Source organism: Chlorocebus sabaeus, chromosome 21 (assembly GCF_047675955.1).
Source record: "Chlorocebus sabaeus isolate Y175 chromosome 21, mChlSab1.0.hap1, whole genome shotgun sequence".
In the NCBI taxonomy this organism is placed as follows: Eukaryota; Metazoa; Chordata; class Mammalia; order Primates; family Cercopithecidae; genus Chlorocebus; species Chlorocebus sabaeus.
The window spans coordinates 129,986,383-130,128,600 of NC_132924.1; the positions used below are offsets into that span (position 1 = coordinate 129,986,383).

The 142,218-nt window shown below is 49.0% G+C and overlaps 1 protein-coding gene across 2 annotated transcripts; it reads left to right on the forward strand.

Moving 5' to 3' along the window:
* Positions 1-13,802: 13,802 nt before the first annotated feature.
* DNAJB6 (DnaJ heat shock protein family (Hsp40) member B6) lies at positions 13,803-98,188 on the forward strand. Of its 2 annotated transcripts, XM_073009560.1 has the most exons (10): positions 13,803-13,941; positions 37,597-37,687; positions 43,253-43,362; positions 46,482-46,541; positions 47,338-47,448; positions 61,826-61,957; positions 64,427-64,568; positions 65,132-65,202; positions 90,687-90,893; positions 96,681-98,188. In XM_073009560.1, exons 2-10 carry the CDS (start codon positions 37,623-37,625, stop codon positions 96,761-96,763), a joined length of 981 nt encoding a protein of 326 aa, XP_072865661.1. In that variant the 5' UTR covers positions 13,803-13,941; positions 37,597-37,622; the 3' UTR covers positions 96,764-98,188. The 2 variants fall into 2 exon arrangements, with proteins under 2 accessions (XP_072865661.1, XP_072865660.1); XM_073009559.1 differs by lacking the exon at positions 96,681-98,188 and having other exon boundaries at positions 90,687-91,015.
* Positions 98,189-142,218: the final 44,030 nt, after the last annotated feature.

The window sequence follows — 142,218 nt, forward strand, 5'->3', positions numbered from 1 at the left end:
GCGCCCAGCCTGGGCTTGTCTTTGTTGTTGTTGTTGTTGTTGTTGTTGCCAAGGCTGGCCTCACACTCCTATGCTGAGTAATCCTATTGCCTCAGCCCCTCAAGTAGCTGGAACTACAAGTGTAAGCCACTGCAGTGTTCTGAGCCCAGAACACAGGACTCAGAGCCTGACTTTTTCATTTTTATAACTGGTTTTTGAAAAGCAAAAGTGTTTATTTTTGAAGAGATCTAATTTATGAATTTTCTTTTGTTTTTTCTTTGTTTTTCTTTTTTTTTGAGATGGAATCTCACTCTGTCGCCCAGGCTGGAGAGCAGTGTTGTGATCTTGGCTCACTGCAACCTCTGATCCCCGGGTTCAAGCGATTCTCCTACCTCAGCCTCCCTAGTAGCTGGGATTACAGGTACCTGCTACCGTTCCCAGCTAATTTTTGTATTTTTAGTGTAGGCGGTGTTTCACCATCTTGGCCAGCCTGGTCTTGAACTTTTGACCTTGTGGTCCACCCGCCTCGGCCTCCCAAAGTGCTGGGATTACAGGCATGAGCCACTGTGCTGGGCCACCTAATTTTCAAAAGTTTGGTAGAAAAGGGGTCTCACTATGTTACTCAGCCTGGTCTTGAACTCCTGAGCTTAAGCTATCCTCCCATCTTGGTTTTCCACAGTGCTGGGATTATAGGGATGAGCCCCTGCATCCAGCAGAAATACAATTTTTAAAATAAAACTCTTGCATTTTTTATGGCAGTCCTTATACACTTGTTATTCTTATTACTACTGTGAATGATATTGAAATCACAGTGAATGCCAACTTGTAAAACATACAAAATACAGAATTAGGCCGGGTGTGGTGACTCATGCCTGTAATCCTAGCACTTTGGGAGGCTGAGGCGGGCAGATCATGAGGTCAAGAGATCGAGACCATCTAGATAACATGGTGAAATCCTGTCTCTACTAAAAATACAAAACTTAGCTGGGCGTGGTGATGCATGCCCGTAGTCCCAGCTACTCAGGAGGCTGAGGCAGGAGAATTGCTTGAATTTGGGAGGAGGTTGCAGTGAGCTGAGTTGGAGCCACTGCACTCTAGTCTGGTGACAGAGCAAGACTCCATCTCAAAAAATAAATACAGAATTAATTTCAGTTATGAGCAACTAAGTTTTAACTGATAAAATAACCATTAGCAAGGTCAGGAGCTCAAACATGGCCGGGCGCAGTGGTTCACACCTGTAATACCAGCACTTTGGTAGGCCAAGGCGGACGGATCATGAGGTCAGGAGATCGAGACCATCCTGGCTACAGTGAAACCCAGTCTCTACCAAAAATACAAAAAAAATTAGCTGGGTGTGGTGGCTGGCACCTGTAGTCCCAGCTACTTGGGAGACTGAGGCAGGAGAATGGTGTGAACCTGGGAGGCGGAGCTTGCAGTGAGCCGAGATCACGCCACTGCATTCCAGCCTGGGCAACAGAGCTAGACTCCTTCTCAAAAAATAAAAAAAAAAGGAGTTCAAACATGTATTACTTTATATCAAAATCATGATTTGATTTGGTCACATGCTTCGTTCTGGGAAGGGTAGGGAATATCTCTTCAATAGAAATTTGGCCGGGTGTGGTGGCTCATGTCTGTAATCCCAGCACTTTGGGAGGCCGAGGCTTGTGGATCACCTGAAGTCAGGAGTTTGAGACCACCCTGGCCAACATGGAGAAACCCCGTCTCTACTAAAAATATAAAAATTAGTTGGGCATGGTGGTGTGTGCCTATAATCCTAGCTACTTCGGAGGCTGAGGCAGGAGAATCACTTGAACCCAGGAGGTGGAGGTTATAGGGGGCTGAGATCATGCCACTGTACTCCAGCCTGGGTGACAGAGCGAGATTCTGTCTCAATAAATAAATAAAGAAACCAAAAACAGGCACATGACTATTGTCCTAGCTCCTCAGGAAGCTGAGGTGGGAGGATCACTTGAGCTGGGGAGATCGAGGCTGCAGAGAGCCGTGATCACGCACTTCATTCTAGCTTGGGCAACATAGACTGAGTGTAAAAAATGTATTTTTAAAAAATAAATACAAATGAAAATATTATTTCAATCAAATTGATTATAATTGAACATTATAATTTGAAAACAGTAAATATTTTTGTAAACCTGTATTTGAAGCACTAACACAGATTCAACATGTTTCTAGGGCAGATGATAGGTCTTAAGGTTCAGCTCTGTTGAAAGGGACGGTGTCTGTAAAACTAACTGGAAGCCTCCTGGGGCTTCAGTGTTGGTCCCAGCTGAACTTTTTCGTTTGTTTTGTTTTTGAGACAGGGTCTCACTCTGTCACCCAGGATGGAGTAGAGTGGTATGATCTCAGTTCACTGCAGCCTTGACCTTCCAGACTCAAGTTATCCTCCCTCTTCAGCCTCCCTAGTTGCTGAGACTACAGTCACGTGCCATCATGCCCAACCAATTTTTCTTTTCTTTTATTTTTATTCTGAGACAGAGTCTCTCTCTGTTGCCCAGACTGGAGTACAGTAGTGCAATCTCGGCTTACTTCAACCTCTGCCTCCTGGGTTCAAGCGATTTTCCTACCTCACCCTCCCAAGTAGCTGAGATACAGGCACCCGCCACCATGCCTGGCTAATGTTTGTATTTTTAGTAGACACAGGTTTCACCATGTTGGCCAGGCTAGTCTCACTTCATGTGATCCGCCTGCCTCGGCCTCCCAAAGTGCTGGGATTACAGGCGTGAGCCGCTGCACCAGCCTCCAACATTTGTTTTTTTCTGAAGCTGTCCCTCCTCTCATTCTTCTCTCTCACATAAGCCCCGTGCTGTTGTTCCCCAAGATACTCTTTTTTCTTCCTTTTAAAACTTATTTATTTTTTAAAATGGATGACTATTAGAGAGTACTATTAGTTTATTATTAGAGGGAACCCACTTGGTCATAGTGTTTGCATTGCTTTCTCTATTCGAATTTTTTTTTTTTTTTTTTTTTGTATTTTAGTAGAGATGGGGTTTCACCATGTTGCCCAGGATGGTCTCGAACTCCTGAGCTCAGGCAACCCGCCTGCCTTGGCCTCCCAAAGTGCAAGGATTACAGGCACGAGCCACCGCACCTGGCCTCTCTATTGGAAATCTATAGAGATACTTGTTTTGTTTTGTTTTTGAGATGGAGTTTTGCTCTTGTTGCTCAGGCTGGAGTGCGATGGCACAATCTTGTCTCACTGCAACCTCTACCTCCCAGGTTCATGCAGTTCTCCTGCTTTGGCCTCTCGAATGGATGGGATTACAGGTGCCTACCACCACACCCAGCTAATTTTTGTATTTTTAGTGGAAACGGGGTTTTACCATGTTGGCAGGCTGGTCCTGAACTCCTGACCTCAAGTGATCCACCCCCCCTCAGCCTCCCAAAGTGGTGAGATTACAGGGGTGAGCCACCGTGCCTGGCCTAGAGATACTGCTTTTTTTTTTTTTTTTTTTTTTTTTTTTTTTTGAGATGGAGGCTTGCTTTATCACTCAGCTGGAGTGCAGTGGTGCAATCTTGGCTCACTGCACCCTCTGCCTCCCAGGTTCAAGCAATTCTCCTGCCTCAGCCTCCTGAGTAGCTGGGATTACAGGTGTGCACTACCGTGCCCAGCTAATTTTTTTATTTTTAGTAGAGACGGGGTTTTACCATGTTGGTCTGGCTGGTCTCGAATTCCTGACCTCAGGTGATCCACTCGCCTCAGCCTCCCAAAGTGCTGGGATTATAGGAGTGAGCCACTGCGCCTGGCCGAGATACTCTTAATATTCCAATTTGACATATGGGACAAATGAGGCTTGGAGAGATTAGGGAATTTTCCTAAACGTCTTCAAGCTGGAGATAAGAAAATTATGCCTAAATTTTTTTTTTTGAGATGGAGTCTCACTCTTGTCGCCTAGGCTAGAGTGCAATGGTGCAATCTCGGCTCACTGCAATCTCTGCCTCCTGGGTTCAAGTGATTCTCCTGCTTCAGCCTCCCCAGTAGCTGGGATTATAGGCACCTGCCACTAAGCTCAGCTAATTTTTGTAATTTTAGTAGAGATGGGGTTTTACCATGTTGGCCAGGCTAGTCTCGAACTCCTGACCTCAGGTGATCTGGCCACCTCAGGCTCCCAAAGTGCTGGGATTACAGGTGTGAGCCACTGTGCCCAGCTAAATTTTCTTTTTAATTTCTTTTTTTCTTTTTTTTTTTTTTTTTTTTTTTTTTGAGACGGAGTCTTGCTCTGTCGCCCAGGCTGGAGTGCAGTGGCGGGATCTCGGCTCACTGCAAGCTCCGCCTCCCAGGTTCACGCCATTCTCCTGCCTCAGCCTCCCGAGTAGCTGGGACTACAGGCGCCCGCTACCTCGCCCAGCTAGTTTTTTTGTATTTTTTTAGTAGAGACGGGGTTTCACCGTGTTAGCCAGGATGGTCTCGATCTCCTGACCTCGTGATCCGCCCATCTCGGCCTCCCAAAGTGCTGGGATTACAGGCTTGAGCCACCGCGCCCGGCCTCTTGTTTTCTTTTTAAAATTTTTTTTTTGACTGCTCCTTGTAAAGCAGGGCTAACCCATAGGCAGCACACCCAGAGTAGCCATGCTTAAAAATTTAAAGAGGCAGCAACCCCCGCTATCCTCAGTGAACTCTTTCCTACAGTTGAGGTCTCAAGCACAACCACATATGATTCTAACTGGGTTCTCTCAAGTACTGGGCAGGGCTTAACCCTGAGTTTCGTTGTAATGTGTCCATCGTTTTGTATAGATATCTAGATTTGATGTCCGTGCATTATGAGAACATGAGAACAACATATAGTAATAGAAACACATGAAGCATGGTGATTTGGAGGAGTCCCGCGGTTGGAGGAGAGTGGACAAACCGTAATGATGTGAAGTGAACAAACACTCATCAGAGAAGTGCCCAGTGAGCAGAAGCAAACGAAAAACAAATGAAGCAATCGCTGTGAACATCAGAAACCAATGTGTATGTCCCCAGTGAAGGGTTACCAAATAGAAGTTCCTGGAGTGCCTTTCTCTAGGAAGACACCAATACAGGGTCCTGTGTGGCAATGGTGGGTCAATGGAAGCAGAGATGCCAATGAATGTTTTTATTGGTCATTGAATTTCTCTTACCCTGTTTGTTAACATTCATTCAAAGAAAACGAGGTCAAGGCCAGGTGCGGTGGCTCACGCCTGTAATCCCAACACTTTGGGAGGCCGAGACGGGCAGATCACGAGGTCAGGAGATCCAGACCATCCTGGCTAACACGGTGAAACCCCGTCTCTACTAAAAAAAATTCAAAAAAATTAGCCGGGCATGGTGGCGGGCGCCTGTAGTCCCAGCTACTCGGGAGGCTGAGGCAGGAGAAAAACAAACAAACAAACAAACAAAACAAAACGAGGTCAATTTGTCCCGTGGTGTACACTGCAGACCCCCTACCCACAATCTGGAACTTCAGCTATTCAACGTTCGGCTGATTGTCACGTGGGGCGTGGTGTGGTTGGCTTGGGGAGAGAGGGCCTTTCAGTTTGATTTTAAGATTTTCTTGCTGGGTACAGTGGCTCATCCCAACATTTTGGGAGGCTGAGGCGGGTGGATTGATTGAGCCCAGGAGTTCAACACCAGTTTAGGCAACAAAGTGAGACCATGTCTCTACAAAAAACATAAAAAATTTAGCCAGGCTTATCCAGCTATTCGGGAGGCTGAGGTGGGAGGATTGCTTGAGCCTGGGAGGTCAAGGCTACAGTGAGCTGTGGTCGTGCGACTGCACCTCAGCCTGGGCAGAGTGAGACCTTGTCTCAAAAAAAAGGAAAGATTTTCTTTTTTTTTTTTTTTTTGAGACGGAGTCTTGCTCTGTCATCCAGGCTGGAGTGCAGTGGTGCGATCTCGGCTCACTGCAAGCTCCACCTTCCGGGTTCATGCCATTCTCCTGCCTCAGCCTCCCGAGGAGGTGAGACTACAGGTGCCCGCCACCACGCCCGGCTAATTTTTTGTATTTTTAGTAGAGATGGGGTTTCACCGTGTTAGCCAGGACGGTCTCAATCTCCTGACCTCGTGATCCGCCCACCTCGGCCTCCCAAAGTGCTGGGATTACAGGCATGAGTCACTGTGCCAGGCAAAAAGATTTTCTTCTGTCTCCTTCCTTTGGGGTTGGGGAACCGGATGATGGCTTTTTTTTTTTTTTTTTTTTTGAGACGGAGTCTTGCTCTGTTGCCCAGGCTGGAGGGCAGTGGCGCGATCTCAGCTCATTGCAACCTCTGCCTCCCAGATTCAAGTGATTCTCCTGCCTCAGCCTCCCAAGTAGTTGGAATTGCCACCACACCCAGGTAAGTTTTGTTTGTTTGATTTTTTTGAGACGGAGTCTCGCTCTGTCACCCAGGCTGGAGTACAGTGGCACAGTGGTACAATCTTGGCTCATTGCAACCTCTGCCTCCTGGGTTCAAGCAATTCCCCTGCCTCAGCCTCCTGAGTAGCTGGGATTATAGGCACCTGCCACCTTTGTATTTTTAGTAGAAATGGGGTTTTACCATATTAGCCAGGATGGTCTTGATCTACTGACCTCATGATCAGCCCGCCTCAGCCTCCCAAAGTGCTGGGATTACAGGTGTGAGCCACTGTGCCCGGCCCCAGCTAAGTCTTGTATTTTGAGTAAAGTTGAGATTTTGCTGTGTTAGCCGGGCTGGTCTCGAAATCCCGACCCCAGGTGATCCACCTGCCTCAGCCTCCCAAAGTGCTGGGTTTACAGGTGTGTGCCACTGCGCCCAGCTAATTTCTGTATTTTTAATAGAGAGAAGGTTTCACCACCTTGGCCAGGCTGAAGGAGTGATGCCTGTTCTGAAGTGAGCACAGTGACGATGGTGACAAGCCTTGCCACACCTGGGGTCAGTCATTGCTTCAGAGGCCTCTGTAAGGCACCTGCTAGAACCCTGGGATTCATTATTTAAAGCTTATTTATTGGCTGGGTGCAGTGGCTCTGGAGGCTGAGGCAGAGGAGTCGCTTTAACCTGGGAGTCGGAGGTTGCAGTGAGGTGAGATCACGCCACTGCACTCCAGCCTGGGCGACACAGTGAGACTCTGTCTCAAAAATAAATAAATAAATAAAATTAAAAAGCAATTGGGATTAATAAGAACCTACAAATAATTTTTGGCATTAAACTTGTTCTTTTGTTTCTAGATCTTGGTATGTAGTTTCTTTTCACAGCTATTCTAAAGTAATGCTGAATGATATACGGCGAATATAGAAGACTTCACAGAACTAGCACGAAATTAAATTGTGACTTGATCTGTGAATGTCACCCATCATCTGTATTATTTTTCTCTCTAATGGTGTGCAGGTCTGCTGAGCACACAGAGTCTCCTGCGGATTCCGCTGGGACCCAGACCCTGTGCTTGCTTATTGTCAGGAGCTCACACGTTTCCTGGAAGGTGGACTGGGGAGCTTATTGCCACAGAGAGCTTACGTGGAACTGGTGGCATGGTTGTGTGGGAGCTGGACTTGCCCACATTAGCTGAATTTGTTGAAGTGGTGTTTCGTATCTAATTCCCCTACTCAAGTGAGACATGCCCATCTGTGAAGAAATCAGAGGATGCAAGGCTGAGAAGCAAACTCATGGCTTCTCTACAGAAGCCTGACTTATCCTTGATCCAGTGTCCTGAGGCAGTGGGAGGCTGCTCATCGGCTGCCAATGAAAGCCCGCCTGACCTACTTTCAAAGCCACGCGGACACAACTGTCCTTCCTGCCACAGTCGGGACCTGTCACCACCAGCGGCCAGCCTTCGGGGAGTGCTGACCAGTGCTGACCAGCCTGACCAACATGGTTAAACCCCGCCTCTACTGAAAATACAAAAATCAGCCAGGCGTGGTGGTGCATGCTTGTAATCCCAGCTATTTGGGAGGCTGAGGTGGCAGTATTGCTTATACCCGCTTGAACCCCGGAGGTGAAGACACAGCGCCAAGTGCTTCTGTCTCACCCTTTCTACTCCACATTTCCTCTTGGTCTATTTATTCTATATGTGAATACATTCCCATGGCATGAAGTTCAAACAAGAAGTATAAAGGACAATGTGTGAAAATTCCTGTTCCCAGCCAGGTGTGGTGGCTCATACCTGTAATCGCAGCACTTTGGGAAGCCGAGGTGGGCGGATCACGAGGTCAGGAGTTCGAGACCAGCCTGACCAACATGGTGAAACTAAAGATACCAGAGACACAAAAAAATTAGCCGGGCGTGGTAGCGCACGCGCCTGTAGTCCCAGCTACTTAAGAGGCTGAGGAAGGAGAATCAGAATCACTTGAACCCAGGAGGCAGAGGATGCAGTGAGCCGAGATTGCGCCACTGCACTCCAGCCTGCGTGACAGGGTGAGACTCTGTCTCAGAAAAAAAAAAAAAAAGAAAATTCCTCTTTCCTTCTCTGCTTCTCAAGACTAACCCCTAACAGTTTTCTGCTCTTATGCCCGTCCTCCACCTCTGCAACTTAAAAAAAAGTTTTGTTTGTTTCTTATGGCTTGTTTGTTTTTTTGAAACAGAGTCTCGCTCTGTCACCCAGGCTGGAGTGCAGTGGTGTCATCTCTGTTCACTGCAACTTCCACCTGCCAGGTTCAAGCAATTCTCCTGCCTCAGCCTCCCGAGTAGCTGGGATTACAGGCATGCACTACCACGCCTGGCTAATTTTTGTATTTTTAGTAGAGACAGGGTTTCGCCACGTTGGCCAGACTGGTCTCGAACTCCTGACCTCAATTGATCCACCCACCTCAGCCTCCCAAAGTGCTGGGATTACAGGCGTGAGCCACTGCACCCGGCCGACAGTTTTGATTTACATACTTTCCTCTGAGAGTTTGAGCACAAGGATTTCATTAAAAGAAACATTAAATAAATATGTGTGTGAAATACCACAGTTCTCATACACTGCCCTGTTTATTTCTGATACCAGTACAGCAGCTATCTGTAGCTATCCTTCTTCCTATTTTACAGAGAGGGAAACCAAGGCTTGTTGATGTGGGTAAAGTCAGCATGTCATCAGCCCTAAAGTTTTATTGGGCATCAGGGGATGCGGGCACCACAGGGAACCATGCCTCGGGTCCTTGTGGTCACTCCTCAGCCTCCAGTCTGGCCCCAGTCAGCACTGGGCCCTCTTCCCTCCGCCCAGGAGCAGAGATGCCCTGCAGCCTCTGCAGCCTCTGTGCTTGCTGGCCCATGAAGCTTCTCCGTCCATTTTTGGCCTTGAATGTTTCAGCTGCCCTCAACCCCCGGGGCTCCCTGCAAGCCATTACTCCTAATCCATCCACATTCTCCATGCTCCTCCTTTCTTTCTTTTATTCTTTGAGACGGAGTTTCACAATTGTTGCCCAGGCTGGAGTGCAATGGCGCAATCTCATCTCACCACGACCTCTGCCTCCTAGGTTCAAGTGATCCTCCTGCCTTGGCCTCCCGAGTAGCTGGGATTACAGGTATGCGCCACCATACCCGTCTACTTTTTGTATTTTTAGTAGAGATCAGGTTTTACCATGTTGACCAGGCTGATCTTGAACTCCCGACCTCAGGGGATCCGCCCACCCCGGCCTCCCAAAGTGCTGGGATTACAGGTGTGAGCCACCGTGCTCGGTCTCCAAAGGCTTTTCACTCCTATTTAAATCTTTTCTGGGATACATACTTGTCATTGAAAGATCTCATTTCAAAAGAGTTAACTGAATATTACCATTTAATCTCCAAGGTGTTTATGCCTGTCCTCCCTAACTGCTATGTGATGTTCATCAGGATGGGGACCTTGTTTCGTACTGGTTCCTTTTTTTCATGATAAAATTTATTGCATTGACATGCTTCTTAAAAATTATGTATGTATTTGTTTAGAGACAGAGTCTTCCTCTGGCACCCAGGCTGCAGTGCCATGACATGATCACTGTTCATTGCAGCCTCGACTTCCTGGTCTCAAGTGCTCAAGTGATCCTCCCACCTCAGCCTCTTGAGTAGCTGGGACTATAGGTGCGTGCCACCATGCACAGAAAATTTTTCTTTTGTTTTCTTTTTTTTCTGAGATGGAGTCTTGCTCTGTCACCCAGGCTAGAGTGCCGAGGAATGATCTGTGCTCACTGCAACCTCTGCCTCCCAGGTTCAAGCGATTCTCCTGCCTCACTCAGCCTCCTGCGTAGCTGGGACTATAGGCATGTGCCACCATGCCGGGCTAATTTTTCGTATTTTTAGTAGAGATGGGGTTTCACCATGTTGGCCAGGGTGGTCTCAAACTCCTGACCTTGTAATCTGCCCACCTCAGCCTCCCAAAGAGCTGGGTTATAGGTGTGAGCCACTGTGCCTGCTCATAATTTTCTATGTATTTATTTTTGAGACAGGGTCTAACTGTATTGCCTAAATTGGAGTACAGTGGTGCTCCACTGAAGCCTGGACCTCCCTAGGCTGAGGTGATCCTCCTACTCAGCCTCCTGAGTAGCTGGGACTATAGGCGTGTGCTACCACACTTGGCTAATCTTGCTATGCTTTGTACAGATGGGGTTTCACCAAGTTGCCCAGGCTGCTCTCGAACTCTTGAGCTCAAGCAATCTTCTTGCCTCGGCCTCCCAAAGTGCCAGAAAAAAGATTTTTTTTTTTTGTTTTTTTTTTGTAGAAATGGGGTCTTGTGTTACCTAGGCTGGTCTGGAATTCCTAGTTCAAGCAATCCTCCTGCCTCAGCCTTCTAAAGTGCTGGGATTACAGGTGTGCACCACTGTGATTAGCCTGACACACGTTTTAATAAGCGCATATATATATGTATATATACACACACACACACATATTTCTTTTTCGAAGGGGGAAATAAAAGCTATTTGTGGCGAGCCTACCACTTACAATGTAAAATTCATGTTTGTGCTGTCTACATTTCAAGATTAGCTCACAATCACCACAGGGACTTACTGAAATGTAAAACGTCCCATAATAGTACTGTCCACACTGAGATGGAAATAAACCTCCATTAACCTGCAAGCAGATAGGTTACATGTGACAGTGCCAAACTGTGCACATATCTGAAATTCCAGTCTTTGCTGAGATTATTTTAGGTTTTATTATGAGATGCCCATACTAACACAAAGTGTTATTTCTTCCTTTTGAATAGTCATTTATATAGCCAGTAAAAAAAGAGAACAGACGCTGGGCTCGGTGGCTCATGCCTGTAATCTCAGCACTTTAGGAGGCTGAGGTGGGTCAATCACCTAAGGTCATGAGTTTGAGACCAGCCTGGCCAACATTGCAAAACCCCATCTCTACTGAAAACACAAAAAATTAGTCATGCATGGTTGCTCATGCCTGTAATTCTAGCTACTCAAGAGGCTGAGACAAGAGAATCACTTAAACCTGGGAGGTGGAAGTTGCAGTGACCGGAGATTGTGCCATTGCACTCCAGCCTGGATGACAGAACGAAACTCAGTCTCAAAAAATAGCGAATCGAGTCAGATTTTCCTTTGCTAACTGATCATCTGCTAGAAATGACATGCAGTAATACAATTAAAATTTAAGAAACACAAAAAATGAGCCCAGCATAGAGGCTCACCTTGGTAGTCCCAGCACTTTGGGAGGCTGAGGCAGGAGGACTGCTTCAGCCCAGGAGGTTAAGGCTGCAGTGAGCCATGATTGAACCACTGCACTCCAGCCTGGGTGACAGAGCAAGACCCTGTCTCAAAAAAAAAAAAAAAAAAAAAAAAAAGCAGTATTTTGTTTGGAGGTATAACAATTAGAGCCATCAACCAAGTGTTCCAGTTGTCTAAAATGAGGCAGGTGTAGAGGGAAAATTTTCCCTGTACTCTCTGAAGGTTTCATAACTGAGTCTCTGAACTAAGCTGATAGTAGACAGAATCGTAAGAGAAAAAATATACAAATTTATAACATGTACTACGGCATCCCAGAATCCAGTGATATCTGGAAGCTTATATAGCCCCTTCATAGAAGAGAGGGGAGGCAGATGCAGGCAGCTCAGGGGAGAGGAAATGATTTTTGCTTTCAGAAGAATAGGTGGTGGCCTCTGGCAAAATCTGTCTGGGTGTGGAGCTGACTTCCCTTGATGCTCTTCTCTGGTGATACTGGCTCATTCTTCCCTGTTGATGAGACTTCCAGGAAGGGAGTCAAGACAATTGAGTTCCTTTGGGATGATCTGCCTTTATGTACATAACGGGGGATTCAGAGAATGCCCCTCCCTGCATTGGCAGGTCCCCATGTGCCCTCAGTTTGACGGCATACTAATGTGGTAATCAGTGAACTAGTTAGTAATTGGTATCTTAACAGGGCATAATTCGGGGGGGCATTTCTCCAACTCTTTTATTACTAACCAGCTATTATAAACCAAAAGTGATTCAAGTGTTAAAAGTGTCTTTTGAATATCTCCCAGGCTTAAACGATCACGAATTCATAAGCATTGTTAGTTCAGAAGGTGGCTGAGCAAGCCCCCGGAATTCAGCGTCAGCATGCCACAGAATCTGAAGTTAAGGGAAGGTGTGACAAAAAGGAATTTTTCTTTTTCTTTTTTTTTTTTTTTGAGAGAGTTTCGCTCTTGTTGCCCAGGCTGGAGTGCAATAGCATGATCTTGGCTCACTGCAACTGCCTCCTCCTGCGTTCAAGCGATTCTTCTGCCTCAGCCTCCGGAGTAGGTGGGATTACAGGAATGCGCCACCACGCCTGGCTAACTTTTTTTGTATTTTTAGTAGAGATGAAGTTTCTCCTTGTGTCAGGCTGGTCTTGAACTCCCAACCTCAGGTGACCCACCTGCCTTGGCCTCCCAAAGTGTTGGGATCACAGGCGTGAGCCACCGCGCCCGGTTGGCATTTTTATTTCTTAAAGGAAAGGATAAGGTGGGCTAGAACTAAGACAACACAGTAGCAAACATCTGCCTGAGTGCTGGAGACGAAGACAGTGGGAGATCCAGGCCAGGCTCCATGCACGGAACTGCTTGTTGGCCTCTTTAGGCTTTGGATCTACGGGACCTTTCGTTACTGGGAATGAAAGCCTGTCTGACTGCGCGGGGTCTGAGGTTCCCTGCTCCCGCTGGTCACCATCTGCACGCGTGTGGTATTAATCTCCAGGGTTAGAACCAGAACCCCTGCGGACGCGGGAAAGGCTCGCGAGTCTGGGGATGACCTCAAGTCCAGCGATCAAAGTGCGGCCCGTTTTCAGGAAACAACTGCCACGATTCAATCTAAAAAGCTTCTTCGGTATTTTCGGCCACAGTTTGCTTCCGCTTCCTTCCATCATCATTCCCTGGTGAAGTCTCGAGGCACTCCCGTTCGCTGGGGAACTTAGGGTATCCGGCCTTCCCTAAATTGACGAGCGGGGGCCGGTGCCTTCGCTTGCCTTCCCTGGCCGCCGCTTGGTTTCTTTTTCCTCCCCTTCGAGGACTTCTCCGCCCGCGCCCGCGCCCCAGCTTTCGTCCCGCTGTGGTGAGATGCCACCCAGCTCCACGGGAGGACCGCGGGGCGAGAGGCGGCGGACGCGCTCCGGAGGCCGCCGGCCGAAGATGAAGGGCGCGACGACATCGCGGTTTCCAGAATGGGCTCCTTCTCGCCCAGAACAATCAGTGCCGTTTGGAATCTTCTCGGCCTTCTCGGCGCCGTCCGCGCGTCTGGGCTCCCCGGTACCGTGGACCTGGCCCCGAGCTCCGCCCCTTCGCCCTGAGCTTCCCCTCCCCTTCGCCCCCAGTCTCCCGGCCTCTTCGGGGAGGCGGAAGAGCCGAGAACCTTCGCGAAGGCGGGGCGGGCGCCTCCGAGGCTGGGCCCGCGTTTTGGGCAGTGGAAACTGCACATGCGCGGCGTCAGGGCCGGGCGGAAGTTAACGTCGCTGTGCCGCCGCCGCGTGACGCATTTCCTGTTTGTTGTCGGAGAAAGGAGAGAAAGGAAAGCGCGAGGAGACGCCGCCACCACCAGCGCGGCAGTACTGGAGCTGTGAGGAGATTCGGGCAGTCACCCCGCCTCCCCTGCGTCCCGCCACCAGCCGCCTCCGTCCTTGGTGAGAGTCTGTTTCGAGGGCCGGGGGAGGTCGCCTAGGGCCCTGCGCGCGCCCGGCAGACGGCGGACCTAACCCGGCTCCTGGCAACAGCGTGGGGGGTGACCGGGGTCGCCGGTCGGGGCAGTACTGGAAGGGGCGGGGGCCGTGGCCGGGGTTGCGGGGCGAAGGGTGGGCGGTGTCTTCTGGGTCTAGGGCCGAAGCCGGGGCCGGGGCTGGGGGCTGGGGCCGCCCGGCCGCGTCCTCCCCGCCCGGCGTCCTTGCCGGAACGCGGCCCGGCCTCCGCCGCGGCGGTTGGGGGTGGGGCCCGGCCTGGGAGCGGCCGGCTGGGACTCGGCTGGGGCTCGGCGGGGCCGGCAGCGTGGGAGGTGTGGAGCGCCTCTTTCTAAGGCTCCTGCACTCGAGTCTGAAACCAGAAACGCGAGTGGCTTGCAGAGCAGGAATGCCGCGGCCGTGCCGCCAAGTTCGGAGGGAGAAGAAGCAGGTGGTGGACCGCAGAGCCCTGTTTCTAGAACTCCGGACGGATTGTTGAGAAGTTTGTGGAAGAGCAGGCTGCGTTTCTTATTCAGAACGTCTGTCTGCTTTGCTTTGCGTTAAAGAATCTGCACCGTAGTTGATGCAACTGAAGTTTATGTAACAAGTTTATATTAACTCTTACCCAACTGAGGAAGGTCAGTGACACACGAAGTATAAACTGCAAACCGTGTATTGGCTCGAGAAAGGTTTTGGCGCTAGCGCGTTTTTTAAAAAGAGTGGGTTTTCTAGTCAGACGTAAACTTCTGTACTAATTTTCTCACGTAAACGAGGTAGGAAGTAGCCCGAGTAGAACGATCGTGCCACCGCCGAAGGGATGCCGCCTGCGAGCTCAGAGGCTTCAGCCTGTTTGGGAAGAGTAGGCTGAGCGGAGCTCTTTGTAATTGTTAACGTTTTTGTTAGTATGAGTTGCGAATTTAGTAAGGATTTGTGGCTACAAGTTAAGCCAAATTATTGATTTAGTAGAAAAGTTAAGACTAAAGACCGAAGAAAGGAAAGTAAACAGACTTTATTAAAGCTTGGTTGCTGCTGCTTCGTGTTTAACTGCACTTTTCCAAATAATGTTGCATATCAGAACGATTCATGGTTTCTGAAAGGAATTATATGCATCCACCTTAACTACTCCGCCTGTTCATCCGTCCCGTTTTCTTTTTGGGTTTACTCCAAACTTTTTTTTTTGAGACCAGGCCAGGGTGCAGTGGCGCGATCTCCACTCAGTGCAACCTCCAGCTCCCAGGTTTAAGCGATTCTCCTGCTTCAGCCTCCTGAGTAGCTGGGATTACGGCTGCTCGCCACCACACCCGACTAATTTTTGTATTTTTAGTAGAGACAGGGTTTCACCGTGTCGGCCAGGCTTGTCTCGAACTTCTGACCTAAAGTGATCCGCCTGCCTCGGCCTCCCAAAGTGCTGGGATTACAGGCGTGAGCCACCGCGCCCGGCCGACTGCAGACTTGTTTCCACTTCTGAGAGCCTCAAGCTCCTTTGAAGTTGGTTCTTTCACATTTCTTTCTGCCTTCTGTGATAAAGGAGTGAATTTTTTTTTTTTTTTTTTTTTTTTTTTTTTTTGAGACGGAGTCTCGCTTTGTCACCCAGGCTAGAGTGCAGTGGCCGGATCTCAGCTCACTGCAAGCTCCGCCTCCCAGGCTCACGCCATTCTCCTGCCTCAGCCTCCCGAGTAGCTGGGACTACAGGCGCCCACCACCTCGCCCGGCTAGTTTTTTGTATGTTTTAGTAGAGCTGGCGTTTCACCGTGTTCGCCAGGATGGTCTCGATCTCCTGACCTCGTGATCCGCCCGTCTCGGCCTCCCAAAGTGCTGGGATTACAGGCTTGAGCCACCGCGCCCGGCCTAAGGGGTGAATATTTTTTATGCACACTTTAATGAGATGTGGGTGTTTATGGATTATTCTGGATGTGAAATTTGGGAAGTAAGTTGCCTTAAATTGGTAGATGCGGAGACTTGACAGGAAGTGGGAGAACAAAAGGATTGAGAACCTTTGAAAAATGCCTAACTAGGCTTAGTCTGTACTGTGGAACATGAGAAAGTTGGGAATTTCAGAGGGCAAAGCTCTTAAAGAATTTGAGATGAGTTCAACACTCTCTTCAAAACATCAGTGTTTTAAAACTTTCTTCTGGATATGAAAGTGTTAGGTTTGGGAAGTAATTCTGGCTGTAGGACAGTTTTTCCGGAACACTAGGTGGTGAGTATTGTTGAATATTGTGAAGACTGAAATAAGGATATGGTATTGCAGTGTGATACCTGTAACTGAGTGGCATACATTAACTTTCGTTTTTAAGCAAGTCCGTAATTCCCTTCTGTTAACTCATTTGGACAGTTTCTAACGAATAGTGGTACCCATCACCTTCATCGGTTTTCAACCTAGGTAACCCAAATCCAGGTCTGAGGTGGGGGTGGGATGGTATGTTTGAACTTTTTTTTTTTTTTTTTTTTTTGAGACGGAGTGTTGCTCTGTTGCCCAGGCTGTAATGCAGTGGCGCGATCTCTGCGAGTTCACGCCATTCTCCTGTCCCAGCCTTCCGAGTAGATGGGATTACAGGCGCCCGCCCCCATACTCGGCTGTTTTTTTTGTAGTTTTTAGTAGAGATGGGGTTTCACCATGTTAGCCGGGATGGTCTTGATCTCCTGACCTCATGATCCACCCGACTCGGCCTCCCAAAGTGCTGGGATTACAGGTGTGAGCCACCGCGGCTGGCCCTTTTTTTTATTTTTTATTTTTATTTTTTTGAGATGGGGTTTCACTGTTGCCCGTGATGGAGTACAATGGCGCCATCTTGGCTCACTGCAACTTCACCTCCCAGGTTCAAGCGATTCTCCTGCCTCAGCCTCCGGAGTAGCTGGGATTACAGGCATGCGCCACCACACCCAGCTAATTTTTTGTGTTTTTATTAGAGATGGGGGTTTCACCATGTTGTTAGGCTGGTCTCGAACTCCTGACCTCAGGTGATCCACCTGCCCTGGCCTCCCAAAGTGCTGGATTACAGGCATGAGCCCCCTCGTCCGGCCGTCACTGTTAAGAGTATTTAACAAGAGGGCACTTCAAAACTTGGGCAGGTATTTTTAGTCATCTTGAACATGTCGCTGTGTACTGAGTGTCACCGCGGGACCGCACAGACACCTTATTGTCGTCTGCCGTAAAGGTCAGCTTCTATATTGGTTAATGCTTACGGATATGTGTTGATGAGGAATAAGGTAATCAGCCTTTGTGCTTGTGAGTTGATGATTTGACAGGATTTTTACTTCTTAATTTTTACTTGCATCGAGGTTACACAGTGGATTAACAGGGTTTTTGAGAAACGTTTTTAAAACTTTCTTTTTTTCTAGGAAGTGATTCTGTTCAGAATCTGGTTTGGTTAAATTTGTCCAGGACCCCACCTGGTGGTGAGAGGCGGGTAACTGCAGGCTCATTAGCGAGTAAGAATAGGATCAGTGGCAGGATTTAGCAAATGGTGTAGTTCCAGGATAGAATTTGAAAATACCAAACTCAAAAAAATGAGGTTACTGAGAAGAAAAGCAAAGTTGGTGAAAAAGAATATGTTAGAAATGATGATGTAGGAATGGAAAAATGACAACGCCTACCTGGAGAAAATGACTTCCTGGATAAGGCAACTAGTAAAAATGTGATGTTTTTTGTATTGATTTTAATGAGGTGTTTTGTCAAACAAAATCGTTTATGTTTTTGTATGGACGCAAATCACTGTTGACCTGTTTCATGTTCCTGGAGACATCCTGCTTGAGAAGGAAGATTGATTTACTTGAGATGGAGTCCTTGCTCTGTTGTCCAGGCTGGAGTGCAGTGGCACGGGCTTGGCTCCCTGCACTCCCAGGTTCAAGCCATTCTCCTGCCTCACCCTCCCAAGTAGCTGGAATTACAGGCGCACTGTCACCATGCCTGGCTACTTTTTGTGTTTTTAGTAGAGATGGTTTTACCATGTTGGCCAGGCTGGTCTTGAACTGCTGACCTCAGGTGATCTCCCCGCCTTGGCCTCCTAAAGTGCTGGGATTACAGGTGTGACTTACTGCACCTGGATTTTATTTATTTTTTTAGTGCAGCTGGAATTGCCGTGTGCCCAGGCTGGTATCAAACTCCTGGCCTCAAGTGATTCTTCCACCCTGGCCTGCCAAAGTGCTAGAATTACAAGTGTGAGCCAGGTGACTGGCCAGATTTTAGAATTTTTTTTTTTTTTTTTTTTTTTTTTTTTTTTTTGAGATGGAATCTCACTCTCTTGCCCAGGCTGGATGCAGTGGCACCATCTCGGCTCACTGCAGTCTCTTTTGCACGGGTTCAAGCAATTCTTCTGCCTCAGTCTCCTGAGTAGCTGGGATTACAGGCACCTGCCACCGCGCCTGGCTGATTTTTGTATTTTTAGTAGAGATGGAGTTTCACCATCTTGGCCAGGCTGGTCTTGAACTCCTGACCTCGTGATCCACTCGCCTGGATCTCCCAAAGTGCTGGGATTACAAGTATGAGCCACTGCACCAGGCCAGATTTTAGAATTCTTAAGCTCTGTTGCAAAATAATGTGTCTTTGGAAGGGTGATTTAGTTACACTACATATGATTTTGCCGTCTCTGATATTTTTCTACCTTTTGCCACCAAAGGCTAAGTGTGTTTTATATTTGTGTTATGCGTATACATATGTGCGTGCTCTAGTTGGTATGCTTATGAACTGTGTACCAATACTTATCCCTCTCTGCCACCTTGAGATGGCATATACCTCTTGGGTGGGGTTTGAATCTGAAGTTATTTGTACCTACAGGAATGTCCAGGACACAGAGTGCTCAGAAAATATTGATTGAATTAGATTCTTTCTGGTTTGTCTGTGTCCTGATGACCTTCCTGTGATTAATAATGGAATCCAGAATTCAAGAAAGTTGGAAGAAGTAAGTTTCAGCAGCATTAGAGACTGAGTACTTAACCCAGTGTCGCTTTCTTTTTTTTTTGGTTTTTTTGGAGACAGAGCCTTGCTCTGTCACCCAGACTGGAGTGCAGTGGTGCGATCTTGGCTCACTGCAACCTCCGCCTCCCGGGTACCTCAGCCTCCCAAGTAGCTGGTACTACAGGCGCCTGCCACCACGCCCGGCTCATTTTTTGTATTTTTAGTAGAGATGGGGTTTCACCATGTTAGCCAGGATGGTCTCGATCTCCTGACCTTGTGATCTGCCCTCCTCGGCCTCCCAAAGTGCTGGGATTAGAGCTGTGAGCCACCGCGCCAGGCCTATTTTGATTTTTTAATGAAAGGGAATTTAGTTAAGCTTGGAAGTATCTAATAGGTGATGAGTGCCAGTTGAAGGAATGGTCTCTGATCTTGAGTAGTGGGGAAATAACTTCCTGTGTTCGTTTCAGAAATGTTTTAGGATATACTGGATAAGAATGAAATAAGAAGGTGATGTGTGTGATAAGGAATGAGAATTCACTCGTGTGGGTTTTTTTTTTTTTCCCTTGTCTGTACTGTTTTTGTTTTTGCTTTTTTTTGTTGTTTGAGACCCAGTCTAGGCTGGAGTGCAGCAGCATGATCTTGACTCACTGCAACCTCTGCCTCCCAGGCTCAAGCAATTCTTGTGCCTCAGCCTTCTTTCTGAGTAGCTAGGATTACAGATGTAAAAACACACCCAGGTAGTGTTTTTTTTTTTTTTTTTTTTTTGACAGAGTCTTGCTCTCTTGCTCAGGCAGGAGTGCAGTGGCACTGTCTTGGCTCGCTGCAACCTCCGCCTCTCAGGTTCAAGCAATTCTCCTGCCTCAGCCTGCTGAGTAGCTGGGACTACAGGCGTTTGCCACCATGCCTGGCTAATTTTTGTATTTTTAGTAGAAAAGCGGGTTTGCCATGTTGGCTAGGCTGGTCTTGAACTCCTGACCTCAGATGATCTGTGCACCTCGGCCCCTCAAAGTGCTGGGATTACAGGCGTGAGCCGCCTCACCTGGCCTCAGATGAATTTAGAAACCCCTAATTTTTTTTTTTTTTTTTTTTTTTTTTTTTTTTTTTTGAGGCTGGAGTGCAGTGGTGCGATCTTGGTTCACTGCAAACTCTCCCGGGTTCAGGCAGCCTCCTGCCTCACCTGGAACTACAGGCGGCACCACTCCCGACTGGGTTTTGTATTTTTAGTAGAGTTGGGATTTCACCATGTTGGCCATGCTGTTCTCCAACTCCTGACCTCAGGTGATCCTCCTGCCTTGGCCTCCCAAAGTGCTGGGATTATATGCATGAGCTACGCACACCTAATCTTTTTGTGACATGTTTTTTAGAAGTCCTAAACTTAGAGGTCATTAAATTTATTTGAGAAGGTTATTTTTGATTAATGGTGATTAGGCTAATTCTTTTTGTGGTTCTAATAAAGAGATTTTTCTTTTTTTTGGAACTTGATTTAGGTGTATTACTTTTGGAAATTGCAGAAATTAACAAACCGAGTTTTCCTAAGAAATATTTTTTCTTAATTTCTTAGTTGAAAAGTTTTCTATAGCCTCCTTAATAGACAGTAGGACCTAGTTACTAGAATATTAAAGAAGTTTCGTAATTGCTATTAGAAATGTTAATTATGGGCCAGGGCACAGTGGTTTACGCCTGTAATCCCAGTACTTTGGGAGGCCAAGGTGGTCGGATCTCAAGGTCAGGAGTTCGAGGCCAGTCTGGCTAGCATAGTGAAACCCCGTCTCTCCTAAAACAATACAAAAATTAGCCGGGTATGGTGGCACACACCTTATAGTCCCAGCTATTTGGGAGGCTGAGGCAGGAGAATCGCTTGAACTTGGGGGGTGGAGGTTGCAGTGAGCCGAGATTGCGCTGCTGTACTACAGCCTGGGCGACAGAGTGAGACTCCATCTCAAAAAAAAAAAAAAAGAAATGTTAGTTTTGTAGTTAAAGAATATGTTCCTGCTCCACCCAAATTCTTTTCCAGCCTGAAGTGTTTTGTTTTTTATCTTTTATTTAAAAAAATTTTATTCTTTTTGTGACAGGGTCTTGCTGTGTTATGTAGGCTGGTGGGCATTGGTGCGTTCATGTCTCGCTAGCATCGATCGCCTGCGCTCAAGTGATTTTCCTGCCTCAGCTGCCCCCAGTAGTTGCGCCCACAGGTGTACACTACCACACCCTACTGAGTTTTTATGTTTTTTTTTTTTTTGAGATGGAGTCTCGCTCTGTTGCCCAGGTTGGAGTGCAGTGGTGTGATCTCGGCTCACTGCAAGCTCTGCCTCCCGGGTTCACGCCATTCTCCTGCCTCAGCCTCCCGAGTAGTTGGGACTACAGGCGCCCGCCACCACGCCCGGCTAATTTTTTTGTATTTTTAGTAGAGATGGGGTTTCACCGTGTTCGCCAGGATGGTCTCGATCTCCTGACCTCGTGATCTGCCCTCCTCGGCTTCCCAAAGTGCTGGGAATTACAGGCGTGAGCCACTGCACCTGGCTAGAGTTTTTATATTTTATAGAGACAAGGTCTTGCTGTGTTACTCAGCCTGGTCTTGAACTCCTGAGCTCAAATGATCCTCCTGCCTCAGCCTCCCAAAGTATTAGGATTACAGGCATGAGCTACTGTACCCAGCTGTGATTTCTTTTAAAATGCTACTTTACAGCACTGTCACTTTTGTTTTATCATTTTTAACTTTAAAGTTTTTATTTTATTTTTATTTATTTATTTAATTTTTTTAGATGACATTTCGCCCTTGTTGCCCAGGCTAGAGTGCAATGGAGTGGTCTCGGCTCACTGCAACCTCTGCCTTCCAGGTTCAAGTGATTCTCCTGCCTCAGCCTCCCAAGTAACTGTGATTACAGGCGCCCGCCACCACACCTGGCTAATTTTTGTATTTTTTGTAGAGACGAGTTCCCCATGTTGTGCAGACTGGTCTTGAACTCCTGACCAGTGTTCCACCCGCCTCAGCCTCCCAAAGTGCTGAGATTACAGGCGTGAGCCGCTGTGCCCGGCTTAAAATTTTTTATTTTACTTTTTGTATATTTTGGTTTTTTCTGAGGCAGGGCCTTGCTCTCTCTCTTGTCCAAGTTAGAGTGCAGTGACAGGACATGGCTCACAGCATCCTTGGTCTCTTGCGCTCAAGTGATACTCCCACTTCAGCCTCCTGCGTAGCTGGAAGTACAGGTGTGTGCCACCCCACTCAGCTAATTTTTTAAATCTTTTTGTAGAGTTGATGTCTTACTGTGTTGCCCAGGCTGGTCTCAAGCTTTTGGGCTTAAGTGATCCTTCTGCACATTTCTAGGATTGTCTAACTTGTGTCATTGCTGTCTAGAAGCTTTTTAGTGTGATGTAATCACACTTGTCTGTTTTGGCTTTTGTTCCCTCTGCTTTTGGGGGGTCATATCCAGAAAAAGATTGCTGAGGGGCCAAATTTTACATTGTGTTTACTTTTAATGACGTCGGATTTAAATAGCTGCATTTGGAGTCTTTTGAGCAGCACCATTTTAAAAAGGTTTTTCTCAAGTGGGGTTCTAGTGGACACATGCTTGTAGGGCTCTGATGTGAGTGATCTGCTGTAGAGATTACTTCCTTTGATTTAGTGTATTATTTTAAACTGCAGGTGATGCACTGGTTTCTCAGTGAGGGAAGCTGTTTTTTACTGACTGAGCTTCTGTAGGGTGGAGGGCTGGAGTCCAGGCTCTCGCTGGGCAGGAAAGGCGGCTTGAGTGTGTCTTCCAGGCCTCCTGAGGGCCCTTGTATTTGTGGTATCACTTGTTTTCTGTAATGTGCGTTGAACACATGGGCCAGGAGAAGAGGGAAGTAGAGGAGGTACCTGCAGTGCTGGGCAGGCCACAAGGATGCTGGGCCAACCTTAGGAGGGAGATGAAGGCCACTTAAAATGTTTTATTGCCACAAATGGTGTCTTTTAGGAAATAAATCCATGTGTTTTAACACTTAAATGATATTAGGCTACTCCGGGCACACTGCCTATGGGGTAGCCCTGCTTTGCAAGGAGCAGTTAAAAAAAAAAAGAAAAAGAAAAATCATGTTAAAGATTCAACTTGTAGTTTCTCTGTGACTAGGGAAGTAGTCCAAGTATGTATCAAATAATACTAATTGGTACCTAGCTGTGTATCTTGATTAGGCAACTTTTTGCTTAAAATTGTTTCGGAGTGCAGTAGTATTTCTACAATTTCAGGCTGCTTTATCATCTAATACACAGTTGGAATTTTTTTTTTTTTTTTTTTTTAGAGGGAGTCTCGCTCTGTTCCCCAGACTGGAGTGCAGTGGCACGATCTCAGCTCACTGCAAGCTCCGCCTCCCAGGATCATGCCATTCTCCTGCCTCAGCCTCTTGAGTAGTTGGGACTACAGGCCCCCAACACCGCGCCTGGCTAATTTTTTTTGTATTTTTAGTAGAGACGAGGTTTCACCGTGGTCTTGATCTCCTGACCTTGTGATCCACCCGCCTCGGCCTCCCAAAGTGCTGGGATTACAGGCGTGAGCCACCGCGCCCGGCCTGGATGTTTTAATATATAGTTTTATCAGTTTTTTATTTAAACACTGTTTTTGAGAGGTCTGAGGAAAAAAAAGATAGCGTTACCAGAAATACTGACTTCTGTAGGGAAATACTGATACAAATGTGTAGGTAGTCTTGAAGCTCTAAGGTTAATAAAAAAAAATGTGAATGCAGGTAACCTTTCATGGAGTTTGTCAAATTTTAAATTGTGTCTTACATCAGTGATTACTCTAAAGCAGTAAGGAGTGAATTAGCTTGCAGCGAACACTGGTGATTGTTGCAGCATCAGCACTTCAGCTAGCTCTGCAGGTTTCCTTGGAGATAAACGTGGAGCTCTCTTTCTGGACCTTCAGCTCTTTTCATTTTGTTGTTTCTCTAATACGTGTTTGTCTTTATATTCCAAATTTGTTAGTCTTACTGGCATTTGATGAAAACTAAAAAGGTAATTTTGAGATTCAAGTACTGGTGGGAGAATGTCCCAAAGCCTTGAGCGTTGAGATTGTGTACATTGACAGCATAGTGTCATAATAGAGGCTAGCATGAGTTCTGGAGCCAAACTTGGATTCTTACTGTTTTTAAAGGTGCAGTGTCTTCGGTGTGTTGCCCAGGTCGAGCTCAGACTCCTGGGCTGAAGCCATCCTCCTGCCTCAGCCTTCTGAGTCCTTGGGACTTCAGGTGCACGTGACTGCTGGGCTCAGACTTGGATTTTGAACTTGCTGGAACATTGACATTTACTTAAATCTACCTAAAGCAAGACACTGAAAATGCCTAGATGGACTCGCACACCCCGTAGACAAATAGGTTTGGTCCTAGCCTTTCTATTGACCCTTTGCAAGATTACACATGCAGGCATCCCCGTCCCAGTGAAGACACCCTACAAATCATTATGACCAAGAGGAGTAAGTATCAAGCACGCACACGCAGCTCAAAACACTTTGCTTAGCCACACCCCCACGGGAAACAGCAGTGACAAATTTTTAGCAATAAACGAAAGTTTAAGCTATGCTATATCAAGGGTTGGTTAATTTCGTGCCAGCCACCGCGGCCATACGATTAACCCAAGCCAATAGAGATCGGCGTAGAGAGTGTTTTAGATCTAATACAATAAAGCTAAACCCCATCTAAACTGTAAAATCCTAGCTAACGTAAAATAAACTACAAAAGTGGCTTTAAAATCTCTGAACACACAATAGCTAAGGCCCAAACTGGGATTAGATACCCCACTGTGCTTAGCCTTAAACCTCAATAGTTAAAACAACAAAACTACTCACCAGAATACTACAAGCAACAGCTTGAAACTCAAAGGACTTGGCGGTGCTTCACATCCCCCTAGAGGAGCCTGTTCCATAATCGATAAACCCCGATCCACCCCACCCTCTCTTGCTCAGCCTATATACCGCCATCTTCAGCGAACCCTGATGAAGGTTACAAAGTGAGCGCAAATGCCCTTCCTCGCAAAAACGTTAGGTCAAGGTGTAGCCTATGAGATGGTGAAAATGGGCTACATTTTCTTTTTTTTTTTTTTTTTTTTTTGAGATGGAGTCTGGCTTTGTCTCCCAGGCTGGAGTGCAGTGGCCGGATCTCAGCTCACTGCAAGCTCCGCCTCCCGGGTTTACGCCATTCTCCTGCCTCAGCCTCCCGAGTAGCTGGGACTACAGGCGCCCGCCACCTCGCCCGGCTAGTTTTTTGTATTTTTTTAGTAGAGACAGGGTTTCACCGTGTTCGCCAGGATGGTCTCGATCTTCTGACCTCGTGATCCGCCCGTCTCGGCCTCCCAAAGTGCTGGGATTACAGGCTTGAGCCACCACGCCCGGCAATGGGCTACATTTTCTATCTCAGAAAACCCCACGATAACTCTTATGAAATCTAAGAGTCCAAGGAGGATTTAGCAGTAAATTAAGAATAGAGTGCTTAATTGAACCAGGCCATAAAGCACGCACACACCGCCCGTCACTCCCCTCAAATATACTTAAGGACCATCTTAACTAAACACCCTAATATTTATATAGAGGGGATAAGTCGTAACACCGTAAGTGTACTGGAAGGTGCACTTGGATAAATCAAGGTATAGCTTAACATAAAGCATCTGGCTTACACCCAGAAGATCTCAACACCACTCGATTGCTTTGAGCTAACACTAGCCCTAAATATAACTAATACTAATACCAAACCAATATGTATACTAAACCATTTACCTGTATAAAGTATAGGCAATAGAAATTTTGATCTGGCGCTATAGACACAGTACCGTAAGGGAAAGAGTATAAATCGTCCAAGCATAAAATAGCAAGGATTAACCCCTGTACCTTTCGCATAATGGATTAACTAGAAACAATTTCACAAAGAGAACTAAAGCCAAATCCCCCGAAACCAGACGAGCTACCCAAAAACAGCTAAAAGAGTGCACCCGTCTATGTGGCAAAATAGTAGGAAGATTTATGGGTAGAGGTGACAAGCCTACCGAGCCTGGTGATAGCTGGTTATCCAAGATAGAATCTTAGTTCAACCTTAAGTTTACCTACAGAGCCACTTAATCCCCTTGTAAACTTAATTGTCAGTCTAAAGAGGGACAGCTCTTTAGACACTAGGAAAAAACCTTATATAGAGAATAAAAACCTCAACTACCATAGTTGGCCCAAAAGCAGCCATCAATTAAGAAAGCGTTCAAGCTCAACATCAACCACCTAAAAAATCCCAAACATATAACTGAACTCCTCACACTACATTGGATTAGTCTATCACCTTATAGAAACAATAATGTTAGTATAAGTAACATGAATACTTTCTCCACCGCATAAGCCTAAATCAGACCAAAAACCTCACCGATACTTAACAGCCTAATATTAACAAACACAAACAAGCTCATACTACTTTCACTGTTAATCCAACACAGGTATGCCCCTAAGGAAAGGTTAAAAAAAGTAAAAGGAACTCGGCAAACTTAACCCCCGCCTGTTTACCAAAAACATCACCTCTAGCATTACTAGTATTAGAGGCACCGCCTGCCCAGTGACACACGTTTAACAGCCGCGGTACCCTAACCGTGCAAAGGTAGTATAATCACTTGTTATTTAAATAGGGACTAGCATGAATGGCATCACGAGGGTTTAACTGTCTCTTACTTTTAACCAGTGAAATTGACCTGTCCGTGAAGAGACGGATATAAAACAACAAGACGAGAAGACCCTGTGGAGCTTTAATTTATCAATGCAACCAAAAACTATACAAACCTACGGACCTTTAAACCCCTATACCTGCACTAAAAATTTTGGTTGAGGTGACCTCGGAGCACAACTAAAACCTTTGAGCCCCAGTTTCCTCACCTACAAACAGTAACTCACAAAATGGCTGTGATAGAATACGTACCTGTCATAATGCATGACACATGAGTCAGTAACATTGTTGTCGCAGCTCCTTTCCCCCTTAATTGGCTGATAACTACGCCTCAGTGATTTAGTAAACTAATTGAACATCATGTGACTTGATTAGCATGTCATGTTTAAAATTACCTGTTGTCATTTGGATTATAAGAAGTTTGTTTGTTTTTTTTTGAGATGGAGTCTCGCTCTGTCACCCTGGCTGGAGTGCAGTGGCGCGACCTTGCCTTACTGCAACCTCCGCCTCCCGGGCTCAAGTGATTCTTTTGCCTCAGCCTCCTGAGTAGCTGGGATTATAGGCGCACACCACCATGCCCAGCTGATTTTTGTATTTTTAGTAGAGATGGTGTTAACGTCATGTTGGTCAGGCTGGTCTTGAACTCTTGACCTCAGGTGATCCACCTACCTCAGCCTCCCAAAGTGTTGGGATTACAGGCATGAGCCACCATGCCCGGCTTCATTTTATTTTATTTTTTTGAGATGGAGTCTTGCTCGGTGGCTCAGGTTGGAGTGCAGTGGCGTGATCTTGGCTCACAGCGACCTCTACCTCCTGGATTCAAGCGATTCCCCTGCCTCAGCCTCCTGAATATCGGGATTACAGGTGTCCACCACCTTGTCTGGCTAATTTTTTGTATTTTTAGTTGGCCAGGCCGGTCTCGAACTCCTGACCTCAAGTGATCCGCCCGTCTTGGCCTCCCAAAGTGCTGGGATTACAGGCGTGAGTCACCGCGCTTAGCCTTATTTTTTTTTAATATTGCTATATTTTAAATAGGAATGGAAGATTGCTGGCACCAGTCGTAGGGTTCGTGGATGTGCGTGGAACGCTGTTGGTGAAGTTTTCTTGCCTTGGAGAAGGACCCCAAACAGCTTCCTAAATAGCTGTTCTGTCTGCTGCTCGGTTTCATTCCTGCTGTCATTTCTGATTCCAGCACATCCTCATTTGGAGCATCTTAGTAACCCTGCCGTCCCGTCATCACTCTCTTAAGTCCATCTCCCTTGTAGTTAGAAGTTATCTTTCCAAATACTCTTGTTGACTTCACACCACTGCTTAATACTTCTACTTACAATGGAAAAGTCCTAATTCGTTAGTTCTAAAATTCTTCAGTGCTGGGATTACAGGTGTGAACCCCTGCAATGGCCGTGTGCATATTTGTCTTAATTGTAAATGACTGGTTTGTTTACATGTCTGTCTTCCACTAAACTTGGTGACTTTTATTATTTCCAAAGCCAACATAGTGTGTGTTTTAAATAGTAAGTTTGTGTGATTATATTCAATCAGAATGACAGTATTCTTTTTAATATTAGGAAGGCTTTGATTGGTTGACTTATGGGGCCAGTCTCACTAAAATGAAGCAGTTGGGCAAGCTGTGACCCTCCCTTCCCTTGAGAGTCTCACCTGCCCAAAGGTAATGGGAAGGCAGGACAGTGACCCCAGGTGAAAAAAGACTAGGGGACTTAGCAGTCCCCTAGAGTCCCTTAGAGTCTTGCTCTGTCACCCAGGTTGGAGTGCAGTGGTAAAATCACGGCTCACTGCCGCCTAGACTTCCTGGGCTCAAGCCATCCTCCCACCTCAGCCTCCAGAGTAGGTGGGACCATATGCGTGTGCCATCATGCCGGGCTAATTATTTGATTTTGTGAGACGGAGTCTCTCTGTCACCCAGGCTGGAGTGCAATGGTGCGATCTCAGCTCACTGCATCCTCTGCCTCCCGGGTTCAAGCAATTCTCGTGCCTCAGCCTCCTGAGTAGCTGAGATTACAGGCGCACGCCACCACACCCAGCTAATTTTTGTGTTTTTAGTAGGGAGGGTTTCACCATGTTGGCCAGGCTGGTCTTGAACTCCTGGCCTCAGGTGATCTGTCTGCCTCGGCCTCCCAAAGTGCTGGGATTTCAGTCATGAGCCACCGCGCCTGGCCAACGCCCGGCTAATTATTTTATTTTTAGTAGACTCAGAATCTCCCTTTGTTGCCCAGGCTGGTCTTGAGCTCCTTAGCTCAAGCGTTCCCCCTTCCTTTGTCTCCAGAACACTGGGATTACAGGCATGAACCATTGCACCCTGCCCGAATTTTACTGTTAATTGTAGCATCCTGGTCCATATTTCCGTCCTGATTAGAAAGAGAGCTGTGGGTCTTGGTGTCCTTTGTTGGTGACAGTTGGACTGTCCTTGGAGTATCTGTTGTATTGGGGGCACTAAGACATTACAACATTGGAGCTTGCTCTGAGGGGAGGGACCATAGGTCAGGGTTTCTCAGGAGGAGCTGTAAAGAATTTTAAGGGTATATTTGCCTAGAGGCAGAAAAACTTGCCAAGATAAAGCACCCGAATATCCAAAGGCAACTATCTGGAAGAAAAATTGAACCTGCATAGCGTAATTTGAACAAGGACCAAAGGGTGAAAATTCCTTGGAGACCCCACTACCCAGCATAAGGAGGAATGCCTGTAGTAAGCACTAAAATTCAGGACTTGACTTTGGAGATAATGAGTTCCAGTCACTGGCGTTTGTTCCGACAGAAGAAGGTCGCACTAATTAGTGGTTATTAAAGTGTGGATGCCTTATGAGTCAGAGCTTGAACTTGGTGATATAAAGGTCCTTTTATTTAATAGGAATTTGAGGAAGACGCCCAATATGGCACTTTTCTCGAAGTACTTGGAGACAACAACCCCCTTTTTTTTTTTTGTGAGACAGAATCTCGCTCTGTTGCCCAGGCTGGAGTGCAATGGCCGGATCTCAGCTCACTGCAAGCTCCACCTCCTGGGTTTACACCATTTTCCTGCCTCAGCCTCCTGAGTAGCTGGGACTACAGGTGCCCACTACCTCGCCTGGCTAATTTTTTGTATTTTTAGTAGAGATGGGGTTTCACCATGTTAGCCAGGATGTCCTGACCTAGTGATCCGCCCATTTCAAAGTGCTGGGATTACAGGCTTGAGCCACCGCGCCCAGCGTCTTTTTTTTTTGAGACAGAGTTTCGCTCTTGTTGCCCAGGCTGGAGTGCGATGGTGCAATCTCGGCTCACCACAACCTCTGCCTCCTGGGTTCAAGCGATTCTCCTGCCTCAGCCTCCTGAGTAGCTGGGATTATAGGAATGCGCCACCGTGCCTAGTTAATTTTGCATTTTTAGTTGAGACAGTTTCACCATATTGGTCAGGCTGGTCTTGAACTCTCTACCTTAGGTGATCTGTCCGCCTCAGCCTGAGCCACCATATCTGTCCTGTCTTTGAATACTGTCTCACTGTTTTTGTTCTGAGTCTTTGAAAAGAATGTTAAAGGTCAATAATAGTTGGAAGAATTAAGCCTGACATTCTCCCCACTCATGCTTTTACCTTTATTAAAAAACTGTCGTGGGCCTGGCGCGGTGGCTCACGCCTGTAATCTGAGCACTTTGGGAGGCTGAGGCAGGCGGATCACAAGGTCAGGATATCGAGACCATCCTGGCTAGCATGGTGAAACCCTGTCTCTACTAAAAATACAAAAAAAAATTAGCTAGGTGTGATGGTGGGCGCCTGTAGTCCCAGCTACTCAGGAGGCTGAGGCAGGAGAATGGCGTGAACCCGGAAGGCGGAGCTTGCAGTGAGCCGAGATTGTGCCACTGCACTCCAGCCTGGGCCACAGAGCAAGACTCCGTCTCAAAAAAAAAAAAAAAAAAAATTGTTTGGGTGGGTATGGTGTATTCCCGTAATCCCAGCACTTTGGGAGGCCGAGGTGGACAGATCACCTGAGGTCAGGAGTTTGAAACCAGCCTGGCCAACATGGTGAAACCCTGTGTCTACTAAAAAAAAAAAGGTCAGTGTGGTGGCGGCACATGCTTGTAGTTCCAGCTACTTGAGAGGCTGAGGCCGGAGAATTGCTTGAACCCAGGAGGTAGAGGTTTCAGTGAGTCGATTGTGCTACTGCGCTCTAGCCTGGGCGTCGGAGAGTGAGACACCATCTCAAAAACAAACAAACAGAAACATAACTGTTGTCAATTCAAAATATTTACTCCAAATTGTGGCTCATTTCTGTAATCCCAGCACTTTGGGAGGCCAAGGAGGACGGATCACAAGGTCAACAGATTGAGACCATCCTGGCCAACACGGTGAAACCCTATCTCTACTAAAAATACAAAAATTAGCTAGGCGTGGTGGCAGGCGCCTGTAATCCCAGCTACTCCGGAGGCTGAGACAGGAAAATCGCTTGAACCAGGGAGTTGGAGGTTGCAGTGAGCCTCAGTCGCACCAAACTACTCTAGCCTGGCATCAGAGTAAGACTGTGTCTCAAAATATATATATATATATTTTGTACTCCAAATAAGCCAGGAGTATTTTCAGTATTGCTGAAGGCTTTACTTAATCATGCAGTGTATTTGATCATGAATTACTCTCAATATTTATTGAGCTGAATGTGGAATGAGGTGGTATGTGGAATGAGGTGGTTTGATGATGGGGGTGGGGGTGATTTGGAGCCGAAGTCCTTTGACTATTCCTGCTGGCTCCCTAGTGAGGGTGTAGCATCTCTGCAGATGAGTTCTCAGAACTGTGCTCAGGCAGCTCTCTGTGTGCCCATCGTTCCTGCCTGCTTTTCTCTTTCCTCCCCACTTCCTCATTGTGTGAGACCATCCACTCCGTGTATTACTGGTTCCTTTCTACTTCGTCATAAGCAGGTAGCACTGAGGATGTTCTAGTTAGAGCCCAGGGCTTGCTTTCCTTGGAGAGCATCATCTGTAAATAACCGTAGGAAGTGGTTGTCACCCACTTCACAGGGAGGGGAAGGAGCCACAATGAAGGTAGGTAGTTTTCCAAGGAACCACGGCTTATTTAGGATAAACACCCAGTTCCACTTCCAAGTTCCTTTGCTGTAAACATTATTGCTTCCGTGTACAGGGAAGGCAGGGTGGTAAATCCTTGATTCTTAGTGCTTGCTGGCTTTTTAGAGTGACATGAACTCAAGTATTTTAAATGTAGGTTTTAAATGCAGTTCGGTCAATTCATTTTGAAGCCCACATTCTCGTTTAGGTCATAGATTGCCCCATCAATTTTTTTTCTTTTTAATTTTTAAAATGTTTTGTAGAGACTCTTTCGCCTCGTTGCCAAGGCTGGTCTCGAACTGCTGGGTTCACGCAATTTGTCCGCCTTGGGCTCCCAAAGTGTTGGGATTACAGGTGTGAGCTACCGCACCTGGTCCAGTTTGGTTTCTGTGTCCTTTTGACATACATTTCGTCTTTTTGAACTTTTTAAACTTTAGTTTGAAATAGTTTTAGATTTACAGAGAAGTTGTAAAGATAGTACAGGGATTTTCCTGTATACCCTTCAGCCAACTTTCCTTAATCCTTCTGTAACTGTGGTAACTGGTGAATTTCTCAGAAGTAAGCAGTTGACACCGCTACAGTACTGTTAAATGTGGACTTTATTCACATTCCACCTGTTTTTCTGCTAATGTCCTTTTCCTGTTCTAGAAACCATCTGAGGAACCCAGATCGTATTTAGTTGTCATTTATTCTTAGTTACAGGTTGTCCCCTTGTTTTTCTTTACCAGGGGTGTGTGTGTGTGTGTGTATGTGTGTGTTTATATGTATGTGTGTATATATATATGTATGTGTTTTTTTTTTGTGATAAGTTGGGCCTGGTTAGTGCTTTGATGGGAGATAGGGTCTCCTTCTGTTGCCTATGCTGGAATGCCGTGGTGCAGTCATGACTCACGGCAGCCTTGATGACCTTCCTGGCTCAAGTGATCTCCCACCTCAACCTCATGAGTAGTAGCTGGGATGACAGACACATGCCACCATGCACAGCTACTTAAAAATTTCTTTTGTTGCAGTCTCACCGTGTTTCCCAGGCTGATCTTGAACTCCTGGGCTCAGGCAGTCCTCCTGCCTTGGCTCCCGAAGTGCTGGAATTAGAGAAGTGAGCCACTTCGCCTGGCCTGAGTCTGATTTTTGGATAGTTTTTAAAATTTTCTTGCTTGATCTAGCATTAGCCAGTATAGTAAATTTTTATTTCATCTAATTCTGAATTGACCTATCCTTATAGCTGGTTTTGTCCGGGGCAGGACCACAGATTGTATCTGTTGTGATAATAATCTACACATTTATTCATTTTTTTTTTTTTGAGATGGCATGTATTCTTTTTTTTTTTTTTTTTTTGAGGTAGAGTTTCGTTCTTGTTGCCCAGGCTGGAGTGCAATGGCGTGATCTTGGCTCCACCGCAGCCTCCGCCTCCCGGGTTCAAGCAATTCTTCTGCCTTCTGAGTAGCTGGGATTACGGGCATGTGCCACCACGCCCAACTGATTTTGTATTTTTAGTAGAGACGGTTTCTTCATGTTGATCAGTCTGGTCTTGAACTCCCGACCTCAGGTGATCCACCCACCTTTGCCTCCCAAAGTGCTGGGATTACAGGTGTGAGCCACCGCACCCAGGTATTCATTTTTAATTCTAATTTTAAAAAAAATTTTATTTTCATGTTTTTGGAGACAGGGTCTTACTCTAACCCAAACTGGAGTGCTGTGGCACGATCTCGAACTGGTCTCCCAACTCCTGGGCTCAAGCAGCCCTCCCACTTTGGTCTCACAAAGTGCCAGGATGACGGGTGTGTGCCGTCGTGCCCAGCCAATATCTGCACATTTATAAGCTGACATCTGTGAGAGCAGAGGGCAAGATGAAATTAGAGGCTGCTGTAGGTCAGGGTAAGAGAGAATGATGCTGGTGAAGATAAAGAACAGTGAATGAACTTCAGATATTTCAGAGGTAGACTCGGCAGTCTACGTTTTGTGATTCATTTGTGTCTGTGCTGAGTTGTGATGTTGGTGAAGGTGAACATTTCGCAGGTACCTCAGAGCTCAAGGTAGAATTTACTAGAAAAAGACCAGGTGTGTAGTGGGTGAGAAGGATTAAGAGTTAAATTTTGGTCGTGTTCTATTTGGGATGTCTGCTGGACATCCAAGTGGCTGTGTCAAGTAGTCATCTGTCTGTCTGTGTGAACTGCCCAGGAGAGCCCTGAGCTTGGAACTTACATTTGGGACTCATTGCTAAGTAAATGATATTTAGGTAAGGGGAAAGGATGAAAACCCACATGTCGGATGAGAGATGGCCTTGAGCCTTTAGAATTCCCGTAGTTTCTTCAGCGGGCCAGTGGAGGGGTGAAAGCTGGTGATGGAAGGCAGATGGAGAGAGAAGTCGGGCAAGTAAAGCTGGGAAACGTCTGTGAGTGGTGCTGCAGGTTTTTTACTGACCTTAAATAAGAGCCTCCAGTGGCAGGCAGTGGGGAGCTGCAGCAGAACTGGGGGATGAGTCCATGCAAGGGAGTGGAGAGGCTACGGGTAAGCAGTGCAGGACGGTGGCGGAGGTGAGGGCATCCCCTACAGGGGTGGCTGTCATTACTGCCTTTATGCTTTCCTTGGAGGGTAGCCTTCATTTAGTAAGGACACTAGCCATTTGATGGAGTGCTGTGAATACTGGGTGCCCTTAGTGGATGCTGCACGTCCATGTCAGAGCAGGCTTTCAGTGAGTGTTTTTGTTGATGAAGTAAATCACAGCATTCCCCAGCTGGCCATGCGGCCCTTGCGGCCCTCGCCCACACCCACGTTCTCACCTCTATGCTGGCTGCCTCGGGGGTGTCTTCCTCCCATTCCCACCACCACATGCACAAACACAGGCACACAAGTGTAGATAGAGGATGAGCTGTTTGGACTTGCGAGAGCACGTGTGCTTGGTGTGTGGCCTCTTGCTATATATAGTGCTCAGGGGATGATCCAGATGTCTGGCATGGGAAGATTGGTACTGAGATTTCTGCTCTTGTCCTGTTAGTGAGAGTGGATTAGCAGCTTCCCCCTGTTTCTCCTAGGTACTGCTGCTGGCATCACTGCCAAAACGCCACCTCAGATCCTTGGCAGCAAACTGGAGCTCAAGTGAAAATAACCTCACATAGTCACTCAGCCAAGGGAGTGAGAGAGATGTGAGGAAATGCTGGCTTTCCTGCTGCTTGTTGGCTGCTCTGCTCTGTGTGCTGTGACTGATGGGCAGGTTTTTAGTTACTGAAAGAAGATTGCGATGTTCCTGCTTACGGGAATCGACTCCTGTCTTTTCTCTAGAGACTGGTCGGACTGGTGTGGTTTGAATCCTGTATGTTGCCATGTCATTCTAATTACCAGGGAGGAAATCTTTCATAATTGGGTGTTCCTTACCTTGTAACTTATTACATAAAAAAGTCCCTAAAATGTTATATTGAATATTTCCAAATGGAGTGGAAAGAACTGTATGGTGGTATACCCTTAGGCACCTTCTCCAATTAATATTTTATCTTTGTTTTATTATGTGTCCAGCAAAGCTGATAATGTTAAGTTGGAATAATTACAAGAAAATAGGAACCATACAAGTTTTTTTCTAAGTTGTAATTTTAAAAATACTGGGAACAAATCTACTTAAGAAAAAGAACATTTTGATACTTTAAATTCTGTATCTTGTGGTTGACATTTTAAACTTAACACCTAGAATCTTTGCTCTCATGTATTTGAAGATGTACATTCGTTTCTAAGTTTGATGTTAGTCATTCCATCGAATTGATAATGTAGTTTATATACATCTAGATAGATCATGATTTCCATTACAGTTTTTTGTTTTTTGATTAAAGGACTTCCATAAAAACAAGAGTTTTAGGTACAGGTGTGGTGGCTCGTGCCTGCAGTCCCAGCACTTGGGGAGGCTGAGGTGGGAGGAATCCCTGAGCCCAGGAGTTTTGAGACCAAGACCAGCAACAAACCGAGACTCCTGTCTCAATTAAAAAACAAAAACAAAAAACCCCAAGAGTTTTTAAGTTTCCACAGATGTTTCTTTGTGGTTTCGTGATAATGTTTTTTTTCTTTTTCTTTTTCCTTCTTGCCTTTTTTTTTTTTGAGACAGTCTCGCTCTGTTGTCCAGGCTGGAGTGCGGTGGCGCGATCTCAGCTCACTGCAGCCTCCGCCTCCTGGGTTCAAGCGATTCTCCTGCCTCAGCCTCCTGAGTAGCTAGGACTACAGATGTGCACCGTGACGCCGACTAATTTTTGTTTTTTTAGTAGAGATGGGGTTTCACCATGTTGGCCAGACTGGTGTCGAACTCCTGACCTCAAGTGATCCGCCCACCTCAACCTCCCAAAGTGCTGGGGTTACAGGTGTGAGCCATTGCACCCGGCCCTGTTTTTTTTTTTTTTTTTTTTTTTGTTTTTTTTTTTTTTTTTTTTTTTTTTTGAGACGGAGTCTCCCTGTGTTGCCCGGGCTGGAGTGCAGTGGTGCGATTTTGGCTCACTGCAACCTCCACTTCCCGGGTTCAAGAGATTCTCCTGCCTCAGCCTCCCAAATAGCTGGGACTACAGGCGTATGCCACCACACCCGGCTAATTTTTGTGTTTTTAGTAGAGACGGAGTTTTACCATGTTGGTTGGCCCAGATGGTCTCGATCTCCTGACCCTGTGATCCGCTCCACCTTGGCCTCTCAAAGTGATGGGATTAGGGATGTGAATTGCCGTGCCAGGCTATGCAGATTCTTGATTGTTGATTTAATAGAGTAGGTTAGCCAGTGAAATTTAAAGAGTAAATTGGTTAAGAAACATCATGTCTTAGGCCCGGCGCGGTGGCTCAAGCCTGTAATCCAAGCACTTTGGGAGGCCGAGACGGGTGGATCACGAGGTCAGGAGATTGAGACCATCCTGGCTAACACGGTGAAACCCCGTCTCTACTAAAAAATACAAAAAACTAGCCGGGCGAGGTGGCGGGCGCCTGTAGTCCCAGCTACTCGGGAGGCTGAGGCAGGAGAATGGCGGGAACCCGGGAGGCGGAGCTTGCAGTGAACTGAGATCTGGCCACTGCACTCCAGCCTGGGTGACAGAGCGAGACTCCGTCTCAAAAAAAAAAAAAAAGAAACATCATGTCTTAAAGCAGCAGTGTGTGTGTAGTTCCTCCTTGTGGGACCAGAGGCTGCATCCTCCTTTAGAGCTGGCAGGGGCAGAGTGGGTTTCGTTGAACATTTTACTGCCCAGAGAAGTAACAGGGCTGAACCACGTAAGCCATAGGAAACTTAGGGAACGAATCTCTGCTGCTGGTTTTCTCTTCACCTTCTAATCCATAGTGATACCATCTAATTAGTGTGGTCAACCGGCAATATTGTATTTGTTTGTTAGAGGAATGGATGGGAGCTTGGAGCCAGAGGGTAAAGTTACACTAACCACTGTGTAGTCAAAGGTCTTTCTCTCTCGGGAGATATGTGGGAGGGCTTTTACTGTTCCCTGTGTGGGTGACAGAATGGTGGAAGGATGGCTTTCTATTGTTCCCATGTGAAGTTGGTTTAGGGCAGGGACAATGTGTTTGTCCTTGGAGCCCCATGGTCTTGCCCAACGCCTGGCACAGGAATGCATTGAATGAAAGAGGTAACTGACGTTCCCTGAGCACAGACCGTGTCTAGGAACACACGACAGACTCTGTCAGCTAGTGGTCAAGTGGCATGGAGTCTCTGCCTCAGAGTCACCTGTTGTTTTTATTTAGTTTAGGCTATTATTAGGCTATTTCAGAGCTTTTTCCCCTATCTCTAGAAGGGTCTTAGGGCATGAATCTGGGAGCCAGTTCCCAGACAGGATCTTAGCCCAGCAGGCTAGTGGTTAGATGTAGAAGAGTCTTAGGGCGTGAATCTGGGAACCAGTTCCCAGACAAGGTCTTGGCCCAGCCAGGCTAGTGGTTAGCTCTAGTGGAAGTTCCCTCTTTAGGCCAGTAGGTGCTAAGGTGACACCATCTCTTCCTCCCTCTCCAGACCCATCCCACCACTGTGACTTGCCTATCCCCAGAATCCTCATCACTGACCACCTGTTTTTACTTGCAGGACACATTCCAACAATCTCTTAAAACATGGTGGATTACTATGAAGTTCTAGGCGTGCAGAGACATGCCTCACCCGAGGATATTAAAAAGGCGTAAGTAATTTTATTTCTGAGATAATGCATCTGCACAGTGGTACATTGGTGATTGAGTAGTGTAACTTTTTCTATTGCCTATGAAAACGACTTTTAGTGTAGTATACAGGTCTTTGAATGCCATGTAGTTTAATTTGACAGAGCAGTTAACAAGGAGCATTTGCAGTCTAGGTCTGGGCTTTGCTCTTCGTTAGTCACTTGATTTATATCTGAAGTTGATGAAAAAGTTACCGAGGATGTGAAATAATCCCAAACATCTTTTACTTTGGACTTTGAAAATGGAGCTGACTTGGCACTCTTGAGTGCCCTTTGGAAGGCAGGGGCCCAGAGTAGGTAGCACTCGGATTTTCCTGGTGTGGTTGTTGGCCTCCAGCCTCTGCCATTGGAGTCCCTTCTGATTCATATGAAAGTTTGAGAACTGCATCACTGCCTGTTGCACCTGCATCTGTGTGACCATGGCCTGGCCAATGTGAGGAGGGCAATTCCAGCTGTAGAAGGCTCTCACAGTAACCTCAGTCTGTTTAATTAATGAAGTGCTAACTGTGAATGTAGAGTGTACAGCAAAGACATCATGAGACAGATTGTTAGATTTTCACATAGCTAGAGAGCAGTTAGCCTGGAATAGTTAGTATAATAATAAAAAAAATAACAATGCAAAAAAAAAAGAAAAAGTCTGACCTAATAAAAACCACAACACAGGACTCTATGGACTGTTTTCCAGTCAGGACAACCCACATCTCTCTTGGCGTGTACTCTCAGTAAACTCTCTGCTCTTGTTAGCTTAAAAAAAAAATTGTTAATAAATAATGAAGTTTATACTGCTAGACTTAGTGGGCCTGAAGATAGAATTAACTTTGTTTTTGGACCAAATAGTTCATTTTGATTAATTTTTAAATTTTAATAGAAAAATAGTGTCTCACTATGTTGCTCAGGCTGGTCTCAAACTCCTGGGCTCAAGCCATCCTCTCGCCTTGGCCTCCCAGATTGCTGCGATTATAGATGTGAGCCACTGTGCGTAGCTGAGATAGTTCATTTTAAAATGCTAAATTACGGCCAGGCAAGTGGCTCACACCTCTAATCCCAGTACTTCGAGAGGTCTAGGTGGGAGGGTCAGTCTCAAGCCCAGGGGTTTGAGACCAGCCTGGGCAACAAAATGAGATACTGTCTTGACCAAAAAAAAAAAAAAAAAAAGGTATGGTGGCATATGCCTGTAATCCCAGCTGCTCCAGAGGCTGAGGCAGGACAGTTGCTTGAACCCAGGAGGTTGAGGCTGCAGTGAGCCATGTTCGTGCCACTGCACTCCAGCTTGGGCAATCGAGCCGAGACCCTGTCTCTCAAAAAAAAAAAAAAAGCCAAGTCAGGATGACTACTGTTGGGCAGAGCTGACGTTGCCTGCAGATTATTTGAAACCTCTGCCAAGGAGCCTAGTAGAAGCAGCCCACTGAGGAGAGGTCAGGCAGGCCCTGATATTGTCACCAATGGAGTGAGGTTTCCCACACTGAGGAAGCCTATGCTGTACACTTGAGGCACACACTGTTCTTATCAATAGTGTTAACAGCTTGACAGATTATAGAATGAAGACAGAAATACTTTGCTCTTCTTGAATAAGTTAATGGATGTATTATTAGTCTGTGTGTACGCTGCTGATACAGACATACCCAAGACTGGGAAGAAAAGGAGGTTTAATTTGACTTAACAGTTCCACATGGCTGGGGAGGTCTTATAAACATGGCAGAGGGCGAAAGGCACTTCATACATGGTAGCAGCAGGAGAACGCAGAAGCAGCAAAAGCGGAAACCCCTTATAAACCCATCAGGTCTTGTGAGGCTTATTCACTGTCACGAGAATAGCACGGGAAAGACCAGTCCCCCTGATTCAGTTACCTCCCCTGGGTCCCTCCCACAACACCTGGGAGTTCTGGGAGATAAAACTCAAGTTGAGATTTGGGTGGGGACACAGCCAAACCTTATCAGTGGATAAGCATAATATGTGTACAGTACTTTCAGTAATGATGGAACTTACATACCTTTATGATAGAGGTCAATAGAGAGTAGATTGGTTTTAGTTATTTGTGAGAGCATACAAGTTGCTGAGTGTCTCTAGCATGATGTTGAAGTAGGAATTTAGAACAGGCTATTAACCTTTAAAAGCAGTGAGATTTCCTGCACTCCTGAGGGTACAGTTGTATAAATGCTGACTTTTAAAAATGAGCAGAATGGTAGCTATGGGGTGCATGCTGTTAGAACAGTCTACCTTGTGTACCCTTGGCTTTGTGTGTGTTGACAGTTTTTATTTGAGGACTTAAAGGTCTGTGGCTGCCACCTATTCTGCATCTCTCCTGAGATACCAGACTCTTCCTGTGTTTGAATCACACACCATGGGCCTTCCTTCCTTGGTGCTGAAGTACTGGTGTGCAGGTCCAACAGATCTGAAGGTCAACATTCAAAGTCATTTGGCACTGTTTACACTTGCATGTCATGTTGTATTACGCCTTGGTTTTTAATGACTGGGGCATACACAGTTCAATCTTGTCCTGCATTCCCATCTGTTACCAGGTTTTCATATGAACACTAGATGGTAGGTAGTACTGCACACTAATCATTTTTGCTCTTTTGTCTTTTGTATGGTCTGTTATTTTTGAGGATTTCTGGCACATTTAGGGTTATTTGATCCACTGCTACATGTTTATTTAGGTCCACAGTGACATAAATTACTGTTAAGTATGCTGGACTCCAGCTTTAATCAGATTTTAGTATGGTTAAGCCAAGGTTTTGTTGAACATGTTGCAAGTTAAATTGAGCCACGACAGCTTTACAGTAATAACTTGCCAAGTGTTAAAAGCACTGTCAGATTTGTATACTAGTCTGAGATTTTGAGGGGTATACTGCTTCTCTTTTTTAACATTATCCTCCTTTTGAATATATGCTGCGTAGGTTTTGCTGATTAGACTAGATAATTTTTTTGTATTCATTCGTTCATTCATTCATTCATTCATTTATGTATTCATGTTGAGCCAGAGGCTCGCTGTGTCACCCAGCCTGGAGTTCAGTGGCATGATGTTGGCTCACTGCAACCTCTGCCTTCTGGGTTCAAGCAATTCTGCATCAGCCTCCTGAGTAGCTGGGATTACAGACGCACGCCTTCATGCCCAGCTTTTTGTATTTTTAGTAGAGATGGGTTTTTGCCATGTTGGCCAGGTTGGTCTCGAACTCCTGACCAGGTGATCCACCCGCCTCGGCCTGCCAGAGTGCTGGGATTACAGGTGTGAGCCACTGCACCTGGGCTTTTTTTTTCGTATTTAAATAGCATGCAATTATTTGGTCAGTTGGAACTCTGCAACAGAATGTGACCTTGGTCCTAGAATCTTTGTGGAAGTCAGTGTTTTTTTTTTTCACTGGGTGAACCAAAGACTTTATTTTTCAAAAGCAGGTAACACCAAAGTACTACGTGGTATCCATATTCATTGCAAAAATGGTAATTACTGGAATTTTCCAAATGTCAAATGAAGTAAGGGGGATCAACGGTTACCACTATCATTTTCAACCAATATACAGATGTTCGCTCAAGGTCTATGCTTTATTTCTACGTGGTAGTATTCACATGAGTTCCCTAGGCTGAATTATTGTCAAAACGAGGACTCTTGAAGGTCGAGCCCAGCTTAGTCTTGACTTCAAAGATGACACAGCAGCCAACCTAGAATCCTGGCTTGCTGCTTGAGTCCTGGAAAGTCATGTCTTCTGATGTTTTACAACAAGCCGTGTCTCTGAAAACTAAAAGCAGACTTCAGATTCCTCTGAAACAGCTCTGGTTCCCAAGTGTTCCGCACCGTGGTACCCAGGCATGCTCAAAATGTGCTTTCCCTTATCTTTCAAAACCCACCACCAGGAACCCAAAAGGGACCCCACTTGGAGAGTTCCACGATGAAGGTGTTAAGAACCACGTTAACCCCAAGTAAAGGCAGCGGATGAAATTATCCATTTCTTTTCCTTTTTTTTTTTTTAAGTGAGACTACCTTGGCAAATGGGAAAATGACACCAATCATATGATTAGAGAAAATTGTTTTATAAATCCTCCTCTTGAAATTATGTTCAGGCCCCACACGGTAGCTTATGCCTGCAATCCCAGCACTTCGGGAGGCCGAGGCAGAAGGATCACTTGAGCCCAGGAGTTCGAGACCAGCTTGGGCAACATAGTAAGACTCCGTCTCTGTTTTTTTTTTTTAAAGAAAGAAATTCTGTTCAAAAGTGTTTCAGACCAAAAGGAGGTCATAAAAACTGTTCATATGATTACTCTATGAGAAAAACATCCCTGTATGGAAAGGGGCACTGAGGATCTGGCACAGAGAAACAAGGGCAGACAGGGCAGTGGTAAAATCCAGCTCTAGTTTTCTAGCATGCATTTATGAGCTCATGGATATGTCTGTACTGGGTGTTAATAGCCCCTCTTTGTACTTAAAAAAAAAATTAGGAAATTAAAGTGAATCTGTGTGCTAATGAAGTCTGAAGTTACAGAATCTAAAAGCCAAGCCTGTAAAGTCTGTAAGGCAAGATCTTTATCATCAAGGATGGGAAGGAAGTCAGTGTTTTAACTCTGTTTAGATCTTGAATATAGCACAGAGGGTGTTTGAAAGATCCTGAGATCCTGGCCTGTTTGGTGGCAGGTGACTCACCTTTGGCACACAGATGAGCTAAGTAGTGGACTGGCTGAGGAAGTAGGGTCCTGGGAATGAGAACATGGAGGGATATGGATGGTGATGTTCGATCTTACTGCTCAGTGACCCAGGCCTTTTTCTCCCTGTTTAAAAATTGTTTGAGACGGAGTTTCGCTCTTGTTGCCCAGGCTGGAGTGCAGTGGGGTGATCTTGGCTCACCACAACCTCTGCCTCTTGGGTTCCAGTGATTGTCCTGCCGCAGCCTCCTGAGTAGCTGCGATTACGGGTATGCACCCCCATGCCTGGCTAATTTTGTATTTTAACTGGAGTCGGGGTTTCTCCATGTTGGCCAGGCTGGTCTTGAACTCCGGACCTCAGGTGATCCACCCACCTCAGCCTCCCAAAATGCTGGGATTACAGGCGTGAGCCACCACATCTGGTGTTTTCCCCTTTACTTCCTGTCACTGTCAGTCCATGTTGTGGACACTGTGATCTTCATTTTTCTCTCTCCAGAGGTTGGTTTGTATTGTGCTATCAGGATTTTGTTTTTAAAACTTTAATGAGTATTTTTACACTTTTAATTTTGAGACGGTCTTGTTCTGTTGCCCCGGCTGGGCTACAGTGGTGTGATCATAGCTCACTGTAGCCTTGAACTCCTGGCCTCAAGCCATTGCCACCCCTTAGCCTCTGGAGTAGCTGGGTCTGTCTGGCTACACGCCACCTCACCTGGCTATCTGGATTTTAGAACTTTGTGTATTTCATTGTAGAGAAAAGGGAGGTTTTACAATTAAAACTGGTATTCATCTCACCAGTTGGCAGCTCTGAAGCCATTCTCGTGGTTAATGACGTTAGTTTCAAAAGCATAGTTGATTTCTGGGTTTAGAATGTGATCAGTATCCTTTATTCTTTTCAAGATATCGGAAACTGGCACTGAAGTGGCATCCAGATAAAAATCCTGAGAATAAAGAAGAAGCAGAGAGAAAATTCAAACAAGTAGCGGAGGCATATGAAGTGCTGTCGGATGGTGAGTGACACAAGCTGCTGAAGGACCCTGAGCGGGCATGCCGGAATGCGGAGTGGGTGTTGGGATCCTCCTGAGGGTAGCACCGTATGGACTCAAGTGACTTGTTTTTGATGCCAACTGGATTTTGGGCCCCCGAGAGGTTTTTACTTTTCTCGTGAAGATGTGAATTGATTGAGGTAACCGCGAGTACTGTGGAGTACCAGGGCTTCTAGTAGTTACTCTTAGGATGGCTGTTTTAAAACAGGACTAGGAACCCGGGAGAGAGGAGGTTGCAGGACTCAGGTCACTGTGCATGTGGCGTGCCTGCCCCTGTTGTTGTGTGTGACCATTCTGACCTTGCTCACCCCTACTGGCTGAAACAATACCGCGCCAGTGGAGTCAGCTTTGCTACTTGAGAGGACGTCATTAGGTCCCAAGAAGAGGGGATGGAACATACAGTAAACATACACTGAAATTTAGTTTGCAAATTTCAGGGCTGTCTTTCCCCTCCTGGGTCTGGAGCAGAGGTGTGTGTTACTGGAAGTCAGATCCGTTGGCTTAGTTCACAAATGGGTGTGGGGTCAGAGGTCAGCTGTTGCCTAGATGCAGTTGGGGTTCTGTGGGGAAGTAAAAGGCTGTGCATGGGGCCTGGGGTGGGGGAGCAGTGACAGAACTGGAAAGCCACACAATGCCCCTGTCCGCTGCAGTGCTGGGTGGCCTGTTGGGAGCAAAGGCCGAGGCATTTACAAAGTTAGGGATGGACTACCAGAACCCTGGAAGTGGGCACTTGGTTAGGTTAAGTGTATCTGCATATGGTCAGGTAATTGGCCCATATTTACAACGAATGTGGGTTGTTTTTTTTTTTTTTTTTTTTTTTTTTTTTTTTTTTTTTAAAGAAGGAACCCAGTTTGAGGTGGAGGTTGCAGTGAGCTGAGATTGCACCACTGTACTCCAGCCTGGGTGACAGTGCGAGACTCTGTCTCCAAAAACAAAACAAAACAAAAAACAAAACAGAAGGAACCCAGTGTAAGCTTGCCACCTTCAACAGCTACCAGCACACCACCAGCCTTGCTTTCTCTGGTGACACTGTGGCCCACCCCCTTTGTTTTATAGGAAATTCCAGACATTTTACTTCAAAAATATGAAAAGACATAAAACACTGATACTTGAAATCATCTTGAAATGTGGCATTTAAGGTCTTGAACTGTTGAGCTTATTCATTGGAAAGTTTTTTTTTTTTTTTTTTTGAGACGGAGTCTCGCTCTGTCGCCCAGGCTGGAGTGCAGTGGCAGGATCTCAGCTCACTGCAAGCTCCGCCTCCCGGGTTCACGCCATTCTCCTGCCTCAGCCTCCCGAGTAGCTGGGACTACAGGCGTCCGCCACATCGCTCGGCTAGTTTTTTGTATTTTTTAGTAGAGACGGGGTTTCATCGTGTTAGCCAGGATGGTCTCGATCTCCTGACCTCGTGATCCGCCCATCTCGGCCTCCCAAAGTGCTTGGATTACAGGCTTGAGCCACCGCGCCCGGCCAGTTTTTGTTTTTGTTTTTTTTTAAAGAGAGAGGGTTTCGTTAGGTTTCCCGGGGAGGCCTTGAACTCCTGGGTTGAGGTGATCATCCTCTCAAGCTCCGAGTGCCACTGCGCCAGGCTTGTTCCCTTGGACTTGTGTGCTGGAGTGACAGGAGGGCACAGGCCTCAGTGTTGCCATTTTGTTCTTCGGTGGTTGTTGTTTGTGTGCTGATTCAGTATTGCCAGATTCAGGATTTTAGGGACTAGTATTAGGAAAAGTGAGGACCAAAATGAAGCTTCATACTTGATAGAGCAGCTTTAAACTCTCACACTGAAGAGTTGCTTGGTTCTTTCGGGAGCTGCGGGGTGTGTTCTTCATATCCTTTTAGGTGTGAGGTTTTCTTTTACTTTTTACAAATTGAGAAGGGGTCTCACTCTGTTGCCCAGGCTGGAATGCAGTGGCATGATCACAGCTTTCTGCAGTCTTGACCTCCCAGGCTCAAGCGATTCTTCCATCTCAGTTTCTCGAGTAGCTGGGACCACGCACGGGTGGGTGCCCCTGTGCCCAGCTAACTTTTTTGTATTGTGTTTACAGGTGGGATTTTGCCGTGTTGCCCAGACTGGTCTTGAACTCCTGGGTTTTAAGTAATCCATCTGCCTTGCCTGCGCAAAGTGTTGGGATTACAGGCGTTAGCCACTGCCAGCCTATGAGATTTTTTTGAGGAACACAGATGGTGTCATGTCAGAAGTACCAATGCTTCTAGTGTCATTATTTTTGTTCTGGGATATAAGTAGCGTTTGGAATGTAAGTGGGAAGGCTCAGGGGGAGAGTGGCATGCTAGCCCCAGGCCTTGCATCCAGGTGGTCCTTTTCAGGGTAAATGAGCCTGCAGGGTGTTAGGTTGGCGCTTTTCTGGCACATCTACTTTCTACCACTTGCCTAGGCCCTGGCATGTTTGTTTTTGTGCTGCAGATTTTTGTAGTAAGATGATGCACTTCTGTGGTTGGAATCATTTTGTACTTGGTCATGTGATTTTAATGTAGCATGCCTGGGCTCTGTGGGGAGTTGAGTGAAAGAAATGATCTAATGGAATTTTAAAAAAAAAAAAATTTTTTTTTTTTTTTTTTGAGTTGGAATTTCGCTTTTGTTGCCCAGGCTTGAGTGCAGTAGTGCAATCTCGGCTCAGTGCAACCTCTGCCTCCTGGGTTGAAGTGATTCTCCTGCCTCAGCCCCCTGAGTAGCTGGGATTACAGGCATGCGCCACCATGCCCGGCTAGTTTTGTATTTTTAGTAGAGACGGAGTTTCTCCACGTTGGCCAGGCTGGTCTCGAACTCCTGACCTCAGGTGATCTGCCCACCTTGGTCTCCCAAAGTGCTGGGATTACAGGTGTGAGCCACCGTGCCCAGCCGTAAATACTTACATACTTGATGTCTTTTTTGAATTGTTTTTCAGCAGAGAGGTACAGAAAGTTTTCCCTCTTGCTTCCTTTTGTTTTAAAGAAAGGATGGCCATACTCCTTGAAATTTAATTGTAAAACACTGAAAACTGATTTACAACTTGGGAAATACCTTTTCTGTTGAATTAAGGGTTTAAAAGGAACTTGGCCTTACTGACTTTTCTTTAAATTTTTAGCTAAGAAACGGGACATCTATGACAAATACGGCAAAGAAGGATTAAATGGTGGAGGAGGAGGTAAGTACATGAGTTTTTTCTTTGAAGACAAATGGTCTTGGCAAGTAAGTTGAGTTTGTAAACCACGAGTCTCTTGGTCAGAGTCTGTTTTGTATCAGTAAATAGAGATGCAACCTAGAAAGCGTGCAAAATTGGGGAGAGGACAGAGAAATTGATAGCATTTAAAAATCTTTTGTGAGACTAGAAGTATATGTTGATGTACTTCTTATAGGTAGGATACAATTTGTAACCATACTGCAATATATTGTGAACATACACCCTTGGATCAGCACTTGACGTTATGTCAAAATTATCTTAAGGGTTTGAATAGCAGATTTTCCTGAAAAGCTAAAATAATGACCTTGTAGGGCCTGTACTTTGTCTCCAAAAGTTCCCATGGTCACTGGGCTGTGACCAGCCTCCCTTGGAATGTTGGGAAATTATTGCTCCATACCCACTGGGGCCACGTGGCAGCTTCTGTGGCTGCAGGAGGCCAGTCGTCGAAGTGGATGCAAATGCTCTTGGTTGGTAAACCTTCATAACAAATCATAAAAATGGTGTGTAATGTTACATGCCGATCACGGGTTTAGAGATGTCGAAAAGTAGTCTCAACATCTGCACTCGTGTGTCATCAGTGCTGGGCACACTCACTTTCAGTCAGTACAGGACTCATGTTTTGAATTACAGAGAACTTCAGGTTTATGAAATGTTTTTGTTTTTATTAGATCATGATTTGTATAATGTTCTGTCAACAAAGAATTCTTTGCCTACAAAACACCAAAATTCATAAACTAAAAGCTGTGTTGTATTTGTGCAGGTGGAAGTCATTTTGACAGTCCATTTGAATTTGGCTTCACATTCCGTAACCCAGATGATGTCTTCAGGGAATTTTTTGGTGGAAGGGACCCATTTTCATTTGAATTCTTTGGTAAGTTAATCATGTGGGTTGACTTGGTGTGTGTCCATGACCCAAGTGAGGGTGAGGGGTTAGTATGACCTTTCTGTTGAATTAACATTGTGTTTTAGGCTGGGCGCGGTAGCTCGTGCTTGTAATCCCAGCGCTTTGGGAGGCCGAGGCGGGCAGATCACCTGAGGTCAGGAGTTCAAGACCAACCTGACCAACTTGGAAAAACTGCATCTCTACTAAAAATATGAAAGTAGCCGGGCATGGTGGCACATGCCTGTAATCCCAGCTACTTGGGAAGCTGAGACAGGAGACACACTTGAACCTGGGAAGCAGAGGTTGCAGTGAACTGAGGTCACGCCATTGCATTGTCGCCTGGGCAACAAGAGCGAAACTCCCCTCTCAAAAAACAAAACAAAACATTGTATTTTGTCATGAAACTTTGTGTTTAAGGCAGCATTGGACTAGCCTGGGCAACATGGTGAAACCCTGTCTCAACAACCAAAAAAAAACCCACAAAAAATTAGCTCAGTGTGGTGGTGTGTGCCTGTGGTCCCAGCAACTTGGGAGTATTGTTTGAACCTGCAAGGTCGAGATTGGGCCACTGCACTCCAGTCTGGGTGACAGAGCAAGACCCTGTCTGAAAAAAAAAAGCAGCACAGGAGCTGTAAAATCTTTTCTCTTCTTTGTCTTTGAAAATTTGTTTTGAAGTTACAACTTGAAAAATTAAAATAATAAAGGGTTTAATGTATTTTTTTTCTTTGTTATGTATGGCCCTAGTTAACTTGCTTTTGCCCTCAGATGAGACAGTGGTAAGGGCATGGGTGCTGGTGTCTTGGAAATGTTGTTTCCCATTGAACAACCAATTTGTGTGTGAATTTGCCACATCATATTCCTGTTAAAATCATTAAGCATCATAGTACTGTTTGCAAGACCTTTCATCCGTGAACATTGTGTGTGAGGACCGTTGAGAGTTTGCTGAAAGGCACCTCTGGAGCAAGACTGCGGAGGCCTTTGCTGAGGAGAGAATAGTTTTGTTAAGGGAGACAGTGCTGTTATAGCTGCTGTGTGATTGTAGGAAAATGGATTTCTCATCGACAGCATTTCAGTCCTGATGCCTGGTCCTAGGCTTTGGTGTGTGTCTTGGGCACAGTTTGGGTCAGGCACTTTTGTTAGTTGTCTCCTGTTAGTCTTCTCACCCACCAACCACTGGGACTTCCTGTGTGATGCGGTGGGTGACCTGAGAGGTCAGGATTAAACGTGTACTCCTGTAGCTGTTTTTGTCTTTTGACTTATTGAGAGGGAAACACATTGTATGTTTACTTCCTTCATTGCCTGGAGCATGGGTGAAGAAACTGACCACCACCTGCAACCCCCAGGAGGGAAAGAGAGGAGCAGTTGTGTCTGCAGATAATATAGGGGAGACACGTGGAGCCCCTGCCTGCCGCAGACTGTGAAGAGTGTGCTTCTTTATAGAAGCATAGTCATTCATATCTGGTAGGTCTTGGGCCTTTTGCATGGTGCAGTTCTTCAGTGTATCTCAAATGGGGATTCAAAGAGGTTGTCCTTACACCTTATTATGGGCTGGGTGGCTTGAAGAGAGCCCCTTTCTGAGGGAGGAAGGACAGTCAGTGACCTCAAGCATTTTCAGGGAAACTGAAGTTAAGCGGGAGATTTCAGATTAGGGGACCGGGAGACTGGTCTGCTCATTTTTGAAGTGCATTTGCTATAATCGCTGCTGCCATCAGCAGAAACAGAGCTCAGGAAAGAACCATGTTTACGTCCTTCCCTCACCGACCCTCACAGGCACGAAATCTTCCTCTAAGAGACCGTCTCTGTCTTAAAAATGGCCTTTGCGTCTTGCTGTAGCCTTCAGCAAACTGCATTTGTTGCTTTGCCGGACAGGGCAGTGTTGGGGTTGAAGTCCTGTGTTCTGATCCTTGATTCTCATGGTGACCAAGCAAGGAGGAAGTCCCACTCTTCCAACACCGTGGCTTCTGTTCTAGGGCATGTGAGGTGAAAAAGGCTGTCCTCTCAGTGTCTGAGACCGGGCGTCTTAAACAGGCCCTTTCTTAACATTATCATTCAACAGGCCCTTTCTTAACATTATTATTATTTTTAATTCAAAGAGGAAAGTCCCTTAGTGACTGAATTGTAGCCAATTTTTGTTTTCCTTGGGGAAAATAATCTGATACACCAAGCCATAGAGCAATTACTCGTAAAAGTATAGAGATTTTTTTTTTTTTTTTTTTTTTTTTTGAGACGGAGTCTCGCTCTGTTACCCAGGCTGGAGTGCAGTGGCCGGATCTCAGCTCACTGCAAGCTCCGCCTCCCGGGTTTACGCCAGTCTCCTGCCTCAGCCTCCCGAGTAGCTGGGACTACAGGCACCCACCACCTCGCCCAGCTAGTTTTTTGTATTTTAGTAGAACGGGGTTTCACCATGTTAGCCAGGATGGTCTCGATCTCCTGACCTCGTGATCCCGCCCGTCTCGGCCTCCCAAAGTGCTGGGATTACAGGCTTGAGCCACCGCGCCTGGCCACGTGTAGAGATTTAATTAGATATGAGTGAATATGGGAGTTTTTACCTCTAGTCAAGGAGAGAGGTGCTAATCTTACTGAAACGCTGCACTGTTAAATGCTCCATTTTGCATACAGACCTGCTTTAAGACTAGGTACCCTGTGTTTCCCATGATGTGTGTGGCAGTGGTGCTTGTTCATTCCGTTCTTGCAGGTGTTCTAGATGACTTCCATTTTCAGGCTCTCAGGATTTACACACAGGAGAAGCTGCTACTCTGTGGCTACTGTATGTATGTAGTCACTGTGCAACCTGCTGGTGGCGTGTTTAGTGTAGATGGGCGTGGATGCAGAGCGAGAGGGATTTCTGCCTATTAATGATGTCGTTCAGGGGTCAACACCGTGGTCTATGGCCTGTTACGAACTGGCCTGTTAGGAACAGGAGGTGAGCGGTGGGCAGGCGGGCAAGCATTACTGCCTGAGCCCCATCTCCTGTCAGATCAGCATTGGAGTCTCATGAGGGCACGAACCCTGTTGTGAACTGCACATGCGAGGGACGTAGGTTGCGCGTTCCTTATCAGAATCCAGTATCTGAAAGCATCCCACCTCCCGCTCTGTGGACGAATTGTCCTTCATGAAACCAGTCCCTGGTGCCAAAAAGGTTGGGGACTGCTGTTGATAAATCATATTTACTAGACCTGGTGTATTTTTCATGTGACAAAAAAGTAGTTTAAAATCTGCTGTAAGATATTTCTGAGCTGCACTTCACGTTTATCAGAATGTAGAACCCCTGCTGTACTTCAGACCTCCCTCATGATAGGTGGGGAAGGGTGAAGTGGGTGCCGGGTGTTGGACACACGGTATCCAGGTCTGTGTCTGAGCACCAGGCAGTTGCTCATTGTCACGCTGTGGCCAAGGAGACTTGGGCCTGGGGCCTGTGGTTGTGGAACCCGTCCTTCACAGCAGAAGCCCTCCAGGAGAGGCCGTGGAAGCGGATTCAGGCACCAGCCTGGAAAGGAATGCTGCCTCTGAATCGGAGGTACAATCAGAACTGCTGAGGCTAGGTGACTTGAAATTTCCAGAATGTGGAGCACGTGAAAATGAGCTCTTGTCAAAATGTTAATCAGGAAAGTTAATTAATAGGCAGTGGACCTGTTTGAATTAGGATGATCTCTTTATGTTATTCTTGGAGGACCCCGTTGCTCAGTGAAGTGATGCTCTAAGGAAAGAAAGGGTACCGGATAATAGTGCCTTTTGATCCCGTTAGTCATAGCAGGCATTAGCATCTGGGAAAAGTCTGTGGGTTTAACTTCACAGTTTTATTTATGTTCTTGGAAAGCCAAAGCTAACCTTTAGGGTTTCCAGAGAGGCCTTTTATTTTAGCAGTGCAGCAAAGTTTTTCCTTTGTAAAGCATCACTCTGGTACGAATGATGCTCCGTAGCAATAGAGGAGGAGTCCTGTGGTATGTAGCACCAAGGGAAGCAGACTTTTTGGAGGAAAAATGAGTGCATTGAGGATAGTAACCTGACTTTCTGACATGTGATTAAATAATGGTGGTGAGTCAGTCATTTTACTCTCCCAGGGTGTGAGGAAGTGGCCAGTGAGGACTTGGAGCCTAGTGAGGAGTTAGTGGAGCTGCCCGGGATGGAGGAGGCCACAGGGGACAGCCCCAGTGAAAAGAACAGTGAGGCCTTGGATGTGATGATATCCAGTGAGGACCTGGCACTCCAGTGAGGGTGAGGCCTGCACAGGATATAACTGGGGCCTGGGTGAGTCCCTCAGTGAGGAGCTGGAGCTCATATCCAGCAAGGACGGGGCCAGCCCTAGGGGCACAGAGGAGCTCAATGAGGAGTGCGAGGAGCTGCTGAGTGAGGAGGAGCACAGTGGACCAGAGCTGGGGTGCTGCCGGCACCACCATAAAGTGTCAAGGAGCTGCCCGGGCTGGACTGACTTACAGGGTATCTAGAATAAAATGGTTTCCTCTAATGCCTTGATACTGTCCTTGGTCAGATGACCTCAGCTGCCTCAGAGATAGAACTGAAGAAGCAAAAGAGGGAGGTGGCAGTCCTGAAGCACTGGCCAGGCATCACTAGAAGCCAGAGCACAGACCCTGAAAGCCTTTGGTCTCTGAGTTTGATCTGTACCACAAACCGGGGGCTTAAACAACCAAAACGTATCATCTCCTGGTCCTGGAGGCTGGCGCTGTGCGACCCAGGTGCTGTAGGGCTGGTTGTCTCTGAGGTTGAGGTGTGTCCCGTCCCGCTCTGAGGTGTGTCTTGTTCCGCTTCAGGCCCCTTCCCAGCTGTTCTTCTCTCTGCGTTTGCAGATGGATGGCCCGTCCGATCTTCACATCATCTTCTCTGAGTCTGTCTCTGTGTCCATTGGATTTAATGTTTTAGAGACAGGGGTCTCACTCTGTTGCCTAGGCTGGCCTCGAACTGGTAGGCTCAAGCAGTCTTCCTTCCTCAGTCTCCCAAGTACTGACTACAGGCATGAGCCACTGGGCCCAGCCACAAGTTCCCCCTTTTTATAAGAACATCATTTATATTGGATTAGTGCCCACTGTAATGATTTCATCTTAACTTGATAATCTACAAAGAACCTATTCTAAGTAAGGTCACATTCACAGGTACCAGGGATTAGGATATCTTTTTTGGGGGGCATGATTCAACCTTTAACATCATATTTCTAGCGGGTAGATTTTTGTGCTAGTCTTTGAAATTCACAGCCAAGCAGCAAATTTTGAAAGGTGAAAGGAGGAACCTGTAAAGTTAGACATGTGCCCCCACCCCCAGCTCCGAGACAGTTTTGCTCTGTCACCGAGGCTGGAGTGCAGTGGCACGGTCTCAGCTCACTGCAGCCTCTGGCTCCCAGGTTCAAGCGATTCCCTTGCCTCAGCCTGCCAAGTAACTGGGATTACAGGTGCCCACCACCACACCTGGCTAATTTTTGTATTTTTAGTAGAGATGGAGTTTCACCATGTTGGCCAGGCTGGTCTCGAACTTCTGACCTCAGGTGATCTGCCCACCTCGGTCTCCCAAAGTGCTGGGATTACAGGTGTGAGCCACCGCGCCTGGCCAGAGTTAGACATGTTAATGAGAGCTAGAAGTTAGGGGTCAAGTACAGGCATGGGAGTGGCACAGCAGATTGGATCAGTGTGTGCTGGTGACCTGGACCCACTGTCATTGCACGGCGCTACAGCAGTTTGTTTGTAATGAGTGTTCTTTGATTACTTAAGGACAGAGTTCATACGCATGCACACCTACACACAGGTCACTTAGAAGACGTTAAGGAGTCTTTTAAAATACGCATAAAAACATCACATATTAAGCTGGGCGTGGTGGTGCACCCCCAAAATGCCAGCAGCTGGGGAGGCTGAGGTAGCAGATTCCTTGAGCCCAGGTGTTCGAGTCCAAGCTGGGAAAAATAATGAGATGCCGTCTCTAAAAATTTAAGAAAAAAAGATTAAAAAACGAAACCGTGATGTACAAGACTGGTTTCTGGCTAAAGTTGTTGGAACCATCCTTGTGTGTAATTTCACATGGCCATGAAGCAGCGGGCAGTCCCACCCGGTGTCCCTGCACGCTCTTCCCCTCATCTGGTGAGAGTTTCTTGGAGACGATGCCAAACCCATATATGGTTGTGTGCATATTTGAGAACTCCTCATGTTGAGAAAGAGCTGGGTTTTGGAAGTATCTCTCTTTTTTTGAGATGGAGTCTGACTCTGTTACCCAGGCTGCAGTGCAGTGGTGCGATCTTGGCTCACTGCAAGCTCCACCTCTCGAGTTCAAGTGATTCTCCTGCCTCAGCCTCCCAAGTAGCTGGGATTACAGACATGCGCCACCATGCCTGACTACTTTTATATTTTTAGTAGAGACAGGGTTTCTCCATGTTGATCAGGCTGGTCTTGAACTCCTGATCTCAGGTGATCCACCCACCTCAGCCACCCAATGTGCTGGGATTACAGGCATGAGCCATCGTGCCAGGCCCTTCATTTCTACTTAAAATTATTCTGGCTAGTGAGGATGGTGCCATGTTAGTGATCTGCAGCTTCTTCTGTGCTGTTTTTCAGTACACATTTGGTAATTTTAGGACCTTTGTTTCCTCTGATCTCCTTCCTTAAATAGGGAAAGGAAATGGTTCCCTGAAACGGTTATTTTGAGAATTTTCTCTGCTGTGAGAACTGAGGCTCTGGCTACCCCCCTAGAAGGCTTGAGCCATGCCATAGCAGTTTGTGTGCAGTGTTTCTTTGGTGGTTCCTCCCCTGTATTTTGTGGTGTTGGTCCCCCTCGCAGGTCTTTGTATAGTGTTTGGTTCACATTGTTGGCATGACAGTCATCTGAGCAAGACGTTGCGTGAGTCCTTTGTCGGTTTGTGGGTTTTCGCATCATCTGTTTCCAGTGGGATTTTGGTCCCTGGTGAACTTGTGGACAACTCCAGAGATTGAGATAGTTGCCGTGTCTGTAGTGCTCCCAGGAGGAGATGTTCTGGGACTGTAGGTGCAAGAGGTAGGAAGAGTGGTTTAAACTTGAGGCTGCAGCAGAGCTGAGACTATGTTGGGCTTTGACAGGTTTAGGGAATACCAGCATTTATAGGAAGTATGATGGTGTAGGGGACAGTGAGGTGGAATGTGTGACGGTGAAGGACAGATGAATCGGCCATCTGCGAGTAGGGCTCAGAAAAGAGCCCCGGAGCCTGCTGCTGTTCTGGTGGTTTCTTCCCTGAGGAATGAGGACTGTGGTTGGGAGGAGGCCCGTTCCTCCTGACGCCAGGGTTCCTCATCTCATGTTGGCCTTCTTGTGTTTGAAATAGAATAATTTGATTCCAGTGTATTGTGGATTCTTTGACTTTGATAGATTTTTGTAACTTTTGGGAAACAGATTGCTCTAACCAGACCTAGGATGTAATTAGAAATTATACTTGTAATACAAAACGATTGTATGGGAAGCTGAAAATAGTGGTGTTCATTTAACAAATATGGTGTGCCTGCTGTTTAGTGCCAGGCACTATTCTAGGTGCTGGTTCGGCAGTGGAGAGAAACACTGAAGCCCGGTTCTCAGGGTGTGCAGTTCAGGGCAGAGCTCTGGTCGTGTTCTTCATTTATTGCCATTGCATATTGTATTCCACATTCCTAACAGTTATGTTATTTGCTGCTTCAGAAAATGTGAGTGACACCATCAAAACACGCGAGTTGTAGTAAATGAGTGCCTGGTTTTGAGAGGAGTTGGGAGAGGAGAGGAGTCTGTGTCTTTCATGCTTGGCTTTTGAATCTCAAGCGTTTCTCACTTTTGAGGGTGGCTGTTTAGGTTTTAGCTTTGGAACTTCAGGAGAGAGTGATATTGTCCTTTGTTTGAAATAGCCATGATGCTTTTTCAATTTTGTTTTGCTGTCATCTTTTTGTTCCAGCTTTTCTGTGCACTTGGGGAGTTGACAGTGAAATCATGACAGCAGGGCTCTCCTGGGCCGTGGGGTGGGAGTGTGCTGAGGAAGGGCGAGCTTAGTTCTGCCCTGCGCTGTGCTGCTGTGAGATGAAAGCGGTTGGTGGGATCCCTTTCGCTTTGTTGTTAAGCTGTTCCTGTTCCGTCAGGTTCTCATGCTTGGTAAAGCTCAGAGAAAATGTGTGGGTTTAAAACATGTTCTCGCCGGGCGCGGTGGCTCAAGCCTGTAATCCCAGCACTTTGGGAGGCCGAGACGGGCGGATCACGAGGTCAGGAGATGGAGACCATCCTGGCTAACACGGTGAAACCCTGTTTCTACTAAAAAATACAAAAAACTAGCCGGGCGCGGTGGCGGGCGCCTGTAATCCCAGCTACTCGGGAGGCTGAGGCAGGAGAATGGCATAAACCCGGGAGGCGGAGCTTACAGTGAGCTGAGATCCCGCCACTGCACTCCAGCCCGGGCGACAGAGCGAGACTCTGTCTCAAAAAAATAAATAAATAAAAAATAAAAAATAAATAAATAAATAAATAAATAAATAAATAAAACATGTTCTCCACTTCCTCAGTGTTTTTCAAGTTTGTATGTGTGTAAATGTTACATGTGTTTTGTGGTCAGTTTTCTCACACTGTTCAATTCATTGTATATATATTTTTTGTTCATACATTTGTGACTGTTCTTTAGATTGTTGGTTTAGTATCTCGTTAATGTTATGGTCCCCTTCGTGAATTGGTCTTAGTATTCCTCAGGGAATAGCATGGTATTGCAAGGTTTTAAAGAAGCTCTTGCTATACCATGCCCAGAACATGGAAATGAAGAGAGTGTCACTGAAGAGAGTCAGACTGTGTAAAATATTTGAAGAGGTGTATTCTGGGCCAAATATAAGTGACCATGCTGGTGACGCAGCCTCAGGAGTCCCGAGAACATGTGTCCAAGTGGTCAGGGTGCAGCTGGGTTTATACATTGTAGGCAGGCATGAGACATCAATCACATCACACCTGTAATCCCAGCACTTTGGGAGGCCGAGGTGGATGTTGAGGTCAGGAGTTTGAGACCAGCCTGGCCAACATGGTGAAACCCTGCCTCTACTAAAAATATAAAAATTAGCCAGTTGGGGTGGCAGGCGCCTGTAATCCCAGCTACTCGGGAGGCTGAGGCAGGAGAACTGCTTGACCCAGGAGGTGGAGGTTGCAGTGAGCTCAGATCGCGACACTGCACTCCAGCCTGGGCGACAGAGCAAGACTCCATCTTGGGGGCGGAGAAGACATTTTTTGGCTCAGAAAGGCAGGACAGCTCAAAGCAGGGGGCTTCCAGACTGTTGGTGAATGAAAACATTTTCTAGTTGACAATTGGTTGAGTTTGTCTAAAGACCTGGGTCATAGAAAAAAAAAGTTCAGGTTAAGATATAAGATTGTGGAGAAGGTTCCTTTGAAGTCTCATAGTGGCTGCCCTTAGAGACAATAGATGACAGATGTTTCCTTTTCAGACCTTTAACATGTTCTAGACTTTGAGTTAATCTCTTCAGGATTGTGAGGGCCTGGAAGAAAAAGATCTAGCTACGTGAATAGACTCTTGATAGATGCACATTTTCCCCCACAAAGGACGGCTTTTCAAGGACAATTTCAGATGGTTTGTAGGACACGATTCCCAGGCCCCTTAGGAATTTGGGCAAGATAAAAAATCAGAACTTAGTCCTCAAGAGTTAAATCCTAATGCAGTCTGTTTCAAGTAATGTTTGTACCTCAGGATACAAAGTTAAGGTTTGAAGACCCATGTAAAGAGATGCTTCTAAAGATTGATGAGCATACATGTTTTGCTTTGCATAATCTGCGTGAGTCTAGAGAAACTGCCAGTGGGGGAGAAACGTGTATTACAAGGAAGGTGCTCAAGACTCTAACCCTCACCACTGTGGAGGCTAGCCAGTAAAACCCGTCAGAGCTGGAGCAGGCTCCTCCCCTGGGGTGGGGTGGGGTGGGGTGGGGATCCCCGGCCCCCAGGTGATTGGATGAGGCCCATCCACATTAGGGAGGCAACCTGCTTTACCAGTCTCCCGATCCAAATGCTAATCTCATCCAGAATCACCCAGAAGGATGTTCGGCTCAATATTTGGGAACTCTGTGCATGGATGGCCCAGTCAACCTGAACATGAAATCAACCACGTGTCCATCTCTTGTCAACTTGGCACCCATATGCGTTTCCTTAACTCAGGCTTAATCTTCAAGTGAAGACGAGCAAGGTCATAGCCACCTAACATGATACCACTATCCTACAGACAACCAAAAGCACACTAGCCGCTTGCCTAGTGGAGGTCACATTCCCCTGTGATACTTATGGTTCTCCTTGATACGGGGTAACTTAATAGGCAGTATGTGTATGTTATGTAATAGAGTAAGAGAGGGAAGAAAACTGATACGTGCTTAACTATAACATGCATAGATTATATATGACAAATACCGGTCACAAAATAAGCAGGAAATACTCCAAGCATTGATGGTCCTCTTTCCTGTAACTGATTCTGTGGACACAGCCACTTTCTTCCACTGCCCATTCTGTGGTCCTGTGCCTGCCTTAAGCAAGCACCTCACTGGTTGTGGTTCTTTCTGGTGAGGTAAAGTAAAAAAGAAGTCTCTAGCACATTTGATTAACAAGTGTCTTAAGATTTATTTCTAAAGTATAAAAGTATGATCAGTATAATCCAAAAGTAATAACACATGCTGGGTTTAAGAATTTGAAAATGGGAGTGAGGTGTGAGGAGGAGGTCTTGCCCCTCCGCCCCCAGTTGGAGCCCCATGGGAGCGTTGTAGCACGTTCTGTATAGTTAGGATGCCCACAGGCCTCCCTGCCTCTCTCCAGCTCTGCTAGCCAGGAACACTTCCAAGTCTGCATTTCACAGGCTTGCTCGCCTCTACATGGTTATTCTCACATCAGTAACAGTTGCACACTCAGCAGCTTCATTCTGCGTTTGGGATGAGTTGAGTTCCCTGACGTAGAATTGCTGGGTTGAAGGTTTTTATAATAAAAATATTGGTCTTATTTTGGGGGCTGAAGGTTTTAAAAGCTTAATACATACTTCTAGGTTGCTTTTCAAAACGACAGAAAGCAGCACGTGATAAGTAGCTCTTCCTTGAAATAAGGACTTGTCTGATCCCAAGTGGCAACTTTTAACTATATATAGTTATAAGTATTGAAATTATTTTAATGTTTCTTAACACTGTTTGTATTATAAATGAGACGTCATTTTTAGGGTAACTTGTGATTTTAATATTTGAAATTATAGAAGTTAAAATTCAGTGCATACCTGAATTGTAAAAAATTATATTTAAGCTATAAAATGTCAGTAGAGAAATAAACAAGATAAAGATTTTTTTCATACAAGCAAATGGAACTGAAATGCGTTGGCCTTCTCATAACATACTACTCAACCAGCTTTTGAGGTAGCTTCTGTAGATAATGATTTTGTAATTATGAATGTCCTCATCTTAATTTAGCCTGGAATTGAAACCAGTTAAAATAACTTGACTAGTACTGCTATCACTCAGACACTGGTTCAAGATGCATCCAAAAGCTCAATGCCTTGTGGACAACTTCTAAGGGTTTAGTTGCCATGGATTTAAAGAAACTGTGACTAAACCAATCTGTTAACATTGATAAATGGGAAATTGCAGAAGGATATAGACGTTGTAGAGTGTGTAAAAGTAACTTGGTTTAGGGACTCAGGTATGGACAGTGAGACTGGCCACACGAGTGCTTTTCTTTGGATCTCACTGTCACACTCTTACCCAGGTTGGAGTGCAGTGGCTGTTGACAGGTGTGATCATAGCTTCCTGCAAACATGGATTTCTGGGCTCAGCAGTTCTGCCTCAACCTCCCAAGAAGCTGGGACTAAAGACGTGTACCACCACACCTGGCTAATTTTTAAATTTATTGTAGAGAAAGGGTCTTGTTATGTTGCCTAGGTTGGTCTTGAACTCCTGACCTCCAGGGATGTCTCCTGTCTTGGCCTCCTTAGGAGCTGAAACTACAGATATATGCAAATGTCCTCAATTTATGGTAATGCAGAAATGCCTTTTGTTTTTGAGATGGACTCGTGTTCTCTTGCCCAGGCTGCAGTGCAGTGGCGCGATCTCAGCTCACTGTATCCTCCACCTCTGGGATTCAGGCAGTTTTCGTGCCTCAGCCTCCTGGGTAGCTGAGACTGCAGGTGCCTATCACCACTCCTGGCTAACTTTTTGTATTTTTAGTACAAAATGTTGGCCAGGCTGGTCTCAAACTCCTGACCTCAAGTGATCTGCCCGCCTCGGCCTCCCAAAGTGCGGGGATTATAGGCGTGAGCTACTGTGGCCTCCTGGAAATGCTTTTTAAGGATCACCTCCTAGCGGAGATGAAGAGAGTTACCGTAGCATAATCAGTTTTAACTGTATTTGTAATGTTTGTTTCTTTACCTGGGAGGATATATTGTAGATATGTCAGATAACGTATGTGACCCAGTGGTGTGCAGGCTATGGCTATAAAGTAGAAAGTTACTAAATAGAATGCTTGGATTTTATTTGAATTGGATGCAGTTTTTGTGTCCTAGAGAAATTCACAAAATGTTCCTAGTTTTAGATACAAGGTTATGATTTAACATCTTTGCTTTTGTTCTTTCTTGTCTTTGAGTAGAACAGTGGGGGACAGTAAGGTCTGTTTGCAAAGTACCTATGACCGTCTTCTTATTTTTATGGGTGGGGGGCATTGACTGTGGAATGTGGGCGGTAACTTGCACAGTCAGTAACAGTTTGAGTAACTTCTTGTTGGCATCCCTGTTCTGCCATTCCTCCTCTAGGTCTCCACCTCACGCTGGCTTGTGGGCGGAGGGGCAGATTGGTGCATGGGGTGTCCGGGCACTGGTCGTGCATGCCTTCTTCCTCTTCTGTCTTCCAAAAAGTAACCAGTGACCAATTCTCCCAGTGTTTCTTTCTTTGGGACTCAATGTTTTGGGCTTGGCATTGGGTAAAGCCGATTGACCAGTTTCATTCCGACGAGCTCTATAATAGTCCGGTGTGGACCTCTGTCCTCTCTGCTATGCAGAAGCTTCCTCAGCCTTTACTCCTCACTATGTACTATTTGCTGGTCCTGGGGGTACCCAGCATCTCAGGGTTTTGACTGCCCACCTGTACGTCGATCCTTTCAGACTGGTCAGAGTCAGCCTCAGGTGCTGCTTTTCTCTAGTCACTGAATTTTCTTTAGTAGGGACAAAGTGTTGCTATGTTGCCCAGCCTGGATTCAAACTCCTGAGTCCAAGGAATCCTCCCACTCAGCCTCCAGAGTAGCTAGATCAAGTCACTCTTGTTCATAACCTCAGGTGCTTCATGATTCTCGATTTCTGCCTAATTTCAGTGCTTTTTGTTGTATCCTTGTGTGCTGCGGTATTTATTGTTAACCTTTGTGACTCGAATGTATCCACTCCCTTCTTTGGTCACTCTGGCCTGCAAATAGGCCATACTAATTCTGTAGTTGGTTGTGGCTTGCCTTTGTCTTTATACCTTGCATGTGTTTATGTCTTAATGCATCTATTAGGATTCCTTGCTTTTATCACAGGTTTCCCATGTTTTCTGAAAAAATTACAGTAATTAATGCAGAACCCAGGTAAATTAAAAAGCTTTGTATACTTTATGAATTTTTAGTAAGTATGCATTGATTGATAACACCAACAGAGGAAAACAAAACAGTCAGTTCTGATCTTGATTTTCAGGAGCATTTTGTGTTTCCACTTGGCAGCGTGATGCTTCCTCACGTTGGTGATTTTCTGTTGAGACACCTTCAGGCGTAATCTTATGTCTGCTGGTTAACATTTGTTCAGAATTGATTTCAGCTAATCCTTAAAAGTTTTTTGAGACATCACACTTAGAATAAAAGGAATTTCCTTTGCCGAGATTCATCAGGTATTTACGCTTAGTTTACGTGGCCACACCATTCCTTCTCTCTCTCTCTCTGTGTGTATGTGCATGTTAGGGTAATCCATTTTTCTGTTTGTTTCTGAATTGCTTTGGAGAAGGCAACTCAGACTCCAAAGAATACAACAGCCTCAGTGTAAAGCTTTTCTCACTTTTCCAATGGTCATAGCAGGAACAGCATCTAACAGAACCTCAAATCAGTGATGTAAAAAGAGCTGAGTTTGAAGTGCATATTGATGCTCCATAAAGAATGTGTATATGTGCTGTTTTTAAATTAAGTCTGGTAATTTATTTGATATAAGGTATTGTAGTTTTAGTTGAATTAAATAGTTGGTGAAACTGTTGGTGAGGTAGTCTTTCAGTTACTCTGTAGATAAGCTCTTTTGTTACAACCTCGTCTTTAAGTTTTTTGTTCCTGAATATATTACAAACATCTATTTTCTCTTACTGTAGCTGTCACATGAGGAAAAAAACTTGAAAAAAAGATTTCATAGTGTGTGTTTATGTTTGATTTTAGAAGACCCTTTTGAGGACTTCTTTGGGAATCGAAGGGGTCCCCGAGGAAGCAGAAGCCGAGGGACGGGGTCGTTTTTCTCCGCGTTCAGTGGATTCCCGTCTTTTGGAAGTGGATTTTCTTCTTTTGATACAGGTATTAAATCCTTAGGTTGAATTTCTGTTATCTTAACAGTGGTTAGTACTTATAAGCATAATACTCTTTTAGTTAGAGTAATTTAAAATATGTGCATTGCTTTCGTAGAATAGCATTGTAGATTTGCCAGCTTTTTTTGGTATACAAGTCTATGCTTAATAACCTACATTTTCTCCTAATCTTCCTAAGAATGTTGTACTTGGAAATCTTCTCTTAATATAATAATCAAGGCCAGAATGTAATGAAATTCTTAGTTAAAAAGGGGCAAAGTATGTTCTGTGTCAGTAGGTGGAAAGTAACGCACTTGGGAAATCTCACTAACCTTCGTGCTGTCTAACCTCCTTTGCAGTTAAAACAAAAGTGTGCAAATAGGTAGCATCCCAGGAGTGTCCCACTGGATGGAATCGAAGGCTAGGCCTTAACACCAGCCCAGGCCAGGCTTACTCACTAGTGAAGTGTCAGCCTCGCTCACGCAGCTCTTCATAAGTGGAAACACAGCTTATAGACTGGAGTAATACGAGTCTGTCTGTAAACACACATTATATACCTGTGAGTTTAGCCTGAAGAATTAGCATCCCATTTTTCTCTGAAGCTTACCCAGTTTCTCTTCACAGAGGAGCTCTTTTTTTTTTTTTTTTTAAATTTAAAAAGACAGAGTCTCACTTTTAATAAGTGCCACTCTTAGTGTAGTGGCATGATCTCGGCTCACTGCAGCCTCCTGCCTCCTGGGTTCAAGTGATTCTTGTGCCTCAGCCTCCTGAGTAGCTGGGATTACAGGTGTGCACCAGCAGGCTCAGCTAATTTTTGTATTTTTAATGGAGACAGGGTTTTTGCCATGTTGGCCAGGCTGGTCTTGAACTGACCTCAGGTGGATCCACCTGCCCTGGCCTCCCAGAGTGCTGGGATTACAGGCATGAGCCACCACTCCTGGCCTGGAGCTGCTGTTTTGATGCTCTCATTTTTATTTTTAAGCCTCCACGGTAAGAATTGGGAGAGCTTGTTACATAGGGTTCCTTCATAATAGTCAGAATTTTATTTTCTTTTAACATTGTGCTCATGCCATCTAGGTAAGTAGTGAATTCTGCTTGATTGGACCTCAGTTTTGATGTGCTTTCCCTCAACAGATCCTCTCATTAGATACCATGGAATATGCTGACCACAGGTTAAGAAAACTAGTTAAATATACCACATAAATAGTCCTTTTTAAAAGTAATCAGTGGCTCCTGTGTGTGTGTGTGTGTGGTAGGGGTGTAAGCCTTCTCCACTTCTGAGGTGCCTTACAGAGTATCACAAGAATAAGTACTTAGCGAGGCTTGATCTAGACCGTTGCAGTGGTCACCAGCCACGTGTGGGTCCTGAGCCCTGGAGGCCTGGCTGCTCCAAATGGAGATCAGCGGGAGTGTGAAACAGTCATTGGGTTTCAAAGATGGAACATGGAAAACAGTATAAAGTATCACAAATGATTTGATTTTTTGTATTTCCAATTGAAATATTTTGGATATACTGTATTAAATAAAATACTGCAATTAATTTCACTAGTTTCTGCTTTTCAGTGAAGTCGTTAGAAAAGGTAAACTTAACATACCTGGCTCACATATTTCTTCAGTACGCCACTCGCACTAGACAGTATCTGGCCTTAGATGATTGAATCATGTTCAGAGGTATGCGTCATTTGTGTTAATGTGAGCATTTTGGAAGCAGGACAAGTATTAAGCTCTAACCAGTAGACCAGCTTTAATATAAAAAAATAGGTTTGCTTTAGTGTGACTTGTGAAATTTTTCAGTGTCTGCACTGATACAGTGTCCATAATGTATAATTGAGAATGGTGTCCATGAACCATAGAGACATAGGTTTTTCAGATGGATGCTTATAGTAGTCTTTCTACAGTTATTTTAGTTTTTTAATAATTTAGATTCTTATCCCCTGTGGTTCTTTGGTAAAGAGAAGGGAAGCCGGTTAGGTTTGCTGTTCTGTGGTGGTGAGGACATTCTGTTCTTGTGGGGTAAGGGTGTCCATCACAGTCCGTGGAGTTTACAAGCCATGCCGTAGCAAACAGAGCTTTGATACTGAGGCTGCTCTGCTGGTTGGAGCCTAATACCGGTCCCGGTTCCAGAATGTTCACGTTAACACAACGCATGTGCTGCATGGTGCCAGGCAGACCACCCACAAGCCGGGGTGGTCTTTGCCATGTCGGAAAGGCTGCTCATGTCCAGCGAGGCTCTGCGTGAGGAGAGGGTGAGAAGCTGCACTCTCGCGTTCCCCTAGAGTCCCCACTGAGGGATTTGAGAGAGTCTTTGCCCCTGGGCACCCCCGCACTTCGGCTGAGGCCTTGCTAGTTGCATGGTTTATTACTCATCGGTTCTACATCTTAACATTAAACAGTCTGCTACTGAATTTTCAAACTCTTGTCTTTGCATTAGTAGTTGACATATTTCTCTAAGCATTTTTCTTTTCTGTTTTCCTTGTAGGATTTACTTCATTTGGGTCACTAGGTCATGGGGGCCTCACTTCATTCTCTTCCACGTCATTTGGTGGTGGTGGCATGGGCAACTTCAAATCGATATCAACTTCAACTAAAATGGTTAATGGCAGAAAAATCACTACAAAGAGGTACTGTGCTAATCTGCATTTCATATTTTTAGTAAGCGGGAGTGATGTTTCACTGGTGCCGTGCTGCATGTCTCCCAGAGTGTGAAGCGCCGCTTGTTGTGTGCTACATCTGGCACCATGAAAATCTTCTTCTCTCCAAATTCATTAATTAAAGCTCTTCCTCTTCAATTTTACTTAACTGTTGATTTATTAGAGGGGATCTTTAATGTAAATAAAAGATAAGTTGTAAATAAAAGATAATAACTTAAGTGTAACAAGTTTCTGCAGCTTTGTTAAGATGACTGAATGGAGAATCTTTAATAGTAAAGCCTTTACTGTTTTATAGCCTCTGCTTGTATTTAGCATCCACCTGTACAGTATTTGAGACAATTTATTTTGTCAGGTTAATTCTGTTTTAGGAAAGGAAGACGTATTGTTCACAGGTTGGCTTCAGCCATGTTTTTACAGCCTGAAAATTACTTATATTCATGGTGTATTTCAGTAATGTCCTTAAAAAACTTAGTTACCCTCACACATGTATTTACTTTATCGGAAAGGTTTTTAAATGAATTTTTTCCCTACAGAATTGTCGAGAATGGTCAAGAAAGAGTAGAAGTTGAAGAAGACGGCCAGTTAAAGTCCTTAACAATAAATGGTAAGGAGCAGCTGCTGCGCTTGGATAACAAGTAATTCAACGCACGCGCTTAACAGAAATGTTAAACTATAACAAGCACCATTTGAGGATTAACAGGAACATTTTTTTGAAGATTTCAAACGAACTCGACTTTCAGTATAATTGTACCTAAAGTATTTATAAACAGCTCATCGGAGCCTCTATTTGTCATAGACTTTTGAGTTTATTGTTGGGACCACATAATAGGACCATTTTTTTTGTCTTTAAAATTGTTGTAAATCTCTGTATGCACTTTGCTTTTTTATTAAACGTACTCCAAGGTGAGTCTTGACTCTTTAGTGTAGGACAAGATTGTACACTAACACCAGCATGGACCTGCTTTTCATTGTGTCTGAAATGTGAGCCACGTAGTGTCGGCCTGCTGTGAAGTTAACATTACCAGGACGATTCTTCTACAGAAATAATTTCAATTTTTTTCAGTATTTAGTAGTGAAAGATATTAATGCATTAATGGTAATACATTTCTGGTTTAATATAAATTAAGGATGTTTTCTAGTTGTGCATGAATGCTGGCAACTTAGTAAGTTTTGACAATTGTTTAAATATGTAATGTTAAGCTTAGGTTTAAAAAAGTAAAGCTGGTAAACTGGGTCTTTGTCATTTGCTTTAAAAAAAAAAAAAAAAGAAAATAAATGCGAATGTGTTGGTGCATTCTTCTTGAGTGGGATCTGGAGCTTTTTTGTGTCTGTGTATGATTTGTGCCTGGGCTTCTAGTGTCACTTTAATAGCGTTTCGTGCTATTATGCCGCACCTCAGTTACATGTAGACATTTTCTTCAGTATATTTGAAGTATATGAAGATTTTCATATTGTAAGTTGCGATTTAGTAATTGATCAAACATTTAATTATGGTAACATTTCTACAGGAGAGGGAAGAAACCATTGTATAATTTTTCATTCTTAAAGTATGTTCTAGTTTTTAGGATTTGATGTAAGATCACTTATGGAGCCGGGCACAGTAGCTCACTCCTGCAATCCCAGCACTTTGGGAGGCCTAGGCGGGTGGATCACCTGAGGTCAGGAGTTCGAGACTAGCCTGACCAGGATGGTGAAACCCCTGTCTCTACTGAAAAATTAGCTGGGCGTGGTGGCAGGTGCCTGTAATCCCAGCTACTTGGGAGGCTGAGGCAGGAGAATTGCTTGAACCCGGGAGGTGGAGGGTGCAGTGAGCCAAGATCATGGGAGGCAGAGCGAGACTTCATCTCAAAAAAAAAAAAAAAATATCACTTCTGGACAGTATGCATGGGACAGTCATGGAATGATTTAGGAGTGAGCAAAAATAAAGGTCTTTTGTTTCTCAGTTTGTAATACTTTTCATGATTGCCATTGGTAACTAGAATCCTAGCTGTAGTGAATATTGAACTAGATTTAGACTGGATTTAAAACTGTTTTGTTTTGGAACTAAATAGTGTGAAAACTGCTAGAAGGACGGGCGGGTCCCTGACAAACAGCGCTTTCCATCCGTGCTGGCTTTGCAGAAGGGCATAGAGATTGCTTAGGATATGCCAGAGCGTTTAAGGAACCTGATGTGCTGTTTCTGAAAATAAGTAAAAAATATTTTAAGGAATTTCACAGGAGCTCAAAAAAGCATAGCAACAGTTAAGTATTTGGGGACAGTTGAACTACAAGAAGAAGAACGAGCAATGTGCTTGTCTGTTGTGTCGGAAATAACCCAGCACACGGCACTTCGTGTCTCTGGATAAGGTAGGTATGCAGCCATGGCACGTGCGGGAAAGCCGGACAGCGCCCTGTAGTGTTGGAAGTCCCACCTCACAACTAGCGATCATAGAGCGCTAGAGCGCGCTTTTGTTTATGCTATCAGGATGGGTGGCTTCTTTGTTACTAAATGAGAAATTCAAGTAGATACTTTGGACTTCAGGGTTTTGTATTTTTCATAAGTGGGTGGGATGAGTCAGTGCAGCAGCCTTGAGACATCCAGGGATGTCCAGAAAGACCAGGAAAATGAAGACAAGTCTTGACCTGTAATTGTTAAACTAGGAAGCAGTTTGCTATAGCTTTGGTGCTGCAAAAGTTTAGAATACATTTGGTTGTTCTAGACTTCGTGGAGTGTTTCATGCAACTCTGGCTGTGAACAGTCTACTCAACATGGTGTTACAGGTAAAATATGTTTGACTCCTAAGAAATGTTTCTGGTGAAAACTTTTTTTGAGGGGGAGGGAGCATTCATTTGTACTTGGGAAGATTACTGTTTTTTTAAGTTTTGAGACAGTCTTGCTGTGTCATCCAGACTGGAGTGCAGTGGCGTGATCTTGGCTCACTGTAACCTCTGCCTCCGGGGTTCAAGCGGTTCTCCTACGTCAGCCTCCTGAGTAGCTGGGATTACAGGTGCCTGCCACCACACTCAGCTAATTTTTGTATTTTTAGTAGAGGTGGGATTTCACCATGTTGTCAGGGCTGGTCTGGAACTTTTGACCTCAAGTGATCCATCCACCTTGGCCTCCCAAAGTGCTGGACAGGCATGAGCCACTGCGCCTGGCTGAGAAAATTACTTTTATTCTGTTCTTCCGTTGATAGAAGTGTAATTTTATTAAGTTACTAATAGAATAAAAAACCTATTTGTTGCTGTCAAATCTTACACCTTTGATTTTTAAACCCTGTTAAGATTATTCCTAGAGAATTCAGTCTTAAGTGTGCATGAGAGCAGCTTTGAAAAGTTAGGAAATGGCTTTGAGCATTGACAGCATCACTCAAGTAAATGATGACTTGGAATAAGAATAGCATTTGATTTAAATTAGTTTCTGGTAAAGTCAACCGTCTCTTTACTTTCTGTAGTGTTAAGCGCCTTTGAAAATAGGAAGCTGAACGCTCCTTAACGGCACATACCTGGTTGTGCATGGCCCCACATGGTCCCAGCCATTCTGGGATATGCGTCTGCTGTCTTTGGTTTGTGCTCAATGTCCCTGTTTGAGAGTCTTAAGTTTTATTTTTAAAGTCTTTAATTTTTAAAAATATTTCAATAGCTTTTGGGGAGGTAAGTGGTTTTTAGTGACGTGGATGCATTATATTATAGTGTTGAATTCTGAGATGTCGGTGCTGCTGTCACCTAAGCAGTATATGTTGTACCCAAACTGTAGTTTTTTAATCGCTGTTTGGCATCCTTTTGTCTGGAATGCTCAATAATCTGTGTTTTTGTCATCTCCTATTTTCCTATTCCTTGTAGTTCCCCAACCCCCGTTGGTTTAATTCAGTGATGGATTATTCCTTATATCTCTATCCTTTATAAAATTTAAGCTTTTTAAACTCCAAAGATTCCAGGCTTGATTTTGGAAACTCAGGGTTTTAAATCATCTGAAAGATGTCAGTCAATCTTGGCATCACGGGTGACTCGCTCTGCCTCTTGGATGTCCTCCAGTGAGTAGCTTTTAGAAGTGGGTGGAGTTAGTGTCACCATTTGCTAAACTTACCTGTGCACCTGGTGTGCTGAAGTAAATGTTCCTTACAGTGTGGTAGCGCTTGAGGAACATTGTGGGATGATTGTCTTTCCAATCCGTTTTAGTTTCTGTTTATTAATTAAAGCTTTAAAAATGCCTGCTTATCCTGTCTTGATTACCTTCTAGCTATCATTTCTCTTCAGGGAATACTGATCTTGTTTTAACCACTACAGAATGAACTAGAAACATTTTCATTTGCAGAGGATTCAACAGTAATAAATAATTGGCATATTCTCTCTGTTATTGATGGGCAGCGGTGTTGAAATTTAGCCATTAGCATGTTCAGTAACAGAATGGAGGCAGATATTATTTCTGGAGGTTTTCAAGCACAAAATTAGTTGATTTGAATACTTGATTTAGTGGAGTCTAGAGGGGGCTGAATTACATAACCCACTGCTGCTTGTATTTTTAAAGATGAGAGTATGAGATCTTACCCTTTGGGGTCTTGGTTTCAAAGTCTTTGGATATGGTATTCCTAGCTGTTCTAGGGACGTGGGGGGAACTAGATGTAGGCGTTGGTACTAAAGTGTGACCAGTGGTTGAAATGGGGTAGACCGAAGTCTTTGGCTACGTTACTTCGTCTCCTGTTTAAAACGGTGAAAAGACGGAATGTCACAGCAGCTATTCCTGTGTTAGAAATCTAGACGTCACTGATTTCCAGAGACGGCAGAGTTTATGATTGGGCATCAGAAAGCCTGTCTTGGCTTCTGTGCTTTGGTCAGTATTTGCTGACTTTTGTGCAGGGTATCAGTCAGTGTTACCTAACTGTTCACTAAGGATTCGACTCCGAGCTTTGTGGCCTGGGTGAGTTGCGACCCCAGGGGTTGAGACCCCTGAATGCGCTTTACCCTTTTCCCTGTACCCTGATAGGGAGAAGATTGCTGCCCTGGAGCGCAACTCCCACAGGAATGCAGGTCCTGTGAAGGCAGTAATTCTTGTCTGTCTTGCTACTGCTGTGTCCTGGCAGGTGTGCCCTGGAAGCATCTTGCTGCGGAAACCCCGATGGTGGTTGCCGTCCCACAGCCCTTGATTCAGAGATGCCCTGGACCCTGGCTGCCTGGAGAGTAGAGCAGGGCCTCACTCCCGCACCCCTCCTGCTGTGTGGCCTGCGGCCCAGCCTGCTGTTGGAAGCTTGCCATGTGGATCAGAAGGACCTGCGTCTTGGCTTGCAAAGATTCTCCACTCCGGGGAGCCCTGACTAGCAAATGCCTGGGTAGTGTCGATGCCACAGTCTCGTTGGTGCACACTGCAGTTGCTAGCATAGTGTCCTTTTCTGCCCTGTTAGGTTGGTTGGTTTCTTAAACAGGGCAGCACTGTCATCCCATTCCCCCACCTTGTCCTTCCTCTTCCCCCTAGCCGGTTACTGAACTGACTGCCATTCAGGCACTGGTGGGAGATCACTCCCAGAACTTCCGGAACCATAGAGACTGGAGGTGTTCTGAAGGAGGCTTTGGTGCTGAAACATTGTTGCAGAAATGTGGGTTGGAGCCTCTTTCCCGCAGGTCTCACCCAGGGGATGTGGTTTGCTTCCCGTGGGGTCAGCACTGTGCTGGGAGGTCTGAGAGGTGACATTTTCCTCTGTCTTCCCATAGCTGCCCTGAGTTGGCAAGAAGTGCTGTGCCCAAGGACAGGGTCTCATTGCTAATGGTGTGTGGGGGAGACGTGGCTCCTGAGGCCTGGAGCATTCATTCATTCATTCCTTTATATTATTTTACATTTTACTTAACCAGCCTGTGACCCAGGCTGGAGTACAGTGGTGCAGTCACAGCTCTCTGTAGCCTGGAACTCCTGGGCTCAAGCATTCCTCCCACCTCAGGCCCTAAGCAGTTGGGACTACAGGTGTGCGACATAACGCCTGGCTAGCTTTTTATATTTTTAGTAGAGACGGGGTTTTTGCCATGTTGCCCAGGCTGGTCTTGAACTCTTGGGCTCGAGCGCTTCACCCTTTGGCCTCCCAGAGTGCTGGGATCACAGGCATGAGCCCCCACTCCTGGCCCAGAGCAGTTTACACTAAATGTTAGGACATTGTTGGTAGGAAGCTCGGGGTGTGGTCGTCAGGGAACTGTGGAGTTTGCAGCCTGCATGAGACACGTTTCTTTCTTCTTCTTCTTCTTTTTTTTTTTTTTTTTTGGGTGGAGTCTCGCTCTGTCGCCCAGATTGGAGTGCAGTGGCGCCATCTCGCCTCACTGCAAACTCCACCTCCTGGGTTCACGCCATTCTCCTGCCTCAGCCTCCGAGTAGCTGGGACTACAGGCGCCCACCACCACACCCGGCTAATTTTTTTGTTTTTAGTAGAGACGGGGTTTCACCATGCTAGCCAGGATGGTCTCGATCTCCTGGCCTCGTGATCCACCCGTCTCGGCCTCCCAAAGTGCTGGGATTACAGGCGTGAGCCACTGCGCCCGGTCTGCAAGACACGTTTCTTACATGCATTTCCGCCAAGTTGAGAACTTTGCTGCTTGTCAGCTCTAGGCCAGATAACCTCTTATCCAAAACTTCTAGGGCTGCTTTACGTAATGCCAGGCCTCTGAGAAAGTCAAATCCAGAACTCAAACGAGAAACTATTTCCCACGAGTCTTTTCAGCCGTATCTTTCAATGTCCATGGGTCAACGGTCCCGGCACAGATGAATTGGCACTGGGCACAGTCTCCCCCGGTGGCTGCTGGGGGCTGAGCCTTCCCTGCCAGTCCCTGACAAGCAGGAAAGACAAGTTCCCCTAGTTGGGGTCTGTGCCCAGCATGAGTGGTCTATCTCATGAGTGGCTGGGCACAGTTGTCTCCATCCGTGGCTGATGTCTGGTGGCAGTCAGCAGCCACTGGGTCTCAGCCCAGGTCTCCTGTGGAGCCTGGCAAAGTGTTGGTGTCCTTTTCCACGTAATATTTAAGGTATTTGTGTAGAGTCTTATGTACTTGTAGGAGCAGTTTGTTAAATTAGGTACCTAGAAGTTAAGCAATTGGCTTGAGAAACGTGTGCATTGAAAATTGGTAGGTTACCAGGTGCAGTGGCTTGTGCCTATATTCCCGGTGCTCTGGGAGGCTGAGGTGGGCTGATTACTTTGAGCCCAGGAGTTTAAGACCAGCCTGGGCAACATGGTCAAACCACGTCTTTACAAAAAATAGAAAATTAGCTGGGCTTGGGGTGGCGTGTGCTTTTAGTCCCAGCTACTTGGGAGGCTGAGGTGGGAGGATCAGTTGAGCCGGGGATGTGAGGCTGCAGTGAGCCGTGATTGTGCCACTGCACTCCAGCCTGGGCAACAAGGAGACCCTGTCTCAAAAAAAAAAAAAAAAAAAAAGTCATAAATGATTTCTCAGAAGGAGTCTTATCAACAATGGATTGGGGTCTGTGTTGTCACACTTGCTAGTACTGTCAACAATTTCTAAAATCTGCATCTTGGCTATCTAGGGCAAGCATCTTGTTACCTGCGTGTGCCTCTTTTTCTGTGGACTTACTCTCCTGATTTTATAGGAGCCCCTTACGTACTAGTTGATTAGTCCTTGGCCTGCTGTGTTGAAAGTTTTTATTTTTTTCCCCGTTTTCCTTTTGTTCATGTGACTTACTGTGTGGTAGTCTTAATTATTTACACAGACGTGTGTGTGCGCGTGTGTGCCTGTAACGAAACTGCCCCATATTTTTATTTTGTACTCCTGTGTGTGTTTACTTTTATTTACTTGGAAAGGTGGTTGTGTGGAAAACAGCCAGCTTTGTCCCAGACTTCTTGCCTGCATTGTCCACCACGTTTCTGCTGGACTCTCGTCCCCTCTGGTTTCTTGCACCCTGTATGGATGGCAGTGCATCTGGAAATGCAGCTCGTTTCCAGCTCGTTTCTAGGCCTGTCTTCCAGCTCGTTTCTAGGCCAGTCTTCGTCATGTGTTCAGATGAAAGGTGCAGTCAGCGCAAGGAACACCCCATGTAGATTTGGGAGAGCGTTTGACACCCGAGAGCCATGTGACAGTGTAGTTTTTTTTTTCCAGCATCCTGTTTTACAGACAGCTGTAAAGTGCTGTCTTAATACGTAGGTGTGCATGTTTTTTCAGTGTATCACTACATGAAGCTGGGAATGCCCCCTGTGTGTGTTTTCTTCTCTAACTTGTTATGGAAAACCAGGAAGTCGGTACGCCTTACATTGCTTTTTATCTCATCACTTTAGTCTTGGTATTCTGATTTTATTCTATTATTTTTATTTTTTTGCAATGGTGTCTTGCTGTGTCGCCCAGGCTGGAGTGCAGTGGTTTGATCTCGGCTCAGTGTAACCTCTGCTTCCTGGGTTCAAGCGATTCTCCTGCTTCAGCCTCCTGAGTAACTGGGATTACAGGCGCCTGCCACCACCCCCTGCTAAGTTTTTTGTATTTTTAGTAGAGACAGTTTCACTATTTTGGTCAGGCTGGTCTCGAACTCCTGACCTCAAGTGATCCGCCCTCCTTGGCCTCCCAGAATGCTGGGATTACAGGTGTGAGCCACCGCGCCTCGCCTATTCTGATTTTAAAAAAGAATTGGAATATCATATTTTTTTACAGTTGGAAAACTCTATAAATTTTCTCATGTTTACCCCCCCCTTTTTTATTTTTTTGAGACGGAGTTTCGCTCTTGTTGCCCAGGCTAGAGTGCAATGGCGCAATCTAGACTCACCGCAACCTCCACCTCCCGGGTTCAAGTGATTCTCCTGCCTCAGCTTCCCAAGTAGCTCAGATTACAGGCATGCGCCACCATGCCTGGCTTGTTTTGTATTTTTAGTAGAGACAGGGTTTCTCCATGTGGGTCAGGCTGGTCTCGAACTCCTGACCTCAGGTGATCCGCCTGCCTCGACCTACCAAAGTGCTGAGATTACAGGCGTGAGCTGCCGCGCCCGGCCTATTTTTCTTATTGATATATTTTTGTCTTGTTTTCCAGCAGGCTGATTTTAGTATTTTACTGTGTGATTATGTTTCTGAGAAAGATTAGTTACTGTGTTTATGACCAAAAATTCCTCTACATGGCACTGTTGGGTTCTCTTGTACCTTGATTTTACTTTGGGTTTTAGATTGTGTAGACAGAGGGTGAGGGTGAGGCTCCCGGCCCTGTGATCTTGAGGGTGAGTTGGGAGCCGTCTGTGGCCTGCCTACCCCAACACCAGGTTCAGCTGCCCGTGAAGTCATTTGTTTCTGGCACATTTCCTAGTTACTGGTGTTTTGTAATCATTAAAAATGTTTTTAAACTGTGGCTAGTAATTGTGTGTATTTGTGGGGCGCGTGTGTGTAGTGGGTGACGATCAGATTGGGGTGAATGGCAGAGCCACCTCAAACAGTTCATTGCTTTGTGTTGGGAACATTTGGAACCTCTCAGAAAACTGTAGTGATTTCCCAAGCTGTGGTTTGTTGAGGGGTTTTCTTTCATATCAGTTTGCTAATTTATGTGTTCACTGGAAGTGTCCACGCGGTTTTGAGGCCTGTGATCACACGCCTTTCTCATCCTTCATGTTTGTCCGTGGCTGTAAAGGCTTCCGAGTGTTTTGCTGTTGGTTTAGTTTCTCTTTCAGAAGAATAGCTTTCTGATAGAATATCTAATTATTATCCTAAGTTTTTCTTCCTATTCTTCTGATTAGTTGTGCTTCCGCAGAATATTTATTTGCAGCATTTTTGTTCATTAATAGGAATTTTAAGAATTGCTTTTAAGTTTGACTTGTAAAACATTTTTGTTGATTTCTAAAAAAGTCGCTTGTTCTTTTAAATTTCTATTTTCATTCAAAGCATAACCCATATGGCATCTGTTTTTTGGAAGGAAGGGTTAAGAAACAGCAAATGTTGCCTTGTCAATTCTGTGAACTTGTATTCTACTGGGCTTTTTTCTACTTGGTTAAGAAATGCTGCTCCTGTGTATCTACCTTAAAAAAGTTTAAGTCCAGGCGTGGTGGCTCACGCCTGTATTCCAGCACTTTGAGTGGCCACGTGGGTGGATCGCTTGAGCCCTGGAGATCGAGGCTTCAGTAAGTCGTGATGACGCCACTGCACTCCAGCCTGGGTGATGGAGTGAGACCCTATCTCAAAAAAAAATTGAAAATATGAATCCATCTAGAACATTTGTGTGAGGTGGCCTCACTTTTTCCTCATCTGTGGACAGTTTGTCCTTCCTCCGTGATGAATTGTGATTTAATTTGTAATGATTGGCTTGTCTGCAGCTTTTTTGGGGAGGAACTTTCATGGTATTAACCCATCATGAGTACATTTCTTAAGGACGTGCGCGATTTCTCTCTCATGAAGGAGAAGCAACACGTCACAAGAGCAGATTTTGTCCCCACTTCTCAGCGGAGCTTAGGGCGGCTTACGCCTGTAGTTCCAGCACTTCGGGAGGCTGAGCCGCGTGCTGGGTGGATTGCTTGAGCTCAGCCTGGGCAGCGTGGTGAGAGTCTCTCCACGAAGAATAGAAAAAATTAGCCGGGTGTGGGGGTGCGTGCCTCTAGTCCCAGCTACTCAGGAGGCTACGGTGCGAGGATTGCTTGAGCTGCTGGAGATCGAGGCTGCAGTGAGCTAGGATTGTACCACTCGGCACTCCAGCCTGGGCAACAGAGCAAGACCCTGTACCCCCAGCCCGCACAAGAAAACCCGCAGAAAGCAGAGTTAGCTGTTGGTCTTCCCCACCTGTATTACCAGGGCTGGAAGGTACTTGAGAGCACTGCGTTTTATGGGCAGCATTTTGGGAGGGGGCTGGGGAGGGTTGGTGATGGGCACATCTGGCCACTTAATGTAGTTAAAGCAGTAGCAACTGAATGAAAAGCTTTAACATGAATTCATCGTTTCTTCTGTTATTTGACTTTTAACATTAACATATCTAGTTCTGCTTTTGTCTTTCTTTTAAAGAGAATTGCATGGGAAGCTTCTCTGTTTTTCCTACAGGTGCAGGACCATAGCTTTGGGCTCCTGAGCTCAGGCCTTCTCAGCTCTGATGAGCTTCAGGAGAGGCAGCTGGAGGTTGAATTCTGGGGTGGGCTATGCCTTCTTATGGAAGTCCCTGATGGGAAGACTGAGGAGCTCTGAGAAGAAACTAGAATGACTTGTCATTACATTTTTATGTGGAATAAGATTTAGATGTCTTTAGAAAAATAAAATTTTGTGAATATGTGAGTCTACAAAAGTCACAACATTCATTCTACCTTTTTTCTTTCTTTTTCTTTTTTTGAGACGGAGTCGTGCTCTGTCAGCCAGGCTGGAGTACAGTGGGGCGATCTCGGCTCACTGCAACCTCTGCCTCCCCAGTAGCTGGGATTACAGGCCTGTGCCACCACACCCGGCTAATTCTTTTTGTATTTTTAGTAGAGACGGAGTTTCACTGTGTTGGCCAGGCTGGTCTCGAACTTCTGACCTCAAGTGATCCACCTGCCTTGGCCTCCCAAAGTGCTGGGATGACAGGCTTGAGCCACTGTGCCCGGCCCTTTTTTTTTTTTTTTTTTTTTTTTGAGGCGGAGTTTCACTCTTCTTGCTCAGGCTGGAGTGCAATGGCACAATCTCGGCTCACCACAACCTCCGCCTCCCAGGCTCAAGCAATTCTCCTGCCTCAGCCTCCCTAGTAGCTGGAATTATAGGCATGCGCCACCACGCCCAGCTAATTTTGTATTTTTAGTAGAGACGAGGTTTCTCCATGTTGGTCAGGCTGGTCTCGAACTCCTGACCTCAGGTGATCCACCCGCCTCGGCCTCCCAAAGTGCTGGGATTACAGGCGTGAGCCACTGCGCCCGGCCTTTTTTTTTTTTTTTTTTTTTTGAGACATAGTCTTACTCTGTCACCCAGGCTGGAGTGCAGTGAAGTGAACTCTGATCACTGCGACCTCCATCTCCCGGGTTCAAGCGATTCTCATGCCTCAGCCTCCTGAATAGCTAGGACTACCGGTGTGTACCACCACGCCTGGCTAATATTTTGCATTTTTAGTAGAGATGGAGTTTCATCATGTTGCCCAGGCTGGTGTCAAAATCCTGACCTCAGGCAGTCCGCCCGCTTCAGCCTCCCAAAGTGCTGGGATTACATGCGTGAGCCACTGTGCCTGGCCCCCATGTTCCTTTTCAAGATTTATTTTAATGATTAATTATGGTGCCCTTTGTCCATCTTGATAAAAATGGGCAACAGTTAAATCCCTGCAGCGCCACAGCCTAACTAGGGAGTGGGGCAGTCTCAGGGTGACGTGTTTCTTGAGGACGCTTAGATGCCTAGGGTGCCATTTATAAAGAGTTCCTTGAATAAAAATCACACTTAGACTTTATGTAGTGGGCAGCTAGAAACAGGGAACTAAAGACTTACTCTCTCTGCCTCCCACAAAGCCCAGGCACCCCACCCAGCACCATGCTGTCAGCCATGGGGACAGGCAGCCCAAGGCCGCAGGGAGAGGGGCCCCAGGAGGCCTGGCCTTGTGGGGTGAGGCTGCGGTGCACCCTGGGCCCCCTCCTGTGCTGTCAGTGTGTGAGTCCACTCTCTCTGCTGCCCTCTGAGGTACTCCATGGACTGCAGCTGTGTCCATACTAAAACATGACCAAAGGTTGTAATTTCCAGCTTTCATAGACCTGGAAACTCTTTGTCAGGGTATTGTATATTGTGAGTTCCTGGGAAATGGGCGCAAATCAAAGGGACCCAGCTCTGGGAAGGGAGGCCACAGCGTATGCCCCGAGACTGAGGAACTTCAGACAGTTCCAGTCTAAGGGGTTTTTCAGGCATAAACACCCACTGCCCACCTCCTTTTCTACATGGGAAGGCCGACGCCACAGTGCGCGTTAGTTGGTTTCCATCTGAAAAGGGTCCCGAACCTGCCACGGGGCATGATGCCAGTGGTAGCTGACTGTGCCTCACTCCAGGTCCTCCTGGAATTATCCTCACACTCAGCTGAGGGATGCTGTCCACACCGCTCTCACCGATGTGGACGTGTGCACGCTGCTTGGACGTGCGTCCATAGCTACCCCTTGAGAAGTAACCCGCGCTGCGTGCTTCCTGGGAAGTTGATGAGCTGCACGGAGGTGGTGACTCACAGCACGTGGCCTCCATTCACACAAGCATCTGGCTTCTTCTTGAACCTGTGTTGTGCACCGGCCCCTCGGAGCCACTGCAGAGTCAGACCCAGTCAAGGCCGTCCAGCCAAGGAGGGGGCGGTGTGGGCGAACGGCTTCCTGCAGTTGCTGGGCCGGAACCTCTGTGTCGCTGCGGTAGTGTTTTAAGCTCTGACACTAGTGGGAATGGCGACCCCAGCAGCGCTTCTGGGAATCTTTCGGCCTTTTGTTGGCAGTGCTTCGTGAGCCTCTTACACTGGAGGGAATCCAACAGGAGACTTTCCACCTCATATCCTCAGCCTTCGCCCGTGCTCTGATTTCCTCCTGTGTGCCCCTGTGTGCTCCCGTGCCACCATCCCTCTCCCAGCTGGACCCGGGCACGTCCCCGTGCCATCAGCCAGTGCGCTCTTGCAGTAGTTACTTCCAAACCAACCTTCACATCTTCATTCCCTGGAGCCACCTCTTCATAAGTAGCCATGAAGGGTTAACTGTGGCACCTGTTCTTCCTCCCCACCTCTGCCCTTCCTGCTTCTCAATTCAGCTTCTATGTCACAAGCCCATCACGTGGCTGGCAAAAGCAAGTCACTCTCCTGTTTATAACTGTTCAGGAGCCTGGGCGTGGTGGCCACGCCTATAATCCCAGCTACTCGGAAGGCCGAGGCAGAATTACTTGAACTGGGAGGCGGAGTTTGCAGTGAGCTGAGATCACGCCACTGCACTCCAGTCTGGGCAGCAGAGCGAGACTCTCATCTCAAAACAAAACAAAAACCTGTCCAGCCTTCGTAGCTGCTCTGTCCTGTGTTGAAGCCAGGTTCCTAGTGTTTCCCCAGCAGACGGGGTCTGCCGTTCCAGGGCTGTTCCACGCGCCTTTGTATCTGCAGAGTGCAGACAGCACCGCCTTGCTGCGTTGTTTGAAGTCTGTCCACCACTGAGCTCCCGAGGAGTGAGAGCAGGATCTTGCTGGGTGTCCCCAGTGCCCGGCACACATTAAATGTTTGAGCCGATCTTCTGATAGGCCAGGCATGCGTATTTGGTTGTTTGAATAATCTGCAGTGTGTAAGTGGTATTCCTGATTTGTGTAAGTAGGGACTAACCCCCTAGTCTCTCAAAAAAGTCAAAGGAGCAGCCTCCCCAGGGGCCTCGTGGATTGTGCGTATTTGGGAAAAGTGTTTTCATCTGCAGGAGTTTGTTTTCATCTGCGTGTTATCAGCCAGGCTCCTGCACTCCATTCAGACTCCATTTGGGGAAGAAACTGGAGCCTCCGATGAGATGGCCGTGCCCGCGGCAGCTGCGGAACATTCCTCTAATAGCTTCTCGATGATTTCAGTGTGTTTTTGGCTCGGGGGGATGCTGGCAGATCTTGTTTCTGTTTTTAAATTTTATTTAACTGTGGTTACAAAACAGGATGTTTTCTGGTATATTTAGTTCCCCCAATAAAAAGAAACTTGAACCGTTGTAACCAGCCTGTATTTTAGTAATTTATAAGGTTTGATATTTAATTCACGCACAGGAAGAAGCAGAAATTATACCCCAACAGTAAATTATCTATGGGCTGTAGAATTAGAAGTGACTTGTTTTTTCTACAACTAATGTGTATTGCCTTTTCAGGACAAATTGCTAAACTAAAATTGTTTAAACAATTAGTGGTAAATTTCCAAAGAAGAGTAATTAATGGTATTACATGGAAAGTTTTAAAAGGCTATATAGAGATTTTAGAAAGTGGCTTTCAGAAAGTGGTGTTGACTCTAGGAGGGTGAGACTGAATGGCAGTGAATGCCCTTTTTTGATTTTAATTTGGGGAATTTTAGGTTAATTTGTGAGGAAGTTGAGTTGTTTTCTAAAGGATGTTTGTAGAAGTTCCACTGACAAGTTTGTTGGGGGTTCTTCGTGTGAGATCTTGCACAAGTCAGGTTGCTTGACTGGAAGGTTCTGAGCAGCTTTTGCAAGGGCAGGTCCATGTGGTCCCCCACTGTCCTCTGCCCTGTCTGGTGACGCTTATGCCTGGAAGGGAGGTCTTTCCCCTCCTGATGAGTAGGTGCCAGGAGAGTGACCCTGCCCCTGCTTGGTGCTAAAGAACAGCCCTGACCGCGTGAGGACATTTTGGCCAGTGGTGGTCCACGTAGACTGTGGGGGTTGTGTAAGGTTAGGACGGCATTTTCACTGCGTGTGATCCAGGTTTGCATCCTTGCCATTGAGCTACAGTTGCCTGCAGCGCTTAGTGTTGGAATGGCGGCACAGGTTTGCGGCCTAGCCGCAGTGGGCTGGGCCCTGCAGCCTGGGTGTGGAGTGGGCCGTGCCTTCTAGGCCTGAGTGCGGTGACATCACCTAACATACCCCTCTTGCTAAGCTGTGTGTGTGACTATGTATCTATATCTCTATCTATATTTTTTGGAGATGGAGCTCGCTCTGTTGCCCAGGCTGGAGTGCAGTGGCACATTTGTGGCTCACTGCAACCTCCACCTCCTGGGTTCAAGCGATTCTCCTGCCTTAGCCTCTGGAGTAGCTGGGATTACAGGTGTGAGCCACCACGCCCGGCTAATTTTTGTATTTTTAGTAGAGATGGGGTTTCACCATGTTGGCTGGTCTCGAACTCCTGACCTCAGGTGATCCACCCGCCTCAGCCTCCCGAAGCGGTGGGATGACAGACGTGAGCCACTGCGCCCGGCCTGTATTTTGTCAGGAGAACATCAGCACGAGTTAAGTTTAGGATGTAGGTGTTCAAAGTTTTTGTTTAGTAGGGGAAAATGCAGTGTTTTGTATCACCCAGTAAAGCCTTTGTAAAGCCAAAACATGAAGTAGATATTGATCACTAATAAGGCTTAATACAGTTGGTTTTGCCTTTTTTCGGTTTCTTTGTGAGCTGCAGTAATGGGAAGGCGAGTTCTAGGGAAGTCTGAGCATGAGGTGCTGGGATGCCCATGTCCCTGTGCCTTTGTGGACCTGCTCGTGTGTAGGGAAGTCTGAGCACAGGGATGCCTGGGTCCCCTCACCTTCATGGACACACTCGTGTGTAGTGCACCATGATGCGTGCTCTGCAGCGGGCCTGCTGGTGGAGAGCTTTCGCTGGCACCCCGCTCTTCTCCTCGGTGTGACCATTGGCTTTGTCCTGGCCATCCTCCCGTTAGGCATCATTCAAAAGGCGGGTCCTAAACTTGGCAGGAGCTTCTACTGAGAAGGGACACTTGACCCTCGGGTGGGCTGTGTTTAAGTTCTTGGCGCTGGAATTACCTTTGTCTTGCGGCCTCTGTCGCTGGTGGTCTGTGTCTCCTCGGCAGGCTCACCGCCGGGGCTCTTGCGTCCGCCTGGCGTGTTGGCTGTGCGTCTGGGATGAAGCCCGGGTGGAAGTCGAGGGTGTGGATGAGGCACACAGGTCCTGAGGCAGGGCGGGAACTGGGGTGGGTGAGACATGAGTGGGTCATGGAAGGATCTTTCTGGAAGTGAGTGGGTCACTGTGAACCCTGCAGAGGGGCCTAGGCACCAACTTTAGGTCACAAAGGTGTGGAAGGCAGGTGGTGCTGGAGCCCCGACCCTGGCCAGCCCTTGGCTTGTTTCTGTGTGTGGCTGTGACCCTTGACTCTGGATTTCTAGGAAGCCGAAAAGGTTTGATGGCCTCTCTCTGTCTTAAAGGGGGAGGTGAGATAAAACCACTCCTGAGAGGGACTTACCCGCTGGGGCCCCGCCCTGTGCAGAAGCCCCGGGTTTTGATGGTGCCAGCAGCCACGGGCCTCCTTGCCTCTGATTGCTCTGGCCCACCCCGAACCCCTCACCTCCTGCAGGGCTTACTGTGACCTGGGCTGCTCCTCCCGTATCAAAGGATTGCTGGCAGTCAGAGCTCTTCAGTCGCGTACATGATTTATATAACTTATATTTCTTTCTTTTTTTGAGAAGGAGTTTCACTCTGTTGCCTGGCCTGGAGTGCAACGGTGCCATCTTGGCTCACCGCTACCTCCGCCTCCTGGGTTCACGCGATTCTCCTGCCTCAACCTCCCGAGTAGCTGGGATTACAGGCATGCGCCACCACGCCCAGCTAATTTTGTATTTTTAGTAGAGACGGGGTTTCTCCATGTTAGTCAGACTGGTCTTGAACTCCTGACCTCCGGTGGTCTGCCCGCCTCGGCCTCCCAAAGTGCTGGGATTATAGACGTGAGCCACTGCGCTCAACCAACCTAATTTATATTTCTTAAGGAATGGAAAGAGCACAGAGACCTGTTCATATGGTGGATGTAGCAGTTTTTAAAAGCGAATGTAGATTTGAAGTCACGACGTCTGTGTGTGAGTTTTGTGGGACACGGTTCAGTCTATAACAGGGGAAGTAAATCAGGTATAAAAATGTGTCAAGGTGAGTGGAACTAAGGGGAGAGAGCTGTGACGTGAAGCATCACGCAATAAAGAAATTCCTGCCTATTAGAAACAGAGGTGGGAAGGGGACCGAGGCGGCGTGAGTATGCCCTGACCCCTGCAGCAGTGGCCCTCCTGCCGCTGTCTCCACGCGCCCCTCCCACACCTTTCCAGTTCCCCAGCAGCAGGCCGGCACCCCGCCTGCCTTCTCTGTTCCAGAGGCCGGCTCTTCCTGGATGTGGACCCTCAGAATGGTTGGAGCCCGGAGCCCACAGGCTGCTCATCTTAGCAGAAGCATTGAGGGCTGCCTTCCCTCGGTCGCTGTGACGGACGGAGCCTGTCCACTCTCTGTGGCTTCCGTTCTTCAGGCTGCTATTGTGTTGAGAGTGGTTCTGCCACCCTCAGCCTTGATAACTGGGTTTCATCCTTGTTGTATTTTCTTATAGAGATGGCGTCTCCCTATGTTGCCCAGGCTGGTCTCAAACTCGTGGGCCCACGTGATCCTCCCTGCTTGGCCTCCCAGAGTGCAGGGATCCCAGGCGGGGTCCACTCTGGCCTTGTCCTCATTTTAAAGATGAGGGGACAGTGGAAGCACAGGGAAGGCACCTCTTCTTCTCTGAGCTGCACCCCTTCCACGGACACCCATGCTTCCAAGGGACACATGCTGCCCATGCAGTGGCGGGTGCAGCACAGTCCCACTGCTGAGTGACTTGGCCTGCAGCGAGTCCCCTGCCACCTGCCATGCTCTCCTGCTGGCATGGGGCGGGCATGGGGTGAAGGGGTTGCCTGTGGTGGCCATAGGGCCATGTGTGCTTCGAGTTAGGAGGCATGCTGGCCACAGCACGGGGCAGGCATGGGGTGAAGGGGTGACCTGTGGTTGCCGCAGGGCCATGTGTGCTTTGAGTTAGGAGGCATGCTGGCCACAGCACGGGGCAGGCGTGGGGTGAAGGGGTGACCTGTGGTTGCCGCAGGGCCATGTGTGCTTTGAGCTTGGCGCTGTCATGCTACTCAGGGCATCCATCTCTATTCAGAGACAAGCACCTCCTGGGCTGGCCAGACTGCTCACACCGCCTCCACCTCCGTAGGCTGAGGGAGCTGGGTCCCAGGGGAAGGTTGTGAGAGTGGCAGGAGACGTAGCAGTGTGTCTTGGGGGGTCACTGTTTCCTCCATCCCAGGGGCCTGCGGTGTATGGGTGGCCGCAATTTAAAATAAGGAATATGGAGCCTGTGGTTTCTCATTTAAAGGGAGCTACTGTTTGGCACCTGCACTTTTCCAGGGAAGGGTAAACTGGAACGTTGTTAGAATCGGGAGCAGTCATCACCTTGGGCCACGGAGAAACTCCACGGACCCCTACTTTCTCCATCAGCCTTCTGGTCTGCCTTCATACTGTGAACCAGGAGTATCTGAGATGGTTTCAGTCAGCGCAGGAAGTTTATTTTGCCGAGGTTGAGGACGTGCCCGTGATATAGCCTCAGGAGGCCCTGACGACAGGTGCCCGAGGTGGTCGGGCACAACTTGGTTTTATGCGCCTCAGGGGAAGACATGAGGTGTCCCTACACACAAGATGTATGTTCCGGAAAGGTGGGACAGCTGGAAGTGGGGTTGGGGGCTTCCGGGTCATAGGTGGATAAGACAAATCGTTGCTTTCTGTTGAGTCTCTGATCAGCCTTTCACTGAATACATAATCCACATGTGAGAGGGGGTAGGGGAAGGGCCACGTGTGCCTTAGTCTGGCTCCGTGAAACAACAGGGCAGAGGAACCAGTCAGATACGCGTTTGTCTCGGGAGCAGAGGGATGACTGAGATCTGTCCTTTGTCTGCACCTGTGAAGGTGAGCTGTCCACTCACATTGCCAGGGTGAAATCCCATACAAGTGCTTTAGGGTAAAGATCTTGAGCCCCACAGGGAATTTCCTCGTGCACAAATTGTGAGGGAGGTGTGTGGCTTTTGTTTTTTTTTTTGAGACATTGTCTCACTTCTGTTGCCCAGGCTGGAGTCCAGTGGTGCAGTCTCAGCTTGCAGCAACCTCCGCCTCCTGAGCTCACGTCAAGCGATCCTCCCAGCTCAGCCTCCTGAGTAGCTGGGACTGCAGGCGTGCACCCTTGGGCCCAGCTGTAGCCACCTTCTTTAGGAATAAAATGGAGGCAGGTGTGCCCAACACAGTTCCCAGCTTGCTTTCTCCCTTTAGCTGAGTGATTTTGGGGTCCCGAGATTCATTGTCTTTTCACAATACCTTGTTTCCTAAATTAGCAACCAAGGAGAGTGGTTACATTTGCCCCGGGGCTTTAGGGGGAAGTGCGGCCCACCCTGTGTGGACTCCCAGCGGAACCAGAGGCTGCTCCAGAGACTACAGTGCCTTCCTGTCCACCCTGACCCAGGAGCCTCCGTGTCGAGCGAGGGGCACTTGCTGTTTCTTGAGGGTGGGAAGGAACACCTTTCAGCCTACTGTGCAGGGTTTTTTTTTAAGGCAGGATTTCTGTTACCCAGGCAGGAGTGCAGTGGTGCGATCACAGCTCACTGCAGCCTCGAACTCCTAGGCTCAAACAATCCTCCCAGCTCAGCCCCCCGAGTAGCTGAGACTACAGGCGTACACCACTACACCTGGCTAATTTTTTCTCTTTTTTGTAGAGATGGGGTCTCACTATGTTGCCCAGGCTGGTCTCAAACTCTTGGGCCCAAGTGATCTTTAGCCTCCACTTTAGCCTCCCAAAGTGCTGGGACGACGGTGTGAGCTGACACTTCCAGCCCTACTGTGCAGTTTTGTTTGTTCGTTTTCTTTTTTTGAGACAAAGTCTTAATCTGTCACTTAGGCTGGAGTGCAGTGTTGCAATCACAGCTCATTGCAGCTTTGAATCCCCTGGGCTCAAGTAATTCTCCCACCTCAGCCTCCAGAGTGGCTGGGACTGTAGGCGTGCAACAGCGCACTGGGCTAATTTTTGTATTTTTTGTTTTTTTTGATAGAGATGGGGTCTGTCTTTTTTTGATAAGGAGTCTCACTCTGTTGCCCAGCCTGGAGTGCAGTGGTGCAATCTCGGCTCACTGCAACCTCTGCCTCCCAGGCTCAAGTGATTCTCATGCCTCAGCCTGCTGAGTAGCTGGGACTATAGGCACATGCCACCACACCCGGCTAATTTTTACATTTTTAGTAGAGATGGGGTCATGTTGCCCAGACTGGTCTCAAACTTCTGACCTCAAGTGATCCGCCCGCCTCGGGCTCTCAAAGTGCTGGGATTATAGGCGTGAGCCACCGAGCTGGGCTGAGATGGGGTCTTTCTGTGTTGCCCAAGCTGATCTTGAAGCTAAGTTGGTCTCAAACTCCTGGGCTTAGGTGATCCTCCTGCCTCAGCCTCCCAAAGTGCTGGGATGACAGGTGTGAGCCACTGCGCCAGCCTGTGCAGTGTTTTTAAAAGGATTGGTGTAACAGTTGCTTGTGTGAACACATTGATGTGGTCTGGGCCCTTCCCCGCACGAGAGGACTGGTGGAATCCTCAGAACTGCAGGCATGTGGAGCGCCGGAAGCAGGGTCCTTGGGTCACCGACAGGCCAGCCTTCCAGGTCCTCCCGCCCGTGGGACGCGGCGATGGTAGAGATAAGAGGGTGGTGTGGCGGGGAAATCCTGAATCACACAAGGACGTGTTGTGCGATAGCTGCCTGAGCTCTAGCAGGATGTTTAAGAGCATGTCCTGGGGGCGCTTTGCCGTGGGAGAGGGTGTTGCTGTGGGAAGTGTGCTGAGTTGTGTGATCCTCGGCCCTCCGCGTGGCGCCTGCTTCCAGGTTGTGCATGAGGCTGGCTTGTCCCGTCCTGGGATGCTGGCAGGAGTGCGGGTCTGTGCATTCCCACATCTTGTGAGGCACGTTTCTCAGCATCAGCAGCCCCAGCTCCTTCCTCCTCGTGGTCCTTCCTCGTTGTGAGTGGGAGGCGGATGGGCCGGAGTGCAGGGTTGCTAAGAACACCTGCCTTACTGTCCGGGGTGTTCCCAGGGTTCACGCGGTGGCCCTGTCAGCCCTGAACACGGAGAGCCACTGCCTGTGAGGCCCTGGGGGCATCTCTGGAGAGCCTGTCATGGCATGGAGCTCACCGTGCAGTGTCCTGGGACCTTGACAGACTGCACCAGGCTGCATCCTGCGCCAATTAAACCCGAACCTTGGGGCTGATCCCATTGTGGCCAGGAGGGAGATGGGATAATACTGGGCCTGGGAGGGACTGGGAGGCCGAGTCCAAGGCAAGGGCCATGGGGCGGTGCCTGTTCCGGTTCTCCTGCAGCTGGTCTGTCCGTCCTGCCTGCCGTGACTGCTCTGCAGCCACTTTCTCTTTTTTATTTTTTCTTGCTAGAAAGCTGTAGGAGGCAGTGGGGTGGGAAAGCTCCATCCACAGTGTAGGTTAGAACCTTGGAGGCAATGGCTTCACCTGCCAGTGAGGTGGGGAACAGAGCTTCCAGCAGCGCCGGCGTGTAGCTGGGGCGGCTGCAGCAGGAGGACACCCAGAGCCTTGGCTCTGAACAGATAGAACCATCGAGGCCGAGTCGGGTAGTCCTCCTGTTCAGACCAACTGTGTGTCCCTTTTGTCAGACAGCTGATGACCCCTGCTGGCACATCTGCGTCCCAGCCGGGAGGCAGCCGCTCCCTGTCCATGCCAGCAGTGCACCGTGCCCACGGGAGGCTCAGTGTGGGAGTTTGGAGCAGCAGCGCGCTGTGTGACTCCCCAGGTGATAAGGAGGTCCTCATCTCCACCTTCGTCGTCTTTCCTGAAGTCACTTTTCCTGGCACCTCACTAACCATGAGGTTTCATGGGAACCTTGGGGAGTCCTTTGTGTGCTTGGCCTGGGGACACAGACCCTTGGGGAGTCCCTTGTGTGCTTGGCCTGGGGACACAGACCCTTGGGGAGTCCCTTGTGTGCTTGGCCTGGGGACACAGACCCTTGGGGAGTCCCTTGTGTGCTTGGCCTGGGGACACAGACCCTTGGGGAGTCCCTTGTGTGCTTGGCCTGGGGACACAGACCCTTGGGGAGTCCCTTGTGTGCTTGGCCTGGGGACACAGAACTGTGTCCGACCACTGGGGCCAGAAGGGTTTGCCGAGAGACCAGACCTGAGCAGCTGCTGTCTACCTGCCACGGGTGCCAGCCCCATCCTCCTCCAAAGTGAGTGGGAGGAGGGAGGCTTCTGGGTGTTGCTGGGACCTGGCCAGGGGCGGAGCGGCTGAGCCATGCAGGAGAGGATAGGGATGCAGGCATATCCGCAGGAGCCAGGCTGCCCTGTGGATGTGGCTGTGGAGCCTGCACCTTTCTCCCCCAGTCACTCCAGGGCTGCGCTGACCCGCAGCTGGCCAGCTCAGCGGCCCGGGGTTAGAAGGAGTGCAGCGTCCGTGCCTGCCCAGTGGCCTCAGCCTCTGAGGAGATGATGCAGGGAGCTTTGGATGCTGCAGGTGTCTTCAATATTCATTTTCAAAATATCAGTCTTAAGTCTCAGTGGGGCCTTTTTCTAAACAGACGGTAAAAGCAGAACCTCTCCCAGAGCAGCTCCGAAGGAGGAGGCCGGACCTTGAGGGCGGGAAGCCCTGGTTGAGGCTGGACCCGAAGCCTGGCCCCCAGGCAATGCGATGGCAGCCCCGGCTGACCCACAGCGCTCTGAAAACGGGGCCTTGGACACCCGCCCAGCGGCGTGTTTTTACCTGCGGACCAGGGGTGCGGGGGACAGTGGGAGGCGGGGGTTCCCAACTGCAGCTGAGCTGGAAGTGTGTAATTTCAAGTGGCAGCGAGACTGGGCGTCCCAGAGCCAGGTTGAGCCAGGATGTGTGGGGTTACCCTGCCCCCCTTTTCCCTCCCCATGGAGTGGGGCGGGTGAGCGGCTCACGCTTGGCTCTGAAGCTCCCGGGCACTGGGGTGTGTGGCTGGGCCAGGCAGTGGGTGGCTCTTCTGGTGGCAGTCACAGAGCTCTTGCTGCATCACTGTGCCGGGGAAGACTTCACAGCTATGGATATTTAGGGTCCAGTTCAGTGTGTCACACACCAGAAACTTTAAATTTTTTCCTCAAATGTTCTACGTTAGTTGGCAAAGTCTAATCTTCAAAGTCTTGGCAGAGTATTGGGTGTAATCCTCCTGGAGGCGGGAACGGGCTTGGCACCGGCAGGTTCCGGTTGGCCCTTTGCTGCTGTGTGTGTGGTCCCCTCGTCTCTCCTCTCTCCCTCCAAGGTGGGACGTGGTACCCTGGGAGCAGCTGTGCTGAGTCTCTCCTTGGTGTCCAAGGGGCTGGGACGGGCCAGGGTCCACAGGTGTCACCGGGGCAGCCTGCTGATGCTTCCTGGCGATGCGGCCCCTTTGAGTTTCCGTGTCAGATCTGGAAGCCATGTTGCCACACAGCAGCAAGTTCGCAGCACTGTGTCCATGTGTCCCGCTCTCCTGCCAGGGTCCAGGCAGCTGGGAAACAACTTGGTTTGCTGAGAAGCTGCGTCCTGGGTGTCCTTGTCCCAGAGCCCTCCTCGCTCCCAGCCTGCAACTGGGGCCTGGTCAGGGGACCCTGGCATGTTTCCTCCTGCCGCGGGCACGCTCAGGAAGTGCTGTGTGTGCATGACGCCCGCGCGCACGGCCTGTGTGCTGGGGGCTGTTTTCCTTCACTCACATCATAGAATCGCAGACAGCAGCCCTGCCACCTGTTCATTCTGCCCGTGAGCACACGGAGTTCCCAAGGGGAGAACTGGCCCCGGGCTAGGTGACCCCTCTCAGCTTAGCAGTTCCGCGTGATGCCGAGACATGCGTGTGTTCTCCTGGTGTAGCCATCTCAGCAGGGGCCCTGGGGTCCCCTGGCAGGACGTGCGGGCCGGTGTTGACAATGGGTGTCATAGGTGAAGCCTCACAGCCTGCATTTACGGTGCATGGTTAAATGGTCCCCAAAATCACATTCTGTGTTCACAGTGTGGGGAAATAGGATGGGGGTAGAAGGTGACATCTGAGGCCTGCGCCTCCTCTTGGGTTTGCTGAGTTCCAGAAACGACCGAGCCCTGTGGGCGCCGTGCTGCAGCTTTAGGGTTTTGTGAGGCTTGCCCTCCCCTCTGGGGACACGGAGGCCCCAGGTTGCGAGTTGCCCAGGTCTTGGTATTCCTTGGAGATGAATTCTGCACTCCTGTGAGGGTCTTCCTTAGGCGAGCATCACCATCGTGGTCTCCAAGGACCAGAGCCTGGCCTGAGGGGACAGCCTGAGAGCAGGTTCCTTCCTGACCTCAGAGCCAGTTGTCTCCGTTGTGGGTGAGTCACATTTGAGCTCCTGGGGCGGGCCCTGGGCCTGGCACTCAGCATGGAAGTGGCATATAGGCCAGTTTAATTGGAGAAGCTCCTGAATGTCCGTCGATCTCAGTCTGTTGCGTTTCAGGCGCATTTCAGTGGCTGAGTGCTCCTTAGTGCTGGCGGGGAAGAGGAGGACGGGGCCGCCTCTGGCATAAACTCCGTGCTGTGCCACGGGAGGGGTCTGCCTCGCTTTACATCTGCGCAGGGCTCGGGGCCCGAAGGGCTGGGTGCGACACGTTTTAGACACGTTTTAGAGTTTGCAGAGGGACGAGGAATCCCACCAGCTACGGCCTCACACGCTTTGCTCCTGGAGCTGCCGCTGCCTCCCTCACATCCACACAGTGACTGTCACTCACACCTTCAGAGAATCACAGTGGAGATCATTCTGCGAATATTGTTTTCTTATTTTTATTCCTCGTATCCATCAGTGTTCAAAACATTTTTTCTGTATTTCTTTTTTTTTTTTTTGAGATGGAGTCTCACTGTGTCCCCCAGGCTGGAGTGCAGTGGCGCGATCTCGGCTCACTGCAAGCTCCACCTCCCAGGTTCTCACCATTCTCCTGCTTCAGCCTCCCTAGTAGCTGGGACTACAGGTGCCGCCACCACGGCCGGCTAATTTTTTGTATTTTTAGTAGAGACGGGGTTTCACCGTGTTAGCCAGGATGGTCTCGCTCTCCTGACCTCATGATCTGCCCGCCTCGGCCTCCCAAAGTGCTGGGATTACAGGTGTGAGCCACCGCGCCTGGCCTATATTTCTTTTTTTTAATGCACAGCCTTCCAATGACTTTTTCTGTATTTCAAAAGATTAATAAAAGCACAACTTTTCAGAGCATTGAGGAGCCGGCCTGTCTTGGGGGGGTGTGTGTGTTGTGCGGGGCCAGAGCTGGAGCTGCACTGGCGTGGCCCTGCCTTGGGCGGAGCTGTGGCTCCCGTGGGCACCGCTGCCACCGCCACAGATTTATTCAAGCACGAGGCGGAGAGGGGCTGTCTTCTGTGTATGGACTCGGAGGATGAAGTCGCCAGCTGGACCCGGAGCCTTTCTTCCCCAGGGTGGCCCAGCTGGCTGACTCTGACAGCGAATTTGTCAGCCCTGGGCTGTGATTTCAGGGGGGCACTCTTGCTCTTGGAAGGGGCGTGTTGGTTGTGCCAAAGCTGGTGGGGCGGGGAGCCGCTTCTTCAGGAGAGAGAGAGAGAGGGGTAATTTTCAGATGACTCTTTTCCCACTCTTGGAGCATTAAGTTCTGGCCCCAGTGGTGCCACTGAAGAAAGGCGATAACCTCTTTCTCCTCCCCAGAGGTGACGTGTCTGTCAGGGAGATCCTTGCTCTGGAGGGGGCCGGCTGCCGCTCACTCACGGCTGTCTCTCTCCCGCTGTGCTTGCAGGTGTGGCCGACGAGGATGCCCTTGCTGAGGAACGCATGCGGAGAGGCCAGAACGCCCTGCCAGCCCAGCCTGCCAGCTTCCGCCCGCTGAAGCCGCCCCGGCCTGCCTCACTGCTCAGACATGCGCCTCACTCTCTCTATGAGGAGGAGGGCGAGCAGGACCGACCTCGGGCACCCGGGCCCTGGGACCCCCTCGCGTCCGCAGCAGGTGTGCAAAGGGAGGCAGCCGAGGAGCAGGCCCAGAGGGAGACTTCCCTGGGTGCCAGAGGACAGCGAGGACACAAACCGCGCCTGTGCTGCTGTGTTCTGACCTGAGCGAGCGGGGGCGGGCGGGGCGGGAGGAGGTGGCTTCGCTCTGTTCCCCTCCCGCCCGCAGCCCCCATGCCACGGTGGCTCCGGGCCCCCCACTGTTAAAACGGGCTCCCCGTGTCCTTTACACAGTGTGTTGCTCCCCAAAGGATGACAGAGCTGCCACGGCAGTGCGAGGTGCTGCTTTTACCGTAGACGTGCCTTTCCGTAGCTTTCAGCGTAGAGCTTGAGGCCTGTGGCTTAGGCCAGGTGGTCTCGTGCTGGGGGGGTCTGCATCTGCTCCTGCCCCTCCATCAGCTTCACCTTTCGTGCCTTCTTCTGCACTGGGTGCAGAGCAAAAGACCCCCTCAAGTCAGACCTCCTTGTGAGGCGTAGTCTGCCCGCTCACCCGCCGTGGGGTTCTTGGCCGCCCTGCCCTCCGCCCACGTCTTAGGGAGCCGGAGAGTCTCTGAAGTGGGTGCCCCGGAGAAGTTCTGGGTCACCTGTGGGCTTGGCCCTGGCTGCGCACTAAAGCCCAGGGTCTGTTTAGTGTGAACCGTGCATCGGTTGGAAGTATTTGTGCCCCCTCTGGTTCTTATCGCTGCACGCAGTGAGGGGACCCCAGCTGCTCCCGTCGTGCAGGAAGATAGGGATGGCTGATCTCTGGGTTTGGGGTACCTGAGCGGATGTCCTGAGGTTACTTCTGTGGACGTGGGCCGAACAGCACTGTCTAAGCAGGATGGGAAAAGAAGGGGGGAGGTCTCTCCCTTTCCCTTCATGGAACTTTCTATTGAAAAATTAGCCCCTTCCAGTCCTCCTTGGATGAAGCACAGTTGCTGGTTACGCTTCCGAGGAGGACGGAAGGTGCACCCCCAGCCATGAGAGCCTCAGGACACGATGTCTGTGGGTGGCCCAGCAGCCCCTCCAGCTGGCCGGCCGCCCACCCTGCTGTGCTCAACTTTGCCATGCGAGTGTGCTGTGTCACTGAGTGACAAACAGAGGCAGTTGCAGGCTGTATGCACCCAGAAAGAACTCCCCATGCACTGAGCGGGCGCGGGGGAGGCTCCCCAGGATCCCTGCACTGAGTGGGTGTGGGGGAGGCTCCCCAGGGTCCCCTTCATTGAGTGGGTGGGGGGGAGGCTCCCCAGGGTCCCTGCACTGAGCAGGCGTGGGGAAGGCTCCCCAGGATCCCTGTACTGAGTGGGCATGTGGGAGGCTCCCCAGGATCCTTGTACTGAGTGGGCATGAGGGAGGCTCCCCAGGATCCCTGCACTGAGCGGGCGTGCGGGAAGGCTCCCCAGGATCTGTTGTGCACTCCTGGTACTGAAGGGTCTGAGGGTGGTAGGGAGGGTGCACTGTTTGTCGATGGGTCTTTGCAAGGTGCAGGATAGAGCAGGGTCATAGCTGTAGTGTCCCTGAACCACTGGGGTTAGGAGGCCACCGGAAGCCTGGCCTGCGAGGGGCCTTGTGATTTCCCAGAATGTGGTGCACAGGTGCGAGCCGCCTGGAGGAGCCATGTTTAAAGTGAGGTGAGAGCGAGCCGCCTGGAGGAGCCATGTTTAAAGTGAGGTGAGACTCCTGGAACAGCACCCAGCACAGGCCTGAGGCCACACCCGTATTTCAGAACTGGGCTGGTCTCCTCCTCCCAGCGACTGTGGCTGTGGGCGGGACTGATGGGGGCAGGCAGGCGCTGTTCTCCCGCCTCACGGCTTTGCCAGTTTGTATCCTCGGCTTCCCTGCCATGCGCCGTTTCTGAGGGGGAAAGCTGGCTGACTGCTGAATCCCAACACAAATCCTTACAGCAAAGAGGCCAGTGATGGCTTTTGTTTCTGCCCGGATCCTCTTTGTGGAGCTTCCGTCCCAGAGCTCTTCCTCTCATTTTATTTCCTTTTAATCGCTTCATGAGATCTTGAAGATACCAAAGTAACCATCAAAGATTTAAAGATGTGATCTTCATACAAATATATAATGAGCACATGTCAGAGACTTTTACTTAAGTTCTTATTGAGAGATGACAGAGCTGACTCAGTGGATGATTCAGGAAGCTGCTGCAGAGTTGGAGACAGAACTAGAGTGAAATTGCAAAGCAGGGTGGTTTTGATCTCTGCAGAGGCCATTTGCGACTCACTCACCGACTCCAGGGTGCTGGTGGGTGACGAGAAAGAGGCTGAGCAAAGCTCCGCCCCTGCAGGCTCACTCATTGTATCGGGGTCAGAGCACCAGCACCACCAAAGCGGAGCAACTGTACATGCCTGCAGACAAGGGCATGTGCTAGTGTGGGCATGACAAGGTCATACGGGTGCAGACCCCTTAGCTCCAGCCTGCTGGGTGTGCTGACCAGGCGACTTTGTAGCGATAACACAGGCTCCTGAGTCAGGATACTGGTTTGCTGCATTTTTGTGTCACTGAAGGTCTCTCTTGCCCCGAAGCCCCTTGTCATGGAAAACCCATGACTCTTGGCCAGGCCTCTGGGTGCCTGGAAGATCCCACTATCTTTTTGTGGGATTGGCATGTCCTGGGCAAGGTTCCTGAAAAAGGAGTACGCAGTGAGGAGACCGGCCACCCAGCAGTATTGATGGCCCCTGCTTTGGCCTCCAGCCGTCTGACCGGTCCCTGAATCGAGTAGGTCTTATTGGAGCTCCCAGGAGTGAGTGAGCTTCCACTCATGGAGTCACAGCCAGGTGTGCAGCCCCCAGGCCTGGGCGGTTCTAGGGCATGATTTTTTTTAGGCTGGAAATGAGCTCTCACTTGAGATTCACCCCTCAAAATACGGAACGTACTGCTTCTGCAAGAATTTCCCCTCCTTGTGTCTGCGGGGTGCAGTCAGTGGAAGCAGGAATGTTGGGGAGTACAGGGTACTGGGGGTGCTCCTATCCTGGTCAGCAGAGCGACAGGTCGGCGGGGAGCGCCTGTCCCTGCTGCGTGGTGTGGGGTTCCCTGGCTGACATTTGCTGCTGTGTGGAGTCCTTAACCTCAGCACTCGACCTGCCTTAGTTCAGAGGACAGAGGCACCGCCGGGAACCCACCCGATCCTAACTCAGGCTTTGGAAAGGACGAGTGAGATTTTGTGTTTATGAATTCCACACATACTGTAGGAATATCAAGAACATGTAACTGTTAAAAAAGGAAAAGTAAAATGACTGAACATGAAAGAAAGAATAAAACAGGTCCTTTACTTTTTTGACTGAGGAAAGCAGCCTGTCCCGGAATGCTGTAGAACAGAATGCTGTAAAACGGAGCTCCAACTAAAGATTGGAATCTAACCCTGCCCTCAGCTTTCAACGGCTCGAAGTTTGTCTTTTTAATGAAACTAATTTGTGTATTTATACTTAAGGGTTTTCAACAGTTTCCAGAAGTCCTTTTCTATCAGGACGAATTTTTAAGTAGTTGCTGATGGGAGAGTGTGCCTCTGTGGTCTGTGCCCGAGGTTGGCGGTCCCACGAAGGTCTGGAGCCCGCAAGCTGGTGCCCAAGGCCATGTCTGTGATTCGCAGGAGGTTCAGGTGACAGGAGGGCCTGCTCTGTTTTTCTCACTTCAATTTTGGACTTTTTTTTTTTGAGACTGTCTCGCTCCGTCACCCAGGCTGGAGTGCAGTGGCATGATCTCGGCTCACTGCAACCTCTGCCTCGAGAGTTCTGGTGATTTTCCTGCCTCACCTCCCGAGTGGCTGGGACTACAGGCGCCCACCACTACATCTGACTCACTTTTGTATTTTTAGTAGAGATGTGGTTTCTCCATGTTGGACAGGCTGGTCTCGAACTCCTGACCTCAGGTGATCCCCCTGCTTCAGCCTCCCAAAGTGTTGGGATTACAGGCGTGAGCCACCACGCCCAGCAATATTGGAGGCTTGAAGAATACCGGAAAGTAGTTTCTTTGTGCCGGATCCGCCCCTCCCCCACCATCCCCGGCAGCCCCAGGGTGGGTGAGGAGGGTGACTGCAGTGTGGTCACCTCAGGCTTTCCGGCCCTAACTCAAAGGACCAGCGGCAGCAGTTGCTTTAAAGGAGCTCCTGTTACTCCCTTTGTTCTGGGGGCTTGGTGAAGTTTGCTTTCCTGAAGCTGAGGAACCGCAGGCCGGGCTGACCCCCCAACCCCGCCCCCATCCCACGGGGTCCCTCGGGTCCTGGGGCACGAGGATCCTCTGGGGGACACGGCCTCTGCCCAGGCCGCGCTGCAGTCAGGGAGGCTCCCCGCGTGCTCCTTGGGAGGGGGATCTCCTGGCTTCCTCCTGCTTCCTTTCCTTTCCTGTGCGTTTTCGCAGAGCCGCCTCCCTGCTTTGGAAGCAGGTCCTCAGCGGCCTGGCAGCCGCCAACGGGGCACATGCCCCTCTGTTCTTTCTTTCTTTCCGTAACTTAAGGCACATTTCCTAAAAACGCAGCATGGAACGCTTGGCGGTTCGCAGAATGCGCATCTTGTGCTGCTCCCTCGTAGGGCGGTTAGGACGCGCTCGGCTCTAGTGGAAAGCTGCGAAGGTGGCAGCCTCCACAGTGCACAGGCCACAGGCGAGTGTGGTGTGGTGTGTGGCTGTGGGTGTGGACTGGATCTGCAGGCTTGTCCCCTCCCTTGGAGAGCTGTCGGGGTCCGGGCAGTGCTCAGTGGTGACAGCCACGGCACATTTGAAAGTCCACGTGTGTTTGCCCCACTGTGGTCCAGGACACGCGTAAGCCACACTCAGTGGACTTGCACCTGTGGCATGCTGGTCAGCATGGCGGCCGTCAGCTGGGCGTGGAATGCATGTGGTTGGAGCCCGGCACTCGGCCCACTATGATTGTGATTCTCTGGGGCAAGTCCTGAGTGTGGGCAGGGCCTGAGGCCCCCGAGAGGGCTGTGAGCAGGCTCCTCCCAGTGAGGCACGATGCGACGATGTGAAGTTGCGTGGGTCTTTGGAGTGTTCTCCTGGCAGGTCGAGGGCCCGTGCGTGTGGGACCCAGGCCCCCCCTGCCCGCTGCCGGCCATGTTCCCTGTGCCCCGTCATGTTGACAATTGTGGCCAAATTCAACATCAGGCCCGTTTCCTGCACCCATGTTGGCACACACTGAGTCCAAGACAATTTCTGCAGAAATGAATCCAGAGGTGTTTATTTCTGGCACGTTGGATCAGATGTTCAGAGGGTGGGCGTCCTTCTCCCTGCGCTTCAACTGTCAGTGTCAGCTTCAGTGTCAGCCGTTGGCTTTAGCAAAAGGAAAATGAAAGGTTACTTTCCTCCAATAAGAAATGGGACTTTCCCACGCCGGATGGCACAGAGCCCGCAAACGTGAGGCCAGTCCACGCCAAGGCTTTGCCTGCAGACAGGCTGCACTGTGGCCGGCTGGGGAAGCAGAGGAGACCGCGGACACCCTCCCCGCAGCGGGGCGCAGCTTTGCGCAGGCCCAGTGTGCGCTCTGAGGGAGAGCCCAGGGCGGGGCTCCGGGGCTGAGGCGCAGCCCTGCCCAGGGTGGGCTTCTGGCTCTGCCGCCGGGCGGAGCTTGGATAGGTGGGAGCCCTCGCTTCTCTGCAGGGTGGCGAAGCTCTCTGGGTAGTGTGAGCGGTTCTCAACGTGCACCTTGGAAAGTCAGCTCCCGTTTTGAGGTGCAGGTGTGGCCCAGATAGACGACTTCGTTTTGTTGCCTTTTGTTCTTAACATGGGGAAATATTGAGAAAACATGTTTGGCTCTTGCTGGGGAAGCAGTGCTGTTCCGCACAGTGTTTTACAAGCCGTGTTTCCTTAGGATTCAAAGAAGGTGGCAAGAGGAAGAAGCAGAAGCAGAGAGAGGAGTCGAAGAAGAAGAAGTCGACCAAAGGCAATCACTAGACCGGACTCGAGGCGCGCGGTGCACCCCCAGACGCTGGCGCTCCCCCGTGCTCGGCGCGCGGTCGTGCACACGCGCTAGGTAGCGGCGTTGGGGCAGGACCGTCTCGAGGCCACACTCGCTCGGCAGGATTATGCGATCACGGATCAGTCAGAGCAGGGTCAGGAGACGGGGCTGACGGCACGGGTGGCGGGGATAGACTTTTGGGACGCGGCCGCGACTCTGCTTCTCTCCAGCGCTCAATCTGCTAGCATTTTCCTCTAGTGCTTCCGGATCCTCTTCATTCTTTTCGGCTGCTCAACCACTCCGCGTGCTGCTGGAGTATTTCTAGCTTTAGAAGTACAGTAGGGCGCAGACAGCTAACTGAGTAACATTCATGAAATGAGGCTCTTTCCTGTGGCGGCGTAGTGTTTGGAATTAAAGTAATTCATTGGAGTGTAACTTAGAGAATATCGCAAGTGACACATTGACTCCTGCACCTTTTCCTCAGAGCAATCCCGCCACACCAATAGAAGGCTGTCGTGAATCCCATCCGATGTAAAATCATTCCTTCTGTTTACTCTTTTAATTTGCATCCTCTGCAGGTAGTCCAAATTCAACTTCAAATATGGTGTAGGTTTTGCTAGATTCCATATTTTTTTTTTCTCGGATTTTTGCTGATTATTGTTAGCAAAATTTTTTGCTCAGCGGCACCCTCCCCTAGTGTCCATGGGTTAGGGCCGTGCTGGGGAAAACGGGCCGGTATTTACACATGCGCAAAACACCCAGAGACGGCACAAGGAGGTTGAACTAATGTTTCAGTTCGCGAACATTGACTCCTTATGAAAGTCACTTCTAACTAGATGCACCCACTTCCGGTCATTATTTCATTTGCATGATGTATTGCTTCTTCACTTTTTGTTTTTGTTGAGCACGGATTAGAATTCCAGGGCTGCCTTGACTTCTTCCCTGCACGCTCCCCACCCCCTCTCAGTGACTTTCCTTCCCTTTCACATGAGGATCTGCTGTTCATGTTCCTTTTTCCTTTGTCCTCTTGGACTTGAGGGCATTGTGAAAGCTGTGATGTGATTTTAAAATGCCAGCAATTTTAATCTAGCAGTGTTGAAGCCAGAAAGTTTCTGGTGCAATCCATGTAGCAGTGACCCAGGCTTGGGAGCCAGAAACAAGTGTGATCTGTGATGTTATTTAACACAACTGTTGCCAAAGAGTTGGCTTTGTTTATTTGGTTTTGGTGGGGAGTGGAGTTGGTTTTGGTGGGGAGTGGAGTGGTATTTGATGCTTTCTGTGGACAATGTAACCCTAAACACATCATGTATTTGGTGGGGAGTGGAGTGGTATTTGATGCTTTCTGTGGACAATGCAACCCTAAACACATCATGTATTTTAAGTGCCACCTACGTAAATAAAACATAAGCATATTGAATACAGCTTGCCTGCTGTCCTTTGTAGGTGCCAATAAGTTGCACTGTTAAGACTGATTAAAAATGAAAGCAATTCTTCAGCATTACAATTATGAAGGACAAAGTGGTGTTTTGCAGGCAGAAGTCTTGCTTCTGAAATTCTTCACTGTAAGGTGAAAACGTGACTTTAAAGCTAACACCCCTGGCAGGGCGCGGTGGCTCACGCCTGTAATCCCAGCACTTTGGGGGGCTGAGGTGGGTGGATCACCTGAGGTCAGGAGTTCAAGACTAGCCTGGCCAACATGGTGAAACCCCATCTCTACTAAAAATACAGAAAATTAGCCGGGCATGGTGGCGCATGCCTATAATCCCAGCTGCTCGGGAGGCTGAGGCAGGAGAACTGCTTGAACCTGGGAGGTGGAGGTTGCAGTGAGCCGAGATCGCACCACCGCACTCTAGCCTGGGGGACAGAGCGAGACTCTGTCTCAAAAACAAAAACTTTAACACCCCAGCGCACAGATGAGGTGGAAACCGGCTCTTACGAGGCGGAACGCACACTCGAGGTGGAAACTCCTGCAGCCTTCGCAGGAAACAGTGAGGCCCTGAGAGGAAAACCTCGTCCACTTGTCCTGGCTCTGCTGGCAGCCAAGACAGGGCCAGACATGTGCTCAGTGCTGATGTCCTGGCGTCCGGCCTTCCTGGTGACTGAGGAAGGCGGTGCAGTAAATTGCCTTGCAGGGGGGTTGGGTGGGGGGATGTTTTTAAAACAAGATTAGTCCTTCTCAACTGCTCAGATCCCAGAATCTGCTGCTGAGATTGTGGCGAGGGAGGCAGGTGGTTCGACAGGTTTAGAGGTGACTGTTGTGCCCTCGATCCTGCTCGCTTGACCCTCAGGGCGTCCCGGGAGCTGGCCAGGCTTCCTCAGCAGGGACACAACAGAGCCTGGAGCGCCTTCCAGACAAGCCAGGCCACACACAAGACAGGCTCTTGGCAAAGCTGCCAGAGCCCCGTCTTTACACGGTCTGGCTGCCAGGTCAACTCGTGTCACAGGCGGGTCCTCCCGTCACTGAGAGGGAGAGACCCTGACCCCAGGAGGAGGAGGGAGCTAGTGTCCATGGAGCCTGGCAGGTGCCTGGTCAGCAGGTAGGTATCTGCTTCTAAGTCTACCCGACCCCTGTGCCCAGCGGCCCTATCCCCCTAGGGCGTGTTCAGGAGTGGAGTGCCATTGTGTAGACAGAGCCCGCGGCTGCTTATGCCAGCATCTGCTGAGGGGGTGGGGAGGGAGCCCAGGCCCTGGGTGTGCTCGGCAGCTGCTGAGGTGATGGTAAGAGGGAGTGCGGCACCTGTCATCGTCACCTTTGTGACGTCCCAAGCACTGGGGGGCCCTGCGGGGGGTGGAGACGGTGCGGCAGGGACTGCAGTTGTGGGACTGGGGTGGGGAGTCCTGGGGGTGTCAGGACCACCATGTGGCCTCCTGGCCACCCCACTGCCAGCCCCAGGGCCACCCTGTACACCATTCACCTTTGTTGGGCACGAAGGGCTGCAGAACCCACTTTCCGTGAGTAAATACATTGAAACATTCTGAAACATTCACACCCTGACCCTAACCTGGGGGTCCCGTGGGGGTCCCGTGTGCCTTCCCTCATGTGGGTTGCACAGCTGGAGACAGGATCAGAACCAGGACGTGGTGCCGTCACCAGGGAGAGCTCTCTGCTCTTTTGTTCAGAGGCCTGGAAAAGTGGGACCATGACGTGAATAACCACACCTGAGGTAAACACATTTGCTTTTGTTTTTGTTTGTTTGTTTTTTTGAGATGGAGTCTCGCTCTGTCACCTAGGCGGGAGAGCCGTGGCACCATTATCACACCTCAGAAAACTGGTAATTCCCCCACGCCTTCTACTTCTCAGTCCATTTTCAGAAACTATTTAGTTGTATTCTTTTCTTTTTTGAGGGAGAGTCTCACTTTGGCACCCAGGCTGGAGTGCGGTGGTTCAATCATAGCACACAGTACCCTGACCTCCTGGGCTCAAGCAATCCTCCCACCTCAGCCTCCCAAGTCGCTGGGGCTACAGATGTGCCACCATGCCTGGCTAATTTTTACATTTTCTATAGAGACAGGATTTCACCATATCGTCCAGGCTGGTCTCAAACTCCTGGGCTCAAGCAATCTGCCTGCCTCAGCCTCCCAAAGTATTGAGATTGCAGGTGTGAGCCACTGTGCCTGGCCCGTCATTTGTTTTTGTTTTTGTTTTTTTGCAGGAGACTGGAGTTTGTTATGCAAATCAGTCTCCCTGGCCTGTGATTTTTAAAAATTTGACTTCAGTCAAGACTACACACTGCATTTAGTTGTCATGTGTGTAAGGTCTTTGTATGCTTTGACCTTTTATTATGAAAAATCTTAATGTCCAAATTGTGTGTTTGGAACAGGCAACTGTAGAAATGAACCCCCTTCCCCGCCCAGAGGTGCACAGCGCCTGCCCCTCGTGTGTATCTGCACCCCCTCCCCATCATGTTTTTTTTGTTTTTGTTTTGAGACAGAGTCTTGCTCTGTTTCCCAGGCTGGAGTGCAGCGGTGTGATCTGACTCACTGCAACCTCTGCCTCGCGGGTTCAAGCGATTCTCCTGCCTCAGCCTCCGGAGTAGTTGGGATTACAGGTGCCCGCCACCACGCCCAGCTAATTTTTGTATCTTTAGTAGAGACAGGAGTTTCACCATACTGGCCAGGCTGGTCTCGGACTCCTGACCTCAAGTGATCCACCTGCCTCAGCCTCCCAAAGTGCTAGGATGACAGGCGTGAGTCACTGCGCCTGGCTCCCATCCTGTTTTGAAGTCAGTCCTGGGCTATGCATGACTTCATCTGTCAGTATCTGACCTGCCTTTCCTACAAGCTTCTTGGCTGGAATTCTTCGGTAAAGATGCATTTTCCCTTATCCACTGCGTGGGTCCCAGAAGTACAGTTTCTGCTTCAAAAGGCCCCGCACATTCTTGTTTTTCCCGAGTCCCAGCGTCTAGAGCGACCGGCTGGCTCCCTGGCTCCTCCGAGGACCCCGAGGTGACCAGTGGCTTTGTCTAGTTCCATCGTGAGCCCACAAGCTGTGATTGCACTTGTGGTGTTCCACAGTTGGGGCCATTGCCTTTGGAAGCTCGGATGGCCACGTCTTGGGGCGATAGACAGACTCCTCGGTGCCTGCAGTTTGTGCTGGCCTCAGGGCCTCGGCTGCTCTGGGTCCTGCCTGGAGATGCCCAAGGCTGCCTCTGTGGACAGTGGGAGAGAGTATTTTTTAAAGAGAAAATTCATATTAGGATATATAATATAAAGGATTTGTGTTAATATTTCCAGTTCAAATTTAGGATTACAGGGTTTTCACTATTTGGATTTCATATCAGATTTTTTCTTTTACTCTGAGAATTTGAATTCTTTTTTTTTTGAAATGGTCTCGCTCTGTCACCCAGGCTGGAGTGCAGTGGCATGATCTCGGCTCACTGCAGCCTCTAACTCTCAGGTTGTAGTGATTCTCCTGCCTCAGCCTCCTGAGTAACTGGGATTACAAGTGCCTACCACCATGCCTGGCTCATTTTTGTATTTTTAATACAGATGGGATTTTACCATATCCGCCAGGCTGGTCTCAAACTCCTGGTCTTAAGTGATCCACCTGCCTCAGCCTCCCACAGTGTTGGAATTACAGGCGTGAGCCCACCACGTCCAGCCAGATTTTTAGTTCTTTTTTTTTTTTTTTTTTTGAGATGGAGTCTTGCTCTGTTGCCCAGGCTGGAGTGCAGTGGCGTGATCTTGGCTCACTGCAAGCTCCACCTCCTGGGTTCACGCCATTCTCCTGCCTCAGCCTCCCAAGTAGCTGGGACTACAGGCGCCCACTGCCACGCTCGGCTAATTTTTTTGTATTTTTTAATAGAGCCGGTTTCACTGTGTTAGCCAGGATGGTCTTGATCTCCTGACCTCATGATCCACCTGCCTTGGCATCCTAAAGTGTTGGGATTACAGGCGTGAGCCACTGCACCCAGCCAATTTTTAGTTCTTAATACATAACATAGTTACTTATTTGATATATAGAAAATAATAATATAATTAAAAAATAAAAAAAAATAAAAAAAATTCAGAGCTCTTCAATCCTTTTTCTTTCTTTCTTTCTTTCTTTTTTTTTTTTTGAGACAGAGTCTCGCTCTGTCGCCCAGGCTAAAGTAGAGTGGTGGGATCTTGGCTCACTGCAACCTCCGCCTCCTGGTTCAAGCGATTCTCCTGTCTTAGCCTCTTGAGAAGCTGGGATTACAGGCATGCACCACCATGCCCAGCTAATTTTTGTATTTTCAGTAGAGACGGAGTTTTGCCATGTTGGCCAGGCTGGTCTCGAACTCCTGACCTCAGGTGATCCACGCGCCTCGGCCTCCCAGTGCTGGGATTACAGGGGTGAGCCTCCGCGCCCGACCCCATGGTTTTTCTTAGGCCATGACACTGGGATGCGTAAATCTTGAGAAAATCCCTCTTGGTGTGGCTAAGTCAACAACTCAGTAGACCCTTAGCTTCGTTTATTTCCTTTTACTTTCAGCGTCTAGGATTTAAAAAATGTTTGCTGTGAACGTGTTCATGGTTCCAAAGCAAAATTCACAAGGCGCCCTCAGGGGAGTCTGGCTTCCGTGCCTGCCCCTCTCCCCAATGGGCTTTCATTTCCATTTGTTTTTTAGCTTCCATTTCAATACATTAAACATAAACAAAAATTACTTTTATTTATAATTTAATTAGATAATATTTAAATAAGCACGAAGCAACCCTTCACTCCTGCCTTTGCTTTTCCTTCCTGGGCGTCTGGAGGGCTGTGCGCCTCACCGGCCGAGCTGCCGAGTTCTGGACCTGCCCCTGCCCTCCCCGAGCTGCTCACCTGGATCCTCTGCCTCCTGTGATCTGAGAGGCATCGGGCCTAGAGGCCAGAGGACCTGCAGTCACACATCTCGGCCCAGCACAACCCGTGCGTGGGGCAGGAGATGCGGGTCCCTCCTCTGGTGTGGCGGGAGCCCCGTGTGCACCTGGTGGTCCTGCTGGAGATGCTGAGTGCGGTCCCCGTAGAGGTGCTGGGGCCATGCTCCTCCAGGGTGCGGAGGGTCTCTCGCCTCTGTGCTGGCCCTTCCACTCTCCCAGACTGGTAGCCTCATCTCCCACTGCCTTGCTGTCCAGTGGCATCTGGGGCCTGGAGTACCATTCGTGAGTGGCTGCAGAACGCCGGCCTCCTCATCCTGTTACTCATCCTGCCTTTATCAGCTTGCTGTCTTCCGAAAAGAAGCCTTCCGGAGTCGAGCACGGTGGCTCATGCCTGTCATCCCAACACTTTGGGTGGCTGAGGCAGGAGGATCCCTTGAGCCCAGGAGTTCCAGACCAGCCTGGGCAACTGAGTGAGACCCTGTCTCTACAAAAAAAAAAAACATAAAAAAGTTAGCTGGGTGTGGTGGCACATGCCTATAGCCCCAGCTACTCGGAGGCTGAGGTGGGAGGATCGAGTACACCCAGCCTGATCACGACACTGTGCTCCAGCCTGGGCAATAGAGTGAGACCCTATCTAAAATAAAAAAAAAAGTATTCCGTTATTGACTGGACATTAGGTTATACTGAAATGCACCTTCTACCCCATATCAAAAGTATTAATTAACTGGAGTGCACTGAGGGCCAAGCCCCAAGAGAAAGCCACACCACCAGGGAGCAGTCGAAGGAGCAGGTCACCGTCCGCTCGGAGAAGAGGCACTCACTTTATTAACTTTAAATATTTTATTTCTAAATGTTGGGAGTAAAATTAATATACAAGGAACACACGATCATTGGTAGAAAAACCAGAAATGCAGATATGAAAACATAAATGATCCTTACCACCCGGAGACCTTGTCTTGGTAAACACACAGTCTGTGCCTTTGCCCAACTAGATACTGGGAAAGACTTCACATCAGGAAACAGAGACCTCCATGAATATTTTTGTGGCACGGAATTCCTTTGTATTGAGATGAACTGATCACAGCCAAGTGCCGTTCTTACTCTTGCAGGCTGACTTCCTGTGGCTGACTTCCTGTGGGCTGACTTTCTGTGGGCTGACTTCCTGTGGCTAACTTCCTGTGGCTGAAATCCTATTTATTTTTTTTGCTGCTTCTGGGGAGATTCTTGTTCCTATAGGGTCCCTTCCTGGACTTGTCTGTTGTCTTTGGGGCAGATTCCCAGAAGTGGGATGGCCATGTCAAAAGTCAGATGAGCGCTCATCCCTGCAAGCTCCTCCCCACCCACACTCATCCTCCCCACGACCCCTCATCCCCAGCAGTGCTCCTCCCCACAAGGTCCTCCCCACCCACATCTTCCCCACGAGGCCCTCCCCACCCACACTCATCCTCCCCATGACGTCCTCCCCACCACACTCATCCTCCCCACTACCCCTCATCCCCAGCAGTGCTCCTCCCCACGAGGTCCTCCCCACCCACATCCTTCCCACGAGGTCCTCCCCACCACACTCATCCTCCCCATGAAGTCCTCCCCACCACACTCATCCTCCCCACGACCCCTCATCCCCAGCAGTGCTCCTCCCCACAAGGTCCTCCCCACCCACATCCTCCCCACGAGGTTCTCCCCACCCACGCTAGTTCTCCCCACAAACTCTCATCCCCAGCAGTGCTCCTCCCTATGAGGTCCTCCCCACCCACACTGGTCCTCCCCAGGAACTCTCATCCCCAGCTGTCTTCCTCCCCCGATCTCTCATCCCCATGGGCTCCTCCCTGCGAGCTCCTCCCCACACACTCCTCCCCCTGCCTGCCCTGGTCCTTAGGAGGGGCCCTGCCCTCCATCCCTCGAACTTCCGCACTCTGCAGGGGGTTGGTCAGGGGTGGCTTCACTGCGGCCCACACTGGCTGTGGACAGAGCAGGGTGCCTGGAAGGCGTCCCTAGATTCATATTTTAGAGGTTTCTGACAGTTTTTTTTTTTATTTGGCAAAGCAGCCTTCTATTGCATCTGGAACTTTCCCAGGCGAGCCTTTTGGTTGCACCGAGGAAGGAAGGGCCACAGCCATGGCTCTTGGCAAGCAAGGCATGGACATGGCCTGGCACCGGCGGGAGGCCTCAGCCGTGTGGGCTGCGTCACTGTGCGGGGGCCCTGTACGTCCTGACGAGGCCACTCCCGCGGCTGCAGGGCTCTTGGGCATCTCAGAGGGCGAGGGCACCAAGGGGCTGGGCTCCAGACGCTGTCCTGGCACGCAGGCGTGGGGAGAGTTGGGGTGGGTGAGCACCTGTGGGATTCTGGGATGTTGTTAGCAGATGGGAGCACCCCAGGAAAGATGAACTTCCCGAGTTTGGGTGCCTTGGGTCACTCATCGCTGGGGTTTGAGTGTTCCCGGTGAGGTGCTGCTGTTCTGTGCCCAGGCCAGGGGGCACTGACGCCCCGGGGATTCCTCAAGAGCAGGCCCTTGCGGTCCCTGGGCGGTCCTGGGTTTCTCCCCGTGCTGACTTCATTTCTTCTCAGGAGAGGACAGAGCGGGATGCCGCACGTAAGGTGTGGCCGCTGGATGACGCAGGAGGAGCCCTGCTTCGGGGCACTGCCACTGTCACTGCTGTGCTGTGTAGCTGCAAAACCCAGGGCCAGAACCCCCAGCAGGGGAGGTGCAGCCCAGCCTGCTGTTCAGCTGGGCAGGAAGCAGGCAGGGGCCAGGGCTGTCTCCCAGAGCTGGGCAGGTGGTGCCTGGTTTACAAAACCCAAATTCAGGGAGAAGAGAGACCTGACCTGCAGCTTCAGATCCACGCCTAGGCCGGGAGAGGTGGCTCATGCTTGTCATCCCAACACTGCCGGAGGATCCCCTGAGACCAGAAGTTCGAGGCTGCAGTGAGTCGCACCCATGCCACTGCACTCCAGCATGGGAGACACCGTGAGCCTTGTCTTTAAAACAAACAAGATCCACACTGATGCCTATTCTCCACTTCTCTCCACAATGCTGCCTCCTAATGAGGCGGGTATCTGGGTCCACCCCAGAAACCCTGAGGCTGGAGGCAGAGGAGAGTGTCAGCAACCCTGGGGCCTTCCATCCTGGAGGGTGGAGGGAAGAGCCTGGGGTAGGAGGGGCAGGTGGGTGCACGGGGGGAACCCAGGTCAGCAGTCTGTCCTGAGACCCTGCCCTGAGCTGGGGGAGGGTGCACCTGGGTTCCACCCTTACCTGAGCACCCTGAGCTCAGCCTCCACCCACACAGGGGCAGTGCTCACCCAGACAGCCCGGGAACCTCTCTGCCCTAGACTGGCCCAAGCACCTGCTGGTCCTGAGCAGGGGGAGGCGGTGAAGGGCAGTAGGCTTTGCAGAGAAGAGGGACGAAGGCCACTCCTGTTGCCTGTGAAGTGGACTCCAGCATGGAGCCCCCTGTGAGCCCAGAGGGCCCTGGCTGCCCGGCGCGTGGGTCTGAGGCAGCCCAGTTAGTACTGTGTCCACCTCTGCTGTGGGGTCCAGCCTGCTTCGCCTCTAGGTCTCCCTGGAGGGTGCTGCAGGGAAAGCCTGGCTGGCAGGTGACTTCCGGACACCCAGACCTGCAGAGCCCCGGCCCCTCCACCCGCTTGCTTGGGAGCAGCACGTGGCATCTGCCACTCTCCTGCCTCTGCCCTCTCCCTGGGAGGTGCCCGCTCCATGTTCCGAGCCACTGTGCTTCTCCCTGCGCTCACATGGATCAGGCAGGAAGCAGAGGCAGAGGGCAGAGGGCTCCCTGCTCTCAGGCCACGCCTGGGTGTACTGTCCCGAGCAGAGGGCTCCCCCGTCTGGGCCCTGCCTGGGTGCAGTGTCCCGGGGCAGAGGACTCACCCCTGTTGGGCTCACCTGGGTACAGTGTCCTGGGGCCTATCCACAGACGCTGTGCGTGTGCGGCCGCGGCTTCCCAGGGCTGCTCCCGTCTGGTGCACAGAGGTAGGGGGTGTGGGCGGAGCCCGGGTGAGGGTAGGTCGGGCTGGGTGAGTGCTGGCTCACTTTCCCCCTTCTTTTTCGTAGTAATGCTTTTTTTCCTTCTTATTTTGGGGAACATATAGGCTATGATGAGGCTCAACTCAGCAGGATGTTTGTGCTCCGGTGCTCACAGCGGCACTGGCCGCAGCAGCTGGGGAGGGAGTGGATCCCGCGTGCAGTCGGCGAGACGGACGTGCTCCCTGTGCAGTGGGGCTGCGTTCAGCTCTCCAGAGGACGGGCTCTGACGCGCTGCCTGTGGACCAGCCCTGTGGGCACTACGCAGGTGAGACTCGCCGGTCAGGAAAGGATGGGTGCTCTGTCCTTGCACTCACAGGGAGTCCCACGGCCGCCAGATTCCTTGAGGCAGAAAGTAGAATGGGGGGTGCCAGGGGCTGGGGAGGGGCTGGGGAGCTGGTGTACTGGGGACAGGGTTTCAGTGTAGAATGGGGGGTGCCAGGGCTGGGGAGGGGCTGGGGAGTTGGTTTACTGGGGACAGAGTTTCAGTGTAGAATGGGGGGTGCCAGGGCTGGGGAGGGCTGGGGAGCTGGTGTACTGGGGACAGGGTTTCAGTGTAGAATGGGGAGTGCCAGGGCTGGGGAGGGCTGGGGGGGAGCTGGTGTACTGGGGACAGAGTTTCAGTGTAGAATGGGGGGTGCCAGGGCTGGGGAGCTGGTTTACTGGGGACAGTTTCGGTTTAGGGAATGGGAATTTCTGGAGATGGATGACGGTGACGGACACCAAGCAGCTCTTCATGCCGCAGAACTAACTGTGCACTTAGGAATGGGAAAAATGGTACATTTCCTGTTACGTGTATTTTACCACAATACAAAATTATTAAAAAATAAAAATATGAGGCTTAGCCGAGAGTTGTGTAACTAACAGCCCCCAGACAGAGCAATGGATGACAGAACCGAGAGTGCAGGGACAGGCTCCCATCGCCTCCTTCGCGGGTGGGAGCCCGGTGCCCATCTGGCTGCCCATGGCCCGCTCCTCCATGCAGCTCCCCTGGGCATGACCTCCGCCGCATCAGGGTTCCTTCACGTCCGGGTTCTCCTGACCAAGAACGTTGGGGCCGCAGGCAACGGTCAGGGTTGGCCCGAGAGGAGGCGGCGGGTGGTGGGGAGAAACCTCTCCGTAGGGAAGGGGTCCAGGAGCTGCCTTGGGACCCGGCAACCCCCTCCCAGCTGGCAGTGAGCAGGGACAGGGAGGCCAAGTCCGTCACCTGGAGCAGATGGACACGGCCCAAGGATGCGGCTGTGGAAGGCGGGAGAGCGAGGTGGGGCACCTGGCTGGCAGTGAGGACCAGCCTTCATCCCTCAGGGCCCATCAAGGGCAGAGCTTCCTGGATGTTGTGGGAAGGATGGTGGCATGGCCTGGACCCCGTAAGGGCAGCACAGGTCCCAGGAGTCTGGCACTGAACTGGGCAGTGCCCCGCCAGAAGTCGAGCTGGGGCACAGTCTTGGAAGCAACTGTGTGGGTTCCCCTCTGCCTGGCTCCGAGGCTGTGACTGGACGAGCTCCCGGGGGCCCTCCTGCCTTCACGTCTGCGCTGCTTCCACGACTGGTGCCTGGCGTCCAGGTCGCACAGTGGCAGATGGGGGGTTGGGGTGGCCATGAGATCCCTAGGCCCCCGCCACCCTCGTTCCTGGGCCCGGCAGGGACGTGTCTCCCTGGGACTCACACAGTCATGCAGGCACTTGTGGGGGGCTCACACAGGATGGGGGTGCAGAGCTGGCCAGCACGGTGCTCCAGGGCTCCCCGTGACTCGCGGGCATTGGGCCGCCTCACTGCACACCTCGAGCTTGCTGATGGGGGTCTCCGGGGGAACGCAACACTTCCTCCGGCCTGCCTCCTCCCTGCAAAAGGCCAAATCTTGCCTTGTACGGCTTTTGAGTAAATAACTATCATAATGGAGGATTTTAAGAGGTGTTTTGACCCAGATTCAAACCTGCAGTGGAAAACAAATTTTTTTTTTTTTTGATAGTCTTGTTCTGTTGCCCAGGCTGGAGTGCAGTTATGTGATCTCAGCTCACTGCAATCTCCGCCTCCCAGGTTCAAGTGATTCTTACATCTCAGCCTCCTGAGTAGCTGGGACTACAGGCGTGCATCACCATACCTGACGAATTTTTTATTTTAGTGAGACGGGGTTTCACCATGTTGGCCAGGCTGGTCTTGAACTCCTGACCCCAAGTGATCCACCTGCCTTGGCCTCCTAAAGTGCTGGGATTACAGGTGTGAGCCACAGCGCCCGGCCCGAAAACACACCTTTAAAAAATCGAGTCATCCTTTTCCTCTAGAGGAGCCACCATGTGTGGTGCAGTTTGCTGTAGGGACCCACCTGGGTGGACCTGTCCCGGATCTCTGTCAGGGTCTGGCTGTGAACTACCCGGCATCTTTGCCGAGGCCTGGGGTGCCCTGACTGGCTCCCTGCCAGGGAAGGGGCCTGGGGACCCCCAGGGGCTGCTGAGGTGAGGGGGGCCAGGACCCGGCTGGGCAGAGTGAGTGGTCAGGGTCCATCCTGGGCACAGATGCGTGGGTGTTCACATCAGGGGCTATGGAGGGGTGTACCCAGCAGAGGGAGGAGGGACAAAGGGGCCAGTCCAGAACCCTGGGCTCAGCACAGCGGGCATAGGGCTGGAGGGGCCCTGTGAGGGGAGCTGTGAGGGGCAGGTGGCTGTGCTGGGGACTGACCCGCAGTTGAGGAGGGAGGAGGGGCAAAGCACTGTGCCACCCAGGGCAGGAGAGGGCCCAGGCACCCAGCAGCCTCCATGACACAGGATGGCCTGGGAGCCTCGTGGGAGCCTTGTGGGAGCTGGAATGTGGCGGCAGTGACCCGCACGGAGTCAGGGCCAGGCTTCTGCACCCCTGGGGAGTGGGTGCCCAGTGGGGCTGTGGTGCTGGGGTGGGCTATCCTGGGAGGACGGTGTCGGTGGCAGTGGCTGGGAGTGAGGGCTGGAGGGGCTCCCTCTCTGCACCTCTGCTGTCTCTGTGAGGTGCCGGCTCCACTGAAGCCCGTAGCCTTCTCCTTGGGGAAGGCAGCTCACACCAGGTGTGTGAGGCAGGGCTGTACCTGCTGGGCCCCCAAAGGCGAGGCTGGGACGTCTTGATGGGGTCTGGTGGCCAGGTCTTCTCCAAGTTCCTTGGGCCAGAGTCTGCTGGGGAGACCTGAACTATTCTACTGTCCTGGGCCTTGGGGCAGGACGCAATGTGGGGACGCTTCGCTCTCTGCCCATGGGGTCCACCTGGGGAGCCCAGCCTGTGTTTCAGGCTTCCCCCAGTCCCAGCGTGGGCCTGGTGCATGTCTCACCGAGGGAGCCTGTGGGCGATCTCACCTCCAGTCCACAGAGGGAAACACCTCAGACCCTGCAGGTGAGGCTCTGCCCCCGGGACCCCTCTGGAGGGACTGGGATTGCCGGGGCCTGAAGTGGCCGCAGCTGGTGGAGACCAGGTTCCCTGGGTGCTCTCTGCACCTGGGAGGGACATCCCAGGACATCCCCGAGTCTCACTGGGAGATCTGCCCACAGGGATGACAATACTGGTGATTGTGAAGCGTGCAGGTATCTCACAGTCTTCCAGAGCTCATGGAGTAATTCTGGGGTGCTGATCAAGGTCTAGCTTGTGTGGGAGCTGGGGGACACAACGAGGGGCACGGCGCACCCCATAACAACAGCAGATGCGTGGCTGTCAGTGCTGGGACGGGGAGTTCTGTTTGCTGTCAGGGCCCAGAGACGTCCAAACCCTTTGGGAAGAGCTCACAGCTCCCAGGGTCTCCTCAGGCTCACGGAACCACAGGCCCAGTTTCCAGATGACCAGCAGAAGCTGCCCTTCCTTGGGCTTTTTCTGGGTTTGCTGCCATTGGCCCTGTAAAGGAGGGGCCTCTGTTTCATTTGAGGACACTGAGCAGGGTGAGCTTCTGAGCATCTGGGCTCATAGATCCTGCAGTCCAGGCTACTTGGCATGCCGTGGCCAGAGCTGAAATTGTGGCTGACTCAGCCCTGTTCTCAGCTTAGTTAAAACTTCATGCAGCTGCCAACTCAACAGGCTGCTTATGTGATACTACAGTGAATTAGACAGGGCGAGGGGAGGACCACATGCTGAAGATGCTCAGCTTGGACCTTCCCAGGATGGATGTGGCTGGCCTGCTGCCAGCTTCCTGGGGGTGCATGGCTGGGCGGAGGCACCGTGGGTAGTGGACCAGGCTTCTCCAGCTCCCAGGACCTCCCCTCGGGGAGGACCAAGCCTTAGGGTCCAAGTTTTGGGAGTGGGGGCAACCCCTGTCCCACACAGTGATCATAGCAAATACGGACGGTGGACCTGCTGTGTAGCTTGGGGAGCTTGTACCGGGTAGAGGAAGCTGACTAAACATGCTCATGTTGTCATGAACCCCTCATGGGACTCCCCTAGAAAATCATATTCTTGTTTGGCCTGGTTATACACAAACAGACCTGGCCTAAGGGCAGTGTGTAAATATAATGTTTGGTCATTTGTTCATTCACCTGTTCATCCATCCATCCATCCATCCATCCATCCATCCATCCATCCACCCACCCACCCACCCATCCTCCCATCCACCCATCCATCCACCCATCCACCCACCCACCCATCCTCCCATCCACCCATCTATCCATCCGTCCATCCATCCATCCGTCCATCCATCCATCCATCCATCCATCCATCCACCCACCCACCCATTCCTCCATCCATCCATCCATCCATCCATCCATCCACCCACCCACCCACCCACCCATTCCTCCATCCATCCATCCATCCATCCATCCATCCATCCATCCATCCATCCATCCATTTATCCATCCATTCATCCATCCATCCATTTGTCCCTCTGTCTGTCCATCAGTTCATCCATCCATCTATCTGCCTGTCCATCTGTCTGTTCATCCATCTGTTCATCCATCCACCCATCCATCCACTCACTCACCCACCCACCCATCCACCAATCCTCCCATCCATTTGTCCATCTGTTCATCCATCCATCTATTCACTTGTCCATCTGTCTGTTCATTCATCGTCCATCCAACTACCCACCCACCCACCTGTCCACTCATCCACTCGTCCACCTTTCAACCCATCCACCCATCCATTTGTCCATCTGTCCATCTATCAGTTCATACATCCATCTATCTACCTGTCCATCTGTCTGTTCATCCATCTGTCCATCCATACATGCATCCATCCACCCACCCACCCATCCACCCACTCACCCATACACCCATCCATCCACCCACCCCCCAATCCACCCATCCATCCACCCACTCACCCATCAACCTATCCATCCACTTATCCATCCATCTGTCCATCTGTCTATCCATTTGTTCATCTATTCCTCCATCCTTCCATCCATCTGTTCATCTGTCTGCCCATCTGCCTGTCTATCCCATTCATTCTTTGATGTGTCCAGTACATGCTGGAACGTTGGGGACAGAGAGCTCTATACATTGTCATCCTGCCCTGAAGAGGGGAAAGGCAGAATCAATCACCTCCAACCCACCCTTGTCAGCCCCCCACAGGCCAGTGAAGGGGAGGACCACATTCTGAACATGCTCAGCTTGGACCTTCCCAGGATGGAAGGAAGGATCAGGGAGCTTCCTGAGTGGGTGTCGGCGGGTGGAGGTGGGCAGGCTGTGTGGACAAGAGTGGCCTGAGCCCGGTGTGGGCTTGTGGGTTGGAGGTGAATATGTGGGAGGGAGAATTCTGCATGCATCAGGAAGAGGCGAAGCTGGCCTGGACGTGAATGGGCGGGTTCTTCTCCACACCTCACCCTTTGTGCTGCCTGTGGAGTAATCCACGGTGGCCAGCGATGGGCTCGCCCTAGGACCACTGTCCATGCCGAATGGTGGCAGCTACGCCCCGGGAGCGCCCCCTCCTGCTGTGGCATAAACACAGCCAATGGACAGAGAGAGCTGGTCCCCAGAGCTCGGCTAAGTGTGACAGAGCTCAAGCCTGGGGGCAGCGAGGCTGCTGCACGGCCCACAGGACTCTGTCTTGAAGCAAGACTGTTGCCATGACTGACTTTGGGTGCCTACATACCGAGGTGTTCCTGTAGTGCAGACGCCCCGGGAAGGATGCCTGTCACACTCCCCAGTGGTCACAAGTTTCCCAAGAGAGTCAGACGCGGCCAGCTGCACGTGTCCCACCTTAAACATGTGTGCACCAAAGACACTTCCTGGAGCAGGTGCGAGCGCCACCGTCGTGCGGCCACTGGAGACATTGCTTCCTTTCCCAAGTCCCTGTGAAGTGTTTGTCTGAGGAGCTGGGTCTGTCAGCCTCTCTCTTCGACCTCTCAGCTCTCTTGGCCTTTGGGGTGGGTCTGCATAGACCTGCCCGCCACGGGACAGAGGCCTTCCTGCAAGGAAGGGGCAGCTGCTGTGGGAGGGCCAACGTCTGTCTTTCTTGCCACATGGAGGGTCACCTGTCACCCAAGATCACCTACACCTGATGGGTCACCTGTCACCCGACAAGATTACCTGCCACTGATGGGCTGCCTGTCACCTGAGGTCACCTGTCACCTGATGGGATCACCTGTTCCCTTTCGGCCCTCTTTGGCTCCAAGAGGCTGTGGGACCTCAGATGTGCATCTGCCCTGGAGTAGTTTTGTTGTGGTTGGGACATAGCTGTGTCCATTTCTTCTTGTCCCTCATCCCCCTGGGAGCAGGCCTTGGGAAGCAGACAGCTCTGAACCCCCAGAGCCATGAGCCAGTGCAAAGTCGGGAGAGAGCAGCCCATGAATCTCCAAAGGGCAGACCACGACCCGCTCAGCTCCCAGTGCTCCCTGCATCTTGGTGATTCCTGCTACTGGCTGCTCCATCCTCTCCAGGGCAGGCTGGCCTCGTTGTCACCTGTCAGGCACAGCAGATATCCATGGCAGGTGTGAGGTGAGGAGAGAAAACTGGACCCCACAGCCCTGAGCCCTCGAAGAGGCTGCTGGAGGGACAGGGCTGCTCTGCAGAGAAGCTCTGAGGTCAGAGCTGTCCGAGTTTGCAGGGACAGGTCCTTGGGCCAAGGACCTCACTTTCAGTCAGCCACATATGCGTCTCGCAGCCCATCACCCACACAGAGAGTGCGAATGGCCCAGTCCAGCCTGCCTGCCTCATTCAACTGTACACTCCAGCAACATGGACACCCACACCCTCCAGCCCCCCTGAGATCCCCAAGTCCTGTGCAGGAGAATGGTGGTCCCTGAAGACATGTCCACCTGCTGACCCTTGGAACCCGGGAGCATGCCTGCCCGGGAGGCCATCTTTGCAGATGTAACAAGTTAAGGCCTGGAGAGGAGGTCATCCTGGACTGAGAATGCCAGTGAAACCCAACGGCAGCCGTCCTTAGAGAAGGGGGAGGGAGACTTGAGACTCATGGGGAGGCAGAGATGGGAGGAGTGTGGCCACAAGCCCAGGGACGCCTAGAACTGCCAGAAGCTGGGAGAGGCAGGAAGGAGTGTCCATCCTGAGCCTCGTAACGGAGCCGGCCCCGCCTACACCTTCCTCCACTTGGGCTCTGTCCTGGCGGTGCAAGGAGCCCCTGGGCACACGGGCGCCCCACTTTAGAAATTCAGTTTAGAAGGTGCGCCTGTTCATCAGTACCGAAGCATCCCAACTTTTAAAACCCCAAATGAAATATTTTATGAAAAAATTTCATATGTGTGTATAGCTTCGTGGGAACTTTTATTTATTCACGTGAGACTCCAAATGCTTCATGCAGAACAACAGCGACAGAATCACAGATTGCAGGGCGGAGATGGCATTTTACAGTGCAATATTTCCAGTGGCCACAGGAGGGCGCGTCTATAAAAGAAAACAGGACTGTGCGCAAGTGACCCACTCCACTCCCACCCGAGGCACGCACACACACGCATGCACACACACGCACACTCACACACGCGCACACGCATGCACACACACGCACACATATGCACACTCACACACGCACACACACGCACGCATGCACATACACGCAGTCATCCACCCACATAGGCACACACAGACACGAAGTAACCCACCCACACGTGTACACTCGCATGCACACATGCACACACACATGCAGTCACCCACCTTCACATGCACATTCACACATGCCTGCACACACGCACACATGCATGCACGCACACACACGCACACCCACACACATGCACACTCACACACACGCACACACACGTACGCACACATGCACATACATGCAGTCACCCACCCACATGTGCACTCACACATGCATACATACGCATGCACACACATGAAGTCACCCACCCACACATGCACCCCCAAACCCTCACATCCCCATGGCCACCTAGTGGCGTTAATTAGTGAGTCTTATTTTAATTATGTTCAGGTTAATCAAGGCTAAAATCGACTTGAAGGGTGAGGGGCCTGAGTGCTTACATGGTCCCATCGGTGGAATAAAATAATTAGTTTTAAGGCAGAGTGGGGAGTTTTTCTTGTTCAACAGTTAACATTCAGTCTCACAACCTTCTAAGTGACATATCAAAGACTTCGCAGGTACACAATTTTAAATGATAAAATCAGGTTGTACCAAAAGTTCAAGGTCACTTTCTTCCAAGACCCTACACTTCCATGCCAAAAACATTTCTACTCAAATAACATTTGACAAATGGTAATTTGCGTTCTTCTGGCCTTATAGACAGCAATAAAATCTACTGTTAATATTTTTAGCACTTTCTGGCTAAAATAATCCCATAACCCACTGAACCATGCAGCGCCCCCATAAGTGGTGGTAGAAGGAAAGGTCAGGGCCACCAAACCTATTGCACAGCTGCTGAAGTCAGCCAGCCTGGTGGCCGAGGAGCGAACGGGAGGCACTTGACGACGTCTGTCTTGGAGTTGTTTTTTGAAGCTTTTGTGAGAACATGCAGCTGTTTCCTTAATCCACACTTTTGTGATCAGCAGTTTCTCCAAGGTGGGTTGAATGGCCTCATAAGTAAAGTTGGCGTGGAGAGACTGGAAGACGTGGCTTTCACCCAGACCGATGACCGCTCTGTGGTGCCAAAGGGTATGGCGTCCCGACTCCAGGGTCCTTTGCTTCCTATCCACTTGTTACCAAAATCAGGTAAAAACTTACTGAGGCAAAGAAGAAATAAAATAAAAAGAGAAAATACAAAAGTCAAAGCCAAAACTGTCCCAAGCCTAATAATATTTGTGAGCGAAGTCCTCAGCCCCTCCTGTGGTGCCCTCGATTTCTGTTAAAGGGCAGGAGCAGCAGCAGAAGCTGCTGTGAGCTCCAGGTCTCCACCTCATCCCCAACAACTATGCTCCCAAACCAGACAGCAGCAGCTGAAAACCACAGAGCACCCAGCACTGTTGCCAGCAATCCAGGGAGATAGATCGTGCTGGTATAGACGGGTTTCAGTGTGGATGCAAATGAGCTCATGTATGTGACTCCTCTTAGCTTTAAGCCTTTTACCTGAGGGTGTATTGTTGGGGTTATAGCAATGTAAAGAGTCTCCAGCATCATTACATGTGGTACAAATGATGCTTCATCCAGGAGGGGAGGACTCCCCAAGATCCTACTCCCCGTCGAGCCTCCCATGCCCACCTCTTGGTGTCTGAGGGTGAGGCATGCAGGTGGCCAGACCGTTACAGTTTGTCCGAGCATCTAGATTTAGGAATTCTGTTGGATTTAGGAGCATCTAGATTGAGGAGAAAAGAGCACAGTCTACAAAGAAACTCATCATTCCCGCTTTCACGTGCTCCTCAGTCTTAAAATCTTTTAATTTTAATTAAAAATAAAGCGAAAAATTAAAAAAAAATATTGGCTGCCTTAACAAAGTCTTAGCTCAAGTACCAAGCATCTTGGGAGAATATAAATATAAATATAAATATAAATATAAATATAAATATTCAGCCAGTCAAATATATTTCATAAAGAATGAGGCGATTGTAGACTGGGCGCAGTGGCTCACACCTGTAATTCCAGCACTTTGGGAGGCTGAGGTGGGTGGATCACCTGAGGTCAGGAGTTCGAGACCAGCCTGGCCAACATGGTGAAACCCTGTCTCTACTAAAAATACAAAAATTAGCCAGGCGTGGTGGTGTGTGCCTGTAATGCCAGCTACTCAGGAGGCTGAGGCAGGAGAATCACTTGAACCTGGCAGGTGGAGGTTGCAGTAAGCTGAGATCGCACCATTGTACTCCATCCTGGGCAACAAAGCGAGACTCCATCTCAAAAAAAACAAAACAAAACAAAAAAAAACTCACACCAAAAAAAAAAAAAAAAAAAAGAACAAGGCAACCAATTCCATTTCAGATTAAGCGGCTGCCTTAGATCCCTGGGATTTTGTTTTTATATGCAATCTCTACAGTTTATGTATTTTCGCATGTAATGTCTATGGTCGGATCAGATGGCAGGCTCTGTCCCAATGCCAGCCACTTGCCTGCTATGCATTTCCTCTGTCTGCCCTATAGATCTGCCAGTGACATTGTAATCTCTTCAGCATGGGTTATATTTATCACAGCCGTTTAGACAGAGTTAGAATTAATTAGGGAATGTCGCAAATGTCAGATCATTAAATGAAACGGTAAAAAGTAAATTGTGGTTTTTGGCAAGCAAGTGTTTCATAAAATAAGCTCCCTTGATGAAAAAGTAATTACTCTAAAATATATACTTTTATTACCACTTTTAGGGACACAGATTAGCAATCTAAGTTTTAAATTTGATATGAATGGCAATGAATTCTATCTGCCACAATACAGCATGGAATTTGATGTCTAAAATATTCCTAAAGGGTGATTGAATAGTCAATTAAAATACAGCATTGCTAAGTAAGCGCCTGTGTGTGTGTGTGTGTGTGTGTATTTAATGCAAGTCAGTTGTTCTTTGAATTTTAAAAGTCCTTACAAAGACTTTGGTATGATACATAATGGGAGAGACATTGAAAACTGAAGCTATAAAATACAGGAACCTTTGCAAAGAATGATAGAATTGGTGTGAGGTGGCCCGGGATGGTTAGCATTGAGAGGCCCCCCATGGCTCGCTTTCCTTGGTCTCTGGCTATCAGTGGTGACTGGTGATGAAACCATTACCAACAGTTTCAGAAATTTCCCATACTCCTGTCTCCTTCCTACAGTTGATTCTAACGACACAGAAATGATTTCTGTTTCCACAAGTTCATGCTGCACATGTTAAGTGGCTCTGACAGAGCCTGGTGGGGCACTTGCAATTTTTCCTTGTTTTTCAGTTGTTTATGGTTGAAAACACGTCTTTTTCAGCATGGAAGGAATTTCTATAGAAGGCATAAGGAATGTGTGCTCAGAAAAGGATCTAATTTTGAAGACTCGAACAAATAACAGTCACATGTTTGATGGCACAAGAGATTTAATTTAAATAGCTTTAACCTGACTGGGTGAAGTGGCTCATGACTGTAATTCCAACTGCTTTGGGAGACCGAGGTGGGTGGATCACTTGAGTTCAGAAGTTCAAGCCCAGCTTGGGCAACATGGGAAAACCCTCTCTACAAAAAACACAAAAATTAGCTGGGGGTGGTGGTGCATGCCTGTAATCCCAGTTGCTCAGGAGGCTGAGGTGAAGAAATTGTCTGAGCCGGGAGGTGGAGGCCGCAGTGAGCTGAGATCGTGCCACTGCACTCCAGTCTGGGCGAGAGTGAAAGTCTGCTGCCTCCTTCCCGAGAAAAGCTTTAATCTAATCAACAGTGAGGCTGGGTTTTCTAAGACATTGCCTAAAACATGAAGTTCCAAAAATGTTCTGGACGACAATGGGGTGGTGGCTTCTGCCTGAGGGGCCACACTTGCACAGAAGAGGGGACGGTGTCTGGAGCGTGCAGATGAACCAAGCCAGTGCTTCATGGTCACGGCCCCCATAGCTCACTGTGCACACACACACACACACACGCACATGCTGTGTGCACATGCACGCACGTCCAGGACCACGGGCTCTTCCTGGGACAGGATCAGGAAGCAACTCTGGCCCTAGGCAGCCCCTAGGATGTTACCCCCACCCCTTAGTGACTCCACCCGAGTCATCCAGCCTGACTGAGTCTTATTTAACTTTACAGACCGTTTCCTGAGAAAGCCTCCATCTAGAAAGGTGGTCATGGAGCCCTTTCTCTCATTGTGTCCTGAGTCGTCCTTTGCCCACCACACAGTCTGGCCCCACCTTCCCCTCCCCGCCCTTTCTCTCATTGTGTCCTGAGTCGTCCTTTGCCCACCACACAGTCTGGCCCCACCTTCCCCTCCCCTCTTCTCCCCTCCCCATTCTTCCCCTCCTCTTCCCTCTCCTTTCTTCCCCTCCCCTCCCCTCCCTTCCCCTCTTCTCACAAGCCATGCTGGCTTCACAGCTCAGTCACAGCTGTGGGGGGCAGTGAGGGGTGATTCCAGGGAATGGCTGGAGGGAAAGGAGCATGTGTTTTGGACTAGACGTGATGTGAGAGCCATGTGTCCAGCCCTTGCTGGAGGCCGGTCTGAGCTGTCTTTCTGCCCTGGGCAGGGCATGGCCTTTCCCAGATGGGGTTGTTGTAGGAATCCCACTGGTCTAGTGTTTGGGTTTGAATTTTGTCTCCAAAAATAAGGGTTGAGTCCAACCCAGGTCCCACAAGGGCTGCCCTGTTTGGGAGGAGGGTCTTTGCAGATGGATTTGGGCTCAGATGAGGTCATCCTGGAGTCAGGGCGCCCCAACCACTGCCTCATGTCCTTGGATGGAGGCCATGTGACAGAGGCGGAGAGTGGAGTGAGGCGTCTGCAGGTGAGGCATGCAGGGAGGGTCGTGAGGTGAGGAGAGGTCCCCGAGAGCCTCCCACACCTTGGAGGGGCATGGCCTCACGGACGCCTTGGCCTCAGGTGCCAGCTTCCAGAACTGTGAGATGCACCCTCTGTTGTTTTAAGCCCCCGGTTTGTTAGAATGGCCCCAGGCCCCACACACTCGTTGAGCAGCTGTTAGCCGAGCTCCTGTTGTTGGGAGCCCAGCAGCACGTAGAGCCTATAGGCTTTGGGGCTGGGAAATGAGCCCCAGGTTCAGCAGGGGCTCCCCCGCAGGGGCGAGTGCCCCCAGTACAACACAGACTCCTTGGCCTTAAAAATGCAGCTTCGTCTCCGTCTCCAGCTGAAATGGTTTGTCACCTTTGCTACTGGGAGATGCTCATGCTGCTGGGATAGTGTCCCTGTCCCTCCTCAGCCCATGTCCTAAAGAAAGTGCCCAGTGGCAACCAAAAGCATGTGTGCTGAGGACAGTGTTAGGGGCTCCAGGTAGCCAGAGGGACATGGCCTGCCTTTGGCTTCTCCAGGGAGCACCACTTTCACTGTCACCTCTAGGTAGCACCCTATTCACTGCCACCTCCAGGGAGCACCTCCATCACTATCACCTCCAGGGAGCACCTCCTTCACTGTCATTTCCAGGAGCACCTCCATCACTGTCATTTCCAGGAGCACCTCCATCACCTCCAGGGAGCACCTCCTTCACCATCACCTCCAGAAGCACTTCCATCACCCCAGGGAGCACCTCCATCACCATCACCTCCAGGAGCACCTCCACCACTGTCACCTCCAGGGAGCACCTCCTTCACCATCACCTCCAGGAGCACTTCCATCACCTCCAGGGAGCATCTCCATCACCATCACCTCCAGAGAGCACCTCCTTCACTGTCACTTCCAGGAACACCTCCATCACCTCCAGGGAGCATCTCCATCACCATCACCTCCAGAGAGCACCTCCTTCACCATCACTTCCAGGAACACCTCCATCACCTCCAGGGAGCATCTCCTTCACTGTCACCTCCAGAGAGCACCTCCATCACCTCCAGGGAGCACCCCCATCACCATCACCTCCAGGGAGCACCTCCTTCACTGTCACCTCCAGGAGCACCTCCTTAACCGTCACCTCCAGGGAGCACCTCCATCACCGTCACCTCCAGGGAGCACCTTCATCACCTCCAGTGAACACCTCTTTCACTGTCACCTCCAAGAGCACCTTTATCACTATCACTTTCAGGGATCACCTCTGTTGTTGGAGGGCAGCACCTCTGTCACTGTCCTCTCCCTCCTGGGCTCCAAGTCGTGACTGGTCAGCCTCAGTGCAGCCAAGGGGGTGCTCTAAGGTCTGAGGCCTCTCTGGCATCACCCTCTTAATAAATCTCTCTCTCTGTAGCCAGAAACGTTCCATGTCATTTCTTCCTTGATGTCACTTTGCTCACTGAATACCTGATTAATGCAACATGAGAATAATTTACAATAAAATGACTGTATTTGCCATGAAGCCCAGGTCAGATGTGAGGGGTGAGACCACCGGAGCAGCCACTCCTGGAGCCTGCAGCGTGGGCTGTGCGCCCGCCTGTCCTCCGCTGTGGGCTCTGGAGCTAACAGAAGGGCCTGCCACCAGTGCTGGCGACCGTCTTCCCCAGCCAAAGCCTGCCTGGGCCGCACAGCCATGGCTTGACTGTCAGCAGCTCCTGAACGTGGCACTATGCTGGTGGCATTCTTGCTTCCACTCTGTTTGTGACAAACACGAGGTCACACCAAATGCCAGAAAGTTCAAGGAAGGATCTATTTTCTGTAAAAAGGCAGCAGTGTTTCTGTGTGGTGGTGACCTTGGGGCATCACCCCACTCTGATCTCTTGAGCCACTGTGATCTCTTCTGGCTCCAGCATCTCCCTCCTACAAGCCACAAGACGCAGGAAGGCCGAAGGGTCTGATGGGGGCTCCTGGGTTTCAGTTCCACCTTCCACTTTGCACAACATGATGGGGGGTGACTTAACCTGCTGAACTTCAGACGTCCCATTTACAGGACAGAGATGAAGAAAACCCAAGCACACGGTTCCCCAAGCACCTGGCTGGGTTCCAGGTGCCCGGGACAGGTGGGTGGCCCTGCCCACTGGAGCTCCCACTCTGGAGCACAGAGCCCAGAAACGGGGGCACCATAAATTGGAACTCAGAGAAGAAAGGCCTTGTCAGGTGGGAGGCAGGCCTGCTGTGGGGCTATGCACACAGTTCCACTTCCAAAGGCTAAGGAAGCCGGGGTGATACTCACCAGCTTCCCTAAATCCCCCACGCTTGTTTCATAGATGAGGAAATCTGGGCTTTAGAGAGAAGAGCCTGCTAGGCTCACGGGGGCTACAGGCGGTGGACTCTGGACCCTCCACTGTGGATGGCAGAGTAATGGCCCCGATGATGATCAAGTCTCTCCCCAGAATCTGAGAACCAGTCGTGTTTCACGGAAGAGAGAACGGAGGCTGCTCCTCAGCCTACCCTGAGACAGGGGTCTGTGGTGGGCTGTTGGGGGCGGCGCCTGACGTAGCGTCTGTGGTGGGCTGTTCCGGGTGGCGCCTGATGTGGCGTCTGTGGTGGGCTGTTCCCGGCGGTGCGTGAGGTAGCGTCTGTGGTGGGCTGTTCCCGGCGGCGCCTGATGCAGCGTCTGTGGTGGGCTGTTCTGGGCGGCGCCTGACGTAGCGTCTGTGGTGGGCTGTTCCCGGCAGTGCCTGAGGTAGCATCTGTGGTGGGCTGTTCCCGGCGGTGCGTGAGGTAGCGTCTGTGGTGGGCTGTTCCCGGCGGTGCCTGATGTAGCGTCTGTGGTGGGCTGTTCCGGGCGGCGCCTGATATAGTAGATTGTGATGGGCTGTTCCGGGTGGCGCCCGAAGTAGCGTCTGTGGTGGGCTGTTCCCAGCGTGCGTGAGGTCGCATCTATGGTGGGCTGTTCTGGGCGGCGCCTAATGTAGTCGTCTGTAGTGAGCTGTTCCGCGTGGTGCCTGAGGTAGCGTCTGTGGTGGGCTGTTCAGGGCGGCGCCTGACGTAGCGTCTGTGGTGGACTTTCCGGGCGGTGCCTGGTGTAGTCGCAGGGTCCTCACAGCTGACAGAAGGAGGCACAAGGAGGAGTTGTCCCAGACGCCGGTGAGAGATTCGGCCGCCGCCGCTGGCTCGGGAGACAGGAGGAGCCCCAAGCTGGGGAAAGGGCAGCTTCGAGATGTTGAAAAGAGCTGGAAACAGATTCTCCCCGAAGCTTCTGGAAGGACTCAGCCCTGAGACACTGTGACTTCAGCCTGGGGAGCCCCGGGCCAGACCTCCGGCCCCTAGAGTTGTAGAGCAGGGTGGTCCCCAACATTTTTGACATTAGGAACCAGTTTGGTGGAAAATTTTTCCACAGATGGAGTTGGCGGGGAGATGGTTGCAGGATGAAACTGCTCATCCTCGGATCATCAGGCACTGGATTCTCATAAGAAGGTGGAACCTGGGTACTTTGCACGTGCAATTCACAATGGGGTTCTCGCTCATATGAGACTCCAATGCTGCCGCTGGTCTGACAGGAGGCGGAGCTCAGACTCTAATGCCGCTGTACCGCCACTCACCTTCTGCTGTGCGCCGGCTCCCAACAGGCCACGGACCCGCACTGGTCCTCGGCCCGGGTTGGGGACCCCTGCTGTTGGGGACAGACTTGTGCTGTCTTCATCCGCCGAGCTTGTGGGCATTCATTTCAGCAGGCTCAGGAAACTCACACACCCTCAGGTGTGTCCAGTCCCAAGACCCCAGTATCAACCACCCTCCCCCCGAACCCGTCCCGGGGCTAGACTGTGTAACACGCCATCTGCGCGTGGGCTGTGGAGCTCAGCATGTCTGCGGGAAGGCGCCAGATGCGCGCAGGACCCCATGGTGTTACTGCCCTCCGCCTTCTTCAAGGGCCCGAGGGCTTCTTGCTGCCTCCCGGGCCCGTGACCCAGCAGGGGCTGACTCGCTGCCTCTGTATGGTAGATGCTTGATTCCCAGGAACACAGGCACACGTGTTCCCGAGGAACCCCAGCCTCACTCCAACTAGGACTCTCCCTCCGTGTGCCTCCTTCTTTCGGGTTGAGGACCCCGTGGCGACATCACCCCTCACCCTGGACAGCCCAGGGTGGTGCCTCCCTGCAGCCTCTGCCCTCCTTGGAGCCCCTGCAGCCCCATTGCTGCCCGGATCCCGGCTCTCCATGGTTCGCAGAGCCCTTTGCCCGTGCGTTTGTCCCTCACCTCGATGGCCTCTGCACGTCATAACTCTCCTGACGGAACCCATTGTAGAGTGACCTGGGCTGCCCAGACCCCCGTAACCTCCTATGTGCTGTCAGGGTGCACAGGACACAGCTTGCTAAAAAGTGGGAGGCAGGTAAGAACAGCTGAGTGTAAACAGTATTGACTTCTCAGTGGTCATTTAAATAGGCTGCTGCAGATAGTTTAAGACACAGTTAAGTGGGTGAGATCCTTCTTTAGTTTTAACTTACACTGTTTAATTAAAAGTCATGAAATAATGTGGTCACTAGGATGCTGACCAAGACAAACAGCAAAGGGCAAGGGCAGGCCAGGGGAGCATCTGCGAGGGTCTAAGGGGAAAGGCATTGGAGGGAAGTCGGGGGACTGAGCCCGAAAGAAGCCCCTGGTAACAGCCTGGCGTCATCTTCAGGGTGGGGGTGCCCCGGCCAGGTGTCTAGGGGCTGCAGCAAGACCCTCGTGACTGTATCTGTGGTCTCTGCAGTAGAGGAGAGTACCCCCGAAGAGCTCTCTGCTGGCCATCTGCAGAGCCAAGACAGGTGGGGATCACACTCCCCCAGGGCACAGCAGCGAAGCAGAGCCAGCGGCAGTGTTCGCCCCAGGACCATGGCCCAAACTCAGACAACCACCACCTTGGCGGACCTGGGGACCCTGGCCTGGCCCATGTCTGCTTGCTTTTTAACTCTTTCCCAAAGTGTAATATACACACCCAAAGCCCAGGTGTTGGTGAGTCCTGCTCCAGGGTGGCCCCACCTGTGGACTTGGTTCCCGGGTGGCCACAGGGCGGTGGTAGGGTCTCCGTCCTTCAGGTCACCACATGTGCTGAGGCCAAGGGGATGGGAGCTATGACAGGCTGACCTGCGCCCCCAGGTCTTGTGTTGAAGCTCCGTCCCCAGGCGGTTGTGTCTGGAGGCCAGGCCTTTACATCTGTCATTAAAGTACAAGGAGGCAGTACTATGGTCCTGACCCCCTCTGACTGGATCCTTATGAAAGGAGACATAAAGACACAGTTGTGTGCAGAGGTCGGCCAGGGAGGACCGGGGTGGAGACGGCCTCTGCAGGCCTAGGACAGAGACCTCAGGACGAACCAGTCCTGACCACACCTTGATCTCGATCTTCCAGCCTCCACTGTGAGAAAGAAATATCCGCTGTTGAAGCCCCCGCCTGTGGGATTTTGCTGTGGTGGCCAAGCTGACCATGCAAGAGGTGCAAAGGGGACGGAGGCCAGGGCACCTCCCAAGGCGGGGAAGCTGCAGGGGAAGCTGAGGCAGTGGCAGCTGGGGAGGACTGAGTTCAGATTTTTTTCCCCTGTTTGGCTCTTTCTTGCTGTTTAAGCCCTGAGACCCTAGGAGTGAAGGGGAGGAGAGATTTGAGTATTTTTAATTATTTAAAATTTTATTTTTAAATGCTGATGCTGTTCAATAATTAACTTTCTCTAGATCCTGCTGTTTCTCAAATGGAAAATTAAAGGCAAATGGAAGTGTTGAAAAGACAGCAAAATAAATGACAAAATGCCGTTTATGAAAAGCCCAAACTAGGCGTCATCAGAACAAAGCCTCTCCTACCCGGGTCAACCCTCTGGAGGCCGGGGAGGCCAGGGCTGCATGGGGTGGGGGCTGTGGGGTCCCAGCCGACTTTGGGCAGGACCCTTGCAGGCTGGTCTCTCCCGAGTCCGCTTGGATCCTCTGCCTTCACACTGGGAGCCCAGCCTTGTGGGGCTCTGACCAGGGAGGGTGGCTCCTGAGGGAGAAGCTGAGCAGCTGCAGGCAAAGGCTCTGGGACAGCAACCTGGGGGCAGCGGGTGCTGGCCTGGGCTTCCTCATTCTAAACACTCCGTCTCTCACCTGCTAGCATTGGAAAAGTCCATGGTCCATGGTCCAGAGGCCTTGTCCTGTGGCCTCTGCTGGCTGCAGAAGCTGTGCAAGGAGCGGAACAGGAGCCCCCAAAACCCACAGGCTCCCCCAAGTCCTCAGCTACCCAGTACACTCTGACAGGCTCTGCGCTGGCTGTGAGGGTCCCCCTGGGGTGGTCCAGAGGGCCTCACCCTCCCATCCCTCGCCTTGTTCCCCTCTGTCATCACCTGAGTGTGTCCCCAGATTCCACATGCTGAGGCCTGAGTCCCCAGTGTGATGGTACTGGGGGGTGTCAAGCTTCAGATGAGGCTGGGACCTCACGAGGGGATCAGTGCCCTGTGCCCTGTAAGAGGAAGAGACACCAGAGCTCCCTCTCTCAGCCTTTGGGTCACAGCAAGCAGGCGGTTGTCTGGAGCTGGGAATCCAGCCTCCACCAGGAACCGAATCTGCTGTCCCCTCCATCTTGGACTTCCAGCCTCCAGCAGAGTGTGCCCTTCGAGCCGCCCAGGTGGCCTGACCTGACCGTACACCCTTGGTTTTGGTGTGTGGGGCACAGGTCCGAAGGCAAATGTGAAGCTGACAAAGCCTCTGTGTCGATGTTCCCAGGAGTTTTCACCCTCTCGGAAAGTGTCACAGACAGGGACCCTCCCCCAGGGTGTGACAACACCCCTCCTTGCCCTCAACTCTACAGTGTCAGGTGTTTGAAATACATATATACTTTGTGTTTTGTCAAGGAAGATTTGAAACTTCTGGTTTAATCTGACCTTTTACGGTGGTGGTGATCCAACCTTTAATTGGTAAAATCATTTGATCCTTAAATGGTTAATCCTTAAACATTAGAGCCCCATCATCAGGGGGTCTCTGTCCGCATGGCCTGGAGTATTTCAGGGCATACATGGCGGGCGCTCAGGACAGGCTGGTGAATGGAAGAACAGGTGAGCGGTGGGCTGGCAGTTGGGGGGGTCTGCAAGGGACTGGGACCTGTCCCACGTGAGCACATGCAGGCCCCAGTTAGCTCACCTTGGCAAGTCGCATAGGCTTTTCTTTTTTTTATAATCAACCTTATTGAGCTGTAATTCACATAGAATACAACAACTCATCCATTTAAAACCATACAATTCAATGATTTTTAGTACATTCACAGACATGTGTAGTGATCACCACAGTTGATTTTAAAGCATTTTCATCAGCTCAAAAATACACCCTGCATCCTTTAGTGACCATGCCCCTAACCCTGCACCCCCCTCCAGCCGTCAACAACCACTCATCGGCTTTCTGTCCCCATGAATTATGGGTTCTGGGGATTTCTGGTGAATGGGATTATACAGCGTGGGCACCCGCATGCTGGGGGCTTTCCCTCCTCATCCTGGTTTTAAGGTCCACCTATATCATAGCATGTGCCTGTGCTTTATTCCTTTTATTTTTATTTTAAAAAAATTGTAGTGGCCGGGCGCGGTGGCTCAAGCCTGTAATCCCAGCACTTTGGGAGGCCGAGACGGGCGGACCATGAGGTCAGGAGATCGAGACCATCCTGGCTAACCCGGTGAAACCCCGTCTCTACTAAAAAAATACAAAAAACTAGCCGGGCGCGGTGGCGGGCGCCTGTAGTCCCAGCTACTCGGGAGGCTGAGGCAGGAGAATAGCGAGAATCTGGGAGGCGGAGCTTGCAGTGAGCTGAGATCCGGCCACTGCACTCCAGCCTGACCCACAGAGCGAGACTCCATCTCAAAAAAAAAAAAAAAAAATTGTAGTAAAGGGCCTGGTTTGGTGTTTCATGCCCATAACCTCAGTGCTTTGGGAGGCCAAGCTGGGAAGATTGCTTGAAACCAGAAGTTTGAGACTGGCTTAGGCAACAAAGTGAGACCCTATCTCTACTAAAAAAAACAAAAACAAAAACAAAAAAAATCCAGATATGGTTGTGCACCTGTAGTCCCAGCTACTTAGAGGGTGGAGGTGAGAGGATCCCTTGGGCCTAGGAGGTTGGGGCTGCAGTGAGCCATGATTGCACCACTGCACTCCAGCCTGGGGTGACAGATTGAGACCTTGTCTCAAAAAAATATATATAGTAAATATACATAACATTAAATCTACCATTTAAACCATTTAAAAATATACAGTTCAGTGGTATTAAGTGCATTTGCAACCATCGCCACCATCCATCTTCAGAACTTTCTCATCTTTTCAAACAGAAACTCTGTCCCCATTAGGCACGAACTCCCCATTCCCCTCCCACCAGCCCCTGGCACCCGCCATTTTACTTCTGTCTCTATGAACTTGTCTGCTGTAAACATTAATATCTCATCTAACTGGCTTCGTAGAGCATTTGTCTTTTTGTGAGTGGCTTATTTTGCTTAACATAATGTCCTTAGAGTCCATCCATATTGTAGCATGTGTCTGACTTTCTTCCCTTTTTATGAATGAATAATATTCCATTGTATGGATGGGCCCCATTTTGCTTACATCTGTCAGTGGACACTTGAGTGGCTTCCGCCTTTTGGATATTGTGATCAGTGCTGCTATGAACATGGGCCTGTAAATATCTGTTTGAGTCCCTGCTTTTAATTCTTTTTGCATACATCCAGAAGTGGAATTGCCAGATCATATGGTAGTTCTGTGTGAATTACCTCTAATTTTTTGAGGAACCACCATATTGTTTTCTACAGTGGTTTTATCGTTTTATATTCCCGTCATCAATGCATTAAGGCTCTGATTGCTCTACATCCTTGCAAACACTCGGCATTTTCCGCTGCTTTTTTTTTTTTTTTTTTTTTTTGAGACAGGGTCACACTCTGTTGCCCAAGCTGGAGTGCAGTGGTGCGATCTCAGCTCACCGCAACCTCCGCCTCCCAGGCTCACGTGATTCTCTTGCCTCAGTCTCCTGAGTAGCTGAGACTACAGGCGTCCACCACCATGTCCAGCTAATTTTTGTATTTTTAGTAGAGATGGGGTTTCACCATGTTGGCCAGGCTTGTCTTGAACTCCTGACCTCAAGTGATCCACCTGCCTTGGCCTCCCAAAGTGCTGGAATTACAGGCATGAGCCACCATACCTGGCTTCATTTTCTGCTGTTTTGATATTAGCCATCCTAATGGCTGTGAAGTGGTATCTCACGGTAGTTTTCATTTGCATTTTGCTAGTGATAAGTGATGTTTAGCATCTTTTAACATGCTTATTGACCATCTGTATATCTTCCTTGGAGAAATATCTATTCAGATACTTAGCCCATTTTAAAATTGGATTATTTCTCTTTTTGCTATTGAGTTGTAAGAGTTCTTTATATATTTTAGACACCCTTGTCAGATACATGATTTGAAAACATTTTTTCCTATTCTGTAGATTGTCTTTTCACTTTCTTGATGGTGTCCTTTGAAGCAAGGATATTTTACATTTTGATGAAGTGCATTTATTTTTTTTTTTTTTTTTTTTTTTAAATTTATTTATTATTATTAAACTTCAAGTTGTAGGGTACATGTGCACAACGTGCAGGTTTGCTACATATGTATACTTGTGCCATGTTGGTGTGCTGCACCCATCAACTCGTCATTTACATCAGGTATAACTCCCAATGCAATCCCTCCCCCGTCCCCCCTCCCCATGATAGGCCCCGGTGTGTGATGTTCCCCTTCCCGAGTCCAAGTGATCTCATTGTTCAGTTCCCACCTACGAGTGAGAACATGCGGTGTTTGGTTTTCTGTTCTTGTGATAGTTTGCTAAGAATGATGGTTTCCAGCTGCATCCATGTCCCTACAAAGGACACAAACTCATCCTTTTTTATGGCTGCATAGTATTCCATGGTGTATATGTGCCACATTTTCTTAATCCAATCTGTCACTGATGGACATTTGGGTTGATTCCAAGTCTTTGCTATTGTGAATAGTGCTGCAATAAACATACGTGTGCATGTGTCCTTATAGCAGCATAATTTATAATCCTTTGGGTATATACCCAGTAATGGGATGGCTGGGTCATATGGTACATCTAGTTCTAGATCCTTGAGGAATCGCCATACTGTTTTCCATAATGGTTGAACTAGTTTACACTCCCACCAACAGTGTAAAAGTGTTCCTATTTCTCCACATCCTCTCCAGCACCTGTTGTTTCCTGACTTTTGAATGATCGCCATTCTAACTGGTGTGAGATGGTATCTCATTGTGGTTTTGATTTGCATTTCTCTGATGGCCAGTGATGATGAGCATTTTTTCATGTGTCTGTTGGCTGTATGAATGTCTTCTTTTGAGAAATGTCTGTTCATATCCTTTGCCCACTTTTGGATGGGGTTGTTTGTTTTTTTCTTGTAAATTTGTTTGAGTTCTTTGTAGGTTCTGGATATTAGCCCTTTGTCAGATGAGTAGATTGCAAAAATTTTCTCCCATTCTGTAGGTTGCCTGCTCACTCTGATGGTAGTTTCTTTTGCTGTGCAGAAGCTCTTTAGTTTGATGAGATCCCATTTGTCAATTTTGGCTTTTGCTGCCGTTGCTTTTGGTGTTTTAGACATGAAGTCTTTGCCCATGCCTATGTCCTGAATGGTACTACCTAGGTTTTCCTCTAGGATTTTTATGGTATTAGGTCTAACATTTAAGTCTCTAATCCATCTTGAATTAATTTTCGTATAAGGAGTAAGGAAAGGATCCAGTTTCAGCTTTCTACTTATGGCTAGCCAGTTTTCCCAGCACCATTTATTAAATAGGGAATCCTTTCCCCATTTCTTGTTTCTCTCAGGTTTGTCAAAGATCAGATGGCTGTAGATGTGTGGTATTATTTCTGAGGACTCTGTTCTGTTCCATTGGTCTATATCTCTGTTTTGGTACCAGTACCATGCTGTTTTGGTTACTGTAGCCTTGTAGTATAGTTTGAAGTCAGGTAGCGTGATGCCTCCAGCTTTGTTCTTTTGACTTAGGATTGTCTTGGAGATGCGGGCTCTTTTTTGGTTCCATATGAACTTTAAAGCAGTTTTTTCCAATTCTGTGAAGAAGCTCATTGGTAGCTTGATGGGGATGGCATTGAATCTATAAATTACCTTGGGCAGTATGGCCATTTTCACGATATTGATTCTTCCTATCCATGAGCATGGTATGTTCTTCCATTTGTTTGTGTCCTCTTTTATTTCACTGAGCAGTGGTTTGTAGTTCTCCTTGAAGAGGTCCTTTACATCCCTTGTAAGTTGGATTCCTAGGTATTTTATTCTCTTTGAAGCAATTGTGAATGGAAGTTCATTCCTGATTTGGCTCTCTGTTTGACTGTCACTGGTGTATAAGAATGCTTGTGATTTTTGCACATTAATTTTGTATCCTGAGACTTTGCTGAAGTTGCTGATCAGCTTAAGGAGATTTTGGGCTGAGACAATGGGGTTTTCTAAATATACAATCATGTCGTCTGCAAACAGGGACAATTTGACTTCTTCTTTTCCTAACTGAATCCCCTTGATTTCTTTCTCTTGCCTGATTGCCCTAGCCAGAACTTCCAACACTATGTTGAATAGGAGTGGTGAGAGAGGGCATCCCTGTCTTGTGCCAGTTTTCAAAGGGAATTTTTCCAGTTTTTGCCCATTCAGTATGATATTGGCTGTGGGTTTGTCATAAATAGCTCTTATGATTTTGAGGTACGTTCCATCAATACCGAATTTATTGAGCGTTTTTAGCATGAAGGGCTGTTGAATTTTGTCAAAAGCCTTTTCTGCATCTATTGAGATAATGATGTGGTTCTTGTCTTTGGTTCTGTTTATATGCTGGATTATGTTTATTGATTTGCGAATGTTGAACCAGCCTTGCATCCCAGGGATGAAGCCCACTTGATCATGGTGGATAAGCTTTTTGATGTGCTGCTGAATCCGGTTTGCCAGTATTTTATTGAGGATTTTTGCATCGATGTTCATCAGGGATATTGGTCTAAAATTCTCTTTTTTTGTTGTGTCTCTGCCAGGCTTTGGTATCAGGATGATGTTGGCCTCATAAAATGAGTTAGGGAGGATTCCCTCTTTTTCTATTGATTGGAATAGTTTCAGAAGGAATGGTACCAGCTCCTCCTTGTACCTCTGGTAGAATTCAGCTGTGAATCCATCTGGTCCTGGACTTTTTTTGGTTGGTAGGCTATTAATTATTGCCTCAATTTCAGAGCCTACTATTGGTCTATTCAGGGATTCAACTTCTTCCTGGTTTAGTCTTGGAAGAGTGTAAGTGTCCAGGAAATTATCCATTTCTTCTAGATTTTCCAGTTTATTTGCATAGAGGTGTTTATAGTATTCTCTGATGGTAGTTTGTATTTCTGTGGGGTCGGTGGTGATATCCCCTTTATCATTTTTAATTGCGTCGATTTGATTCTTCTCTCTTTTCTTCTTTATTAGTCTTGCTAGTGGTCTGTCAATTTTGTTGATCTTTTCAAAAAACCAACTCCTGGATTCATTGATTTTTTGGAGGGTTTTTTGTGTCTCTATCTCCTTCAGTTCTGCTCTGATCTTAGTTATTTCTTGCCTTCTGCTAGCTTTCGAATGTGTTTGCTCTTGCTTCTCTAGTTCTTTTAATTGCGATGTTAGAGTGTCAATTTTAGATCTTTCCTGCTTTCTCTTGTGGGCATTTAGTGCTATAAATTTCCCTCTACACACTGCTTTAAATGTGTCCCAGAGATTCTGGTATGTTGTATCTTTGTTCTCATTGGTTTCAAAGAACATCTTTATTTCTGCCTTCATTTCGTTATGTACCCAGTAGTCATTCAGGAGCAGGTTGTTCAGTTTCCATGTAGTTGAGCGGTTTTGATTGAGTTTCTTAGTCCTGAGTTCTAATTTGATTGCACTGTGGTCTGAGAGACAGTTTGTTATAATTTCTGTTCTTGTACATTTGCTGAGGAGTGCTTTACTTCCGATTACGTGGTCAATTTTGGAGTAAGTACGATGTGGTGCTGAGAAGAATGTATATTCTGTTGATTTGGGGTGGAGAGTTCTATAGATGTCTATTAGGTCTGCTTGCTGCAGAGATGAGTTCAATTCCTGGATATCCTTGTTAACTTTCTGTCTCGTTGATCTGTCTAATGTTGACAGTGGAGTGTTGAAGTCTCCCATTATTATTGTATGGGAGTCTAAGTCTCTTTGTAAGTCTCTAAGGACTTGCTTTATGAATCTGGGTGCTCCTGTATTGGGTGCATATATATTTAGGATAGTTAGCTCTTCCTGTTGAATTGATCCCTTTACCATTATGTAATGGCCTTCTTTGTCTCTTTTGATCTTTGATGGTTTAAAGTCTGTTTTATCAGAGACTAGTATTGCAACCCCCGCTTTTTTGTGTTCTCCATTTGCTTGGTAAATCTTCCTCCATCCCTTTATTTTGAGCCTATGTATGTCTCTGCGTGTGAGATGGGTCTCCTGAATACAGCAGACTGATGGGTCTTGACTCTTTATCCAGTTTGCCAGTCTGTGTCTTTTAATTGGAGCATTTAGTCCATTTACATTTAAGGTTAAGATTGTTATGTGTGAACTTGATCCTGCCATTATGATATTAACTGGTTATTTTGCTCGTTAGTTGATGCAGTTTCTTCCTAGCCTTGATGGTCTTTACATTTTGGCATGTTTTTGCAATGGCTGGTACCGGTTGTTCCTTTCCATGTTTAGTGCTTCCTTCAGGGTCTCTTGTAAGGCAGGCCTAGTGGTGACAAAATCTCTAAGCATTTGCTTATCTGTAAAGGATTTTATTTCTCCTTCACTTATGAAACTTAGTTTGGCTGGATATAAAATTCTGGGTTTAAAATTCTTTTCTTTAAGAATGTTGAATATTGGCCCCCACTCTCTTCTGGCTTGAAGAGTTTCTGCCGAGAGATCTGCTGTTAGTCTGATGGGCTTCCCTTTGTGGGTAACCCGACCTTTCTCTCTGGCTGCCCTTAAGATTTTTTCCTTCATTTCAACTTTGGTGAATCTGGCAATTATGTGTCTTGGAGTTGCTCTTCTCGAGGAGTATCTTTGTGGCGTTCTCTGTATTTCCTGGATTTGAATGTTGGCCTGCCCTACTAGGTTGGGGAAGTTCTCCTGGATGATATCCTGAAGAGTGTTTTCCAACTTGGTTCCATTTTCCCCGTCACTTTCAGGCACCCCAATCAGACGTAGATTTGGTCTTTTTACATAATCCCATACTTCTTGCAGGCTTTGTTCATTTCTTTTTCTTCTTTTTTCTTTTGGTTTCTCTTCTCGCTTCATTTCATTCATTTGATCCTCCATCGCTGACATTCTTTCTTCCAGTTGATCGAGATGGTTACTGAAGCTTGTGCATTTGTCACGTATTTCTCGTGCCATGGTTTTCGTCTCTTTCATTTCGTTTGTGAGCTTCTCTGCATTAATTACTCTAGCCATCAATTCTTCCACTTTTTTTTCAAGATTTTTAGTTTCTTTGCGCTGGGTACGTAATTCCTCCTTTAGCTCTGAGAAATTTGATGGACTGAAGCCTTCTTCTCTCATCTCGTCGAAGTCATTCTCCGTCCAGCTTTGATCCGTTGCTGGCGATGAGCTGCGCTCCTTTGCCGGGGGAGATGCGCTCTTATTTTTTGAATTTCCAGCTTTTCTGCCCTGCTTTTTCCCCATCTTTGTGGTTTTATCTGCCTCTGGTCTTTGATGATGGTGATGTACTGATGGGGTTTTGGTGTAGGTGTCCTTCCTGTTTGATAGCTTTCCTTCTAACAGTCAGGATCCTCAGCTGTAGGTTGTAGGTGTAGGAGATTGCTTGAGGTCCACTCCAGACCCTGTTTGCCTGGGTATCAGCAGCAGAGGCTGCAGAAGATAGAATATTTCTGAACAGCGAGTGTACCTGTCTGATTCTTGCTTTGGAATCTTCCTCTCAGGGGTGTACTCCACCCTGTGAGGTGTGGGGTGTCAGACTGCCCCTAGTGGGGGATGTCTCCCAGTTAGGCTACTCAGGGGTCAGGGACCCACTTGAGCAGGGAGTCTGTCCCTTCTCAGATCTCAACCTCCGTGTTGGGAGATCCACTGCTCTCTTCAAAGCTGTCAGACAGAGTCGTTTGCGTCTGCAGAGCTGCTGCGTTTGTTATTATTTACTGTGCCCTGTCCCCAGAGGTGGAGTCTACAGAGACAGGCAGGTTTCCTTGAGCTGCTGTGAGCTCCACCCAGTTCGAGCTTCCCAGCAGCTTTGTTTACCTACTTAAGCCTCAGCAATGGCGGGCACCCCTCCCCCAGCCTCGCTGCTGCCTTGCCGGTAGATCACAGACTGCTGTGCTAGCAATGAGGGAGGCTCCGTGGGTGTGGGCCACTCCCGGCCAGGTGTGGGATATGATCTCCTGGTGTGCCTGTCTGCTTAAAGCGCAGTATTGGGGTGGGAGTTACCCGATTTTCCAGGTGTTGTGTGTCTCAGTTCCCCTGGCTAGGAAAAGGGATTCCCTTCCCCCTTGCGCTTTCCAGGTGAGGCAATGCCTCGCCCTGCTTCAGCTCTCGCTGGTCGGGCTGCAGCAGCTGACCAGCACCGATCGTCTGGCACTCCCCAGTGAGATGAACCCAGTACCTCAGTTGAAAATGCAGAAATCGCCGGTCTTCTGTGTCGCTCGCGCTGGGAGTTGGAGACTGGAGCTGTTCCTATTCGGCCATCTTGCTCCGCCCCCCGAAGTGCATTTATTTTTTCTTTTGTTTTTCTTATAATTTTGGGGTCATATCAAATAATTCTTTTTTTTTTTTTTTTTGAGACAGAGAGTCTCACTTTGTTGCCCAGGCTAGAGTGCAATGCTATGGTCTCGGCTCACTGCAATCTCCGCCTCCTGGAGTCAAGTGATTCTCCTGCCTCAGCCTCCCAAGTAGCTGAGACTGCAGGTGCATGCCACCATATCCAGCTAATTTTTGTATTTTTAGTAGAGACAGGGTTTCACTATGTTGGCGAGGCTGGTCTTGAACTCCTGACCTCAGGTGATCTGCCCACTTTGGCCCCACAAAGTGCTGGGATTACAGGCATGAGCCACCATACCTGGCCATATCAAAGAATTCTTTGTCAAATCTAAGGTCATGAAAATTTATCCCTGTGTTGTCTTCTAAGAATTTTATAGTTTTAGATCTTACATTTTGATCTTTCATTCATTTGAGCTAATTTTTATATATAGTGTGAGGTAAGGGTTCAATTTTACTTTATTTTTTCACAGGTGGCTATCCAGTTGTCACAGCACCATTTGTTGAAAGACTACTCTTTCCCTATTGAATGGTCACAACACCCTTGTTGGAAATCAGTTGACCATAGATGTGAGGGTTTATTTCCAGACTGTCAATTCTATCCCATAATGAAGACAGTACCACACTGTTTTGATTACTGTTGCTTTTTAGTAAGACTTGAAGTCAGAGAATGTGAGTCTTCCAGCTCTGTTCTCCTTTTCCAAGATTGTTTTGGCTATTCTGGGCTTCCTGCAATTCTGTGTGACTTCCAGAATCAGCTTCTCAATTTCCACAGAGACATCAGTTGGGATTCTGATAGTGAGTGCATTGAATCGGCAGATCAGTTTGGGGAGGACTGCCATTGTAGCAATGTCAAGTCTTTCAATCCATGAACATAGGATGTCTTTCCATTTATTTAGACCTCCTTTAATTTATTTTAATAGTAAGTATAAATTTTACTCTCTTTTATTAAGTTTATTCAAAAGTATTTTATTTTTGATGTTATTGTGAATGGAATTGTTTTCTTAATTTAATTTTTGGATCACCCATTGCAGGTGTATAGAAATAAACTGATTTTTGTATATTGATCTTGTATTATGCTATCTTGATAAGCTTATTTATTAATTTTAACAGGTTTTTAGTGGATTTCTTAGGATTTTCTGTGTACAAGATTATGTCATTTGCAAATTTTCCTTTCCAATTTTTTTTTTTTTTTTTTAGATGGAGTCCAGCTCTGTTGCCTAGGCTGGAGTGCAGTGGCGTGATCTTGGTTCACCGCAACTTCTGCCTTCCACGTTCAAGTGATTCTTCTCCCTCAGACTCCCAAGTAGGTAGAATTACAGGTACCCACCACCACACCTGGCTAATTTTTGTATTTTTAGTAGAGTTGGGGTTTTGCCATGTTGGCCAGGCTGGTCTCAAAGTCCTGACCTCAGGTGATCCTCCTCCCTTGGCCTCCCAAAGTGCTGGGATTACAGGCATGAGCCACCGTGCCTGGCTTTCCTTTCCAATTTGAATGACCTTTATTTCTTTTTCTTGCCAAATTGCTCTGGTCAGAACCAGTAAAATATTCAGTGGTAGTGATGATGGCAGACATGCACGTCTTGCTCCTGATCTTTGGGGGATGTTTTCAGTCCTTTATCATTAAGTAGGATGCTAGCCATGTGTTTTTTGTGTGTGTTCCTTATCAGGTTGAGGAAGTTCACTTCTATTTTCATTTTTTTCAGTGTTGTTATCATGAAAGGGTGCTGGGTTTTGTCAAATGTTTTTTCTGCTTGTACTGAGTTGATCATGTCATTTTTGTTTTTTATTCAATTTATATGATGTATTACCTTAATTGATTTTTGGATGTTAAAACAACCTTGCATTTTTGGGATAAAACCCACATTTTTCATTTATAATTCTTTTTATATGTTGCTGGATTTGGTTTGCCAATATTTTGTTGAGGATTTTTGTGTCCATATTCTTAAGAGATATTGGTCTAGTTTTCTTGTGATGGCTTTGTCTGGTTTTGGTATCAGAGTAACACTGGCTTCACAAAATGCTGAATACTCTGAGCAAAACAAAACAAAACAAAACAACCTCCCAATCGATCATTTAATGAAGTGCTCTAGAATTTTGCTGGTGGTCCACATGAAATTTTCTAGTATTGCAGTTGCTAGATGGCCAGTACTATTCTGCCAACTTTTTGGCTTTAAGATTCCATTTGCACATTGTTTCTGCCTTCTCTAAAGGCTTTGAACGTACATTTAGACCAAAATATTAAAACTTTGACCACCGTAGGCAGCTCCATTTCACCTCACATTCATGAAGTCATCAGTGAGTGAGTGAATGAGTCCCCTGCCTTAAGGAGACCCTCTCCACCCGGGCTCCACAGATCCCTTCTGCATGTTCTGAGCTGCAGGGAGCTCTGTTTATTCCCCAGCTATTGGAGACGTCTCCAAACTGAAATTGCTTCTGCAGTTTCTGCGGGGGCTTTTTCCTTCCTGCTTTTCCACTATTAATAATTCACTCTTGATCTTCACAGAAACCCACGCAGCAGGGGCTTTTGCTGCCTTCATTTTTCAGATGAGGAAACTGAGGTTTGCTGAGGATATGTGGGCTGCCCAAACGTCTCACAGCTGGCAGCTGGCAGGCCAGAGATTCTGCCCCGGTCCGTCTGACTGTGGCCCTGGCCCCATGCCCGACTCAGCTCCTTCAGGCTGCTGGCGCCGCATGCCTTGTTCTGAGGGCTCGGGGGTGGGAGGCCAGGCGGTTCTTATTAAAACATAGACTCCAAAGTGGGGGCGGTGGCTGTGGCCCTCTCTCCTGCTGCCTCGGATCCGCCACCCTGCCGTCTGCCCTTGCTCATGCCTGAGCTGCCAGGAGGACAATCATGTCCTTTCAGAAAGGATGAGGCTCAAGCACCCCGTTTGACTCACTCCGGCAATTTGTTCTTAATCAAAACCATCGCAGTTCCTGGCTGGGAGTCCTGATTAAGCCTCTCCAGTGGGTGCCCTGACTCCAAGCCTCATCCATGATTTTTTTTTACTTAATTTTTTCCCACTCTTCTTTCTGATTTCTAGGTCAGGGGGTTTGAGGCTCATTCTTGCTTCAGTGGGGCTTGGCGGTTTTGTGTCTGCTGTGAGGTTTCTGCCTGGAGGGTGACGGTGGAAAACCTTACCCTTCAGCCAGGACTGAAACCCCAACTGACACCCCTCCCTGACTCTTAGCGTTCCCAGCCCCCAGGCTGCAGGGCCATTCTTCTTGACCTCTCTTGAACCTTCACCCCCTACAGAGCCAGGGTTAAGGGTCACTTTCTCAGCTTCCTTCTGCTGGAGAGAACCAAAGATCTGCTCCCCCTTTGTGTGCAGGGGGTCGCTGCCTTGTGAACGGTTTCCAGGCGCACGACCGTGTGTCTGTCTTTGAGGGAGAGACTTGTAGGGTCGTCTGTCCTGAAGTGACGAAGGTTTTCTCCTGTTCTTGCAGCAGCAGCTTTGAACTGGGAAGACAGAGAAGGGAGGAAGAAGAACCAGGGACCGTTAAGGATGGTTGATCTCTTTGTGCCTTTTAGAGAGAGGTCAGCATTGGATCGATGGTCACGCTTTCGGCCTCACGGAGGCAGAGGCCACCAAGGGTCACTTCCTTGAGCTCAGGGGCAGCCCCAGCGTCACTAGGCCCCTCTGAGAGGCACCAGGCAGCCGCTCCCCATCCCCGCTGTGGGGGCATAGGACGGTTGTGCTGGGGACTCCCTCCTTTCCCCTAGTGTTGGAAAGGCAGCACCCCAACCTCTTCCTCAACGGTGACAATTCCCAAGGACTATGTGTCCTTAAAAAGGAGGTGGCGAGGCTTTGCAGCACTTCGGTGAGACCGATGTGGACACTGAGGCACATGCCAGCCACTTGGGCCCCTCAGCCTCTGCCTGGAGCAGTGCGGGTCCCTCTATGGCAACGTGGCCTCTGTGGACTTGCTGACCATGTGGCAGGCTCTGGTTCCTCTGAAAACTGCCCGGTCCACTGAGAATCTTCCACATGGGCTCCTGCCAACAGGTGTTAACCTCCAGAACTTTCCAATGAAGGTGAGCTTCCTGAATTTCAGCTTTTTTTTTTTTTTTGAGACGGAGTCTCACTCTTGTTGTCCAGGCCAAAGTGCAACAGTGTGATCTCCGCTCACTGCAACCTCTGCCTCCCAGGTTCAAGCGATTCTCCTGCCTCAGCATCCCGAGTAGCTGAATTCCAGCTCTTTCTTTTTTTTTTTTTTTTTTTTTTTTTGAGACGGAGTCTCGCTCTGTCGCCCAGGCTGGAGTGCAGTGGCGCAATCTCGGCTCACTGCAAGCTCCGCCTCCCGGGTTCACGCCATTCTCCTACCTCAGCCTCCCGAGTAGCTGGGACTACAGGCGCCCGCCACTGCGCCCGGCTAATTTTTTTTCTATTTTTTAGTAGAGACGGGGTTTCACCATGGTCTCGATCTCCTGACCTTGTGATCCGCCCGCCTCGGCCTCCCAAAGTGCTGGGATTACAGGCGTGAGCCACCGCGCCCGGCCTCCAGCTCTTTCTAACTACACATTTCCCCCTGATAGCACGAATGCTCATTTAAGAAAAGTTGCAAAATACAGTTACAAAAAAGTTTTAAAACGCCTTATCCCCCAGCGTTAATTATTGTAAATGCTTTAGAGTATTTTTCCCATCCTTTAATTAGCATGTTTTGTGTATGTACGTATTTCATTAAAAACAAAAGTAGAATGCTCCTAGGTACACAGTTTTGAGTCCTGCCTTTCTACTTAATGGTATGTGTCATGGACATTTTTCACATCATTAAACCCTTTTCAAGAACATCATTTAAATAGCTACAGAGCTTTCCATTGTTTGGAGACACTACAATGTATTTTGTTCTTCTCCATTGTTAAAATTTGACATGGAAAACGCTTCCGAACCTGGCTAAATCTTATATAAACACATTTTGACAATGTGAGGCTCTTTTACGATCCACTGACAGACGGTGCTGATCACAGGTTCCGTTGGTCCGGTCTTTGGCCCATGAGTCTGGAGAATCTTTGGGCACTAGAAAGTCAGTAGAGAAGCCAGGTGCGGTGGCTCACGCCTGTAATCGCAGCACTTTGGAAAGCCGAGGCAGGAAGATCACTTGAGGTCAGGAGTTCGAGACCAGCCTGGTCAACATGGTGAAACCTCATCTCTACTAAAAATGCAAAAATTAGCTGGGCATGGTGGCAGGCGCCTGTAAGCCCACCTACTGGGAGGCTGAGGCAGGAGAATTGCTTGAACCTGGGAGGCGGAGGTTGCAGTGAGCTGAGATCATGTCACTGCACTCCAGCCTGGGTGACAGAGACTCCATCTAAAAAAAAAAAAAAATGTCGGTAGAGAAACAAGCCGTCATGTGCATGTGTCTATGTGTGTGTGTGTCTGTGCGTGTAGACCAGTGTGCGTGTGCATGCGTGAGAACACACCCAGGTACGGACTGGATACATGGAAATTCCCAACCGGCCTCTCTCTGGGGCTCTTGGTTGCAGGCACAGTGGTGGTGGGCCAGGGACTGGAAGCTGGGTTTGGGAGGAGGGTCCAGGAAGGCTGACTTTGACATGAGCCCCTGCCATGGTCATGAAAAGCCCACTGATGGGATCCAGATGGAACTCCAGACAGTTCCTCTCAGAATGGAGGTTACCAGGTGTGGTCCACAGCCTGGGACAGGCTTCAGGGAGGCCTGTGGGGTGACCACAGATGACGGTGGGGAAGACACGTGGGGCAGCAGCTGCATCTGCAAAAATTCGCCTGTAGTTTCCCGATTTCTCTCCCCTTTGTGGAAGGAGCAGTGGCGACTTGAGCAGTTAAAAGCACTGTGGCCGCGGAGCTGTGGCCGCCGCCTCTAACGCTCACGTGCTCCATCTGCGCCATGTGGCCCTGCATGTGGGCATTCCTTTACTCTGGCAAGTCTGATGTTGGCAGGTGGCTGGGATTGTGTTCCTGCTTGCTTGATTTTCAGTTTTTTTTTTTTTTTTTTTTTTTTTTAGGTGAACACATATAGGATAAAAAAGAAATCTGCAAAGTTGTTTAAAAGAACAAATATCTTTTTTTGTTTTTTGAGATGGAGTCTCGCTCTGTCGCCCAGGCTGGAGTGCAATCTTGGCTTACTGCAACCTCTGCCTCCCGGGTTTGTGTGATTCTCCTGCCTCAGCCTCCCAAGTAGCTGTGATTACAGGCACGTGCCAACGTGCCACCACGCCTGACTACTTTTTGTAATTTTGGTAGAGACAGGGTTTCACCATGTTGGCCAGGCTGATCTTGAACTCCTGACCTCAAGTGATGCACCTGTGTGGGCCGCCTACAGTGCTGGGATTCCAGGCTGAGCCCCTGTGCCCGACCGAAAATAGCAGGTATCTTTTGACTCCTACTATAAACTTTTATCAATATGAGAGGAAAAGACATGCACTGACTTGAGTTTTGTGATCACGATGGCTCCGGACAGGATGGGTGCTTTTCCTGAGAGGATGCCAGGTAGATCCAGCTGAGGGAATAAAGCCGGTACGGCCACCTCTCAGCCCTGCGAGACGATGTGTCATTGCAGCCACGTGGATCACAGAGGTCGTTAGATTATTTTAGCAAAAGGTCATAGGTCTCATGCACAAAATCTTCTTCCTTTGTGGCTAATTGCAGGGAAAACAGTT

Coding starts and splice junctions, on each gene's coding strand:
- DNAJB6 (XM_073009559.1), top strand. CDS start 37,623: ATGGTGGATTACTATGAAGTTCTAGGCGTGCAGAGACATGCCTCACCC. Junction 43,363..46,481: donor ATATGAAGTGCTGTCGGATG/GTGAGTGACACA, acceptor TTAAATTTTTAG/CTAAGAAACGGGACATCTAT. Junction 46,542..47,337: donor ATTAAATGGTGGAGGAGGAG/GTAAGTACATGA, acceptor GTATTTGTGCAG/GTGGAAGTCATTTTGACAGT.